Source organism: Lissotriton vulgaris, chromosome 12 (genome assembly GCF_964263255.1).
Source record: "Lissotriton vulgaris chromosome 12, aLisVul1.2, whole genome shotgun sequence".
Classification (NCBI taxonomy): domain Eukaryota; kingdom Metazoa; phylum Chordata; class Amphibia; order Caudata; family Salamandridae; genus Lissotriton; species Lissotriton vulgaris.
The window spans coordinates 573541905-573686083 of NC_141700.1; the positions used below are offsets into that span (position 1 = coordinate 573541905).

Genomic DNA, 144179 nt, shown 5'->3' on the forward strand with positions numbered 1-144179 from the left:
GCCGAACAGCACTGGCTCGACCTCTGGTGAGGCAGCCGTCTGCTCAGAGGATCGAGGGGGACTCTGGGACAAGCTCGGAGTCCCGGCGATCACCTGTGATACCACAGGGAGCCCCGTAGGGATTTGCGACGAGGCAGGGACGCTAGGCGCCGAAGTGGGGAGCCCAGAAGGACTATACCTTGACGACGCCACTCTCCTACGACCTGAAATCGAAACCTTCGGCGCCTAGACCAAATCCGCCGGCAACTCTGCGGAAGTTCCCGCGCAAGGCAAGGGATCCGCAGACATCACAGGAGGTGGAGGAAGGGCCAAAGAAGCCTGCAGCGCCACAGCATAGGCTGCCATTTGGGCCCTAGTCACCTGCGGGCCGGGAAACAGCGGGTAGGTAGGCGACCGGTAGGGGCACCTGTCCCGGGGGAACCGGCGCCCACCGCAGAAGGAGGACAGGGCCTCGGAGACAAACTGAAGGACCTACCAGCCGGTGAGCCACACCCAAAGGGCGGCAACGACAAGCAATTCGCAGATGAAACCGGCAGCTCCTTGCCTCCGAGGTAGGGGTCGGATGCTGGGACAATACCGGCTTGGACAAGCACCAGACAGCAACTTCATCCGGCGCTCCCGTCGTAATTTAGGCGTAAGGTGCTAGTAGGTGTTGGAACTCTCAAGTCGTGGTGCTCATCCAGGCACCTCATGCAAATCGGGTCTGTCGCCGATATGGGACGTGCACAGGCGGTACACGTTTGAAGCCCGAAGGCATTCGCACACTGTTCCACGTAACTACAAAGCGTGTAAAAGAAGTGAAGGCCTGAAAACAGACCCGGACACTATCCTGATCCGCGTTGCACGAGGAAAGAGAAAAAAATGACGTGGGTGCGCCGAGGTTGGACTTATGTATCCTCACTGATGTCACAAACGCTGGAAACGTCAGGGCGGAGTCACGTGGTGCCATCCCCCCGGCACATAGGAGTGCTGTGGCAGAAAAGTTTTTCGGATCCAGTCTCACGCCTGGGGATAATTCTATGTTAAGGAATCTGCGGCTAGTAGTCTCTATCAGATACTGGAAGTTGCTGTGCCTCCAAAAGCCAGGGAGGACTGCCAGCAGTTCTGCCAAGACTCAGGAACTCCCTTGGAGCAGCGGAGCAGATTCCCTGCATCCTGCAGGCCACCAGAGAGGATTTCGGACCGCCAAAATCAGACATTGGAAAGCACCACTGCACCCATGCCGCCTAGACCGAGCTGAAGTGGGCCAATGGTGCTAGCATGGTACCCTGGCCCTCCAGAGTCAAAGCCCACCTTGGACTTGCCCACTGTAGACTTCCTGCCGCCACCTGCAACCTCTGTTTGCAGGCCTCCACTACTGCGAGTGCTCCCATTTATGAAGGTCTGGACCTGAAGACACCTCTGCATCCCTGGTCCCTGGCTTGTGGAGAAGAAGACCAAAGGTGTCCCCAAGCATTGAGAGACCTGAGCCTCCTTTGTGGTACAGACTTACTGGCTTTGTAGTCGAAGCCTGCAGCCTCTTTTCAACTGGAACGATCCCCATAGGATAACATTGGGCACAGACGCTGAAACGCACCTCCGCACCTGGCTGCCCCAGTGCCGACCAAGGTGACCTTTTGGTGCTGCCTTGGTCCTTGCCCCATACTCTCCTTAAGTCCAGGGGATTGGTCTCTTAAGTCGCTGTACTGTTCCCAAATGCAGTGCTCGTTTTTCCTCATACAGGATAACATTGCAGCTTCTGAAAAATCCACGGTGTTCACTTTTTCAATGCAAAAGTATTTCTCTTGAAAAACTTACTTCCCTCATCATAATGATTCTGGTGCCTAAACGTATATACATATATGTGTTGTTTTTATAAATTGGTGTGGATCCCCTTATTGAATTGTGTGCATCATTTATTGACTATTGTGTGTATTTGCAGATGTCTAACACTCCTCTCTGATAAGCCTAAGGCTGCTCGACCACACTACCCCCTAAAAGAGCACCCTGGGATTGCTAGAGCAAGCCCCTGTCCACTAGAAAGGGAACAGAGTGACCAATGAAGAAGAAAATAGGGATAAAAAAAAGAAACAGCAAGTGAAATATGAGACGTGGGAGCGAGATTCATGAGGCAGAATTAAGATTAGGTACTCCCTATCTATGGCTTTTGGTAGCGCTAGAGTAAAGGGCTTCTTAGGAAAGCTTTAGGCAACTTCACTTTCTTTTTAATTTAAAAAAAAATTAAGCACAGTTATAAATCCTGGTAGTTACCATCGAGAGAGGCTGGTGAGAGCTGCGAGATACAGACAGTCAATAAAGAGCTGCGTGGAGCCGAGGTTCCCCAGGGTTGAACGGGGTTAAGGAGGAAGCATTTAATAAGAGCCCGGAAGTAGTAATGGTTCCACGGCTCTGGTAAAATATACACAGGGACGCAGCTGGAGGGAAGCCTCCCGCAGCTGTGCTTTGAGTGAGCGATGCTCCGAACTGAAGCAGAGCAGAAAGGGGGGGAAAGAAGGCCTACCTGGCCTGGCGCCAGCCATGGAAAGAAGAGTCTGGGAGCCAGTCTTGGATTGGGAGGCCAAGCGAAGGGGGGGGGGGAGGCCGGGGATAGGAAGTGTTGCTGGAGCCTGTCCTCCCCCTCAAAGATTCCCCACGCGTGTAAATCTCATTTCCAGACAGGACAAGTGCCCACATTTCAGTCCCTGGTGGGGTGCGTTTCTTAGAAACAGTTCCAACGTGGCGTCTTCTCTGCCTCTCAGTCAGATTCGCTGTGGGAAGGGCTTGCCCTGCGAGGACGTGTTTAATGTCAGTCCCTCTACCCTCAAATTGTCTTTATAGTCCTATTTTCCAGCAGCAACCTAGCACAGCTTGTTTTACACAGATGTGGCCTGGTTTCTTAGTTAGCAGAGAAGGCGCAAGGTCAGCGGAGTTCAAAATTCTTGGAAGGTTTTATCTGAAGGTTTCGAGGAAAGTTGACAAAAGCTCTGTTTGGTGCTTTATTTAATCACATTTCAAATAAAAAACAAGCATTTACAATGCAATAGGTCTAGCAGCATTAAAGTTTGAGTTATTGGCATTGTGTATGACAATGCCAATAGTTATAACTTTTGCAAATGTGACACCTATAGCATTTGTAATGCAATATGTGTTGTATTACACAGAGACAATCAATCACATGTGTTTAAATCAGTGTATAGGAAATGCTACATAAGGCCGAGGACTACAAGGTGTAGGAGTCACGTGTTATCTACACTGATAAGCAGTGTTGTTTAATAGTGCTTGCTCTGAAAAAGCACAAACTGCGCAATACAGTGATCTCACATTAGATTAAACATTAGATTAAACATTTAGCGTGACTTGGTTCCTCTCGTAAAGCAGATTATCAAGGCCCCATGTACTCAAGATCTTGAAGCTGGATACTGATATCACTGCCCATTACCATGTAGCCAAAACAAAAAAACACTGCTAGGCAAAATCATTTAAAAACACATTATGCAGCTGTCCATTTTGATTGGAAATCGATGCCTTCTCACCAACTAGTTCAGAGATATATACCCAGGTTCCAGCAGACCAATACAACCATACACTGTACAAACATGTTTGCTCATTCTTTTTGATTCGTGCGCCGCTTTTGACACAATGGAGCGATGAAGATTAATTCAAACACTGGAATCTTTGAAGGATTGTAGAGGCAGCATGCAAAAATACTTTAATATTTCCTGAACAGCAGGCAACAGGGCAGTACTGGATATCCAAGTCAGAATCTGCCGAAGTAATCCCTCAGGAATCTAGTCTAATGTTCACGCAGTTCATGCGCTACTGAAGATGTTGAGAAAACTGATGTAGTAGTAGTCTGGAGTCATTAGTAAGCAGATGACAATTACCTATACCCCAGAACATCATCAATTAAGAACATGCTCAATCTGTGTTCTGGCTTAGAGTAGTCGCACACTTGGAAGTCCACACAATTTCTCACATTTAGCCTAGGAAGAGAGATTTTCTCCTCAATTTAAAGCTTGAGCCATCATGGCTAGATCAAAAGGAACTGAATAGCTTCATCATCTGGGACAAGAAAAGCAGCACCACCCATCAGTAATAAGGGAACTGTGTTGCTTACCTCTTGAAGAGGAGGATCAACTTCAAAACAGCTTGCCTCATGTTCAAAGAACATGCTCTATGGAAACGAGCACCACTCGCTCCCATGTTTCGGTAGGAAATATTGACCCTGGCTCTTCTGCATGTTCCTGAAAATCTATCAGTGGCCTAAGCTTTAGAACTTCCAGAAATGTGTTTAAATCAGCTTGTTTGTTTCTCCCCCAAACCCATTTTCCCCTCTCGCACCCTTAAGGGTCCACTCACTACTGCTAGATAAATCTGTCCAATAGCATTCGGGCTCTTAGTCCGATACGTTAAGAAAAAAGGGTGCATCAAAATCCAACCACAATGGTTAGCACAGCTTATCCCATGTTCCTAGTTTTATCTTTTTTTTTTCTTTAACGAAGGAATGCGTTCTTCCTAAGCACCCTTTCTTCTTTTACAACCATGTAACTGGACTAATTAGTAAGCACAGCTCATATCTGTGTATGCATTCAGCAGCAAGGAAACTGGGCCTATGCATGAAGAAAATGCAAGGCTAGATGGTGGTTCAAAGTCTGCATACTGATGTCAATAATGAGCTGAGAGAGCCAGCTTGGTTCTAGGTGCTCTTACAGCAAACAAACAAGCTAAACATCTGCACTGTGGGGGAAGCCACCCATGCTTCATTGAGACCGCCAAAGGCAAACACTAGGACATTCATCATTCAGGAAGTAAAGCTACTCAGTCAGATTGGGACCGGTGCACCAGAAAACCATCATCTGCATGCTGTAGCAGCGCAGAGCGCTGGAGTGCAGTACACTACTACACGGTGGCCAACATGCAACCGTGCCACTGTTAAACGGGCACCAGCAGAAGGCAGCAGGGCTTCGGATGAACGATCAATACGTTTACGAACAACTAAACCTGAAAGCTTTTTTCATTATTTATGTTGGGATCCGTTTAATGTAACTGTCGCATTTGATGAAGTCTTTGGCTAAGTGGAACAAACAGCTTATGAGCAGCAGCAGAAAATGAATTCATTTTGTGCCTGGAGTCTGCCAGCCTGAGTGTTTTGTTAATGCAGCTCTTCCTTTTGCTATGGCGTTTATTCATCCAACCGAAACCCATGCGAAGTGGCAGGAGCAACCGTATCTAAAGACCCGCAGCTTTCAGAGCAGGAGGGAGCGGGACGACAAGCTGTGTGAAATCGTGTGTACATCTGGATCAGAAGGAGACTAGGAGATACAAAGCATCAGCAATGAGAGCATGTCAAGCGATTTAACAGCAAGCACAATAAGAAGCCAGGGCAGTGAGAAGGGAGACACTAATGCATCAGACTGCCTTTTCCATGCAACCACTCCTTGATCGAGATTGGAAAAGGAAAGGTTGTTGGAGTAAATGATGAACCTGGAGTACAAGCAGTTCTTAGGTGTGGCGTACGGACTGCACATCTGGAACTTAATGCTCCACTAAAAGACACGTATCTGAGAAGTGGGAGTGCACACACCGACTGTCGCTAACATATAGAATTACAAATGATTAACAGTGAAGGACTTAGATGTTTTCCACAGAGGTTCAGACTGACATCAAACAGCCAATGAGAGCGCAAAGCTCAAATGGTGTATGTTGGCACTCTAGATCCTGCAGTGAAAAACATTTGCTTTTTTCACTTTTGCCCACTTACAATTTTATGCTCTATATAAAATCGTCCATACATAATATGACCTAACCTGCTACAAGAGGCTGCTATTAAAATGCCCCCGGAATCCCGCCGCGGCCGCCCCGGAAGTCAGGCACAGTCGCCTGTGAGGGGGCGGGGCCACGTCCAGACCGGAAGAGGAGGCAGGCGGAGTCAATGCGTCTCGCGGCCCGGGGCTCCTGTGAGCGGTGTAGAGCCCCGGGGCCACGCCAGCAGGAGGTTGGGCGCTGCGTGCTGAGAGCAGAGTCCCCGACATTGGCCAGGTAAGTTCCAAAAGGCTGGGGGGGCTTGGTGCATGTGTGTGTGTGTATGCTCGTGTGTGTATGTATGTGTGCGACTGTGACGTCGGGGGAGGGGGGCCTCGGTGCACTTGTGTGTGCGTGCGTGTGTGTATGTGTGAGGGGGGTGTCTCTGTATGTATGTATGTGCGTGCGTGCATGGGCGCTTGTGTGTGTGTCTGTGTGTATGTATGCGCATGCGTGTGTGGTGCTTGAGCTTCCCAGGAGACAGCGCCTGGCCACAGCACGCGTTCGCGTGCGTGTGGCAGTTTCAAATCGCCTCCAAGGCGATGCGCGCGGCCGGTACTGTCTCCTGGGAAGCACAGTCGGCAACAAAAGATCTCTGGCGAGACACAGCGCTGACGCGCTGTGTTTTCGCTACGAGACCTAAAAAGGAAGAAACAAGACTCCTGTCCCTAGCATCACAATCATATCGATCAGTTTCTGAGTATAATGCTTCTAGATTGTAATCTAAATTACAATTACTTCCTGTCTCAATAAGCTATCACCAACTTCGCATTTACAACTTTAACAGAAGCTGCACAGGAGGCATTTTATGGGAGCCGAGCTTACAGAGTACCGGTCTGCATCCTATTTATCTACCCAATGACAGCAATTCAACCTATCTGAACGCTCAGATAAATATTTGGCCCACAGAAAGTTGGATGGTAACGTACATTCCTTTCGGTTTTGGAGGAAGTGCTATCAGCCTGATTCATCAAAGACCCGTTTTGCGAGTCTTTAATAGCGATTCATAAGGAATCGCTATCACAGGCTCGCAAAACGGGATTCATGTAGGAATCGAAAAAAAAAATGCAATTCCTACATATTCCTTATTTGCGATTAGCAAATTGCTAATCGCAAATAAGGAATAACTCCCCATTCATTCCTAAGGGCCAAAGGAAATGTGTGTGTGAAACATGCAACTTAGAAAAATGCTTTTAAAAGCATTTTTCTAAGTTTTCGCTATTTACCACGAGGTTTGACCTCGCGGTAAATAGCGGCCCGAAATAGCGAATTCGCAATTTGAAAATGGATGATGAATTGCATTTAAGGAATCTCAAATAGAGATTCCTTAAATGGAATTCCTCGCAACTTTGCGAATTCGCTATTACCGATTTTTGCATTTGGGATGATGAATCCCAAATGCAAAAATCGCGCTCGCAATGCGAATCTGGCCCTTTGCGAGCGCTATTCACCTTCATGAATCTGGCTGTATATTCCAAGAATTCACCAGGTAGCATGTCCTCCGTACTACTAACCTTAAGGTGTAGTCAATTGCACCCGTGGATAATGCTCAGGATTTAGCACTGGATAGATTTTACATTACCACCCAACTCTAAATAGGGCCCCCCCAAATGGCGAAGAGTTGCCTCCATCTCTGGTACAGGGTATTAAAAACCCTCCTCAGCCAAATTTACTTTAGAGAGAGCAACCCAGTTTGTCTTAGTCAACCTAAGCAAAGGCACCTTATAAAAACTGGGTTTTACTAGTCGCAGTTGAGCTTAAGGATAGACCAATCGTCTTTGTAGGGAGAGTGGCTTCCAACTCTCTCTCCTAGGTGGTAAATGAAGTGGTATGACCTCCGCTCTTCTCTCTTGCCAGAGCACCAAGGCAGACGGATACCCATGCACCCTGATCAGAGCGCACAGATAACAGGCAGAGCTTACGGGCACCTGTGGAAACAGCGTGGGGGCTAGGGCTTATGACCAGAGAATGGGAGTCGTTTATGGAATACAGAATGACTGAGAAGTTTGAGAGCACAGGCAAGAGCAGCTTAGAGCACATGGACAGAGAGAGTAGTCGTGGATCCTTCGGCCAGAGTCCGAGAAGATTGAAGTGGGTTCAAAGTCTTGTTTTGTCTGGAAAAAAAAGTATCAAAAAGGTATTTTTTCCATTAGATTTTGCAATAATAATTATGGAATTAAGTATTAAAAAAGAAGGCAAGAGCTGAAATTGTGTATGACTTGCATGTGAAAGTAGTAGTCCCCAAGCAAGCCATTTCGATGATGTCCTTGACCAATATGTGCAGTAGTACATAGTCAAGGGTAAAAGGCGCTATATAAATGCTGTAAGTAGTAGTAATGGCACGCTAGATGCATAAACCTCATGCCGGTGTACAAGGCCAATGAAATGAGTGGTTATCACTTGCAATGCGGACAACTAGTTGGGTTGGGGCTCAAGCCCACCTTTCCACCATCGGAGGTTTGTACTGTTGCAGTCAGAGCTGGAGACTACAGGAAGGATGTGTACAACCTCCCACCAGTGCGGAGCGCTTCAACCACACCTCTCCAGAATACTCCTGTTGCAGCCACCTGGGCACACCAAGAACAAGGACTACTTTTATGGTACCGTTGTTTAAGCCAATACTTGTTTGAATAGGCTAGAGCCCTGTTCCTGTTTATTTTGCGAATATAGCCTTGCTAAGTTCAATAAATACAGATCTCAGTGCAATGTGTTGTTAGCATAACATCATATTATGGGAGAATCCTAATCTAGCTAGAAGGACAAAGAGAAAAAGCACTTTCTCTACACATACACACAAAAGAAGCACACAAAATAGAAAAAAGGGGGAAAAATCACAAATACAGCTAAACATATGGAGCAGTGAAGCTTTTAGGCCGACTAAAGAAATGAGACTGTATACACAGACCGGCATCAGTAAGATACGCTGGGACATGTTGTATAAACAGGCAGTCCTTACTAAAACAGCCTGCACCACTGCCAGACTGCACCCGGATGGGCAGGCAGACGCCGCTCAGACAGACAGACCGCCCATCACTTCCACAGTTAGCCATACCGAGACAGCCAGACAAGGACGTGCCTTCTATGCGGGTTTAAGTTAGGAGAGTTCCCACCAAGGGCAGCCATGGATTGATACGTTAGGAGTGGGCAGTGCCAAGGCCAGAGGCTGCCAGCCTTGCCATACAGTTGAATGCCTGGCGTTAAACAAATACATTTGTTTCTTCCTGGCTCCCACAGCGTTCCCATCAAGTGTGTCCATGGCTGGGTGGGTAAGGAGTGAGGGGAAGCCAACTGCAAACGCTGCCAGTTAAGTCCTACAATTGAATCCACACAGTGCTAAATAAATACCTCATTTCCTACTGGTTCCCGGTTGTGGCATTGCTCATAGCCTACTCAAATCTTCTTCCTGGTGAGTGAGCACTGATAATAAGGCCTCATTCATACCTCCATGGCACCCACTGTGGGACTGGAGACCTGCCAACAGGAGTGGATAAACTGTCCCTTTCTAACTCTGGGCCCAATTCACAATTTCTTTGCACCAAAGTTCAATGTAGGTGCACACGAAAAACCCATCCCGGGGCTCAAATGGGGTCTCTTGAATGCAGAACAAGAATATGGCGATATTACACCCAGTGAGGTATTTATGACTAGGAAAAATACACAAATATCACAGGTTTTTCAGAGTTAACAATTTATAATTAAGGGTTTAAACATGGATGTTCACCACTGGAGAATCAAACGGGTGGCGTTAAACACCCACAAAGTCTTAACACAGTACTTAGGTACTCTCCCAGCGGATTTTCTGGCCACATTTGTAAACCTACATTTCTTTGAGAAAAAAGCTTAGAGCTTGCGTGCGACTGTTGTCGAGATGTTCCCAGGTCCTCCAGATTGCACGTCTGTGTGGTGAGAAAAGGGGATTTTACGCCTTATCCCGCGGAGACTGCTACCATTGCAGCAATGTTTGCTGATTTCATGCCTGATGGCCTGCTGCCAGGCAATGCCTATGGGAATCCTTGAACTAAGTTAGAAGCCCCGACAAATGTAACTATTTCCATTCCATAATTTATTTTTATATCTCGTCGATCTTGGGGCCAAACAGATGCTCACCATGACATGAATGTTTAGCAGATGCACCTGAACGCCTGCACTGAATCCCGAGACTCTCCACCTTGCACGTCAGTTTGCAGACTAGTACTAATGCGCCCTGTATAAGCAGCATCCGAAGCAGAGCGAATCTGTGTACATGAAATGATCTGATCCTGTAGGGCTATTTTCTTTTGGGGTTCTCGAAGATACCATTTTTTGGTCTCTTATCATTGGCATCTACACATGTGTATTAGAGCTTTCAGATTAATATTATGCTCAAAAATGGGATGCTGGGCTGGGCTGGCCCAACTTCTGGGTACCCGACGCACGAGGTCTGTGGGTACCGTATTGTCAGCCACGCAGGGGCTGAAAAGCTAGCATGCCATAGTGGTTGGGTGGGTAGACACGGCTGGAAGCCCCTTCTGTGGCCACAAAGGGAGAAAAAGATGGACTGGGGTTGGTGAGTGGCCATGGAAAGGCCAAAGAACTGCCCGTAGCTCTGCTGTTCTTGAACTAGTCTAGCTCCGAGTCAGCTTTGACTCCGAAGAGATGGGAGACATCAAAGGGCATGTCCAGGAGTGAGGCCTGGACACCTCCCAAAAAGGCAATGGTTCTCAACTAGGCATGGGGCCTATGGGTCACTGACCATTAAACCACTCTGACAGTGAGCCGGTTGTATCCAGCCCACAGCATATGGCAAACTTAGATGCCTCTCTCCCATCAGCAAAAGCTTGGGAGAGAATGGCTTAGGCCTCCTCTGAGACAATAGGCAGCAGTGCGCAACCGAGTCCCATAGCAAATGGGAGTATCAGCCCAAAAGTCATGCAGTGTTCATCGACTGTAGTGCCAAGCTTGCGGAAGAAAACATCTTTACCAAGGTATCTAGCCTCTTGGATTCCCTATCCAGGGGAGTGGTAGGGAATGCACCAGGATTTACTTTGGAAGTGGAGGCTTGGACCACCAAGCTCTCTGGGGTGGGGTGCTGAGTGAGAAAATTGTGGTGCCCTGGGGTGGGGCGATGACAGCAGGCAAGTTCTGTTCACAGGAGCCTCTGTGCGGGGCTAGGACCAGGCCCGAGTAGGACATCTGTTAAGGCTTCATTAAATATGAGAAGCAGTTTGAAAGGGGTCACTCCCAGCTGAAGCACCTCTGATAGCCACAGAGGGCAGCTGAAGATCCAGGACGTCAGCTGCCTACCTCACCGCCATAGCAAATGAAGCTCCCTCCTCCGTAGCCATGGTAGGAGGAGAGACCAATCCAGTATATGCGGGGTGTCCAGTCTACAAGCATCTGCCAAATGCTCACACTAGGGGTCTCAGTGACATCTACAGCTGGTATTCCTCAGGATCCAGTAGGCCCTCCCAATCATCCCCAAGTCCTAGCCCAAAGGAATAGGGCACAACCTGGATGGAATGGCTCCAGTCGGTGTCAGACAACACCCATCCGGCTCCGTGTCGGAGTCAGGGATGAGAATGGGGATACGCCGGGGAAGTCGCTAGTGGGACCAGCTCCAGGGAGGTCAAGGTGGCTCGACCAGGGCTTGCCTCAAAAAAAAGGGAGGTTCCCCTGTCACGTATACCAGGGAGGGGGATATTCAGTCAAAGGAAATTGGAAGTCCCTGTAGTAATTGTAGCAGACTAGGATCGCTGAGAGAATCTTGGGGGGGGAGGGGGGGGGGGGGTTTCTGTAGGGTAGTAGGGGTGTTACAAAACCAGCTTCATAGCTAAGTCAAAGCAAGTAACTAAAGTACACTAAAGTAACTGGCACATACACCTAAAGTATAAAAATAATGTGCAAAATTTATTTTCAGCCTCCCAACTGGGTTACATTCTAAAACATAATACAAAACATTTAAAATACCACCTAAAGTGGTAACACAATATATAAAATTACAGTCAAAGTGTAAAAAAGTCGACGCGGCGTTTCGGTGCTAATCAGTCTTGACACCTTCATCAGGACATTAAGGACATTTGACTCCGTATCTATAAATAAATAACAGTGTTTTAGCATCATTGTGTACTTTGTTTTCTATTTTACACATACCCTGCTCTTTTATGCTTCATCTAGACATTATGCATTATTCTAAACCCCTTCTACTTCCTGACCCCAGATGCAGACATACTAATGTTATCTACAAAAAATCATGATATTACCACTAGTTACCAAGGCTCATCAAATTAGTCCCCGAGGATTTGTCTGAATGTACCTGTATCTTGGGTTGAGAGAGCTTTTCAATTGCTTTTCAACTAGCTGTGAGCTTCTCAGATAGTTTTCACAGTTATTTTAAATCTATAAGGGACACAAAAACAATTTCGCCCCTTTATTTCTCGCCCCCACCCCCAGGATTAGCAAGAATTAGTATGTCTGCATCTGGGGTCAGGAAGTAGAAGGGGTTTAGAATAATGCATAATGTCTAGATGAAGCATAAAAGAGCAGGGTATGTGTAAAATAGAAAACAAAGTACACAATGATGCTAAAACACTGTTATTTATTTATAGATACGGAGTCAAATGTCCTTAATGTCCTGATGAAGGTGTCAAGACTGATTAGCACCGAAACGCCGCGTCGACTTTTTTACACTTTGACTGTAATTTCATATATTGTGTTACCACTTTAGGTGGTATTTTAAATGTTTTGTATTATGTTTTAGAATGTAACCCAGTTGGGAGGCTGAAAATAAATTTTGCACATTATTTTTATACTTTAGGTGTATGTGCCAGCTACTTTAGTGTACTTTAGTTACTTGCTTTGACTTAGCTATGAAGCTGGTTTTGTAACACCCCTACTACCCTACAGAACCCCCCCCCCAAGATTCTCTCAGCGATCCTAGTCGACCAGTGCTTGTCCAGATCAGTCCATGGATCCTAGTGGCCAGACTGGCGCCAGTGGGAACCCTCTAGCGGAAGACCAGTACAGGCCTCTCCCAAAGGCGCTCCTGCAGGGACGGGCCACCCAAATATGAGGTGCATCACTCATAAAATTCACCTAGTTAGGTATTGTCACTCTGGCTCCTGGAAACGTGAGGTGGAGCGGAGACGGTCCAGGTGCAGGCTCAACCGCAGAGGTAGGCGTTGAATGCCGACGCTCCCTCGTCTTAATGGATGGTGTCAATAGACGGGGTGAAGTCTAAGACTTCTTGTTCTTTTTGTGCTTGTGGGACTTACCCAAATGCCCGGATGACTTTGAGTGCAATGGGGAGAGCTTGGAGTGGCTCTGCGACTAATCCAGGGATATTCTCCTTGACCAGGATCAAGACCGTTGCAGCATTACACGTCTAGCAGCAAGGAACTTGAGGGACCACTCCCTCAGGGCCTTGGGATGCTTGGCGCAACAGTCGACACAGGTCTTGGTGTTGTGGTCACACTTGAGACACCAGAGGCAGACGAGGTGACAAGCGCCACAGAACCTAAAACCAGTCTTCCTTGCAGACATACCTGCCATATCAGGAGAGGATGTCTGAGAAAATTTTCAACAAAAGCCCCCAGACCCAACAAGATCTGCTGCCTCGCATCACCGCACTCCACAGTGCGACCGTTCACCTCCATCCCTGGACCGGCGCCCTCACAGAAGCCAGCGCCACATTCTTCCCGTCGGCCATAACTTCCTCGAAACCACTCAGATGCCCTATGATCAATACCAGATTGCTCTGCCATCACGCCATCGAAGTCTGGAACACCATCTCCACCCTCGCCCACAACGTAACCTTCACACGACTATCATGGAAGACATGAACTTTCAACTCCACACGGACAGCAAAACCACAATCAAAGGCACCCTCCCATACAGAACCCCTAGGATCACGAACCGGCCTCAGCGAAGCCATCACAGAATTTATCACCGGCTCACCATCAAATCCGAACACTACGTCTTCCTGGGAAACCTCAGCTTACACCTGGACGAACCCCACAGGCTCAAACTCCACTGACCTCTTGGAACAAATCTACATCGGCCTAATGCAGCTGGTCTGAGACCCCACTCACAGAGCAGGACACCTGCTGGACCTATCTTCACATCCAGCAATGGAGTAAAAAACAGCCACACCACTGAACTCACCTGGTCGGACCATTCCATCATCCACTTCACCATCGCTGGACAACCCTTCAGCACCCCCAAAAGCCACAGCGCCCCCTTCCGCAGTTGGATCAAAGTCACACAGCACAAATGGACTGACGCCTTTAGCAGCATCCAGTCTGATGTCTCCACCAACTTGAATCAAGCAGAGGAGAACTTCAACACCTGGATCACCAGCGCCAACCAGAGAGTCACCACCACCAAACCAACTAAAGCACACAGATCCACCAAACGCGCCAACTTGCACACCCCAAAACTCAGCACACTGAAACACACACGTAAACTAATAGAAAGGAGATGGTGCACCAGCAGAAATGACACTGAGCTAGCCACTTTCAAGTCTGCCCTCACAACTACCGCCACCAACTTAAATTAGCGAAAAAGGAGGCCCTGACAAACTGCATCAAGGCCAGCACCAACCAGACTAAAGAACTCTTCGCCATCGTCCGATAGTTCACCTGGCCATCTGCCACTGAAAACTTGATCCCCTCCTCACAGGAACTCTGCAACGCTCTAGCAGACCACTTCCACAACAAGATAGCTATGATATACAGAAACTTTGACACCCAACCTACCAGCCTCCTCAGCCTCACCACTCCCACGATGACAGCCACCGACCACCTGCTCAACACATGGGAACCACTCAGAACACTGAACACTACTGCCTTAATGAACTCCATCCGTTTGGGAGCACCGTCTGACCCATGACCTCATCAACTCTTCAACCTCGAAAGTGACGAGTTCAGCCAACAGCTCACCACCATCATCAACGCCTCCATCACCACAAGCACCTTTGAGATGCCTGGAAGCACTTAGAAGTCAGACCCCCTCCTCAGGAAACCCCCCATAGACCCCAGCGATCTCCAGAACTACTACCCCATCAAGCTGCTCCGGTTTCCTGCCAAATCCTGGATAAGGCAATCAACCTCCAACTCACTGAACACCTGGAGAAAAACAACCTGCTTGACCACTCCCAATCAGGTTTCAGAGCCAACCACGGTACCAAGACAGCCCTGATTGGTGCGACAGATGGCATATGCACCCTACTCAACAGAGCAGAATCGGCTGCCCTGATCCTTCTCGACCTTTCTACAGCCTTCAACATCGTCTCCCACCACACACTCATCAAACGACTGCACCAGATCGGAATCAAAGACAACGCTCTTAGATGAATGGCAGCATTCCTCATGGGGCGCACACTTCCTCCCTTCACCTCACATCCCAAGTGCACCATCTGTGGCGTCCCTCAAGTTTCAACCCTCTGTCTAATCCTCTTCAACATCTACATGACGCCACTAGCAGACATCCTCAGACTGCACATCAATATCAACTGACGACACTGAGATCGTCTTCTTGCTCACTGCTGACCCCTAAGCAGGCCCCAGTGCCAGTGCTCTTTTCCTCAAAGGTTAACGTGAATTGGTACACCCAATTGCAAGATCCTTTAACCCCCTTTATAAGTCCCTAGTATATGGAACAGACCGGTGGTACCCAGGTCAAGTGTGTTAATGGGGTCACCAGGGCTGCAGCACTATTTGTACCATAATGAGTGACCAGAGTAACAGTAAAGACTGCAGGGCTTCTACCCTAGTCTGTACGAGCAGCTTATCTGCTCGAGGTCAACACTGCACACACCATGTGTGACAAAGTCCCTCACTGTCTTGAGATATGTATTCACCCCTAAGGCAGGATGCATTTTTTCAATGATAAATGTATATATGTAGAGGCATATATACCTCTACAGTAACCTTGCCATTCAAATTTACTATAAGTGAAAGGCTAACATGGGCTGGCTACTGGACAAAAACAAAGAAAGCCAGCTCCATGATGGCACCACCGAATTTAGTCGTGTTTGCTCTCAAACACCGTGATTTTTCACCCCCAACAGGATTCTCGTCTCAAGGGTGAGCTGGCATGCACTCCGGTGACATCCTTAGTGGGTTCCCACCAAGATACTGAGTCCCTTGCGGCTTGGCAGGCTTACTGAGCCACTTGCTGCTAAAACAGAAGTCTTAACTTTTGCTGCTGAGTGCTATCACTCCCAGGGGATGTAAGACAAAAGGCCTGAGCAGGGAGGTCATACCCCCACCTTTTAGGATGGCTAGTGAAATACCCATCAAGGGGAGGAGCCCAAAAGGCCTCACCGCCTCTGATATGCAAGTGACTTGTCTCCCATTGAAGACAAAGTACCTTCCCCGCCCCAGGCACTTGTCTTTACAAGCAGGTGGGAAATTTAGAAATTCAGGTGTACACCCCCAAAGGCTAGCCACACCTCTCGGTTGGGCTAGTGGTCTGTACAGCCGAGGATGGCCTGTGCGATCTTAAAGCGTCCCAAGAATAGTGGGTTCTGGGTAGGTTGGTGTCACACACCCACCAGATGTGGTTACCTCAGGGGTGGATTAACTGCAAGACTAGTAGCCTATTGGCTACTAGCCTTCACAAGCCTAATCACCCCCTAAATTCAGGATTTAAGGGTGCCCCTGACACCAGAACTCCAAATCTGCTCTGAAGAAGAAAAAGACAAACAAGAGACTGTCAGCACAAGGCAGGACTCCACAAAGAAGAGGTGGGATGTACTGCACCCGTGGCAGCCCCTCTGCACCCAGGTCTAGGACTCATCCCAGACCAGAGACTGGTTCCAAAAGTAAGGTGAACCCCTCTGCGACCAAAGACTTCACCAGGACTCCCTAGGGTTAGAGGTACTAGTCTGCAGCCACAAATCATATTTTCCAGATCCAAATAAGGACTGTTCGCTGGGCTCCGTCGAGGACCAGCCCGAATGTATATGGTCAAGCGCCTTCTGGGAAGTACAGTCCTGAACCTCAGCCAGTCTCAGCCCTTTGCAGCGTGCCCAAGACTTGTGGAAGAATATTTGTTTCGTCGCTGCATTTGTCGTGGTCTTGCTGACTACTTTACTCGATAAGAGGAAATCCTTTGCTCCGTCAGCCCTATCCTTCTGCTGCGCAGTTGTCGAGTACATGCATCCCACACCTGTCTGCTGTAGAATGCTTATAAAGTCAGCTCCTGTGGTCCCATTCAGCACCACGGATAGCTAGATACACATCTTCACCCGAGACGCTGATCTAGGTAGAGCGGTTCGGCCTGGTGATTGCTGGTCCAGAGGTCCCGTCAAGCTTCACCCCCCAGGGGCTCCTGTTAACTCGACCTGCGAGTATCGGTTTGCTAAGTACTGCTTTTTAGCATCAGCGGCTCCCGTTAAGCACCAAGGACAGCCAAGTCACCTCTGCACCCAGACTCCCTGGGCAAGGTAAAATAGTTCTGACTGTCGAAGCTTGGCCTGTGGACACACAAGACCTTAACTCCAATTTGGTTCCGTGGAACTCAACCCGTAAATGACTGTCAGCTTGTGTTTTTCCCAGTGACCGCAATCTAAAACTTGATAGCTCATCAAACTATTGATTTTATAATCACTGTAAATTCTATAACTCCAGTTATACGAACTGTACATACTACATTCTGGTGTCTAAAATTATATAAAAATAAGTTCTATTTTTTTAAACTGGTGTCAGATTTCTTTCAAGTCATGTCAATTACTTATTGTCAATGTTGGTACTGTAAAATGCTATACACATGTTCCTCTAAGTAAGCCTGTCTGCTCTTTGCCACTCTACCAGGACTGAAAGAAGGATTACTAGTCAGAATCCAAGGTCGACTTTTGTGTATTGTGTCAATATTATATTGTAAGGCCTCCCAGCCATACCACATAATATTACCACTGTGCTACAGGCATTATGCAACTCTCCTTTGGAGTCATCGGATCATTATGTAGCGCCAGAATTACCATCTATTCTAAAAGGTGAAGGTGACATACAATTAATCTAAATGGAACTCCCTTACATAGTCAGTGGTTATCCTGAAAACACTGCATGGCTTCCTCCATCCTGGACCTGCATTGCCCACATTTGCCCTAGGGTCTCTACTCTATTTTTAATAATGTGCTAGTTAAAAGATATACTACCAATCACTTTAGCTGTCTTGCAGAAATGAGTTTGCAGAACTCATCTTAGATTACAGACCCATGGACCAATATGTTTCAACACTTTCTAGCCTTTGAATGAGGCTTCAGATGCTAAAACTTTAGCAGTGATCTTTCAAAAAACATGTTTTGACAGATATGTTAATTACCATAACATAATGCTACCTTTAAAATGTACTCTACATGAGACCATAATTATTGAATCAACAACAGAATGGTATTTCTTGGTACAGTTGGATGTGGACGTAAACAGCAGAGTGCTTACAAAAACCAATTAACAACTCTAGGATTATTTTCACACCACATTGATTGCTAATTTGCAAATCTAGAAAAAGTAGAAGTTGACACGGTGCAGTATAGCGGTTTAATCTCAGTCACTTCACTACACAGACTACTAGCATCCCACAAATGAACCACTTCTGAAAGAAGCTCTTGGCCAAGTCAATTGCTCAATGCTCATCACAAAAACTTGTATCCACTACACAAGAACATAGATAGATCTCCTTGGCCTGGTTGATTTTTGTGTAATCATTATGTATACAAACACGCACAGAAGATCCGTCTCGGAGAGAAAGCAGGAAGTAGTTGTGGATATACATGGCTAAATGCTACATTTGTACAACTGTCAAAAAGTCTAAGCCTTTTGGTTAATGTGTCCTTGCATATATGTATACAACTTCAAACCGGATGTCCGCTATGGCCTCTAGGTTTACACTATGTACATCAACGTTAATCTCACTCAGCAACCAATCCCTTCGTCACTATATGTCATTACTCACAGTATTCAAAATAAATGAACTTTTCCCTTGTTAAAAAAGAATGAATGAATGCCTACAACAAAGCACTGTACGCCTTCCTCCAGAAACATGGATAATTTTGAAATCATGAGTCGTGCTCTGTGGCTAGAGTAGCAAAGCACAAAAATCGACAAAATCCCAAATCCCTATCATCATCCGAGATGACGGTGGCGCAGCTCGGGAGGGGTTTTGCTGGTGGGATGTCTGGTAATGGGCTAGGGGTGCAGTAAACGTGGCGTGAGGATCCAGGGTCAGTGCATGAATCAGTGTATACATCCACATTGTACCCAAGGATCAAACACTTATATTTTCTACTTCAAAATTTAGCATATCATAATATTTCACCAAATTCTTCAAAGCACACGACAATAACCATACATTGAATACACCTTCACATACTGCCAGTCCATTACAAAAATATATTAATCATTTATTTTGCTACAAGCATCTCCTTGCAGCATTAAATTACTATGTAATCCTGGAAAATTTGTTTTGCATATCAGTTTGTTTTTTTATCCCCATGTTCCTCTTTATAGATTCATAGATCTTATTCTCAGGGTGTTCTTTTGGTGGTATGTTTTACAAGAAATAGGACTTTTCTTTTACGATACAATATACAAGTCAAACAACTGCAAAACACTCTTCCAATTGCAGAAGTTCAATTTCTTATGGAGCCTAATACATCGTTTAATGCTTTCAAAACCACGGAGACAATGGTCGAGCTTCCAATTCTATTGAAACATCTAAGCAGTGAGCCTGCATCTGGATGGATATTCCACTTTAAAAGAGATCTTTTAAAGGATTATCCCTTAGTTAAACTTTAAGCTAAGACAGGTTCCACGATGGGTGCATACTGGATTGTTGGCATTATAAGTACGACTGAATTTGCTATGCAGTAAGTTAGTCGTGAAACCCGAGTAATGAAGTTAAAGTTACTCTAAGACGCACAGGTTTAACTCTAGAAATCAATGAAAGGTCCTGGTTTACACAAGAGTATTTCTATCACCTTTTTATCTTGCTATACCCCTCACAAGTATTACATAAAGGATGATTGTGTGACAAGAGAGCACAAGACCACCTTTAACCCTCCTTTCAGCAGCCAAAGTTATTGCACCAAATTGAATTCATGGCAGACTCTCCAAAAAAAAGAGAAGGAATAGCCCAATATTACTATCTGAAGGAACCACAGGTCTGACGTTATTCTCTAGACAAGATTGAAACTTAACGAAAGGATATGAATTAGATCCAATATTTACACATCTTTGTATAGCCATGAATACAAAAAGGTGTTGTATATAAGGTTATTGTATGTGGTGCCTCGCAACGGTCTCGTGCTGCTGTCAGGAGATGCATGGAATGCACCGAACTGCGTTCGATGTAGCTCGCGGCAGGGGCGGTTGACAGGCGGAGCTGGTGGTACGGAGCAGGCTGGGATCCTCTAACTATGAGAAATAAATCTGGATTCAACTTACTCAATAGTGTGCCTGCTACTTTCTACAACAGTAGGTAATACAAAATCAGCCACTATCTCCCACCTCAACTAAATACGTCTAACTTGGCCTACTTAAATACCAGATCACCCGGTAGGCCAAATTGCTGCAATAACACAAAGGCGTAAGGCTGAAGCTCCAGAACCACAGCCCCATCTATACTGCTGACTGGCATGAGGAGAATGCCGGAGTACTGTTTACGAGCCTACGCCTCACCCACAATGCATCTGCCAATGAGCTGCCACGTTCACCACTGTCAGCAATGCGTACTGACCCTCAAAAACGGTCACTCAAATTAGCAACTCCTAGTAAACAGGAAAACATGATAGAGAGAACTCAGTGTGAACACATAGTAACTATATATATAACATATACACATTTTATTTGGTTTGTTTTAAAAAAGACTTTTTTCCTTAAATAATCAGACAATACATAATTACAATCCAACATGGTGTCGACAAATCGTATAAATCATATAAAACAAAAGTTAATCAGGAAAGGGTTGGACAAACAAATACATTTATATAAATCTAAAGTCAAAAGTAGTGGCTACGTAATGCTAATTTGAGTGACCGTTTTTGACTGCCTAGGGTTTTTGCCTTCAATTGTATTATTACCCTGCCCTAGGATTTCTAGAGCATTTGCAGGGGGGGGGGGGGGGGGGGGGGTCCTATATATATATATTTGCATTGAGAAATGCATACTGTTACAGCCCCTTCCACTCACTCCTTCCGCCACAGGTAAGTTCACCTCCCCAGAATCTGAAGGAAAAACCCTTATTGTTCCGTAATGTGAAAGGGCTGTCTTTTCGTTGGGCACTGATGAAGTCACGTATGTGCTTCGAAAATTACTTCAAGACACTTCTTTCTCTTAATCATTCACTAATACAGTGCTTTTTATGTTACATGCATATGGTTCTCTTGGTTGGTGGCAGGTCAAAGAGGCCATCTAGTGTTTGATGTCACAATGCAGGCATCAACAAAGAACATTCTGGAACGCCTATTGTTGACAAAGGTTAGAGGCGGTTAGACTGGCTAAAGAGGACGAGTTGTTTCTACAATAATGGCCCACTGAAAGTAGTTTAGATTAAGCTACGTCATCATTTGCAGTGTCAGCAGGGCAAGAGGGCGGGTGGGACGCAGATCCAAGAAAGAAAGACTCGCATGGATAGTTTCACATTTCTTTAAAGATATAAAAGTTAACAAATCAGTGTTTACAAACAATGAAAGAAAATAAATATTGAACACCAAGAACTCAAGTTCGCTCAAACAGTTTATCACAGAAACAATGCCCATGTATCACCCTTGGAAAAAGTATTAAAGTGCACGGTGTTTTTTTTTTTTGTACGTACATCCAGTCAGTGCTGCAGAGAACGTGCTAGTCTGCATTTTCCCTGGCCCACCAAAAACACCATGGTCTTCAGTGACCTATCGAGCAAAAGCTCTTTATGTATGTAACCGGCATCCTCAGGTGTGTTCAGGGACAGCCCAGAGAGAACTGGGAAGGGGCACAATACATTAATATAGGCAAGCGAGCAGAGAAAAAAATCCTCATTTTAATTAAGCCCAAACTCTAGTTCCAAGAAGTTGCAGATTATTAGAAACAGGTACTTTAGCACATTAAATGTCATAACATTTTCAAGAAACTGTAGGAAAGTTCAGTGTTAATTTTGATAACTAAAGCATTCTCAAAAAGACACATATTTTTAATAGTGGATGAATACTGCTCCCTAGTGGGCATGCCCTGCATTAATCATCGAATGTGTTTCACTGTTTATCCATTCCATATCTTGCAAGTGGTGGGGTTTTCTCAGACATTATAATCAGTGGTCGAAGTGCATAAACCAAAGTAAGGGAACTGTAATGTGGTGCACTACGGGGCAGGGCGAGCAAGCCTGGGGGCTGGCTCAAAGGCAAGGCTAAAAAACTATAGTCAGTAACTTTTTTTCGGGCTCTCATCTTCAGGTATGTACATATACAATACCACAGCTTAAATGTAAAATAAATGCAAGTTAAATTAATCAGTGAGAAAGACATTATTGTCCTTTATGAAACCTCTATTAGTTAATGCACTGCAGAGGTCTACGTCTTTATCCAGAGAGCCCCGGAATTGAATCCTGGTTGGAGCAGTGGAGAATAGTTAAGGACTAACAGGCCCCCGCAGCCCCTGCGGCGCAGGGGACTGTGTTACGCCCTTTTAAAAAGACACTTCACAGCTCAGCCAGTAACCCCTTTCCGATATCACTAAAAAAGAATAAATCTGTGTCATCAAGAAGTGTCAAGTGATTCCATTAATCAACGCCAATACTGGCATCGGAGCTCCCTTGACATTTGCAGATTGTCCAGTTGGGCACATTTACATTTCTTACAGGTGAGCGGCAGGGCCGGACTCGGACTGTAGCATGTCAGCTCTCTGAATAAACTGTCCTGGGACGATTATCTTTTCACAGAAAATAGGGGAACTTTTTTCCTTAAATTAAAAATGTATGGCCCGCTTTGACCACTGCATTAGATACATTTATTTGAATGAACTTTTTGTGCTCCATGAAGCCTTTCAAAATTGCAAAGAGCAGAACAAGTCTCAAACTTAAAGAACAAACAGAAAACCAATGTGGAACTGGGCACAAAAGAGCTTGTGAAAAACAGGCCGGAGACACTTAAACAATAGGTTGTCCGTGTGCAAATCCTTTCTTAATGGTCATATGGAACACAGCTCTTCACTGGTGCAGCTGACAGAAAAGTGAGCAAATTGGACATTTCATGGCAGGTCTGTAGTAAATAAACAAGTCCACTAAATTGACAAAAGTTAGGGAACTTGACAGGTGATGCTTAAGTGTCCCTCCTCAGGCACGCACGCTGGCAGTTTCAAAGGGTGCCTTCATGCTCTACATCAATAAATGTAATGCCAAGGCAAAGAAAAACATATCCCACAGGACCGGAAGTACAGGAGGAGATCAGCTTTAGGTGGCTGGTGTTCCCTGAGGCATTTAATGGGATTGAGTATTTGAGTTTCATTGTGAAGAAAATTTTAAATACACACAGAATCAAGGACACAAAAAGTGACCTTATGTGAATTGCACCAAACTTTTAACCGGAAGTCAAAGGCACTCACTCATCAACACAGAGTTGGGCTACATCAGGATGATGATTTGAGACTCCCAAACAACGAACCAGCCTGTGTAAAAGTGGTGCCATTGCCGCTTGGCCAATGCAAGGTGAGGTATGGAATGAGAATGTAATGCCCTTGTGCTAAAAAGTGTCTGGTGCTCATCATTAAGGTTACAGTCTGTTCAAAATGGTCTCAAGTGTGCATAGCCAGAACAGACAGAGTACTCAGGGTAGAGAGCTATGAACAGAAGGCGAGAGGGAAGCTCTAATGGCACACTGTACTGTTGGGACCACCTCCTAGAACAATCAAGTTGCTCAGGGCTTCTAGTGGCTGGAATCATCCTTATGGCTTCACCAGTTTATCTTTCCGTTTCTCCATTTTTAATTCAGAACATCCTACCCTAAGTGGGTGGAATTTTCTAATAGCCTTAGACGCGTTCTGCATCTGTCTATATGATTGTTTAACACCCTTTCCCTCGTTATATGCCCTTGCCTGCTGCTTGGGCCTATAACTCGGGTTCAGGGCCTTTAACAATCACTACAGCCCTTGGCTGCAGATCATAAGGCTATATTACTCTTTATGCATTTTATATTTTGATGCAGTCTGATATGATCATAGCATCTTATGTGTAGGACAGAACAATTATGATCAAAAATGTAAACCTTCGACGTTAGACTTTAAGACAGTAGGATTTTAGGTTTTTTTCCCAGCAGTCTTGCTTCCCTTTTTTAGACCGATTCCTGTCACTACCACCACAACATGGTAAAAAATCTAGGTTGGAGGGAAGGTGGAGTGTGCTCCCTCCCAGAGGCCGAAGACTAGCTCCCCTTCCATCGGCACAAAACCCAATCAAGATCACTGGTGGGCTAGTCCTAGCCCCCTCCCCAAGCCTTCACTAACCTGAACTGCTACCACTCCAAAAGGCACTGCTAGGCTATCTGCAACCACTCCTAGAAGCACCGCTAGTGTGTTTGCCACCACTCCTCGAGGCACTGCCAGGCTGTGTGCTACCAACCTAAAGGCTCCACTAGGTCGATTGCCACCACCCCTAGAGGAACCTTTATCTCTGCACAAACTATTGATTTTAATTCTTTATCATGCCGTCACCGCAATTGTCATCCGCTTCTCATCCTCATCTCTTTCTCTATGCTTCACATTAGTGTTTCGAGGCAACCAGGAAGCTGCACTAAGCACTTTTTTAAGGTGTCTAAATATATAACGGGCTGTGTTTGAGGGAAGCAAAGATTTAAGGGAAAAATAGTTAGGACGCGACTTGAGTTCTTACTTGAAAAATTCAGGTAAGGAACCATGAAAACTGCAAAGGACAGAGAGCAGGTACAGTCCAGGAAGTAGGAGAGCCGAAGTGGAAAGCAGTACGAAACTGAGCGAGCTGGCTACCAAGTACTCAAGATCCTTACAGTGCCCCCACTCTCAAACAAGCGAGTACCATGGCACAGGCAATAATGCACAGCACTTCATTGTCTCCAACTAGGTTCAAGGTATATATATATATATATATATAACACCTACTTAAATTTCAGAGAAACGTAATTAGTACCACTATTGTCCCAACCTCACCCCACCCTGAAAAAAAAGCATTGAATAATAAATATTTCCTGTTCTAATGATGCTGCATTTACAGTAGTATACCACAAGAGAATACTCTTAGATCACACATTCTCAAGAGATACTTTAGTGTAAAAAAAATAAAAAAAATAAGCGTCTCCAATTACATTAATAACCGCTAACTGAAAACGATCTTAGCTCCAAAAAGAAAAAAGAAGCACTGAGTCGACCACGCTGGGAATCAAATCTCTGACCTGTAAAAGTTACACAGGATTCCGTTTAGGTTGCCAGAATTCAACAACCTGTGACAGTAGAATCGAGAAACACACTTCCAATACATATTTCGTCACACGCAAGCTCACCGATATCCACACCATTAGCCATATGAAAATACTTTATATCTCTTCATATAGAAAGGATATTAAACCTTTGCAATTACTTTCTATACCCCAGTGTTACTTTCAGCTGAAGGTTAATTCAGCACATCAGAGCACACAGCGGTCCCTTAGGATAGGAGCAGTATGTAGTAAAGATCTGTGACGTAACTATCACCAACTGAAAATACTGACGCAAATTCCGGAAGAACGCAATTTCTTCCCTGCAAAAATGTAATTCAATGGGTAGTGTCTAGAACAGAGATTGCAGAAATGCAACCAACTTGTGCTAGCTTGCCGCAACCTACTTTGGTTACCAGCACCCAACCACATGAAGTTCTAATTGTCTGGTTTGGTACAAAAAACGTCCTATTAAACAAATCCATCCGTCTTGAAGTAACATTTACTAAAAATCCACTTTGCTATTAGGTTTAGCCTTCCTTTAAGTCCACCGGCTATGGAACCCCATCACTCTACCCTTGCTTAACGAGAAAAAAAATAGTCAAGGCTTTGCACGAATACACAAACCTGACTATTTCCAAATTAAATCCTTCCCCTGTGTAGTTTTAGAGGGTATACCTCTTCTGTGCAGACATAGCTGTGGAACAAACGTAACTATAAAAAACCTCCACAGAATTCATTTGACTTGAAATAAGTCAATAAGAGCTGGAGAAACAAATACTGTTCAATGAAAATGAATATAGTGAGTTGTGAATCCCTGTTTAATCCGGCATCTGCTAGGATTCACGGTCTGTAGGTGGATAATTCAATGTGCAGGTCAGAAAGTTTGCCTTTCTGAGCTCTGTTAAAGCACAGAGAAATGCATTATGTAGATTTATTTTTAACTTAATGTATGTAATGTCCTTAATTAAACATACAAAGCATTTATCTCAAAGATGATAAGAATACTAAACTGCCTAGGAATCTAGTCTAAATAGACTATTAATTAAAATCTTTTCGAACTGGATAAAAAAACCATTTAACAGAACAAACACCGTGTGAAACTGGCACATGGGAACAGCGCCTTCTGGTTAGGGGTTGCAGTGAAGAGGGAGCCGGAAAAAAAAAATTCTCCAACTAAGACCTATGCTCTTATTTCAATAATTCTAGATCTCTGATTCAGGCAGAAAGTCCAGCTTTCACTGAAATTGAATATTTTGAGCTATCTCTGTAATGACAGTTCCTCAGGGTTATTGCGGACCCATTTCACCAGGTAAAACCTGATGAAATATGTTCTGGGGATATAGCCAGAATCCAAGAAAAGACTGCAGACAGATTTCATATTAAATCTCCATTCCTGAGGGGAGTTCTTGTAAATTGTGTCATACTTTCGAATCCCTGAATTACCAAAGCAGGATTCCTTCTTTAGTTGTAATGAAGCCCTAAATGCTACTATAGAAAAATAGCAGACTTTACAAAGGTAAAAGCTTGTATTTACAATGCGGCATATAGCATTTGTATGCAACATAGTGCTTGTAGCCATAGAAAGTTTAAGGTAGTGGTACAGTTCCAAAACTTCACTGCTGTAACAGGAAACCAAGTACTGACCAGATTCTGAAGTGAATGCATATGTGTTACAGTTCAACAGACATGACAGGCTCGTACCTCGTCTGACTCCGTCGTACACAAACCCTCCTCAGTGCATCGATAGGAACAGGACCACAGGTCGGGGTCCACGTTATACAGTGCAAAATCAAAAGTCCAAAACCCCATCACAGACTTCATTACAAAATAAATAAATAGAAACAAATCACTGTAAGTTACCTCAGTACCCTGAATAGGGATTAGTCAAACTAATGGGTAAAAAAAAAAAAAAGACACACAAGAAGGGGGGTCATACTTCCAGAAAACAACGCCAATTTCTCAATGACTTCTAGACACCTCTAGGGATATTAATAAAAGTTGACTAATGTCTCCAGGCTTACTAGGACTGTGTGGTATGACTTATCAAGGCAGAGGCTGCTAAAGGGAAGAGTACAAGAGTACAAATACAGTTCTCCTTGGAATCAACAAGTCACATGGGGCACACCGAGATGCAACTCCAACCCTAGCTCTCATTCAGCGGCATTCAAGTCAGCACTAGGTTTCTGTTCCCCAAAACTCGAACCGGATGTAAAAACGAAGAAATGGGACAAGTAAACTTCTGTAATCCATGGATTTGCTGAAGGAAGTGCTGCCAACAAGAACCCATCCAGGAGAGGTGACGTCACAGATCGTAGTCTGGGATGCGACTGTAGGAGAGACCTCTTGATGAGGGAGGACTGTTGCACGGGAAAAACCAGCAAATCACATGACCTTTGAAAACAAAGAATAAACGATTTGTAGAATTCACATACACACCTGAAGAAACAACAAAAGCAAAGCAAGGCTGGAATGTTTCCTCAAATGAATCATGAGACTTATTTTATGTGGCTTATGATCATGAGTGACTTCTCTACTAACAACAAATGAACGTTCTTGTTAGATGTAGAGAAAAAATACTTTTTGCCCAAAGATTCACACACGCTAGGAATATTAACGACTGTAGAGTCTTAACTGCATCTTTTCTTGCATGACCATGTTCAATTTTTGAAGATCTCAACTGTGCCGTAAACAAGCCATTTGGAAAAACAATATATGGTTTTAAAACGGCTCTGCTTAAAAAAATCCCAAAGTCCAGTGAGGTGGTGGTTTCAGAAAACCTGGAAGCATTTAAGAAATACAAAGTTTTTGGGAATAAAAATCTATTCTATTCGAAGATAATCCATGCAAAGATTGTCTCTGGGACCGGAATGTGGAGCAGTCCCAAAACTGGACAAATTTACTCCACATGTTGAAGTTGCAGTAAAAGCTATCAAATACTGAATTTCAAATATGGAGTCCGGGTTAACGATTTAAGACTGTTTGAGGTATGACCAAATAGCAAACTGGTATCTCCTAAAACAGTAGTTCTTAACCTTTTGACCTCCATGAACCCCCAAACAATTACGCTGGAGGTCGGGAACCTCTGTCTATGCAATTCCTATGATTTGACCCTCAAAACAATATATACAAATAGAAGTAATCATTAAACTAATACACAAATTATGGAATTTATTACTTAATTCACAGAGAAATAATACTAGAAAAACGAAATTTGAAGGGGAAATTCTGAGCTTTTTAAAATGTAGTTTTATTTCTAAAAGACAAAGCAGTTGGTTAGTCACTAGATCATCATTTTGCCTTTCTTCGTCCTAACGCACACTGTTTTCAACGGCGTACAACAGTGCTGCTTTCAGTGGAGGCCAGCAGTCGTTCATACTAGAGTCCGTTTGCAGAACTTCTGCTAATGCCATGAATCAAGCTAATGACACCAACTTAACTTTTAGCAACCAGTTTAAAGTTATTCCACATTTACAGTCTTTTAAAAAACTTTGAATTTTTCTTTCTTTATGTATATATACACACTTGATTAATCTGCAAATACAAGGTAATGTTATAATTAGTTGTGGACTACCTGAATTGGCGTTGCAGACTTCAGGGGTCCATGGACTACAAATTAAGAAGTGCTGTGCTAACAATATGCTTGCATCTGAAGAGTTCCGACAGAGGCCTTAAATCTGGACACAACTTATAAACTAAAACTCGAACATGGGGTGTAATATTCTCAGAAGCATTAGCTTGTAGACTATTGTAGACAACTGAAAAATGCACAATTGCATTAGGTGTGACAAATGAATCCTTACAATTTGTACCGCAAGTGCAGAGTGGAGCTGGTATCACAGATGTGTTAAAATAATGACCAGAACCAAATTAACATACCACAAGAGCTTAGGTTTAAGGCAATAATGGGTCTGTAGAATCAAATGTACCTCCTTACTGCAAAATGATTATTGATCGATTTTGTTATTTCGTTTGTTAAATTTCTTTTCTTTGTAGGATTAGAAGTAGTTTCAGTATCTATTCTTCTGCCTTCCTTTCCATTTTCTTCCACCATAACTTTCAGGTTTTTTTAAAAGTGATTTTTAATTTTAGTTGTTTTGGGTGCACTGGCAACTTTTTCCCCCAAAGAGGAAAACAACCGTTCCCCATTTGTTCCTACTTCATTTGACTTGTTCATTTAAGTTTTCCCAACCTAGGATTGCAGTTCTGAAAAGTCAGAATTTGTGTTTCGACACCCCACTTTCGAACTGTTGAATTGCAAAGTGATAAATCCAGAATGTTTTCAGGTAATACAAAAGAGCCAACATTTGAGCAGATCAGTGCTTGGCTAACATGAACACAATTCGTGTCTCAGCTTCCTATCTCTCACCAGGTACCATTAACCCAGGACCCAATTATGTATTGTCCAATTGCTGTTCTATTTGCATCGCTCAGACACTGTCCAAAGTACTTGAAAAGATAGTAAAGGGACAACTGCAAATCGAGCTATATCTGTGCTTGAGACTATAAATTGGTTGCTGTAAGGATTTAGGCACAGGCACACATCAAGACAACTGTGCTGGAGGCTTGTGACACAAATAGCACTACTACTACTTTTGACTTTTGTTGTATTCAATAGTAACATGGTTTCTCAAAGACTGCTTTTAATATATTTCACTTATCCACATGTTTCAATGTTTCAGGAATATAGGGATTCTTTGTCTAATGTTCTTGTATAAGCCAATATGCTGGTATTCAGTGTTTTAGAAATATCAAAATTCTTTCCTACCTCTACCAAACACCTCTCGCAGAAGCTCCATCTTTGGTTTACGGGTGTGAGGTACATCACGTTGAGCATCTTTCCTAAGACTGTTCTTCACCCTCTCAATTGGCGTTTCATCCCTAATGATCGAGCCCACCTACAATAAATCAGTATGAATACCATTGTAAGAACTTAAAGAAAAAAAAAATCACTACTACAGGTGGTAAAGAATTAATGAGAAACCCTATATAAATAAAAACATTTTCTGTATTATTTGGACATAATCTTACTGTAGAGAATAATGTGTAACATGTGGTTTTTAGATGAGCAAATATGGCTATTAGATCATTACTTTAATCATAAGCAGGGTGTGAGTTTAAGGGTACACCCGTCTTTACGGAGACCTGCCTAAGGGACTATACTCGGCTTCCCAAAACGGACTTAGTCTAAAGAAAACAAAAGCCAGTAAGTTCCTACATATAGAACTGGGCCATCGGCTTGATAAGCCAAAGGCACACACTTTATTTAAAAGGTTTCTCACTCACCAAACACTTGTTTCCTTCATCATAGAGTCACTTCGATACTCTGGTATCAGGGACATGCTTTGACATTTAAATAAAAGGTAGCATGATTATAGGGGTGAGGAACAGTGAGGGAGGGGATCACAAATTAAAACTTTGTGATTTTGAAATCGATTTCACAGTGCCCTGAAATTCCCTTTATTTTTGGGTCTGTTTTGGAAAGGTTAAAAACTGGGGTGCGGTGAGTGGGGTGGACTGGGTCGCTATTATCCCTCAATCCACTTTCTTCTATCTACATGTTTCAGCCAGACTCCTCACACCTGCAGCATGGTATAGTCCAACCAGAGTTCGCATTCTAAGTTTAAAAATGTATAGTGGTCCTTAAAGACACATTTGGACAATTTTTTTTATGTAGACCAAGAGTTTAAAAAACAGCATATTCTTAGAAATGAGACGTTCGACCCTACGGAACATAAGGTGAACCCTTAGCATCACAAAGCAAACCATTATACCCCAAACACATTGGATAGATTTCAAGCTCCCTCAAGTCATAAACTAGGAGGTTGATTGCACAAAATGGGTGAAATTCAAGCTACTATGCATTGCTCAACCTGCATTGTTTTTTTAAATTGTCTTAGCAATCAAACTAGGACAGTGTGGAAACTAGTAGGCACGTATATAATATAGGATCACTAATTAGTATGAACCAGAGAGACCTACATTCTATTGGCTGCTTAGGAAATGAGAAAATGTTTTCAAATACCAGGAACGTTGTTCTTTCTTTTAAGTCTTAAAATAAACAAGGCATTATTACATTTGGGAGAGATATCATGTTTTTAAAAACTAAGACCCTACATTGAATTAGACATCTGTAGCTCTTTGTTGATGTAGTAACTAGGGAGTTGCAATGCCCAGTAAAGGAAAGGTATGGACGTAGGATACTGATCCCCTTTATGTATTCAATGCGAGAGGTGAAAATGCTAAGGTATGTGCTAGATCACTGCATCACGGAGAGAAAGACCATGGACGAATTGAGTATTGGAGGCACACCGCTAACTACCTGGGAGGATCTGAGGAAATCACACAAGCACCAACAAGTATTTGGTGACACATAGCATTTTTATGGTCTCTTTATGTGTAGGTGCAGTGCAACCTAGCTTTTCCTTACTGGGACAGTGGTGAACGAACCCATGGGCAAGACTTGGATCTGTAGAATTATTCAAAGCAGAGGCCACAGATCTATCATCTCTCTTGCCTTACAGGGAACCTTTCTAATTGCTTTGAGACTGTAGTGCTATAAGTAGAAATTGAATGGACAATAGAAAATAAATATGAAAAGTGTTTTTAAACGTGCAGCTTTCAGATCTGTCCCTCCCCTCTACATGTGGAGGTCATGGTGATTAACTTGTTGGTCGTTGAACTTTCATGCATAAAATGGACTATAAAACATTAATTTATTTCATAGATGCCAAAAGTCTCATTCATTGTGTGCGACACTCAAGCAGGTATCCATAATCTTAGTACTGTCAATTGTTTAGGCCACTCTTATGCAAACAGTAGTACACATGGAAATTGTCTCTTCTGTCTGTGTGATAAGACACCACACGCTTAGCTAATAGACCATGCTAGGTGGCACTTCTGGAAAAATCCAGAAAATGCCTATACATTTTGACAAATATAAATGATTAATATGGCAGCAATAATTGTCTGATCTGAACATTACATTTAGGGGCAAACACAGAAAGAGGTAGCACATGTAACAAATGTAATCATACACTGTACAATATAGGATTCATTACAAATAAGAGGAGCCTATACAGGGCAAACATCATGACATCTGTAATGCTTAGTAGATTTATTTTTCTTTCATTCCTTTTTCGCTTGTATATGAACAAGCATTTACAATGCAATGGTCTCGTCTTTGTTAAAGTTAGAGCTATTGGCATTGCTCATGACATTATTTTTGTTTTTAAAACATATAAATAAATGGCAGTCATTTACAATGCCAATAGCTTAATCTCTCTCAAATGCGAGACCTATTGCATTTGCACCCACACACAGAGCCATACACACAGACACACAAACACACACAGCGCCACACACACATAGCGCGGAAGGAGCGTGGCTGAATGGTTAGAGCCGCAGACCCGGATGCAGAGGTCTGGCCCGGGACCAGGGTTCAATTCCCGCCTCGGCAGCTCTTGGACTCAATCTCCCCAGGCCTGATAATTCTCGCCGCATGCCTAGTCTAATCATGGGTCCCGCTCTGTGACTCTGGGCAATAGCTTGCTTAATCTCCACAACGGCTCCAGCAGCGCTTGGATGCCTGACTTCACCTTGGGGGTGCCCAGGAGTGGACATCTCACAGGAAAGTCAGGAAGGGTTCCACAGCGGTATGAATACAGTGCCACACACACACAGAGCGCCACACACACACACACACAGAGCGCCACACACACACACACAGAGCGCCACACACACACACACACACAGAGCGCCACACACACACACACACAGAGCACCACACACACACACACACAGAGCGCCACACACACACACACACAGAGCGCCACACACACACACACACAGAGCGCCACACACACACACACAGAGCGCCACACACACACACACACACAGAGCGCCACACACACACACACAGAGCGCCACACACACACACACAGAGCGCCACACACACACACACAGAGCGCCACACACACACACACAGAGCGCCACACACACACACAGCGCCACACACACACACAGCGCCACACACACACACACAGCGCCACACACACACACACACAGCGCCACACACACACACAGCGCCACACACACACACACACACACAGCGCCACACACACACACACAGCGCCACACACACACAGCGCCACACACACACAGCGCCACACACACACAGCGCCACACACACACAGCGCCACACACACACAGCGCCACACACACACAGCGCCACACACACACAGCGCCACACACACACAGCGCCACACACACACAGCGCCACACACACACAGCGCCACACACACACAGCGCCACACACACAGCGCCACACACACAGCGCCACACACACAGCGCCACACACACAGAGCGCCACACACACACACACAGAGCGCCACACACACACACACAGAGCGCCACACACACAGAGCGCCACACACACACAGAGCACCACACACACACAGAGCGCGACACACACAGAGCGCCACACACACACAGAGCACCACACACACACAGAGCGCCACAGACACACAGAGCGCCACACACACACAGAGCACCACACACACACAGAGCACCACACACACACAGAGCACCACACACACACACACACACACAGAGCACCACACACACACACACACAGCACCACACACACACACACACACAGAGCACCACACACACACACACAGAGCACCACACACACACAGAGCGCCACACACACACAGCACCACACACACACAGCACCACACACACACAGCACCACACACACACAGCGCCACACACAAACACAGCGACACACACAGAGCGCCAAACACACAGAGCGCCACACACAAAGAGCGCCACACACAAAGAGCGCCACACACACAGAGCGCCACACACACACAGAGCACCACGCACACACAGAGCACCACACACACACACACACACACAGAGCGACACACACAGAGCGACACACACAGAGCGCCACACACACACAGAGCACCACACACACACAGAGCGACACACACAGAGCGCCACACACACACAGAGCGCCACACACACACAGAGCGCCACACACACACAGAGCGCCACACACACACACACAGAGCGCCACACACACACACAGAGCGCCACACACACACACAGCGACACACACACACAGAGCGACACACACACACAGAGCACCACGCACACACAGAGCACCACACACACACACACACACACACAGAGCGACACACACAGAGCGACACACACAGAGCGCCACACACACACAGAGCACCACACACACACAGAGCGACACACACAGAGCGCCACACACACACAGAGCGCCACACACACACAGAGCGCCACACACACACAGAGCGCCACACACACACACAGAGCGCCACACACACACACAGAGCGCCACACACACACACAGAGCGCCACACACACACACAGCGACACACACAAACACAGCGACACACACAGAGCGCCAAACACACAGAGCGCCACACACACACACAGAGCCACACACACACAGCACCACACACACACAGCGCCACACACAAACACAGCGCCAAACACACAGAGCGCCACACAGAGCGACACACACAGCGACACACACAGAGCACCACACACACACACACAGAGCGCCACACACACACACAGAGCGCCACACACACACAGAGCACCACACACACACAGAGCGCCACACACACACACAGAGCGCCACAGACACAGAGCGCCACACACACAGAGCGCAACACACACACAGAGCACCACACACACACACAGAGCGCCACACACACACAGAGCACCACACACACACAGAGCGCCACACACACACACACACATAGAGCGACACACACAGAGCGCCACACACACACAGAGCACCACACACACACAGAGCACCACACACACACAGAGCGCCACACACACACAGAGCGCCACACACACACACAGAGCGCCACACACACACAGAGCACCACACACACACAGAGCACCACACACACACAGAGCACCACACACACACACACACACACACACAGAGCGCCACACACACACACAGAGCACCACACACACACAGAGCACCACACACACACACAGAGCACCACACACACACACAGAGCACGCCACACACACAGCGCCCCACACACAGCGCCACACACACAGCGCCACACACACAGCGCCACACACACAGAGCGCCACACACACAGAGCGCAACACACACAGAGCGCAACACACACAGAGCGCAACACACACAGAGCGCCACACACACAGAGCGCCACACACACAGAGCGCCACACACACACAGAGCGCCACACACACACAGAGCGCCACACACACACAGAGCGCCACACACACAGAGCGCCACACACACACACACACACAGAGCGCCACACACACACACACACACACAGAGCGCCACACACACACACACAGACAGAGCGCCACACACACACAGAGCGCCACACACACACAGAGCACCACACACACACAGAGCACGCCACACACACAGCGCCACATACACACACACGGTGCCGCACACACACAGCGCCACACACACAGCGCTACAGCCACACACACAAACACACACAGCGCCACACACACACACAGAGCACCACACACACACACACACACACAGCGCCACACACAGAGCGCCACACACACACACAGAGCGCCACACACACACACAGAGCGCCACACACACACAGAGCACCACACACACACAGAGCACCACACACACACAGCGCCACACACACAGCGCCACACACACACAGCGCCACACACACACAGCGCCACACACACACAGCGCCACACACACAGAGCACCACACACACAGCGCCACACACACACAGAGCACCACACACACAGAGCACCACACACACAGAGCACCACACACACACACAGCGCACCACACACACACACAGCGCACCACACACACACACAGTGCCACACACACACAGTGCCACACACACACACACAGTGCCACACACACACACAGTGCCACACACAGTGCCACACACAGAGTGTCACACACACACACACAGAGCGTCACACACACACACAGAGCGTCACACACACACACAGTGCCACACACACACACACACAGTGCCACACACACACAGTGCCACACACACACACAGTGCCACACACACACACAGTGCCACACACACACACAGTGCCACACACACACACAGTGCCACACACACAGAGCGCCACACACACACACACACACACAGAGCGCCACACACACACACACACACACACAGAGTGCCACACACACACACACAGAGCACCACACACACACACACAGAGCACCACACACACACACAGATCCACACACACACAGAGCGCCACACACACACACAGAGCACCACACACACACACAGAGCACCACACACACACAGAGCACCACACACACACACACACAGAGCACCACACACACACACACAGAGCACACCACACACAGAGCACACCACACACACACACAGCACCACACACACACAGAGCACCACACACACAGCGCCACACACACACACACAGTGCCACACACGCCACACACACACAGCGCCACACACACACACACAGCGCTACAGCCACACACACAAACACACACAGCGCCACACACACACACAGAGCACCACACACACACACACACACACACACAGCGCCACACACAGAGCGTCACACACACACACAGATCCACACACACACAGAGCGCCACACACACACACACACAGAGCGCCACACACACACACACACACACACAGAGCGCCACACACACACACAGAGCGCCACACACACACACAGAGCGCCACACACACACAGAGCCACACACACACACACAGCGCCACACACACAGAGCGCCACACACACACACACACAGAGCGCCACACACACACACACAGAGCACCACACACACACACACAGAGCACCACACACACACACACAGATCCACACACACACACAGATCCACACACACACACAGATCCACACACACACAGAGCGCCACACACACACAGAGCGCCACACACACACACACACAGAGCGCCACACACACACACAGAGCGCCACACACACACACACAGAGCGCCACACACACACACAGAGCGCCACACACACACACACACAGAGCGCCACACACACACACACAGAGCACCACACACACACACACAGAGCACCACACACACACACAGATCCACACACACACACAGATCCACACACACACACAGATCCACACACACACAGAGCGCCACACACACACAGAGCGCCACACACACACACAGAGCGCCACACACACACAGAGCGCCACACACACACAGAGCGCCACACACACACACACAGAGCACCACACACACACACACAGATCCACACACACACACAGATCCACACACACACACAGAGCGCCACACACACACAGAGCGCCACACACACACAGAGCGCCACACACACACACACACAGTGCCACACACACACACACAGTGCCACACACACACACACAGTGCCACACACACACACACACACACACACACACACACACACAGTGCCACACACACAGCGCCACACATACACACAGCACCACACACACACACAGCACCACACACACACACAGCACCACACACAGCCACACACACAGAGCGCCACAGCCACACGCAGAGCGCCACACACACACACACACAGAGCGCCACACACACACAGTGCCACACACACACACACACAGCGCCACACACACACAGCGCCACACACACACACAGCGCCACACACACACACACACACACAGCACCACACACACACACAGCGCCACACACACAGAGCGCCACACACACACACAGAGCGCCACACACACACAGTGCCACACACACACACAGCGCCACACACACACACAGCGCCACACACACACAGCGCCACACACACACACACACAGCGCCACACACACACACACACAGATCCACACACACACACAGATCCACACACACACAGAGCGCCACACACACACACAGAGCGCCACACACACACAGAGCGCCACACACACACAGAGCGCCACACACACACACAGAGCGCCACACACACACAGAGCGCCACACACACACAGAGCGCCACACACACACACAGCGCCACACACACACGGCGCCACACACACACACACACACACGGCGCCACACACACACACACACAGCGCCACACACACACACACAGAGCGCCACACACACACACAGCGCTACAGCCACACACACAGAGCGCCACACACACACACACACAGAGCGCCACACACACACACACAGCGCCACACACACACACACACACACAGAGCGCCACACACACAGAGCACCACACACACACACAGATCCACACACACACACAGATCCACACACACACACAGATCCACACACACACAGAGCGCCACACACACACAGAGCGCCACACACACACAGAGCGCCACACACACACAGAGCGCCACACACACACAGAGCGCCACACACACACAGAGCGCCACACACACAGCGCCACACACACACACACACACAGACACACAGAGCGCCACACACACAGATCCACACACACACTCAGAAAGGTACATGTTTCATGATTGAAGTGATGGCCTGGCATTGCGTGGAAGGGGGAAAAAAACACAGAAGAGGAGATGGTCCCCATGCAGGGCCAATGCTATCATTAATGCAGCTGCTGCAGTAGCATTGTGGCCCAAGAGTGTAGAGGATCTTAGCACCCAATAATGAAAAACAGTGTTTTTGTTTGATGCATTTGTTCCGTTAGAAGTCTTACATGCCTTCAAACAAGACTGATCAGAATAAAGTATACAAGGCACCGACTTATACCAACCTGATCAAAAGTAACAAAAAACGCAAATAAACCAAGCACAATGGACTCCACCAGCAGAATGATCCAGTGCACTCTAAAAGCAAACAAATGAAAACATGAGTTAGATTTTCAGGACCTCCCTACATTTCACCAATGTAATGACCTGTTATCAGGGTAAACCTCAACCTGAGCTTCAGCCCTGCGGAGCTTACACCGCTGGCCGACAGAATATGCATTTCAACAACCCACTCTGCACACTTATGCTAGCTTCTTTACTCCTATGGTTGTTGAGAGCGAGCCTCAGCATTGAGATCGTAATATTGAGACATCCTAACGTTCACACCACAGGTTTCGCAGTCCCTTCCTCCACCCCATTCAGCAACAAGTCACTGGCCTCTGCTGAGAACTCTAAGTGTTTAGTGCAATGTGTGGGGATGGGCACAACGCTGAAAAACAGGCATGGAGCATGCCAGGAGAGGAGCAGTGAGTCGCTAAGGCACAACATTGCCAAACTCTCATTCTTGAAAGATTCCTGCGCGGTGATCCAGGAAGAAGGATGACCATCTCTGTGCAGGAACATTTTAGAAATTAATGACTAACATTTCTGCCTTCATATCAAGGATATTTCTTTTTGGATGTCATGGGAGGGCTGCAGTCTCTTTTTAAATGGAGTGATTCCCCCACCCTAACTTCATACAGCCTAACTCCACCCAGGACCTAATCACCAACAGCCGAAGACCCCACTTGTAGGACACAGTGACAGATAGTGGTTTACCTCCTCTTGGCTCAAAGTATTTTTTGACGCTAAGCAGCATCTAACAAAAGGGCTCCGATTTCTGCACCCGAGACACACAGAATAAAAGGAAAGGCACTGCTGGAAGGGAGGGCAGGGCTACCCTTTCAACGGTGCATGTGCCAAAAGGAGTCATGCACCAGGTATGGGCGGGGCAATGATCCCCAAAGATATGCCTACTCCCTAGCAGACAGTCATCATGACTCCCCGCATCCACCAACAGATTTTGTCCTCCCCTGTATCACCCCTTGATCTAACTCGTCTCTCGGGGAATGGTGTGCCACATGTACGTGCGAAGGGTGGGTTGGTGCAACAGAGCCATACTAACAAACTAGTGTTGGCACCAGAGCCATGGAGGACTATTAGAGAGAGAAGACTGCCTCAACTACATTTTCCTGGGACTAAAGCCCTCATTAAAAGATTAGGGAGTTCTCTTTTCCAACGGTCAGAAATGAGTTTTAAAAAAGGATCCTCGTCTTCCCAACAGCTCTTCATACTCTTACACATCTAAATAACCATTTACACATTTTGAATTTGCAAAAACTGGCACATTTCCTGCAAAGAGCAATTGTCCGATCAGCCTGAATTCCCAAGTGCCTGATAAAAACAGACCCCACATGTGTGGAGGGAGAGCCCACATGGCAGCGAAAAAGATATGTCAACTGTCTTGAAGAAGTCAGTCTTCCGAGAAATGGGCTTAGTTTGATGGGTTCTTGTGTCACCAGGCATGAAGCAACCAAATATGTTTTTAGAAAACTAGAGTACCCAGAGAATGTCGCGAGTTGAAAATTCGGGCTGCCACACTAGACTTCCTTACCCATAATACCCCACAAATTTCAAGCATTATTTAAAGAAGTATTCCTCATATTTACAAACCGTTAAAAACTAAAATCTGCAGCCCACAGCAAATGTCCTACCATCAAGTATTTCCACACCCCTCTTTACACAATAGCATATGTCCGCCAAAAATGCTATTTGGGAGGATTTCCAAGTCCTCTAATTCTTCATGGAGCATACAAGTGCCAAATACCATTTGGAAATCAAAATTAAGCAAAAACACTGAGAAACTTTGTGTTGGTAATTCAGCAGTACTTACATGTGGGGGCTTCCATTCTTCCAATTTTTGATTTCACCCAAATCAACACAATGTATCATCGCTTACCCAACAACCATAACCAAGCCTGTTCCTGATTGGGCATTGTGGTGTATTTCTGGTGCCCTAATATCAATGTCCGATCTTAGATTACTCTATTTCCCATTGAGATCTGAATCCATCTTCTGTGTCCTACCACTGTGAACTGCACTGGCGACACAGCCATCTAAAAGTAAGCCACCCTCCTACCACCATCTCACCAACATTTACTAAGATACTTCTTAAACTTATTGGGGCTAGGCCAGACAATGCCCAGCCTGCCTCCCTATAAACACACTTTCAGCTCTTTTGCCCTTAAGCATGTGAATGAGTTTTTAATCCTTATAATAATCACAAATATTTTGGTTTTCTGACACATAGGAACCCCTATTCCTATTCCCAAAGGATCTTGGAACACAATATAGAAAGGATTTGTGTTACATCACCATCAAGAAAGCACTACAATGCTATTAAGAAACACTTTTAATACAGGAACATAGTATTTCATCAATGGTATGAGCATACCCACTCCTACCCCTCTCCCCTGTAGAAGCTGTAGTCACCCTCACTTACAGATGGGCACGGTTATCAGGAGGTGCTGTCTTTTCCGTCTCTCCAGAAGGCCCCCTCACCAAAGGCCATAGCCAGGCAGACAGCAGTAGGCCCATTGCATATAGACTCAATACACCTATGGAAGAGAAACACATAATCATCGGCTACCGGCGACCTTCGTAAGCATTTTGAATGGTTGTGTAGAGGTCACAACAATGCAGACAAGAGCAAACATGAGGCACACTATGTTATGTTAGTTCTTTTTCTATAGCACACAGCTGCCTCAGTGAAGAGGCGGCCCGGCGCTAGCACACTACAACCAACAACCACCAAACAAACCGCTAAAGAGGTGCCCCATGAGAGGACAAAAGTCTGCAAATTCGAATGCTTCTGTCTACAACATTCTCACATCATGATAAAGATGAAATTGCAGAGAAATTTCCCCATTGAACATTTTAGGGTGATTTTACTTTTTTTAAATCATGATCACAATCATGGAATAATAATCTCTAAATTCAATATTTTACAGGGGCGATTCTAAGAACTGGTCATGAAGAGTTGAGATCAGCTAATATGGCTGGGTGACTAGTTTCCTGATCCTCGTTACTGGCTTAGAGGACTGTGGTTCTCTCCTTGTATGACCCATCTTGATGGGGGCAACTACACTCCCTGTGGCCTGTGTATTTGCCTCCTCATACTGCCGTCACGCCCTACTTTTGTTGGCGCAGCTAATCACTGGTAGTTCCCTTGCAGTATGCATCCCTGTTTCGCCTTCACTGCTGCCAGCAAGCTTACAAGAAGGGTCTGTCATTCTCTGTATTCAGGAATAGAGAGTCAATGTTGCAAGTGAGATGCACCCTAATGAATGAGTTTGGGACGGCATGAGACGTGCGAGAGATTAAGTGGACAAAGGGGCACCAGCCTAGGAGAGGAGGAGGGGATGGAGCTGCAGGAATGGAGAGCTAGTCTCTATAAAACAATCTCCTACAGTAGGGCTTGATTAGGTTTTTTATTTATCCATTCGTACAACGCACATTTCATTTATAGGCATGAGAGTGGTGTAAATAAAACATGGTGACGGTCCGCTTCCCCCTTATATGCAGCAAAAAAGGTTTAAAGTACTCCCATAACCAGTGGAAAGCAATTGAGTTGGAAACATACAGAGGACAGAATGAATTGGTGGAAATGCAAGAACAGAAAAAGCACAAGGTAATTATTCATTATTATTAAGATTATCAAATTAAAATCATCAGGATATCATTACACATTTGAGAAGAAGCAGCAGAGAAGTGTCAGATTACTCTGAACTGGACTCTGCCATTGTAGAGAGCAGCTGGTCACCCATGAGGGTAATCCAGGCACTGTGGAGGTGAGTGTAAGCATGTAATAATGCTGGGCCTGAGAACAGGGAGTCTCGATGGCCCAGCAAGCAGACTAATTAAATAGCCAGGTCTTCAGATTCTTGCGGAATTCAAGAAGTGAAGAGGAGGCCCTGATTTTTTGGGGGGAGGGGTCATTCTAGGATTTGGCAGCTAGGTACGAGAATAAGCGTACTCTCATTCTGCCTCTGTGAAAGAGGTCTGTGTGCGGGTGAGAGTGAGCGAAGTTGTCTGGTGGGTTGGTGGAAGTGAAGCCGGTAACTGAGGTATGCAGGTCCTCTGTTAAGTAGTGACTTGATCGTGAGTGAGAAGTTTGATCTGGCAGCGCTTCTGGATGGGGAGCTAGTGCAGCCCTCTGAGGAGTGGTGTGGGTTCTGCACAGAAGGTTGAGGACGAGTCTGTCGGCAGCATTTTGGATGGTTTGAAGTGTTTGAGGAAAATGGGTTGGGATGCAGGCATAGATAAGTGAAACCCTGGCTCATGGTAACCACGCAATGTTAGTGCTTTTGGACTTGTCTGCAACATTTGACATCGTCTCACACCTGATCCTCCTGGAGAGGCTTGAGCAGATGGGTGTAAGGGCACCATCTTAACTTGGTTTTGCTCCTTTCTCGAGGGACGCTTCCAGAAAATCTTTCTACGCCTACATGTCTCTTCTGCTGGCCCGCTTGTCTGTGGAGTCCCCCAGGCCTCGGCCCTCAGCCCCACCCTTTTTAATGTTTCTCTCGCCCCACTTGACTCAATCATCGAGCAATAGGGTGTCAAGGTGGTTTCGTATACTGACGACACCCAGTTGGTGTTCTCTTTTAGGGATCACTCTGATTCAGCTTTAACCAACTACAAACAGTGCCTGATTAACATCTCATCCTGGATGACTGACAACTGTTTAAAACTAAATACGGACAAAACAGAAGTTCTATATTTCAATCAGCCGTCTCCATCAAAAGCCGAACTCTGGTGGCCAACGGAACTTAATCCTCCTCCTCTTCCAGTACCATCTGCCAGAAATCTAGGCTTTAAATTTGACTCCAACCTTTCAGGGAAAGCCCAGATATGCCAAGGTTCGTCCTCATGCTTCTGGAAGCTGAAAACCCCGAGGAGATTCCTTTATCTACTATCAATGGACTGTAGGAAAACGGTGGTTCACGCACTGATCACCTCACAGCTAGATTATACCAACAGTATATACTTGGGTCTCCTAGACTACCTCATCAGAAAGCTGAAGGTCATTCAAAATGCAGTCACCTGGCTCATCAGAAATGTGCTTCTCCGCCATCACATCTCTCCACACTTGCGCAGCCTACATTGGCTGCCTGTTAAAAGGAGGATTGAGTTTAAGGCTCTGACCCTTGCCTACAGGACTACCAGAGATATTGGCCCCAAATACTTAAAGCTCAGACTGCCCAAATATAATCAAAGTAGGAGTCTGAGGTCGAATTACCACGGACTCCTAGCCATCCCCTGCTTCAAAAAAGCAAGATTGGGCGGTCAATAATTTGCTCTTAAAACCGCCTCTCTGGAACTCCATGCCGGAGCACCTCCGAAAGGCCAACTCAAAACCTTTATTTAGGAAGACTCTTAAGACCTGTCTTTTTGGCCTACCTGATCCTAGAGTAACACTTTAAAAGTAAGCTCAATTTGACACGCTCTCGTAGCTCCTGGCTTCAATAGCCATATCGGATAGTGTCCAGCTGGTGGCTCTGGGGAAGGGAAAAACTCCACAGCTCAGTCCAATCAGGCCCGTGCTGAAGCAGAATCGGGCCAAGACATGTAATTTAATGGAAGAGAGAGTGCCGTTCTGCAGTGGAGGTTGGCTATATGCACTGGTGGCTGCAGTAGATTCACAGCTTAGCCGGGATCACTGTAAAAGCCCTGACATGACCACTTCATTGATACACTTAATGAAGCCCATCCTATGAAGTCAAACAGATTACAGAGAGATGTCTGCACACGCAGTGCTACCTCTGATTAGAGGTCAGCACAAGAGTTGAGCTGATAGCATACTTTCCAACATTGTATGGGCATAAAGGCATTTTTTGCAGGTTTCAAACATGCTAATGTGCACAATTATGGGATCACAGGAAAAGATATCACATTATTATTTAACCGGACTGTGATGACATGAGACAGACATCAAAACCCAAGAAAAGACGTTGATAGACATTGCTACCGGGTAGAATAGCTACGTTAAACAAATTGAGATCTCTTTCTGTGCTTCAGAGAAACAAGGCAGAAAATAAGGAATTAAATCAGACTGTGATATCACAGGAAATTACAGTACATGACATGAGACCGACCTAAAAAAAAAAAACAAACAAAAAAAAAAAAACAAACAAAAAAAAAAAAACTTTGATTGACATTGCTGCTGGGTATGATGGCTATACTAAACTAATTGAGAATCTTCCTGCACCTCAGAGAAACAAGGAAGAATAAAAGAAATTATATCATTATTAATAGGTGTGGGCTGTAAACTCCACCCCGCGGGTTGAGTTCTGCCTCTCGGTGCTCCACTTGGAGCGCAGTTTGTCAAAAACTCTGCAAACGCCGCGTGGTGGAGTTTACCACCGCTCACCGCCTAATACTTCAGCCACATGCTCAGTGAGGCCTCTGTAATAGGTAACGCTGCTGAAAGAAGAGCGTGTTCTCTACATGAGAAGTAAAGTTCCTCTATAGACGGGCAAAGATGAGCACAAGATGCCCTGCACATCTTAACAGAGACCACCAGGAGGCTCAGCCTGTTCAGAAAGATGTGGAAAAAGGCAAAGATGAAACAGCAGGAGTCAACCTGGCACTAACAGCGAGGTGGAGTCTTCAGCCGCCTGAGCAGCCACAAAGTCGGAAAGCCTCGGCTCAGTAAGCCCCCCATGAACTTCAAAGTGCTTGCTCAGACCGAACTACACACAGGCACAGGCGCTTTTTTTAATCAAAGAATGAACACCAGAGAGGTTGAGGCTCACAGAAGGGGCAGCGCGAGGCACATACATAGTTCAATAATAACCTGTCCTGCATTGAATAGGAGGCAGCAAGAGGCAGGAACTCCTGAGACAGAAACAAAGGCTGCCGGGAGGGTGGGCATATGAGGCACTGAGGTGGGCATGCGTGGCGCCGCGAGTGCACGTGAGGCACCGTGAGAGTGGGCGTTTGAGGCACCGTGAGAGTGGGCGTGTGAGGCACCGTGAGAGTGGGCGTGTGAGGCACCGTGAGAGTGGGCGTGTGAGGCACCGTGAGAGTGGGCGTGTGAGGCACCGTGAGAGAGGGCGTGTAAGGCACCATGAGAGTGGGCATGTGAGGCTCCATGAGAGTGGGCATGTGAGGCACCATGAGAGTGGGCATGTGAGGTGTCATAAGGGTGGGCATATATCTGTGCATCAATGACATCAACATAGGCATTTACGATGTGCAACAGTTTTATCATTTGGTTACAACTAAATCCCCACCGGACAGGTTTTCGTGGCTTCTGATGTTGTTGCATCGAACTATGTAAAGTTACAGCTTTCTGATAGAAGAATACATGCTCTTTTTGTGACCGCCGTGACAGACACAGCTGAATGGAAGTTTGCCCGATGTAGAAGCCAGGAGTGTGCTTGGCTGTGTTCAGTGCCATTCAAATTAATTGTGAAAGCAGTTTGCCAGATAATCAACATCATCGATCCTTAGCATTTATATTATACACAATGACCAGCCCGTATTAATGATGGAACAGCGTCATCTAGTGGCATGATCTGTCCTTACACATCGAATGTGAAAAGGAACAGGTATTGATTTACTCCTAGTCTCACTGTTGTGTGGTCAGTACGATTCATGATTTTAATGTGCTTTTTGGACCTCACAAGTAATAACGAAGTGTTCTATAAACAGCAATACATACATGCAACTGGTAAAAACGTATGTAGCCCCAAAGAGAAAACAGATGGGTGGCTTAATCTCCCTTTTGACAGGCAGTAACAGGCTTGGATATCTATTCACTGCTCACCTTTTTGTGATTACTAGGTCACGCGAAATTATGTTGAAAGCACAGATAAATCTGCACAACTCATCAAAAGAAGCTGACATAAAATATAAGAACACCTTGAAAAATAAACTGCTATTAAATAAAGTGTCAAAACAAGCATCCTAAAAATGTTCCCTCCGCCTCCTCATCGACAGACCTATCAAAGTGATACAAATAAATACTCAGCCCTCTTGAGAAACGCTGCGGAATCTCACAGAGGTTTTCTGTAACTCCACAGAATTCTGAAGAGTGAAACTCCACAAGCTCTGCCCAGGCCTAATTATTACTGCCTTTCTTTATTCATCAAGAATGTGGTCTCTAGATTAGAAATTGTCTATTCCCCGTGCTATTCATCCAGCGTGTTTTAGTATAATCCACTGGGACCGTTTTCATCCTGAAATCAAATTTTAAATGTGGTATTAATCGTTTATATATATTTATAATAGCACGTGAAGGTGATCTATTTTATGCTTTGGAATATTGTAATGGTTTTAATTAACTACACAATAAAGAATTTCTCTCTCTCTACACTGGGGCCGTTTTCACCCTTCTCAATACCCTCAAATGCTTCATGGTCCTCAGCTTAACCCACCTGCACCCAAGTATTGTAGTTCTATCAATATCTGCTTGTGCGCAGAGCAAAGGAAGACAAGCATTTACAATGCAACGGTCTCGCCTTTGAAAAAGTTAGAGCTATTGGCATTGTAAATGACAACATTTTTATTTATGTGTTGGTTTTGAAAACAGATACATAAATGCCATTGTCATTTACAATGCCAATAGCTTAATCTCTCGCAAATGCCACACACAAACACACAAACCCACACAGAGTCCCACACACATAAATACCTACAGAGCCACACACAGAGCCACATACACACACAGCCACAGACACACTATCTATCCTACTACCGCCACCTCTCAACACACATGCATTCGAAACATGCACGTGTTCATGTGCTTACTCGTACTTGCAATATTTTTTATATTTTATATAGCTTTAGGAGTTTGTGCAGGTAGTAACTTGATATCACATACATATATCAGATATATAATGTGCACTTTCATGAAATATCGCAAACAGATACTTTTGTAAAGACATGCTGCATGTTATACCTAGAGTAACCCACAGCTGCCTATATTTGTGTGCGAGTTTGTGTGTAGTAACCACTCTTAGTGTGTGTTTTTAGAAACGTGACTAAAGGTATTATACACAAATAATGAAATTTAAATATGGGAATAATGTTGCAGCATTATATAAAAGGCGTAGTAGCCATGTGTGTGACAGTGTAGTGGGACATGCACTTGACATACATATTATCGTACTCCGGATTACACGTAAGGCATGCTTTAAACATGCAATGTTATAAAAGTGTTAAAGTTCGTGTAATGAAGGCAACCCATGCATGAACCTAGAGAATTTTGCAGCTCTGTTCGTATCCCACATTATGTTTTTTCTGGGACTCACTCGTAGCACTATAAACCACTGTCTGGTGTGCCAGTATGCAGAGGAGCAAAAAGCCAATACTGTGAAACGTGTCAGACAGGACATGGGTCTACTTGCCAGATATGCTCGAGTCTCTTCAGTACGCGCCCGTATTAACCGCTCGCCCGCCCCTTAGGTGCAAGAGTTACTCAATTTGGCTACAACCTACGCCCCATACTGCGATCAGCGCGTGTGAACTCTTTCTGGGGCCTCCGTTAACCACCCCTCCCTATCGCTTTGGAAGGTAGCTTATTCCCTTTTCCATAAAGGGACCCGATATTCTCGTCCTGCGCTGACTGACTCGTGTACGAACTGCTGAGAGATCATTCTCTAAAGGCACTTGCACCATAAAAGGTCCCCTATCCAACTTTTTTACGTCCTCACCGGCCCCTTTTAGCACCGCAGGTGCCCATCGTTAACCATACTTCCGGTCTTGACCTGCTAACTTCCGGTTTCTGTGCCGCCACGGCGGGCAATTTGCCACAAACGCTTCCCTGCAGCAGATACTAGCTGTAGTCGACTCGGGCGCGGCTCCGCCAACCGAAACCGTCCGTTTCACAAGCTGATTCCACCAATTGGAAGAAACGTCACGTTAAACTCCAAGAATTGTGACGAATAATAGATAGCCATGCATCAGGAAAGCCGGCCATATACCAATCAGCAGATCTACTAGCTTAAGGGGGCGGGCCGATGCCTGAGCAGGGATTTGCGTCCGTTTGTCTGAGAAACGTCCCTCTTGAAATGGGTCCTTTTACCTGCATTCGTAGAGAAGCAGAGCAGCGAGCGCCATCTTCGAACGGTTCTAGTGGTCCAATTTATCGCAGTATGCGTTTAAATACTGCGCTGACCTCACAGACTTACTCTCAAGTTTAAACTCGAATAACACTTTTATTTGCCTGGTTCTACGTCATTGTTATCGGCCCAAAAATAATTCTCATTACAGTGGACTATTTGTTACGAGTGACTATTTCACGTATGATAAGTACATTACAACCAAGTCCCTCAACCCACACATTAAGAAACATCGTTTTAGTCTATTTTGCTTAGTTGCCAAGTTTTCAGATTGTTTACGTGTGACATTTCCATGCTTGCAGTCTACTTATGATGAGTGACATTCAAGGACCAAAATGTATGATATTTTCTCACGAGTAAAACCGAGCAAATAAAGTGCATGGAAACGGATCAATATCAGAAATTACAACATTTTGGAGTAATAAGAAGCACCCGTGGGAGCACAGGAAGGAGGCTGCGTGCGAGCGGCGGAGCTGGCACAGACTGACGAAAAAACAGCCCTGGAAAAAAAATAAAATAAAAAAAGGAAACACCCACAATGGCCCACTTCTGAATGACGAAACAAAGGGGGCGGGGCTTAAAAAACACAGAAACGCCCACGAATCTGCTCCCAGAATGATTGCCAAATCTCTCTTCCAATGGCGAGTGTGAGAAGTTGGCCTGATATGTAGTGTTTCCAATTCTGGAACCACTGGGTATCAGTCCAAACAAACCCCAAAGATGTCTGGTTGTAAGTCAACCTTGTTAGACAAGCTATCCTAGTGGTAGCATGGACTAAGCAGCCTTAAAGGCTTAACTTAAGAGGTCGTGTTAAGCGAGCTGTTTTACCACATACAATCCTGTAATCAAATGAAAGGACACCACACAAGTATATATTATAAAAATATATGTATTTATTTCTAAATTACTCCCCAGTACTCTTTATGAGGAAAGGGGCACAAGCGTTAAATCAAAAGCACAGTAAAACATATGAAGTTGCACAATTATGGATGAGGGCGGGTGGCCACTCAGACCATATACTAAAAAAATGGTATAAGTAACACTTATCGAACAATGGTTAGGCCTAGGGCCTAGAGATTCGCTGGGAGCAGTCAGGACTAGCAAAGATGAAGTCGGGAGTAGCCCACAGGAGACGGGTGCAGCACGGAAAGTGCGGCGCGCACCAATGCACTGTCAATGGTGCGTAAAAGTTAGTTAAAGTGAATTAAAAGATACTTCCGCTGAACCTAGGAACACAAAACTTTAGACACAGACCCTAGAGGTGTGTACCAGTGTGGGAACACCGGCGTTGCAATGTTACCTCACCCACAGGCCGTGGGTGCACAGGGTCGAAGTGGCGTCGGGTTCTGTCACGCAGGTTCTTGGTGCTTGAAGCTGTTGCAGCTGCAGGCGCTGTGAAGCAGAAGTGTCCGGTGCGATCCAAGGGTGGATCGAAGTAGAAAAGTACCTGAAAGCAGAGGGGACAGAGTCTGGGTCACTCAGCAGTGACCAGGGTGGAACCAGGACGGAACCAGGCAATGTCGGGCGCAATCAGGCGGTTGTCGATAGGCTTCTCTCCGCTGTCACGTGGGCTCTGGGGCATCTGCGACGTCCAGGAGCAGGTCACGATCTGTCCCACGTAGGCTCTCGCCGTCAGCACCGTCGGCTTCAAGATTGCAGCAAACAGCACTTGGCAAAAGCAATCCACGCGGAACCGGGAGATTGCTTATCACTCGAACCAGGAGGGTCAGAGTGGGGGCTCCTTTTCACAGGAGCTGGTGCAGATCTGGAGCAACCAGAAAAGCGAGTTGTATTTCAAGTTTCGTCGGCACAGGGGCCACAAGCCAGCTGGCAAGTGACCGGGCCAACGCGTCGAGCCCACACAAGCAGAAGGGCCCCACGCAGCACTCGTCGAGTGTGGAGGGATGAGCTTTGGTGCAAGTGGAGCTCGGGGCTGGGGCTTCTCAAACCCCGGTGCACAGCTTCGAGGGTCACTCGTGGGCTGCACGGTCAGCGTCTTGTGGCCTTTTCAAGATGGCGTGCCCCACGCTTCCGGTCGCCTCCACGGGTCTCAGCTCTGCAGGGACTGTGGATCGGGCAGGTAGAAGGCAGGCAAGCTTGATCTCGTCGATCTCTGTCGCTCGAGTTCCGGCGGGAACTGCAACAAAGCAAGGGTCGAGGGCTGGATGGTGCCTGTTTGCACAGGGTGGTCACTCCTTGACCACAAGGGAGATTCTTCAGTCTTCTCACGTCGTGTAGAAAGTCGAAGGGTCCAGAATTCGTTTCTTATGTTTCTTCAGGATGATCTGAGTTGCATTGGGACTGCTCCCCCTCTTATTCGAATCTGGGGGGTTGGACATCCTGCTAGGTCCCCTCCTATGGGTGGGACCCAGGAAGGGGGTGGTTACACCCCTCTCCTTTGATCCTGGCCGCGCTGGGACAGGGGCTGGGAGGCCCCAGAACCGGTTTGGCCGGATTATGCAAGGGGCAGCCTTGTGCTCCCCAGGCAGTGTCTGGTTTCTTTGAAACCTCCCTACTCCAATCCACTATCTCCTGTCTGGGGTGGTTTGACACCGCCCTGTGACAGGAAACTCTTTGTCCAGGCCTCCTCTGCCGGGTTTCGGTCAGCAGCAGGAGGCCAGACCCGTGTATGTGGCAGGGGCATCCATTTTGTGGATCTGAGGCTCATTTTAAATCAACCGCGTTTCAGTAAAGTAACATGTCTTCTCCCTCTAGAAGGGTGGAATGCTACCCCCGTCGCCAGAACTGGCGAGGGGGTAGTATTCCAATTCGTATGACACCTTACACGACATGTTTTGATAAAGCCAAACCAAAGTTGCTATATAACCGCGAGGATTATAAGGCGCTTAAGAGTATATGGTATGGCGTTATCCCGGATCAGCTTAGGGAGTTGTTCCCGACAGCTGCAGACAGGCTCAGCTCATGCCAGAGCACCATCTCACATAAAACCACGCACTCTGCCTCCAGGATTGATGAGGCCTTCCATAGGAGTGGCTTACAGGCTATATATGTGTCCAGATATAGGTTTAGATATAGGTATACTATATCTAAGCAAGGGGTGATTACACCCACTTGCCCCAGCTGAGTGATCAGCCAGTTGTGTCAATTTAAGAACCAGCCAGGGGTGGCAAAAGCTATGCTTCAGCCCCTGGTAGGCCTTGGTGGCACCTATGCCCTGAGCACCTATAGTGCATGGTACAGGGGCTGACAAGGAGTCCATTTCCAATTGTGGTATGTACCTATAGCACATGTATTATAAATTTAGAGAGAGAACAGCAGGCTGGGGGTCTGATTAGCAGGCCCACAGCCTCAGTAAGTCGAAAACCAGTGAAGCAAAAAACAAAAATTGGGGTGACCATAGGATAGCAGACCCTACTCTCCTACAGCGAGCCTCCATTTATGGAGCTAGCCAATGGAAGAGAGAGGCGGGTTCAACCCCAGTATTGGAAAACAAAATTTCTCGAGCTGCGCGACACTGCTGCACAGTGTACGCCAGTCGAGACCTAAAAAGGCGTAATGAGAGAAAAGACAAGGGAGAGAAGGTAAGGAAAAAGGTAGAATAGGAGGGTGATGACAGAAGCAAGAGCGCGAAGGACGGTAGTGTGTGAAAGGGGGAGATTGGAAGGGTGAGGAGAGGAGCACGGATGAGAGAAACGAAGGGAAATGGAGAGAGAGGATTGTATATGACAAAATATTAGAGAAGAAACAGGAGGGAGCCGAAAAAAGAGATGGAGAGAGAGTAGACGAAAGGGAAAAGCTTGAAATAAAAATGAAGTTGAAGGAGAATAAAAAAAGTGAGCAAAGAAATTAAGTAAAAGAGGAGGTGTGGAACGAAAGTCCCAGACATGAAACGTTTGACAAGAGATTAAAAACAGTTGCATGAGAAGGAAGGTGCGGGAGAAAAAACAAGACAAAGGGGGGAAGAAGGGAAAACAGAGGGCGAAGATGAGCGAGACAAGGAAAGAGGCGAGTGAAGAAAAGTGGAGGAGAGGGAACCAAAACGTGATGCTATGTGGTGAAAGAGTGAAGTAAGGAAAGATGATCGGGGAGAGAGAGTGAGAGCAAAAGGAGGGAGAAGGAAAGACAGGTGGTGGGGACAGAGAGGGAGATTAAAGGAGAGGCACAAAGCTGTACTGACCAGGTTTAGACTTGAAACGCAGCTTTAAAACTAAGGCATGGAGAAGATAAATCTACCTTCTAGACAAAGCTACATTAAACAAGGACTGGTTCGGAGAGAGGAGGGTCAAGGCCATAAGTCAACTGGCATAGACTAAAGACGTGTTGTCTTCCTCTTGAACACGTGACTATTTCCCCAACATTGTAGCAGTGATATAAGTGCATACAGCAGTTTCGGTGACAAGACAGGGTGTCCCCTCCACCCTGCGCTGACAGCCATTGATTTTGAACACACGTGTCCAGGTGGCTTCCTGTTGCAAAAGATGCTCTTGTAGTGAGGCCATATACGTATATGTGAAGAGTTCAAATGCTTCTGAGAAAACCATTGCACCTGGACTGTAAGAAACACTTTAAGTTAGGATTATATATATATATATATATATATATATATATATATATATATATATATATAAATATATATATATTACCTACTGGCGGTCGCCAGTAGGTATATATAGTTAGGATTTTTTCTCTATGGGATTTTTGAAAATTCTATGTCTAATAACTTTGGCGTTTGTGGACGGAATTGGCTGAAATTTTCAGGAAAATTGAACATTTTGTTTCTGAGCAGCCCCTGACAATTTGGGGGGGGTTTCATCAAGGGGGGGCCGAGAAAAAAGGGGGGTCCCAAAACGCGTTTTTCCCATGTTAATTTCCATAGGGCGGTTGGCCTCACTTTTAGCTCGAACGGCTGAATGGATTTGCACGAAACTTGGCAAAATTGTAGGGACTGTTAGCCCGATGTGCCTTTGCTAGGTCTCAATATATGTGCTCCAGTGGATTTTGAGTAATTTAGGTTCAAAAAAAGATATATATCTGGGCGGAGCCTAACCACACATCTGATCTGATTGGCTGTCAGCACTTCATCCAAGAAGTGTTGGCAGCCATCTTGGGACCAATATACATGATAGCACCTCATTAAAAAGCATTGTAGTTAATAGAGGTTTTTAGGACTTTAGTTACATTATAAATCATTTGTTGATGGTACCATACTCGTTTTAGGAATTGTGGTGGGTTCTAAGGTGATTTTACCATGTGAAAAAACCTTCTGCTGTGATATCATGAATATTGTTTGAAAGAAAACTAATATCTCATGATTTTCCCACAGTGGTTTGAAAGGGGATCTATAAGCTAAACTGAAAGCATATTTTCTGTAAATTCACATTATCTTTCTCAGTCATGTGAAAATGAAGTCTGACATTCTCAGTAAAACATGTACATCCAACAAGGACAGAGACTGTCAGTTGATTCCTTTGTGTTCTACTGCAGCCTCCTAGAGTGTTCTAAAGAACAACTAGAGCGCTAACAGTCCTACTTATTACAAAGGTATGGCACACCTGAAGCCATCTTGATTGGAATAAAGTGGTAACTCTTAAAACATTTAATTTAAAAAGAAACAACATGAGGGGGTTAATTTTGCCATAGAAAGTATGATTAGTGCTGCAGAAAGAAAAATTAGGGATCATTTTGAGTGACTTCTCAAATCCTCTTCTATTTCATTAAAAAAATTCTGACATGCAGACTGAAACATGCACTTTGAATACCAGCAGCAGACGTCCCTGGTGAGCAGTAGCTTTACTACAGTGATCTAATGTGCAACTAGAGTGCTAACATTCAGAATTTATGGCAAATGTGTGACACATCTGAATGCCTTCTTGATGGAACCAAAGTAAACAAGCATTGAAAATGCAATAGATCTCGCCCTCGTTTAAGTTAAAGCCATTCTGTTTGTAATGAGGTGGCTTTTTAGCTTTGCTTTTATTAGTGTTTTTTCAACTTTCATGTAAATAACATGCATCTGTATGCATATAAGTATATGTATGCATGCATTTATGTTTGTATTTATATAGATATACAGATGATATATGTTTATATATGTATGTATATATATATATATATAATATATATATATATATATATATATATATATATATATATATATATATATATATATATATATATATATATATATATATTCACTGAAAAAACCATAGGCTATAGACCATATATAGTTAGGAATTAGCAATTACAAAACCTTGAAAATTCACTGAAAAAACCATAGGTTATAGACCATATATAGTTAGGAATTAGCATTTACAAAACCTTGAAAATTCACTGAAAAAAACATAGGTTATAGACCATATATAGTTAGGAATTCGCATTTACAAAACCTTATTTTACTCACACAAAACCATTGAAATTCCATATATAGTTAGTTGCACTAACTATATATCGCGCACCCGCAATCCACTGCTGGATTACAGCGAATATAAAAGAACAGACTAGTGCATAGCAAGGTGCGTAGATGTCAACTTACTCTCACAAAATTGGTGTTTTGTTTTGGCCATAGATGCAACCACACAACATGGACTACATGACAGATACACGTACTCGTGGTAATGTACAGTCGTATTGAGCCGCTCTGACTGCCGTAGTTTCTCTACGTTTCGGAGTTTTAATACTGGAGACCCGACCTTTGGGATATATTGATTGGTCACTCTGAAAGAGATCCGATTCATGTATATAATGAGCACATCCATATCGAAGGATTTGAAACAATTGACATTTGAGCCCTGATGTAGTCATTTGGTGCATATATATAGCATATGACGAAACAAGTGTTGGCTGCCAAAGAAGTTATTTGGAGGACAACCATTAAACTGGATATGTGGATTTCGTGCTTTTCTGTGGACAATTTACCTTCTTGAATTTTGGACTTTATGAAGATACTCAGAATGTTACCTCTGCACTTATATAATGGTTTTGACTGATACAAGTATACATTGAATCTTTATTGTTGTAGAGCTCAGGAAGAAATTTGTTGATAAATTGTAACACACAACATGGACCTTTTGGGTTTACCAGAAAACCTGTATACCGCTACCATAAAGCCAAAAAAAGACTACAGTAAATCCTCTTTCACTACGGCGGAAACCCTACGAAAGAATAAGTGAAGCATTCATCAGGCATGCCCTTGACTACCTAAAGCTCAAACGACAGATGTGAAGACAATTGGTAATATGTTCTGCTAGCAAATCCTTCCGTAGGGTAAACCGTAAACCACTGGCCACAGATTAGGTTGCCAGTGAAAAGCGTCGCTAGATTACCTTTGCAGAAGTATCTTTTATTTCTGGTGACCCTACGGCAAACCCAAAGGACAGCCTGTCAACCTTTCGACAGACACAAGTCTGTGCTGCTCCGCTATCACACAAAAGCATCAGAGGGAGGCCGAGGTACAATCATGTGACCAACAGCAAGAACCTTGGCTGCACTTCAGCCCTAGGGGTTCATTAACTACAGTGTTGATGCTGTTGAACATTCCAAATTAGGCACTCACAGGCTAACAAAGGAGGCAGAACCATAAACGAGCAACAGAAACCCACGCCCAGCAAGTTAACTTGGCTGTACCCCAGGAGTAGCAAATGCAGAGACCAAGGCATGAGTAAAAAACCCCAAGAGAAACTCAGACTATCAGGAGCCACATAACTAAGATTGAACTAGGGGTCCCACAGACATGAAAACTCAGCATGGAACCAGAGCAGACTGAGCACTGGCAGACCAACGTGTTTCAGGCCTAGAGGCTGCAGCAAAACAAACCCTAATCACTGACCGAATCAACTCCCACCCAAGAAACAGCGGTGCCATTAGATGTCACCACAGAAGGGCCCATGATTTTCAAACTGTTACACACTGTACACCAACTCTAACATAATAGCAACCTAACTTCTACAAGAGAAGCTCAGTTCATACTGATTTATTATATAAATTACTGGGCTCGTATGTGCCAGATGGCATTCCCGACTTCAAGGACACCAAGAGATGGTGTTCGTGCGGTTCTCCTTTTTGATAATCAGAACCTGCGGTGCCTTTTGGGTATAAAAAGAAATCATGCAATACTGGAAGCAATCACTCGAGACACACTCTAGTACTGCTGTCCTTCAGAAAAGCCTTAAGTTAGGGTGACCAGCCGCCCCGGATTTATCCAGACAATCCTGGTTTTTCACCAGCTGTCCTGGCAGATTTCAGCAATTTTGGCTCAGGTCCCGGATTTTTTGAGGGGGTCAACTGAAACTAGTGAGGGGCAGTTATTGGGTGTTCTAAAGTTGTGCTGGTGAGCAGCTGTTATAAGTAAGCAATTTAATTAACAGGTATGGTGCTGGTTTTAGAAATTACATTTTATTTACTTTTAGTGCTTCTCCTGTGTTCCTACGTTGATAAGAATTGTCACTCTGCGCAGCACCCTTGGTGTAAAATTGTAGTTCTTCTTCTCTTTTTGTCCCAGTTTTTGGTTCTGAAGATCTTGTGACGCTACCTTAAGAACATATTTGTTTGCTTTCACTTTGTTCCATCCTTGTTTCCTAGTCATACTGGTAGGTCATAAGCATCAAGAAACCATCTGATGTAGCAAAAGTTGGTCTCAGAAAGTACATTTGAATATCACTTCCTCAAATGTCTATCGATCTGCAAAAGCTCAGAGCGTTGCCTTTCAGTACCATTTTACAGCATGTGTGTCACTTCATACATTAAACCGTTACGTACCTGTGTAGAAAAGGAACTGGATGAAGTATTTCTGATTAAACTCCCCAACACAATTATTGATCCTGAAAAAAACACAAAAATAGATCATAAATTGATGCTCGCTATTTCAGTCAAAAATAGACATTACAACAAGTGTTAGCAACTTGGACGCTTGAAACTCTTGCAGGTGGGTGTAAACAGTCAATTTAGTTTTTTATCCCACAAAGCAATTGAGAGCATGTTAATGAAATTACTTTAAATGCAAACTCATCATTCACAATTCCCGAATTATTGAAGCAAAAAGTGACAAAGTAAAGGTGCTCTATATTTGAACCACAAACAAACAAAATCAAGCCAAAGTAAGACATATTTTATTATCTATGTATTTACTTTTAATCATGTATATACAAAGCCAACTCTTGCAAAGTAGCCTGATTTTACTATCACTCACTCTTAATGTAATGTAATTTGTATATCTAACAGAATTCTTAAGCTAAACGAACAATTGTCTCTACAGCAAAATTTACATTTAAGACATATAATTTAATTTCTATGAATTTGATAATAACAAAGTAATACAAAAAGATATTAATAGTACACCAGGACTTTTTCTCAGAATAGGAGGCCACCTCCAGTAAAAAAAAAGTACCTTTAAGGCTGATAGTCAAAAGCATAATATATTGGTATCATGTCATAAAGACATTACAATTGACCATTCTAGTGTAAACTCAATGCGTGGTATAATAGCGCCTTTGAGAAATATTTCCACAGATTCATATTTGCAGCGATGCTACGTGGGAGCCAGCACACATCATCTAAAGTGGATTCTGTGCGGATTTCAATTGTAGAACTGCAAGACCTGTATGTGAAGCTGGTCTCCGAAAAACAGAAAAATATGTTCCATAACACACCACTCCTAATACAAAGGTTATTCACTGACTACACTGTGCTAACATCTTTCCACAGTAGAGCTAGCGCAGTAGAAGAGTAAGCATAACATGAACCTCGGGACCCTCCATAGTAAACGCACAAATGGAACTACCTTAAACCTATCCAGATTGGTTTTCAAATGTTTGGCATGCAAAAAGAACCCACCGGGACTCTGGGGGTACTTCAAAAAGTACAAAAAAATGACAATCTTTTAAGGCAAAGGACTCTACAAATGTGGCCTGGGTAAATGTATAATTTGTAGTTGTTTCTAATTGAGCATAGTAGTTTTTTTCTAATTTAGCTGTCTAACCTTTAAAGTATGTTAGTTTTTAAAACATCTACCACCATAACCACTTATTCTATTTTAGACGACTTAAGAAAATGCAGCCGATGGTTAAGCGGCTAGATGGGTTTGGAGAGATAGAGGAAAAACAACAAACAGGTAATGACTTAAGATGTGCAAGAGAAACTAAAGGATTATATAGCGGTACTAATAAACAACTTTTGTAAAACAGACAACTTCAGTGGATGATTAAGGACAATTCAATTCAAATTCAAATGATCTTTATTCGGAATTTGATACATCCATAAAAGTACATACAGAATGAAACATTAAAACACATAAAAGCATGTATAAAAGTTAAAAACAAGATTTCCAATTGGGTTTGAGCAGCATATATAACATAAGGTACATAATACATAATACATAATAGGGAGAAACATTAATCTGTTGGTATAAGTAGTCGTAAGTTTCAGTTTAACCACTCCCAATAATCATACAGATCCAGACATACAAATAGTTGATTCTCTATACAGTTTATATCGGAATGTTAAAGTGCAATGTGCATTCAGTGGCCATTATACAAGTTCCATACTTGCCCTTGATCTCACGCAGACTTTTAAAAAACAACTTACAGTATATATAACCTCATCTATTGACAGCATTTGTAGGAATCTAAATGCCAGATTAAAATCCCTTAGGTTATATTTGCGGAGAATCGGTAATAAATATTGACGGGTATACAATTTATAATGGCCACAGAAAAGAAAATAATGCAACAAAGTTTGTTTCCCTCCTTCTGAGCAAGGGCAATCCAACTCTTCTAAGTATTTGTTATAGCCAAGGAGGAAGCTTAGTAGATTAACAATACTTCCATCCCGGAACCTGAACAAAAGGCTCCGGTTCCATCTTCCTGTTGGGATTGACAAGTATCTACTGGGCTTGTTTAGGTTATCATTGCCTGAATCAGTAAGTGGAAAATATTTAATAACAACAGGTTTCCTCAATTCAGATCTCATTCGTTCCTCTTTGTATAGATCAAGCAATGCCCGTTTTACATAATTCTTATGAGCGGGGACAATAGTATCAGGAGAGCTAAACAAAGAGCCATGTCCCACGCTCAGCAGGCTATTCTTGACAGCATTTAGCCAAGGTATGTGGTGGGATCTTTCGTATGATAAGCAATCTAAAATTATGCTGCGCGTTAAGGATGCCGCTGGATTTGTCCAAATTTTTATCCAAAAAAGCGCGGGCCTTGACCTAATAAAATCAACAATATATGACAACCTAAGTTCATGGTGACAAATAAATGTTGGCGCACAAGGAACTCCTCCCAGCACCCTCCTACAAAATCTGTTTTCCTCCAGCTGGAGAGACGTGCTGTTACAATAACCCCACACTTCTGCTCCATATGTCCCAGTTGGTTGGCATTGGGTACGATAGATGTTGAGCAGGGGGGTAATAACATCGGCCAATTTCGGTTGTCGGAGAGATAAAATTGAGTTGATTGACTTCCCAATTTTATTCCTCGCATGGGCAGCATGAGGCTGCCATGAGCCTGTGTTAGAAAAAAGTAACCCTAGATAGGGGAAAGTGCTAGTGCATTTTAATACATTGTCACCTGATTTAATTGAGGTAATGTTGTACCTTTTAGGTCCACAGTTCATAATGAAAGATTTTTTAAAATTGGTATTTAGGCCCAGATCGGACATAAAAGCAACAAACCCTGTGATTAAAGTACGTAAAGCATTCGGGGTACGCCCCATTAATACTGCGTCATCCGCATAGAGTAGGGTAGTAATGGGGAAACCCTTTATAATTGGTAAATCCTTAGTGATCTTGCTCAAAGTGCAGCTCAACCCATTAATATATAAAATAAAAAGCAGTGGGGCGAGTACGCAGCCCTGTCTAACTCCTCTGCTAATAAAAATATCATCAGATAATTCGCCATCATTGTTAATACGTACTCTCGCCTTTAAATCCCTATGTAGATATGAAAGAAAATATACCAATGAGTCATCCAAACCATGATCAAGCAAAAGTGACCATAACCTAGAACGATTAACAAAATCAAAAGCGGAACTCAGATCCATGAAACCTAAATAAAGCGGGGACTTTTTAACAATAGTGTATTTGGCCATAATCAAATTTAAATTAAGACATTGTTCAACAGTGCCCACATGGCTTCTAAATCCCAATTGACTGCAGTGTAGAATGTTATTATCCTCAGCCCAATTCCTTATCCTTTTGAAAATTACCCTTCCAAGGACTTTTAGCGTATTATCGATCAGTGAAATCGGGCGGTAGCAGGCAGGGTCCGACCTGTCACCTTTTTAAAATATCGGTACGATGACACAGTTCGACCAGGATTCGGGAATTGAGCCGTCAGTCAGATTATTAAATAGGTTGCATAATAAAGGGGCCCAAAAGTTAATTTCAGATTTAATCTGGTCGATAGATAGACCATCCGGGCCAGGAGCTTTATTACTAGCGCTCTCAAATATAGCATCCTCTACCTCGGATAATGAAAAGTTCAGTTGTTCAACATGGTTTGATATGGGGACAATATCCAGAGAAGTGGCTGATATAGCATAGATTTTGGAGAAATGCTCTACCCACGCCTCACCAGTTATATTACAACTGATTGGTTTGATGTTAGAACCAAAGGATCTGAGGGACTTGACTTCTCTCCAAAAACCTGACGTGTCTTTTAATGAGGCAGTACGCGTGAGAGATTCCCAATGATTAATCACTAGGGCCTCAGATCTAGTGCGTAGCACGGATTTATATTTTGATCTTAATTCTCTCACAAGGTGAGCGTCCCTAGGATTTAATTTTAAGGCCGCCCTCAGGTCCCTATTGGCCTTAGAGCAGGAGGAGTCAAACCAGCGAGGGCCATGGTCTATTTTGGGCCTAGCTGGTTTAGAGGATTCTCTTTTAATAGCCCCACAAAGATTACCAAAGGCAACAACCACTTCATCACCAGGACTATTGTATGACAAACAAGTCTCTACTATCTTAGGGTGTTTTTTGATTACTCTAACTAAAATATCTTTGTTGTCCACCCCTTTCCATATTAACCTCAGTCTATCAGTAGATAATGCCAGATTTTGTGTCCCAGTCTCTACTCTCGATACAACCTTCGTGGTCTGTGGATGATCTAAGTATATTCTAAGCGGATAGTGGTCACTATATGCGGAACAGATGACTTCTGCTTTTAAAATAATATCACTCAGTGTCGGACAGATAAATATATAATCTATCGTGGAAGCGCAGCCCTGGCCTATATATGTAGGTGTTGAAATATTGTTTGCACTAGAACCAGCAATTTCCATTGCATTTACTAGGTCACGGGAGGCTAGATGGTTTTTCAACTCTTCACCGTTTCTGCATATAGGACTAATGCGGTACATATGAGCATTAAAATCCCCTCCAATGCAAATGCCATCAAAGGGCCCATACTTCTGCCCCTCCACAATTTCATCAATAAAATTAAACAATAAACAAAAAATTATCATTAGGGCGGGTAACAAAATCATTATTATAAAAATTGATTATGCATAATTTCATCCTATTGGTGTACTTCATTGCCATAAAACAATTACCCGGTGTAGGAATCAGTTTGGTCTGTACCCCGGATTTTATTTTGGTCCAGATGGATAGACCCCCACTGGGACGACCCATGGGTGAGGGGGAAGCCTTTAAATTATAGCAACAAAAACCCTCCATTGTAGGGATGGTTGTGCACCAAGTCTCTTGTAGCAACAAGATGTCACAGTTATTATTGACCCAATCTGACCATTCCTTAATTTTCAGTTTAGAGTTAAGACCCGCTATGTTCCAACTTACAAGTGATAGTTCAAAATCCTGAAGCAGTGAACTTTGCTTCGCGGATTTTCCTCTCACTACAGTCCGTGTCATGAGTTGTGAAACTTCCTGATTTTCAGTGATTAAAGCCAATGTTGGATCATCTAAATTAGTCAGAGAGGGTCAATCTAACATATCCAAATCTGACAAAGGTGCAAATCTATTGAACATATTGAATGGAAATGTAGCTGGCTGAAATTGCATAGGGGGTGGCTGAAAATGCATAGGTGGGGGTTGAAATTGCATTAAGGGTGGTCGAGTTTGCATTGGAGGTTGTCTGTAGAAGTAACTCAAAGGTAACATGGTTACAACCGTAGAAATAGCAGAGCAGTTACTATTTCTATTGAGTAGATGTCTTACCGTACCAGGGTTTTTAAAATTGAGAACTATACAGTCACCATCCTTGTCTTTGAATAAAGGCCCAACCCAAGAAACCCTGCGAGCCGATATGATCTCTCTTGAGATGTCGTATCCGACACCTTTGTGCTTAGTTAGCCAGTCTATACATTTGTTTCGCAGTTGCACCCATGATTCCCCCTGATCTTCCCTCAACTGTGGTACTCCTACAAGGACCAGGACAAAAGGGCAGGCATCCGGTGGCAAATGTAAGGCGGGCCCTTGATGTTTAAAAGGCCTGCTTGTCCTTGCTTGCCCAGTTCCTTTATTGTTAGCAGCAGTTGGTGTTGTTGCCGTTGTGGGTGGAGTAGAGCCGTTATTCTGGTTGGTGGCATTTTTGTTGGTAGTAACCGGAGGGACGGTTTTTCTAGGTGCAGGCATTGGAGTGGATTTGGAAGGTAAATTGGGTTTTGCCAAGTTCTTCCCTCCATTGACGGATCGGGGTTGAATTGTAGGTGGTACAATAGACGGTGGTGATGTTCCAGGGTTACTCGTGCCCCCACCCGGTAGGGTGCGAGTTTCCTGTTTCTTTAGTGTCAGAGTGTTGCTTACAGATTCAAGTTCTTTTAGGAGACGGTCGGCTCTAATTTGATCCTTGATAACAGCCCCCTTTCTTTTTACTTCTTCGTTTTTAACCAGGTTATCCAGTCTATCAAGTCTTTTAAAAACATTATTAAACTGGTTGATCATTTGCTTCTCTAGTCGATTAAAAATAGTGTCAACTATGGTTTCAATAAGGTTCCCATTTTGTTTCGAGAGATGATAGTTCTCTCCCATTAGTGTTGTTTGGGTCCATATTGTATTTGAAATCCCACTTGAATCAATAGTAGTTGCGGTAGGAATATCATCCGCGACTACAAGATCTTTATCCACAACATGAACTGTTTGTGCCCCAGTTGGTTTATGTTTATTCCACAAGCTCTGAGGCGTAGGCTGGTTCTTACTAGTTAGAGGTTGTTTCCTTTTATTGGCACTTGGTTTGGCAATGCCTCTTTTGCGTTTTTCCCCTCCCTGCTTATTGCTAGTTTCCATAGATCCCGGGATAGTAGCATCATCCTGGGAGGCTATTGTAATAATGGGAGCAGTTTCAGACGACAGGGAAACGAGGGGTGTTAATACCAGTGCCGGTTTTGTAATAACAACAGCTGGTGATAGTGGGATACCAGGGATATTTGACAATGGTATCGGCTGTGTAATATTGTTAGTACGGTTCATGGACATTCTTCTTTCAGTGTCAGCTATTTCGTTTGATACCAAGTTCAGAGCATTTTCAAGTAGGGATTCAAATGTAGCAGGGGGAAAAGGGAAGTCGTCCTGTGTAACAGCTGTATCAGCAGATTCCATAGTAGGAGGAGAAAATAGACTCACCGCAAACAAGATGGCAATGTTAGAGGGGTGGCCCACCCGACCACTGCTGACCATTGACGGCCACAGACGGCCCGCCCTCTGCCCGGGCTCCGCCCACGCGCGTCCCGCGGGGCGGGAGGTGCTCCTTGCGCTTTGTAGCGCCTCCGGGCGCCTCACTGACGTCACCGCTGGAGCGCCGGACCCCGGGGCAGCTGGGAGATGTAGTTGCCCGCTGTCGCTCGGTCCGTCGTGGAAGGAGCTGCCGCCGTTGCCCTCACGGCACCGAAGAGGACTCTCTGCTGGCCTGGACTGGTGAGTGGAACTGGCCGTTGCCCTCACGGCGTGGTTTCCGTTTCTCGATGTCCCCAGGCACCCTCGGTGCTCCTTGCGCTTTGTAGCGCCTCCGGGCGCCTCACTGACGTCACCGCTGGAGCGCCGGACCCCGGGGCAGCTGGGAGATGTAGTTGGCCGCTGTCGCCCGGTCCGTCGTGGAAGGAGCTGCCGCCGTTGCCCTCACGGCACCGAAGAGGACTCTCTGCTGGCCTGGACTGGTGAGTGGAACTGGCCGTTGCCCTCACGGCGTGGTTTCCGTTTCTCGATGTCCCCCAATTAGGACAACTTAGGTGTTGTCTGGCGATGGTATTTTATTAAGAGCACTTGTAGATAGGGCACCTTTTCCATCCGTGGGCGTTCACGTGTTGGCAAAGAAGAGTTCACAAGTAATGTTTCCCTTGACACAGCATGGGTGTTATTTGTCTGATAATACACCACCATTAGTAATTTCAAGTGCTCTGCTCGACATACCGGTTTTTTCCCCCTTTACCTGGGTTTGTATTTTTATTAAACCACTCCTACTGTTACCTTTTTCTTGAGATGATTTGAAGACTTAGCTTCCTGCTATATCAAGCATTTCTTCCTCGGCAGAAAGAACAGGTGTAAAGTACACCCAAGTAATCTGCAGTGATTTTGTACATTTGACAAAATATGTGAAAACAATAAATAGAATGTGATGATTTTCATAAAGTGATTAGACTGTTTAATAACCACATACATGGGATCGCTGCATCGTGTTGCATGCTAAGCGGAGTATCTGCTAAGATGATAAGGAAGGAAGGCATTTGTGTACTGATTCAACTGAACGTATAACTGGAGCAGAGGTACAAGTCTGAAATTACCAGGGGCAGTGGTGATGCATACGTCGCACACAGCGTCGGCACGTGCTGCAGTGATGTGCTCGTGGAGGCCTGTAAGTTTCACATCGACTACACACGGTCCAGTCCTCACTCCCCTGAAAAGGAGGTACAGATGTATGTTACTTTTAGAGTGCCTTGGATATTTTTTAAGAAAAAAAAACATTTGTGCGTCAACTGCACTTAACATTACATTCAAAAACATAAAAAGTACATTAATCAACCTGTGTTCACTCCTATAAACTGAATATCGGGACTAAAACATCTTGCTTATTAAACCCAATGCCCACACCATCGTCATTCTATGCGCTACAAAATAATCTTTTAAAGTGCCTTAGAACATGACAAACAAAATAAAACATTTAATCACATGCTAAAAGTAAGCAAAAGTGACCGTGCATAATAAAGTACCTAATATCCTAATCCTTTGTTACTAAAAGTCCTATCAAACTTTCTAAAGTGCCTGTGCTTTTTAGAACTATATTTTGCTCAAAAAAGAGGCTCCCACTACAGTGAAGTTTCCTCACATTTTCCTATAGCATGCCACTTTATTGACTTGAGTGAAATCCAAAATTCCCTTTTGCGGTCTTCAGCCTGTTTTACCATTCCAAGAATGTGGGGTTGGTTGAAGATTTCTAGTATTTTGTGATAACAGATCAATCCACCACAGCCAAAATAAGAATTCATTGTTCACTTTCTTTCCCATAAGCTGTTGGGTTTGCAAAGCCCGGTAGTGCCAAGTAGTGCTTTAAATGGGCCGGTACTCACCGGTACTAAGTACTGGCACTTCTAAATTTTCTGCGCTTGAGTACCGGAACTTCTCATTGTCCTAAGAAAGATTTGGTACTCATGGGACAGCAAAGCAAGCTCAGTGAAAAGGGTATGTACAAAAAAAGATGCAACACAGCTGACAGCAAGTCGATCAGTTTTCGTGAAGCAGTCTGATAACCGAATGCTAATCTACCCTTACAATGTGCTAATTGAGCAGCGGCCTTTATGCATGAATTCAGAACTGGCAGGGAGTTTGGGAGGGGCCAGTGTCACACTATGATTATTAACACAGTGTCCACTCAGGCTCTGTGGAGCAATATAGGTGTGTGAGCAGGGCCTGCTAACAGGCATATCTTGTCACTCGTGGGAAATTGAAGAGAAGGTTTCCTGCTGGCATAGCGGTGTACAGCAGCACTTGTTTAGTGCCAGATTGAGGAGGAAGGTGGTGATCGTGACACTGAGGTAGAGTGGGTGGGAATCAAGGCTTATTCGTGTGGACGTCAGCAAATGTAAGTGTTTCTAAAACACATGTACTGAAAGTCCTGTCAGCGTGCACAAGGGCTTCTATATCACTGTGCAAGTTCTTGCATGAGTGAGTGTTATCTACAGTGCCCAGCATGGCAGAAATATAAGTTGCAAGCTCTGCATTACCATGCTCTGCCCTTGAAGTGCAAATGAAAGGTTTGCTTGTAGCAAGTGCTAGGCCACTCTCAAGAGTGCAGAATGCAGCGTTTCACACGGATTGCATTTGTTTTTTAGAGGCCGTTTTCTCTTGGGTTAATGGGGAGGCTCTGGGAGGGGAAGAGGATGGCAAACCGGCAAATTAACAAAAGAGAGCCCAGTCAGAGCCAAACCACGAAGGCTTGGCCTTAAAAGCCTCTGTATAGGCCAAGCCTTGAAAACATTATTTCATTATTATATTGAAATAAAGGTGCATTTTTATCACGTGGAAGCATTTTCCACCTTGGTCATAAGCTTATATCACAGCATTGAGAGGAGTTTGTGCTCCCATCGTGACGACAATGCCATTAGTGAACTAGGAAACAAGTCACTTTCAGATTCACATTATATCTGGAATTTTTTCTTTTTATTAAGGAAGCAACATTCTAGTGTATTAAATCGAACACAAGATGTGATTGTGCAGCACACACCCTGAACTCAAGCATTTGCATATATGTGTGCTAATGAAGAAAACGGAGGCTTGGGGAGATAAAATATTTGTCTCCGGTCACACAATTTGGCCATGTGGGGAAGCCGAGATTGATTCCAGAATTTCTGCTTTCACATTGTGCAATCCAGTTTCTAAATGGCTGTTTCTTTCTTTTGCTCCTGTATTACAACAAAGGTCACTATTTTGTCTTTATTCATTGATCATGAGATTAGAGTTTGGCTGGCAGTCAGAGGCACCATCAAATTTCAGTTCATTTTAGGCTTGAGGGTGCAAAAGGACCTGGTACTGAGTAGGAGCCAGGCATCCTAGCTCGAGCTTTCAGCAGATTGCCCACCTCCAGAAAGAGGGAATCAGACTTTACAGCGGGTAAAGAGCTTTGAGGCAAAGCTGTGCCATCTAGGAGGACTTGGGTGATGTCTGCTAGGTGGCAATGAGACAAGAGGGATAACCATAGTTATGTTTCCAAAATTTTAAAGAAAATAGCTTTTGCAAGTACATGTAATTTAGGTGTTGCACCATGAGAAGCCCACTTTAATATTAAATGTACCCTTTTGTACATATAATGACAAAAGGAATACTCTAAATATACCATAAATGCTTTAGAATTATTATGCACATCTGAACACCAAATAAATCTCAATCAAAATAAATGTGTGCCCCTGGCCGGGTCCCTTAGTACTGCCCGTAGCCACGCCCCAAATCCCACCCCCTTCTCCACATCTCAATTTGGTGAGTACCTGCACTTTTTTCCCATTTAAAGCACTTGTGCCAAGGAAGGCAACGGATTAACCATCTGTTCCCAATGATCCCTCAATACCTCGTACGACCAAATCATAATCATCCAATCCCCTGGTTTATCATACCTGGGGCGTTTCCTGCTGGCCGACAAACATTTTGTTGAGTCTAACCTGGGTCGAGTAGAGCATCCAATTGTTAGAAAACACCATTCTGTACAAATTCTCCCCTCTCAAAGAAAACCCAAAGCTGAAATACCTCTGCCAAAAATCACCACAGCAGCATTCTAAGCTAATTTTGTGTATCTGACCCAAATTGTTATGTGCAATTAGCTGTACTATACATATGTATTGAATAATACAATATATTTACAAGTTATCACTCACCTGCCCATCACATTCTAGTTTCCACTATCTGGTGTGAAGTAAGCAGCCCTAACCAACCACACTGCAAACGTTAGTACAGCAACCTTTGCCAATTTTTTTTTTTTTTTGCAATAAAAAGGTTTTTGTAAAGCATCATATGTTTCACATATAAATAAAAAGTAAAATAAAAAAAGAACTCTAGAGTAGGCCATATTCTTAATTTCATCAATTTGTACATTTGCACCGATCCGGTAATGAGAGTAAACAATTTTTTCAAGGTATCCAGCAAAGAGCAGAAGCTTGTCAATTTTAAAACATTCAAACTCCCCCCAACATCCCCCTCCCAGTAAACTGGAATCACACATTGCATCGTCTCCAACATGACTGCTAGAGAGCGGGAAATTGCAAACTTGCAGACAAGAAGGGACAGTCTTACCCGCTCGCTCATTCGCGGTGTGCCTCCATGGAGGACCGAGAAATCTATCGCTGTCACAGGCAGAGGCACCCGACCTGCCAAAGAAAGACAAGGGGGAAGGCATGAAACATTCTACCACGTTCAAAAGCGGTCTGAATAACATGAAGTGTAGAAACTATACTGCAACGAAGCTTCGAAAAGCTGAGTTCCTTGATAATCAAGCGATCACTGCTTAAACAAGTAAAAGTATACAGTCCCCTTCGAATTATATGTCCCACATATACAATACATCATAAAAACATTCTATCCATCCACGTGGACTTTAAACCACGCTTTAGCCCCATGTTATTCCTTTAGCACAAGTTTGACTGCTTCAATTAGAGCAACCTGCTTGTTCTACACTGCAGAGAAGGAAAACAGATAGTTATGCTTTAGGCTTGTTCGCTCTCTGCCAGCTTCTCAAGTTGCCAGGGTATGCCAACACGTGTGTCCCTTGCTCACTTTGTCACTGGATTCAAGCTAGCCTGGCTGAAGAGGGGTGTTACCCCGAAACCGGTCCCAGGATGCTTGTTTCAGGTCCAGGGAAGACATGGCTTGGCAGTTGGACTGGACTGTTCGCATGATGAACTGATCAAGACTGATTTGCGTATGGCTGGATCTCAACTGGGGTAGCGAAGTGAGCTAAAGAACAACTGATGGATTCAACCCAGATCTGTGACTGAGGATGAGTGTCGGAAATGTTTTAACGCTCCGTCCATCATCTCTGTGTTTGCTTAGCTTCTCAAGTTGAAGCATATATACTTTGCCAAACTTTATTCTAATAGCAGCATGCACTGACTGAGTCAATTGTTTTTTTGCCTTCTCACGTGCGATATGACCAAAAAAATAGAAGGAACAGACAACCTTTCTAGAACAAACTAAGGTTTGCAGTGTAGTGGTCTCCATCATATGAAGTGAGGTCCCACAGCAATCTAAATATCTTTGTTAGCAATTCCAGTATGGGGCTAATGGTTTGTAAACATGCCCTTCGGATTAACCTCTCCTGCTACCCATTTTCAAATAGTGGAAAGAAAGGTATCGGCCAAAGTGTACAAGGTTCTGCTCTTCCAGCATGCTTTTTGGTTCATGGAGAAAGTATAGCAGAAAAAACAAGATTCTGTTTAAGTGTTCAAAACATTGGAGGAGAGAGAGTTTACCAGTTTTTGTGGAAAAAAACCAACAATTTAGAGTAAGCTCAGTAATATACGTAAAGTCACACTAACTAAAAGGAATGATTCGTCTTAACACCAATAGAACGGGAGCAGTAGTTAAAACGCCTGTGCCGGTGGACAATGGCATTATTAGAGATCTGGCAGAAGGATCTGAAGAATAAGAAGCTCAGGAGAGATAGGATGAAAGGATACATTTTGCTTGAATAGAAGAGCCTCTAGTCTTTCAGGTCATCAAAAATGAAATAGTATATGAGCCCTCTCTTGGACTTTAGGATAGGAGGTAGAAAATTATATTTGCCACTGATGAAAGGGCAGGGAGTTGTTATGTTGCAGGAAACCGATAGGAAAGATAAAGTATTGCATTGACATTATGAGCACGCAAGAAGCAAAATAAGAAAATAGTTATTTTTTATGGGGCTCCACTTTCACTGTCCAGATGGACTATAGGCAATGCATTCACTGGTTTCTTGCAAAGGATCAGCTTGCCTGAGTATGTTAAGCTAGATGGAAGGTACCAAGGGCCTGATCTACTATGCATTTTAATGGTCGTAAATGCTCCAATTCAGCATTTGTGACAGTTAAAATGCTTTTTCCTATGTACTAATCCCTTTTGAGAAAAAGGGAAAGTTTTTTTGATTCCAAAATAGGATTAGGAATGGATACCAATTTGGTATGTTATAGGGAGTGTTGTAGGCATGCTTCCAAATACGTATTTATATTGGTTCAATGTTTTGTGACCAAAGTCTGGTAGCTAAATATGATTTTACTGACAACTCAAAGAGGTGGTAATTCACTCCCAAAAGGGATGAGATCCTCTTGGGACATTTTCCCCTTACTATGATTCAGAGTTTTAAGAACCAACCTATTAATACATAGGTCTGCTTCTAAATATGTGTACTAGTCACAATTTGCGACCAGAATTTTGCAACCAGATATTTGTGTCGATCTTATTTTTCAAGCAGCATATCTGCCAGAGTCAAGAACCAAAGCAAACCATGCGACTGCCTGTTCCACCTGCCAGAAAGAGAGGGCGTTGAATACAGATTCAAAAGTCATGTGATTGAGAGAGTCAGTGTTGGAGAAAATACTGGTAAAACTGGAGGCTGTGGATTAAGTGTTGAGAAGAGTAATGAAAAAAACGATAGTGAGATTGCGCAATACAGAAAAGGGTTAAGGAGACAGTGTTCTACAATATGAAGGATGAAATGAACATTAGGGAAGAAAGCTGTTGAGCCATGACATGATGGATAGCCTTCAGAAGGAGATAGAGGAATTACAGATAATCTAATACATGAAGTTGACTTGTTTATATGTCTCAGTACAGCTAGGCTAAGAATGAAGTACTGGAGGCCAATGATTAATTGAAGATCTGGAATTCAGTGTGCTGCCATTGAAAAAAGCGACTGAGGACAAAAGCTGCCTATCTTCCTCTGCACTGACAGCTATAAACTGGACCAAGTTAAGATTGGACAATGTAAGTCTCTTTCAATTGTTGCTTCCAGCAGTAAGGTAGCAATTCATTTTCTCAAGGATCAGTCCACAAGACATCGAGTTCCAAAGAACACTGTACCAGAGAATGGTGTCCCAATAGTTTCAGAGCAATAAAGACATTTTTGAAAGTTTGTCAGAGTCACATTACAGAATAGCAATCTATGCAGCTCAGTCAAACGGACTACTAGAAAGGATGAACTCTATGGTAAAGTTGTGAACATAAACATAAATGTTGTTGGCAGCGAGAACTTCAGCAACAGTCGTGTGGGAGATACTGTGGGTACATGTCATGAACACTAAGGCTCTGGGAGGTGTATCACCTTTTGAAAAACTGAAAGGCAAGTTGGCAGGTTCTATGGTATGGCTGTTCGGGTTGAGAAGTGGGGACAGAATAAGTGAATGCAGCAATTAGGGCTGAAGCTTTTGGAAGGTGTCTGGCTAACTAGAAGAGTATAATGAGAAGATTTATGCAAAAATATGCAGGTGGAAATCTGGAGCGTGGATTGAATAAAACAAATTCAAACTTTGTGCAGACAGGACATCCGCGCTATTCCGAGCCTTTTAAAACTAAAAAGAAGGTCACGAAGAGTATTGTTGACTCAAAAATGGAGTGGAATGTTATTACACATCGTTGTGTAAAACTGAAATTGTGAATGAACGCAATTGTAATGGGCTGGTGAAAAGGATGGAGAAAGACTATGGAGTGGTGAAGGGACCAACATGGAGTGAGAAATCTGACCGTGCCAAGAATGATCAAAGTCAACGGGAATTTCCCTGGACTAACTTTACGGAGAAAATTTTTATATCACAAATATCATTTAGCTATGACACAAACACATTAATCGAAAATAATTTTTTGCCAACAACTAAAATGTAACGTATATAAGTTTTCTTTCTTAAAAAATCTTGTCCTCACTTGACAGGGTATTCTCCTTAACATAAGGAACCCATAGACAAATTAAAATTTCAGAGAAACCAAATTTTTCTGAAAATCTGAAAAACAATTCATATGCACATTTCTTAATACAATAAAACATTTCATAAAACATACATCAATAGAGAAAAGCTATTACAATATACTTGAAAAACAAATATCACAAATAAATACATATAACTTGATTACAAAAACAGACAAGAACCCCTTCTTTTAAGCGGAACAACAGATGTTAGTCCCAGATACTCAGTAAAGCCTCGTGTCAAGAATGAACCTGATTGGGTGAGGGTCTATACCGTTGCAATGGTTAATTCCTCATGATACTTCCCTTAGTGAATTCTACAACTCTTAACATTCTGTGCATAGTTTTGCAATATACCAAAAGATTAAACAGGTTACTTCTTGAGTATTATTATGTGTATAGTTTGCCTGTAAGTTTTTTTGCCTAACGTTGCAATGTATAGTATTTAATTTAATTTCCGAGCCTTTGCTGTCGGTGTATAGCAGAATTACCATTAAGAATAATGGGGTCACTCAGTTTCCCTCTGAACCTGGGTATGGATATATAAAGCTACCATTGGTTCCGTTGGGTAAGTGCTGAAAAATACTTCTTTAGAACCTAAATATTCCTTTAAAAGCAAGTCATTCATTTCACTTTTTGTCACTTCAGTCACTTATTGAATTGTTTTTGTATTGCTACTGTGTTTTTAGGTCTCGGCCTGCGATGGCTGCGCAGACATGCACAGTCGAACTGGCGAGATTTAATGACTGAGTATTTTTCACTAGCGAGGTTAAGCCCCGCCCCTCTTTTCCATTGGCAGGCGTCACTGTTCATGCTAAACGGTGGCCAGCCATTGTAAAAGAGGTCCTAGTTACGTTCTTCTTTCTCTTCAAGCCTCGTCCTTTTCAGACTGGATTCCTTCACTTACGTTTGTGGTAAAAGCTTTCTTATCTTCTTTATGGGGCCATCTGTTTCGCCCCATAAAGAAGACAAAAAAGCTTTTACCAAAAACGTAAGTCTGGTCAAACCAGTCTCAAAGGGACCAGTTCCAGAAGCTCTAGCCCTTGTGAGCTTCGAGCAGCAGACGCCGGTTGCTTGCTTCCTCGTGTGAATCACTCGCTGGACGGGCTCGCGCTGAATGTGGTTTTCCTGTCAGGGAAGAAGTGAGGCAGCCCTCAGGCTGCAGGACACATGATGTGCGCGGGGAGGAAGAGGCAGCATTGGCCGTGAGGGGGCGAGCCTGCAGATTTCTCGGTGAGTACAGACCCCATTATTCTTTCTTGGGGGTGGGGGGGGAGAGAGCGAGGGGGGCTCCCTGCTGTCACTGATGACGCTGTCGAACAACTGCAGGGCACTGATGCAGTGGCATTGTGCCTGCGTCTCACAGCGTGCCTCTGCATGTGTATGCATCGGAGGTGCTTGTAGCTGCATGGAGAGCTGGATAATTTGCAACATGCCGTGGCGCTGGGGGTCGGAAGGGCTGGGGAGTTGTCACTTACCTCATGGACCCCCAGACCTGTCAGTAATGACCTCAATGTCTCCATAATCGTTAGAGTCTCTGTGCATGGCCAGCCGTCCGTAGGTACCATGTCCCACCTCGCCTGCGTGGCACGGGAGGAGCCATGTGCATCTCCGCAGCAGCCAAGTGTGAGGTGACCGCGACACTGCTAGGGTAGCCCGCCCTGTGGAAGCCGAGAAGCAGTGGCCAGCGCCAGTCTCAAAAGCAGAAGCTAAGGAGCCAAGGACAGGCTGACGACGCAGAGCTCTGAGGCCGCCGGGGGAGTTGTGGCATTGACGCTGCGCGGGTAAAGCTGGGGACCAGGCAGGAGCCGTGCGCCTGTTGGAGGCGAGAGTGCACAGGAGGAACGGTTTCACCTCTGCACTTGTTTGTCTGCAGCGTGCGATTGTGAAGTTATTCGTGACACCGTCTGGGCTCTTCTCACCGGAGGATGAGAAGGAGGTCGAAGGGCACGGGCCAGCTTGGCAGAGGACCCACAATCATAGAGGCTTCATAGAGCATGGGGAGGGCCACAGACACTCAAAATCTAGGCTATAAATATAGAAACAGGGACACAGACTAAGTTCGGATATTGCAGGCAAGGGCACAGGCCTAAACTAAGAAGTGGGGGGACTAACCTAGTTAGGCAGTAAGTTGGTGACATCACAGCGTGTGACATCACAGGTGGCATCACAGGAATTGACCCAAACGTAAATAAGGCCAAGTCAGTCTCAAAGGGATGGCAGAAAGAGAGGAAACTGTCTGTTATGGCGAGCATTTGTTGTTAAAAGAGAGAGTTGTTGTACCTCTTGTCGCTCTCGAGTATGTGCACGTGTGCACTTGGGAGCGGCTCGTGAACTGCACATCTCTAGAATTGTTATTGTTTGAAGGGCTTATTCTTGTGCATTATGAATAGTTTTTCACGCGCCTACTGTTTATATTGTATTGGGATTTGAAATGTGGAGCTTTCCTGATGTAGCCAGCACACAGGTTGAGTCAGTTTTACCTGGCTGTCTGAGGCTGTTTCAGCTGTGGGCTCCGTTACTTTACCACTAAATAAGGAATTCACCACCAAACATTGATCTCTTGCTTTTATTAGTGAGGACCGCATTTTCCATTACAACCGGTCCTCATGTAAAGAGGTCCAATACCGTGGCGCTTTACATAACAGTTACTAAAATATTCGTCTTCATTGTTGTGAAAAACAGCAAGCCCGACAACTCTAAAAAGTGTCCATATAAGTCAGAGGCCTCCGCATCTGGTAGGAAAACGCTTTAATAATACAGGTTACAGTAAGCAGCATCCTTGATCCCATCACTTTCCTTTCGCCAAAAAAACAGACAGTAATCTACAACGACATCTACTGACGACATACAGGCATGTGAAACAGACATATTCGGATCCATTTCTTCCTCCCGTGCTGCAGGTGGCGCTAGAACGAGAGTAGAATTCGTAGCCTTTTCACTCTCGTTGAACCACTTCCGTATCGGGTCACTTCCGGTTCAAGAACACAGTTGTGAAAAAGAAAGCAGGAAAACGCACAGTGTGTGTGCTGTTTTATCATCAGCTGTGGCACCTTTACTATCGCTATGTTTCAGCGCTCGCAGCGGGAATGGATCAATGCAGAGGTGAGAGTCTTGGTAGCACAACTCCCAAACCCGATGCTGCGACTCGATTCATAGCATATGGTTATAGAGGCATTTCGTAAGCCACGCAATCAGATCTAATCTTTGCTTGACTTAAGTACGCAGGGCTTAATCACATGTGCAGTTGTCTATGAATGGCCGGCAAGATATCCCCTGCCTGAACACTACAGATACATTACGGCATTCTCTCGTCTGCCCTGCTTTGACTCTCTTATTCCAGCAGTAGCTACTATGGGATCCATATCCTGTTTAAAACTGCCCATAAATCGTGGCCGTCCAGCAAAAGTACCTTCCAATCTGGGGTTTTGAGCCAATACTTAATCTGTCAACTCACCTTAATTTCCACTCAGTACAATTGAGTAAATCTGCATAGAACATAAATGCGGTAACAAATGGGGTTGTGTCTTCCCCCAGCGGCTAGTGTGTGGCAGATGATGCATTTTGACGTCTTACTCATTACCATTGGCGTTCTTCGCTATGTGTACTTTGGGTCACACCCCAACATATACCTTTGACTTGTCATCAATCTGAATCATGTGCAGCCGTATTTCCTTATAAGGCCGGGTCGGGTGGCTTAGTGGACAAGGTGTCTTTTGTAGGGGGGCCTGTGCTCGACCTCATGTCACAAAGTTCAAATCCCGGCGGGTCCACTCAGCCTTTAATCCTTCTAAGGTCGATAACATGAGTACCGTTGGGTAATAATAAACACCTGTTATTCAGTGCCACGAGACACCCAACGGGGGCTTGACAAATGCAGATGTTATTTCCTCGGTTGCTCCACATTCCATCATACTTTTATATTTTTCTACATTATGCTAGCTTCAATTAGTACACAATGCGTAATACAATTCAAAATAGTTTCAAACAGGTGTCCAGTCCCATACGTGTTGCCCAGGGCCCCAGAAATACTTAAGACAAAGTACAATCAATTAACCGGAACACAGCTCCAGAGATGCAAACCTCAAAACCCTGCGAACATCATTGATTTCCCCAAAAACCCGACCGGGAGCTCAGCTTGGGAAGACGGCGGCTGCACTAGTGCTTTTATGAAAGACTTGTGCGCGTGCATGTGCATCTGTGCCAACAAATAATATCCACTCAGCGGTCCTAAAACCGTCCCACATAAGGTTTAAAAACACACCTTAGCACGAGGAGAGAAGATATGTACGTGTGGAATATATATGTAATATTTTACCCCAAATTCATATTCATATGCATGGTATGTACATAAACATTTAAAAAAACACTAATAAAAGCAAAGCTAAAAGCTACCTAATTACAAACAGAATTGCTTAAGCTTAACTAAAGCCGAGACCGTTGCATTGCAAATGCTTGTTGTGGATTATGTCTGACAGGTCGTATCAATTAATTTCGTAAAGACTTTTATGTGATAGATAAAAAATTCAATACAAAAAAAATCGTATCTTTTTGGTAAATTGTTGTAGGCGTGCTGTATCTAGTTTTGTTAATCATGATGCATTTGATTTATATTGTGCTAGTAATATCTAGGTTTTAAAAAGTATTTTTCATCACTTACCCAACGGAACCAATTGTAACTTTATATATAGGGGGAATTACGTCATTATCAGAATTTTAAGTTTTGAATTTGGAGATTCTTTGTCAGTTACATGGATTGCTGCAAAGCTGGGGAATTCGATGCACTTTTATTATCTTTAATCCGTTGCATGCGTCCGACGGCCCTTGCCTTCCGACGTCACGGTGGTCGTAAGACGGCCGGGGGCCACCCAATTTGCACATGCGTGGAATTCACCCTCACCAAGTGGGAATTCCAGCCGCGCCCAAAGTGTTAATATCAGTTTCAAAGGGTACATTCAGAGAAGTGGCCACTTATAAAGAGGAAAGATTACAATATGGTATATTGAAGACCAGCTCCACGGAGTTAGTAATTTGAGAGTCGCTGGACTTTAAAGTATACTTTCTAGGTCTATACCAGTCAAAAAAAGAATATGCATGTTAGACCATATGATAAGGATGGGAAAGGCAAATTACATGACTATTACTGTTACAATATACTGTGGAGCATCTAGGCCAAACCTCCTAGAGAGAGAAAATAGAAGAAGAAAGGGTATCTTGGAAATATTCTAAGAAAAGCAAGACTTCAAAATTGAGCAACTTCAAGTCAAAGTTTGATGAGTTGGACACTGTTTTTAGCTATTTCCCATTATCAGTCTAGTTCTGCAGAGGATGCATTCGTTAACATGCATACGCAAATACATAGACAAGAAACAGCAAACATGAATATGTGTATATGCAAATTCACAGAGAGGTTATAGAAAGGGACTGATTGGGAGCCAGCCACGCCCTGCACTAGCATTTATCAGGGGCGAAAGCATAGATCCTCAATTAGACATCAACGCCTACATTAATAGAGAGCAAAAACATAAAGGAGTCGATTTGAGCTGGAGTGGTTGTGGACTTTGTTTACTGAACAACTGCCAGGGTGGTATAAACTGATCCGTAACAACTGATTTCAATTGATTGAGGTGAAAATCTATAAAGCAGAAGACTGTGTATTCCATCTCTTCCTCCGGGATCTTTATGTGACTCATTAGCCGGTGTCTATTTGACAGCTTTGTGGTCACACACAGATACAAAAAATAAAATACAAATGTTACTTACCCGGGTCAGTGAAAACCGCCCTCAGGTGGCTGACCAGGATCATTAAAGTAATGATATGGATGACAGTTGTATGGATAGGAAACAACACACTGGAAAAAAAATTTTTTAAATGTCAGAAACAAAGAAAGAGTGAAAACAACTGCATAGATAGATCGTTTAAACTTCGGAGTTATATGCATTATCAGAAACTAGAAACAACTCAGGTGGTTATTGGACTTGCCGCATAACATGAAAATCAGGAATCCTGATCAATGTTCAAAGCAGCTTTGCCTCCTAGTGTGGTATGTTATATCGGATAACAGTATTCAATGTACGTTCGTCCATACTGGAAAGTTCACGGCCTATAGATATCCTTAAAACCTGACAACAGTGGAGCCTTCAGTACCTATGTATAAAACCTTAAAACAGCACAATGCAACTCCAGAATCTAGCCAGCTTTCACACAGAAAGGGTACAACTGCCTTGAAGGCCATAGGTATTTGATTAGAGGGCACTAGCTGTAGGCAGAATAATGAGGTTCATACTACCAACACATAGCACATCGTGGGTGCGCGTAGCGTGTAACAGAAATTACCAGGGCCGCTGGAATCATGCGAGTGAGCAAGCGTGGCCGTTTTCGCCCTATTACAGATTTACCGCATTTGTCAAATAATCCATCATTTGGTGCATTATATGTAGATTTAAAGGAAAAAAAATGTTTTCTAACTCAAACGGCTCAAAAGTTACAAAAAATGCAGTGACATGTGTAGCGGCGCAGTGGAAGGCAATTTGCAAAGCTGGACTGGTCACTTTTCTATTGCTTATTGCTATATTTGGATGTTTAACTGGTCATAATGAGGTGCAACCAATGCCCAGGCAGTGCTACCAAGTTTAAATAAGCATTGGAAATGCAATAGGTCTCGCATTAGAAAAGTTGGAGCTATTGGGCTTGTAAATGACAAATATTTTATTTATTTGTTGGTTTTTAAAATAGCTAAATTGATATCTTTGTCATTTACAATGCCAATAGTTCTAACTTTCGCGATTGTGACACCTATAGCATTTGGAATGCAACATGTTTTGTATTTACTTGACTTAGATGGCAGCTCTGGTCGTTAGGCCACATCTCTAGAGAGCAGGAGAGTGCAGCAGGGGAGAGAAGCTCATCAAGGGGTGTCGGAGGATAGGGGGGGCAGCTGGAGTTCTTGGTGCTGGCTTCACTGGCCCGGGACCGTGGGGGTCGATCTTGGGCTAACTTGAGGGTTGGTGATGGGCGGAGTAGGGGCAAGGGGTCTTGTGCTGCACGCAGGCAAGGTATCGCGGGGTGGCAAGTGATTGTGAAAGTTATTGTTTAAAGGAAAGGACGAGGCGGATATTACATGTGTAGCAACATCATATTGTTGGAGTTCACTCGTTGGTGAAGAGGCACGCAAGGTATACTGGAGGGATTAGGCATATATTTGTGAGTAAGGAGCTGGTGCGGGCTCCCAGCAGAGGCGACCAGTAAATTGAGCGATTAAGGCATAGAATGTCATTAAGAGCGGTCCCAGTGAAATGTACGGGTGGTTGGGCTCGGGGTGATAGCAGGGTGCAAAAGAGAAACTGTGGTCGAAGGAAAGGGCGCCAAAGGGATTAGAGGGATGGTGCACCAACGCAGGCAGCCACAGAAGACCCGGCGTAAGGGGTAAGTGGCAGGAAAAAGGGGGTCGGCAGAGGAAAGGAATTGGTAAGACGAGGAGAACAGGGAGGGCGCATCAGCTGCGGGGTGCGAAGGTTAGGGGCTCTCTGGGAGGGAGGGGGGGCTCGGGAGGGACAAAGGGGTGGGGGGGGGCAGGACAGGCGGCGATACGGAAGGAATGGAGGAAAGAGGGGATATTACATGCAGAGCCCATCATGTCGTATGGATGGCACTAGAGGGTGAATAAGCACTAAAGGCATGATGGAATTAAGGATGGATTGTGGATGAACTGGTTGGCTATGAAGGGCGCACAGCAGAGGGTAAGAGGGAAAGTTCACGTTGCAGATACTCGAAGACAGTAATTGAGCCGGGATGCATAAAACGTCATTAGGCGCTGTCTCGGGTAAGTTGTCTGGGGTTTAGGCTCTGGTGGGATGGCGGGATGCAGAAGCTAATAAGGGGTGGGGGACAGAAATGGCGCCAAAGGAAGTGGGGATGGGTCACTACCGCAGGCGGTCAAGTAAGACACGGCGTAAGGGGTGGATCAAGAACAAGAAAAAAGGGGGGTCATCAGAGGATAGGGAGTGGTAAGAGTAGGAGGAGGCGAGACCTATTGCATTTTGAATGCTTGTTGTTTCTGTTAGTGGGCGGGCATTATCAGCCTCTTCACCCCCTAGTGTCTCCCTCTCCTGTCCTGTGTCTTTGCCCATCGGCGGCGGTGGTGCCACAGGTTTTACTTTATAGTCATTGTGCACTGATCTGTGATGTAACAGCTGTGTGGCTATGTTTGCGGAAGTGTGGATACAGTTTATTGGTTTATCTGTATCGTTGCATGCCTTTATGCAGTAATTACTGCAGATCGGCCGAGCCTCAGAGAGCCAAGCCCACTGCATTGCTGCATCCACATGTGCAGAGGGCATTTTGGATATTGATGAGAGCATATTATAGTTGACCTTGGTTTCCATAGCCGATTGTTTTGGGTCTGGGCCAGTGGCTGTGCCACCGGATTGATGCCGGTTTTTCCCGGCTTGCGAGGGGAAGAGAGCTCTACAGGTTTGTTGGAGGCCTGGGCGGCCTGCTGAAATTCAACTTGAATGGTTCAAGTTGAACTTGAAAGCGAACCAGGCAATTGTTTAATATCATGTGCCTGCCGAAGATTAAGAATATGTAGTAATATATCTGTTGCCAACGTGCTTATATCTATTGCCAATATATGGTTGAGGATATTTAATGAAGGTATCCAAAACCTTTTAAAGAAAAAAGATGTGTAACAACCGCATTGTGTATTGACGGTGAAGTATTATGAGCCTCAGGGGTACTGCGGTCAGTACAGATGCGCTAATATTTTAAGAAAACACATTTGGACTGTTTATCCTTTGGTGGGGGGACAAAGAGCAACACATTCGGTTGGCCCGTGGGCTTTCAAGCCCGGGCCGCCCGCCAGTCGACCACCTGATGCCCAATAGCCCTGGTTCAAGCACAAAAGGGTGCGCGGTCAGGGTGTGCTTGCCCACCACCCCCGTGCTAGTGCGGATGCGGCGAGGGCTGGGGCTTGGCAGCAGGGGCCTCTCCCCTGTATTCACAGGACCCTCTGGGCCGTAGTTCAATAGAGCTGTGTTCAGCTATGCCCCAACCTGGCAGTAGTAAGAGACCCTCTTATCCTGCTGCCCATTCTCACACGGCGACAGTAGCGTAGCAAAGGAGGTTTAATGGAGGTGTGTTTATTTCTTATTGAAAAATCTTCTGCCCTGTTCAGAGCCATCGGCGGGATCATAGGGGGAGGGGCGCACTGACGTCTACCAGCACGGTATGGCACACCAAGGCAGGGCTACTGTGGAAGGGAAATCCAGTTTGTATATACGTCACTCCCCGCACTCTCAGCGGACTACCAACAGCAAGAGGGGGGGTTTCAGGGAGCAGTTAGTTACTATGGCTTGCATCAGACGTTGGTCTGAACCCAACAGAACATTTTGCGGCCATGGCGAAGGGCGGGGTATGGACCCAGTCGGAGAATGCAGTGCTCATGGGGCAGCAGGGAGGAGGACTGGCAGGTGGGGGCGTGGGCATAAGTTATGCAGTCTTGGTGCCTTCATCCTTCTAGGCTGGTAGGTTGGTGGCAATTCCTACGAGGGCTACGGACAAATGGGCGGGGTGGTGACGGGGCGCGGTCTGGGAAGGGAGGTGATTGCGGTAAGGAAGGCAGGGAGGACCGGGGGTTCTTGGCGGTGGTGTGGCCTTCAAGGGGGGCAGGGCGTGTAGAGTGGGAAGTTGGGACACTTGGGGATGCAGGTCAGGTATGGGCAAATGCTGGTCAGCGGTTGGGGGATATCAGTATGGCTAATTAGGATGAGTGAGTGATGTGGGGAAGGTCACAGGGCACGGAAGGAGGTGCAGGAGAAATGGGGATATGGGTGACGCTTGGGGAAGGAGATTGAATCCCTGACTGCGGGAGGCTAACGTTGGAGGGTGCGGATGTCCGGGAGGGAGTAACAGGAGTAAGGTTGGATGGAGAAAACAAGACGGAGGGCATTGCTGTGGGGAGGAGAAATGCGACACGGCCGCAGCAGGGGGCGGAGCGGCGATGAGGGAGAGACACGGCCTGGCGGCCGTGAATAGTGTGAAGCAGCAGGGGCCTTTGAAGTGAAGCTAAGCTTCACTTCAAAGGTGTGGGAGGAGTGCTGCTGGGGAACAGATGGCGATTTGATGATGTGTGCGCGTATTTTAGGTCAATGCGCTTGCGCATTGACCTAAAAGCGCACAGGCACAGCATCAAATCGCCAGTCTAGGTAAACCTTGTTTAAGCCCCTATAGTCTCGCTCAATTCGCTTGCGCATTGAGAGGAGAGACATAAAAATGCCGAAATAATGAAGTAATACTATTACAAAATATGCTGCGTTATGCTGCATAATTTGCCTTTTCTCCTGGATAATTTACTCAATCCTGTCGCATGATTTGGCCCTCTCATAATTCCTATGGCCCTGACTACTTTGTTGAGGGTGAAGCATCTGAATTTTCTGCTTCACGAACTTGCATTCATGGAACTATGGTGCCACCATGTGTTTATTTGAGGTATTGCAGGCAAGCCACACGTGTGCGTCTTGCCAATAATTGTTTTTAGTTGCCCGGGTTCTTACGGACTTAAATAAAAGGTATTTAAAGAAGGAAGCCAGAATGCTAGATAAGATGCTAAAGTGGAGCATTTGTATTTCTATATTTGGAAGATGCCACTATACATAGATTAAATGTAGTAAATAGAAGCTCTGTTGTAAAAATAGAGTTCTGTAATAATTCGTACCTAGTGGTCCACATTAATCCAAATATTTGCTGTTGCTCCCCCAATTAATCAGCCAGAGTGGAGCTCCTATTTGTGGCACAGTGTTGCAGATGCTACTGACTTCTCAACATTGGAGCACTGCAGGTGACTGCCAGACCAAGTTCAGGAGGCCACGGGGCAGGCAGGGTGAATTGATAGCCACTGGTGTCCTGTGGGCCATCCAAATACAGCTCTTCAAACTGTGCCAAATACAACCCTTTCAGCAATTGACTCTCACAGTAGCCAAGGTGAGCAGTCACTGGGTTTTCTGGGATATGTTGCGTGGCAGCCAACCTTAACAATAAACCAACAGACAGGAAGGGGTAAATCCACATGTGTAGATTCAGTCCTGTATGACTACACCCAGGAATAACTTTACACTCATAGATAGTAAAGTTACTCCTAGGATCAAACTTAAATGTCTCCACCCCCTGGTGCAGTCTCGTACCACATGATTTATAGGTGTAAAATTCCTACACATAATTTATGTAATACTATTTCCTATGAGGTATTATTTTAAGTCCCTGCAGCTATAATTTTCTATGGGAATATGCTACAGTACCTGTGAGTGGCCATGCGTGTACTTGACTTACTTCAAGGCCAGGCTGACGTGCATTTACTTCTGTTCCGAGTAGCTTATGAATAGCGATAGGCTTACTCTTTTGCGAGTGGGTGTCTGGGTTTAAATGTCCAACCCTAAACCCCTCCTTATCAATACATTAACTATCTCCCATGTTAAGTGTAAATATTTCTATTTTCCAGCTACTCCCCAAGGTTCGTCCACCATCTACTAATACAACGTATACCTAAGAGTGCGTAGATCTCTGCACACAGGGCGGGGCAGTCCATATACAAAAGACAGTAGAGGTCTCCGCCCATATGGTTGTGAACAGCATTTTGTAGTACTAGTAGGACTATTTTTGCACCACTAAATGTACTGCAACATGCAGTTTGTGAATAGGCCACACAAACTTCAATGTTCAGCCCAGCGCTTATATTTTAATGAAAATAATGCACTTTTAACCACAGCAGTACTAAATACTATACAATGCAATCAATCATACAAGATATAACCCCTTGGTGTGATTCTTCTTGATGGTGGGAACCCCTTGGTTCCCCTTTACCAGTCCGTCCTGGCCCTTTTCTGGTTGGTTCCCCACTACTGGTAATCATGTAAAGCATGAATCAAGCCCAGGTGCAGTCTTTATATTTCGCACACTCGAATACAAATTCAGGTCAAGATTGTTTTTGAGTCTCACCAAGTTGTGGTGTGTAGATAGGTCATTGTCTGTTACTTGCTCCTCTAGAGGCCAGGCTAACCTTCATCGTCTGATGCGAGGGTCAGGGGAGAGAGGATCTACCATGGCTACCAGGTATGCAAGGCACAGACCAAGTCTATCTAAGCGCCTGCCAAGACCAGTCCCAAAATGCTGTGACTCGGGTGCAGGTGTGGAGCTGGCTGCAACAGTCTCCTTGGATCACGGACCTCACTTTGGAATCCAATGGCAGTTTCAGCCCAACAGGCCAATGGTGATCCCATAAGTTGTAGCTTCAAACTGGAGCAAAGACAGATGCAGTCGCAATTGTGCCCATGGTGATCATGGCAACTGCAGAACCCGACCTAGACAAAGTCAGGTGCAGCTTGTAGCTGTTCCTGCCAGGAAGCACAAGTGAGTGTCACGGAAACCCTCTGCCACATGGGTCACTCTCAGACTCACTGTCCCGCAGCTGTGTCTCGCAATCTTTATCTCTAGCTCGCTCAGACCCAAAAAGCGCATTCAAGTTCAGTAAAGGAGGCTAATTCGGTCTCCAGAATTGATGTCACTACTTTGCTTGCACCAATCTATTTTTGGAACAGTGCTGAATTTAAAATGGGAGCCATAAAAGTACAGAAAAAACGTGCCCAGTGTTAACAAAACTTTTGTTGTCAGGCTTTCAATGCAAATCAGCAATCTTTTATTGCAGATCACATGTGATGATGTGAGCACAGTGTAGTAATAAGAGTTGAGATTGGCAGTCACTATCATAATTTAACATTTTTTTGTTATTTGTGCTGTTGACGTAAAGATCTGTGTTTCTTGCTTAGATACAGACCTTTCATGAAGACGCGTTTCTTTCAGTTTCAGAACATTTTTGGGCAGAGAAGGATTTGTTACGAGGTAGCCATTATCTAGGGTAAATGCAGTGGTCTGAGGGATTGTGTGACAGGGGTGTTTATTTAAGGAAACCGGATTCACAGCTTGCAGTGCATATGGCTTGATCAAGCATTTCGTTCCTTCCCCAGTTCCCATCTTGGAGCAATTGCGAGACGCTGCTCTAGACCATGTTTGCTTTTCTGGCATAGCTGGATTCGTTTCGAGATCTTACTTTCTTTTTGCAGTTCAATGTTTGATGTTTTATTCCACACAGGTTTCTTTTTTAACATGTGTTCTTATTTGAGTCACAACACTATCACAGTAACACCAGTTAGGGGACAGAAAATTGGCTAAAAGCCATTTACATTGGCAACCCAATAGCTTGGAGCTCGGGCTGTGCCGAGGCCTATTAGCTTTACCAATGCTTGTTCTTTCAAGTGTCCTCTTCAGGCCGCTCTTCAGATACAGCCGTCGGCGAGAATGATGCAGTTAGCATAGGACTGTATCCAACCGGTTGCATCAACAGCACAGGCACAATGAAATGTAAGGTTACTACACCTGACTACCATCCCAAATGAAGGAGAAATTAGGGCCAACCAAATGGGCAGGGCTGCCCTAGAGACTTCCTCAACTCACACAAGAGAAACTACAGTTCCTACCCACCCCTGCCATCCACCAATTACAATGCTCATCGGCAAATCCGTTGCTATAAGCAGAAGCACAGTGCTGTGCAGTCTAGCTGAGAAATGTTAGCCATACATGTGGTCTCACTGTACCAGGTTGCTTTTGAAACAATAGGATCTCACATTGCTAAAGAAGACTACATGGACTACTTCAACCATGTCCTCACATTCAATAATTGTTGCCGACATTCAATAATTGTTGCCGACAGCCCTTCTGGTCTTGACGTCCTCTAGGGCCATTCTGATTCCATCTTTGAAGACCAACACAAGAACACTGCCAACGTCCACTGCAGTCCAGAAAATAAGTACTTTCAAGCTGAGAATAAAAAGCTTTGAGAACTTCTATTTTTATCTATGGGGAGACAATAGGTGTGGTGACTCAGCATTAAGTCCTCTTCTCCTTGTGTGTGAGTACCAAAGGCAAGATAGTGCTTCATATTGAAAGGTGGGATTTGCGGTATGGCTATTGATTCAACATCATTCACAAATATGGAAAGGGTAAAAATCTAGACTGTTCACCACTCTTCCTCTTGGCTACATTTATTTATTTACAACAGCACCTCAATAGATGGGAGCAGCCAGTCAAAGAGGTGACAATGCCTGCTGGAATACGTAGAAATAAATACTGTGAAAAATACTAGAATAAATGTGTTGGAGTACCTATTTAGTGATGAAGGAAATACAGAAACAGAAAGGACAATGCCCCCAACTAAGAAACTAAACAGGAGAGATTACATCTCCAGATTTGAAGGACGTTTGGTGTTATACTCCAATGAAATTCAGATTCGGATCAGTATTCTAATGCTTGACGAAACTCGGGCATCAGCTCAATGGATTAGGAAACTTGGGTTTCAGTTCAAGTGACTATCTACATATTCCTGTCCTACAGGTTATGACTCAATACCCTGGAGAATCACTTCAAAAAAGTCACAGTGGATGCAGAGTGAAGAGAAGAAACAGGCAGCAACGACAGAGGAAAAGCCAGAGAAAAAGAGGCACAGAACTTGCATTGCCGGGGTGTTCTGGGGAAGTCTTCTTGTTAAGGACGCTTTGCTAGCTGTCTTCTATCCTCCCTTCCAGCCTTGCCAGTACATATCAAAATGGCTGCAATAACCCTGCTAACTTTACTGACAGGCTGTGTCGCCCAGCGAGATCTGGTTCTATGAGGCTGCTGTGGTCCTGATCGCCTGCCATCAACGACACCGGACACCAGTTCCGTTCAGGAAAAGGAAGTCGAGGCAGACGACGATGACCAGGGACAGAGAAGGACGTTGTGCATGACGCTGTAAGAATACTAAGAATAAAGATTACCTTAATGATTGGCGGTTTCCTGTCGTGATTGCTTGAACGGTCTTGTGCTTCTTTTCTTTTCTTTTTTTCTTGTGCTCTTATCGGCACCTTCCTTTTCTGCTGTCTTTTCTTCTCTTATTTTCTTTTGTTCTAATGTCTTTTCTTTATTTTTTCCTTTCTCCTTTTATTTGCACTGTCTTGTGCTTCTGTTCTGTGAACCTAGTGTTCTTCGGCACTTTTTCGTTTTTCCTTTGTTTTGCCTGTTCCTAAGATGGCCGCCGCTTCTTTGTGCCCTGCTATTGGTCCTTTTTGCCTTCTTCCAAGATGGCCGCCGAAATCTCATGCGATTTTGGAGTCAATCTCGGTGCTTGCCTGACCGCCCGGTTATTGTTGGCGCTGATTGGCTGTTGCGCCTGACCGAAAAATGTCCGCTCTCGCGAGAGTTCGCGCATTATTTTACTTTCTCAAACGCATTTTGTAGATCAGGTCACTTACCGGCGCTACTCCTGCCAGTCAGCTCAGATCTTGCTCTGCGCTGTTGTCACGGCCGTGGTGGGCTCTCGCGCTGTGACTTCTTCCTCATCCGACCCAGGGTGAGCTCCTGGTGTTGCTTTCCTTGTCTTTCGGGTACCAGAAGGAGTAATAAAGGAGGAAATGTTGGCATTCAAAAAGATCCATGAAGAGCTCTGAGAGACCAAGAATGGCATCATGATGAGAGGAACAAGAATAGTAATGCCCAGAGCACTGAGGAAACAGACGGTAGATCTGGCACATGAATCACACAGAGGCATGGTAGCAACAAAGAAAATGCTATGGAAAAAAGTGTGGTTCCCGGGACTAGACAACATGTTTGAGGCCGCAATCACTAAATGCCATGTCTGCCAAGTGACAGGGCAGCCGTCCAAGCCGGAACCGCTAAAAATGTCAGAACTATAGAAGGCGGTGTGGACCGAATTGGCAGCCAACTTCTATGGCCCCCTGGAGACAGGAAACTATCTGTTAGTGATAATAGACAAATTCACCAGATTTCCCATTGCACGGCAAGTGGCGTCAACGTCTAACGTGACGCTGCCAGTCATGGATGATGTCTTTGCAGAATGAGGATCTCCACAAACTCTAAAGACTGACAATGGCCCGCCCTTGTCAGGAGAGGAGTTCAGAAGATTCATGGACTACCTAGGGATCCGCCACCGGAAAATAACGCCCCTGTGGCCACAGGCGAATGGGATGGCAGAAAGGTTCATGGGAACGATCAAGAAGGCTATACAACGAGTTAAGATAACTCAGATATTGATAGGGCAGGCCCTATGTCAGATACTAAGGGACAACAGAAACACTCCTCACAGCTATATGTCTAATGAGGTAATGTCAAGAAATGTGTGTTTTGGAACAAGGGGGGAGATGTCGTGCCCTGGAGAGTGGTCACTAGGACCCTGCAGCACGAGTGTGGGAGGGGGCCGACACCGGACACCAGTTCCGGTCAGGAAAAGATAGTCGGGGCAGACGACGATGACCAGGGACAGAGAAGGACGTTGTGTATGACGCTGTAAGAGTACCAAGAACAAAGATTACCTTAATGATTGGCGGTTTCCTGTCGTGATTGCTGTGCAAGGACACGACACAGCTCAGATATGCACAGAGTGAGTGAGAGAATGTACCTGTGTGTAATTAAATTAAAGAATGCAGTAGCGGATGCATAAGATGAGAGCTGTATCACCAAGAGTTGAAGACGAAACAATTGTGTCGGAATAAGAAATGTGCCGAAATTATTCACTGCAGGTTCAAGATTCTTACGCTACTGTTTCCCCCTGTTCAACACTTTCTGGGACAGAACAACTCCTTTTACCAGATCATTCACATCAATGGTCATGGTACACTTAGTATGATGCGACCAAGGTGGTAAGGTAGGAACTTTAAAGATAGCTTATTTTATAGATTTGAACGCCATTTTTTGTACCTTTAATCAGTCAAATTGGATTTTTTCCAAGTGGACCCGTCATCATAGCGAACCCAACCTCAAACCTTTTGTAATATTCACAGAGCCCAGAAATGTTCTCAATTGTTTTCGTTTTTCAGGGCACCCATTTGCTTAATTGGTTTTTACAAGTTCTCTTTTGGCTCAGTTCCTTTTGATGAAATCCTGTGACCGTAACGTTCAACAGTTACAGCCAGTGGCCTAACGAACGTTGAGGGAGCCCCTGTACAAAGTACATGCAGGGGCCCTCGACACTGCAGATCCAGTTCGAAACTCTCAGGCTAAGTACCTTCCAGTGGCGGAGGAGGGCCCCACACACCACTGGCGCTGCAAGGGCTTTTGTTGCGCCACTGGGTGCAGCCAAGCCAAAGAATTTGCACTTTTCACAAAGAACACATTATCTTACCCAGTAAAATAGGCAAACCGCCTTCCAATCTTCAATTGAGTTTTTCCACAATTTAATTAAAAACCAATACATCATCCTGGAAGGTGATCACTCATTGCATGTGCCCAAATAAAGACTCACAGCTCACACCCCTAAATCTACTCCCTCACAACTCACCTTTCCCTCACCCCAGCCGGTACGAAACACGGGAATTCCTGGCAGCCCAAGAGCCCACACCACTACTCCTCACCCTCAAAATAGGATCCACTCACCAACAACATACTTAACAGCCCAGCTCAGTCCAAAATATCACCACTAATCACTTCCCCTACCTACCAACTCCTCCAGCCACCATCCCACATACAAACCACACGTTTCCCCTCGCAGACCTCTCAGGGAGCCAAGCGAGCTGTTCATGGTACCAACTCCTACTATCCAACATCCCCTCGTGCCAAGACGCTGAAGACAAGTTCAAAGAGGCCCATTCTACTCTTACATCAGCCCATATTTACCAACAATGTACCAAGACATCTCAAATCTCACTCCCACCGACTTTCACTCTATGACTCTGGACAACCCTAGCCCATACAATATGAAGCAAAACACCTGCACTCCCTCCTCATTAAATCAAATGCCCATGTCCAAGCTAAATGAGAGACTAACACGCATTGAAAACAGACTAGAGAATGTATTGCAGGGTCTCAACAATATCACAATAAACCTAAACATTTTCAGAATCCTGCCTATCACCCTCCCTAGATGCAACAGCAGACAATTCCTAAGAAGAGCCAAGACACTGCCACACTGCTGGATCACAAAGCCTTTCAACAACAAAGCACAGAGGCTTAAAGAACGAGTTGCGCAATGTCTCTGAGTGAGGCAAGGCAGCTAGCCAAATCCTACAAATTGGTACCTAATAGAACTAACCCCTCCTCTAAGATCCAGGTTATCACTGGATTAGAGAGAAACACCACACCAACAAGAATGACCAGACCATCAGCACACCTCATCAATATCCCTTGGACGGGTTACCCAGCGCTGGTTCACATCCTTCCCTCAAAACCGCTCTCAACTGGGGTGTCCCACAATGCTCTGTCCTCTCGCCCACTCTGTTCAGTGTCTACATGGAACCCCTCACCATCATCCTCAACCAGGAAAACATCTCCTTCCATCTATATGCAGATGACATCCAGCTCTACATGGAAATCTCCTCACTAGACAAATGACACTGGCTAAATGACACCTTCAAAGATGTCCAACACTGGCTAAATCAACCACCCAAAACTCAACCAAGCTCAGACAGAAATTCTCCTCATCTCAAAAACAGATCAGTCCACTTGGATGGTAGAATGGTTAAACGCCATAGAGGCTTTTAACTGCAATATAACACCAGCTGGCTCTGTCAAATCTCTATGATTCACACTGGACCCCAAACTGATCGAAACAGGCCACACAAAGAACAGTGTGAAGACTGCCTTCTACAAGCTGAAACTTCTCCACAAAATCAAACCATACCTACCGCCGAACAATCTCAAATCTGCCACACACGCGCTGGTGTTGTCTACTATGGGAACTCCGTCCTCACAGGTTCGGCCAAATCCCACCTTGCACTCCAAAGAACAAATCTAAAAGCAGCAGCCAGAATAGTCACAGGAATCAAACATTATGACCACATCTCCGCTGAAATAACGGAATTGGCTCCAGATTGAAGGTCACTGCAGCTTCAGAGTGCCTGCCTTACTCACCAAGCTCCTCACACTGGGAAACCTCCTGACCTTGCTGCAAAACTCAAAAAGGCAGGTCAGATGAGTAAAACGAAGAAACTCAAAGACCCTACTCCTCATTCCCCCGACAGCCCACAAACAAAAAACACTGGCACGGTCTTTCTTGAGCAATGCCTCTAAAATCTGGAACTACATACCAGTACATATCAGGATGAACCCTTTCCCTTCCTGTACTTCGAGACATCTAAAGGATCTCTTCTTCATCCGACATCCCAACTAATGGATCATCAATCGCCCAATGTTACAGATTCTCCTTTCCGCTCTCCCTACATCTCCTCCTTGTCATTTGTCCTCCTTCGTGCTCAACCACTGACTTGATCAGACTTTACTCAGCTGTCCTTATTATACATGCTATTGTGTTATGAACATTTACTGATGTGAAGCGCTCCGATAGCCCCGCGATTTTGCCAGCAGTATATAAAGCTCTTAAATAAATAAAACATTTTCTAGGACACAGAGGAGTTAAACCCCTTCTCAAAAGGATTTTGTGATGGTGAAATGCACAATCCAAGCTGATAAATGTGGTAACAGATCTACTCTCTCTGAAGTAAGCAGCTTGTAAGTTCAATTGTAGAAAATGTGTCGTTTCCGATGCGGACACCCACTCCTGATTCTTTGGTAGAGTATGGCAAGCAACAACTTTTTGTTTATTCATTGAGCATGAACATGCAGAATCTCACTGAGCACAGATATGCACAATCTATTTTAGACTGATTTTATTTTAACTAAAAGAAGTGGGAAAACAAACTATGACGCATCTACTGGCCCTATGGATTTTTCATGGCCCATGGTCTTCAAAATCTTACTTAAATCTTCACTCAGAGTCTGACACATTTCTTTCTTAAGGTTTGAAAAGAATGGTATTTGCTTTCAAGCCAATTTGATGCGGAAAAATGTCCAATTCTTCACCAATACACCACTGTACTTGGAAATCAGATAGTCTTCTCACTCAGATAGGAATGGTCAAACAAAGACTCGTTGTTGTATCACAATTTCCTTGGAGTCGCCAATGCTGCAAATGTTGCCCTTTTATAGCTATACGTATGTTTCCCAAACACGGATTCCTGAAACTGAACAGTGGTAACAAAAATAATCTTTTCCCCACACTTCACCTGTATGCAAAAATATGAACATCACTGGACTACAATCTACTGTTTTGGAAAAAATAAGAACCAGAAACAACAATAAATTGGGATTCCAAATCAGCTAACACTTTTAAACCTAGTCCATAAATTTCAATATTGCACAAAAGAGGGGACATCAGGCACCTCATCCAACGTGAAAAACTCCATCGCTTGTCACCTCCTGTCACTGCCTTAGTCCTGAATACTCAAAACTAACTTGGCAACCTCCTCAAATAACATTAACATTTTTTACCACACTGATTGCCCTTTCCTTACAATTACACACAGGGACTAAGTAACTCATTTATTACATCTTAAATATTCCTTGTCCTCGGCTGGACACTTTTACCTCTGAGCGAAATGACTTCTGTATCCACATATAAAGCATTTTCCTTTGCTAATAACTATGTTTATTGTTATATTTCCATTTTCTCACTTTTTTTATTAGTAATGGAATTAACCATGGTAAATCCTACTTTACCTGTGTAGTACTCTACACTTATAGCATCATCTGTAACTTTCAACAAAGATGGATTACGAGGTTTCAAAACCTGCTCCTGAATATTTTTGCTACAACAAAAGACAACAATTTGACATATTAAAAACTCAACCAAATTACAAAAGCCAATATTGCAGACAAAATGTAAAGAGACACCACCTAAGCTTCAATTGGTTAATCATACACCTAGTAAGAATGGTATGTCTTTACATACAAATTACTTTGTAATATGTGGTTCCAAAGTGAAATGTTGGTTTAATCTATCCAAAGCCTTAGTAAAACATCATCATCTCATTCTGCCCTTCCCACAGGTGATGTCCCAGATGGAAGGTGCTCAAAAATGTTCTGTCACTCTATGACCAGGGGTTCTCCACCTAAGCGAAAATGTGACTAAGGCGGAACATTCCCACGGGGATACTGGCAACAGACAGAAAAGAAATGTCTCACCGGGTAGCGCTCCTTCCTAACCCAGGTGCTTTCCAGGGTTAACATATTTACAACAAGGGGTGGTGAGGGACAGAGTCTCTGAATTAAGCAGAAAGCTCTCACCCAGTCAAGAGATCAGGGCTAGATCCAACACCGTTTTCTAAATCGTTTTTGGCCACTATAGGTGTGGCAGGGTATACTCAGACATGAGTCCCTTTCTCACTGCTCCATCAGGATTCAAGCAAGCCGGGCCGAAAAGGCTGAAATGCCAGAAACCGGTCCCCGGTAGCTTGTCTCCTTTCTGGTAAAGAATTGGCTTGGTAGTTTAGTCTGCCCTGTTCCCATGATGCACTGGGCCAGGGACAGACTGATTTGCATATAGCCAGGTTCTGAGCTGGGATGGGGCAGTGAGATAAATAACGGTGATGGATCAAGCCCTGATCTTTGGACTGGGTAAGAGTGGTCTGTTTAACTCAGACACTCTGTTCATCATCACCCCCTTTTCTAAATCGTTTTTGGCCACTATAGGTGTGGCAGGGTATACTCAGACATGAGTCCCTTTCTCACTGCTCCATCAGGATTCAAGCAAGCCGGGCCGAAGAAGGCTGAAATGCCAGAAACCGGTCCCCGGTAGCTTGTCTCCTTTCTGGTAAAGAATTGGCTTGGTAGTTTAGTCTGCCCTGTTCCCATGATGCACTGGGCCAGGGACAGACTGATTTGCATATAGCCAGGTTCTGAGCTGGGATGGGGCAGTGAGATAAATAACGGTGATGGATCAAGCCCTGATCTTTGGACTGGGTAAGAGTGGTCTGTTTAACTCAGACACTCTGTTCATCACCACCCCCTTTTCTAAATCGTTCCAGGGTTAACATCAGTCTGAAAATGCAGATGTATATGAGCAAGACATGCAGTTACTGCTGACAGCAGTGGCTGATGGGGAAAGAAAGCCTTACTTTATGCATCCAGGGGAACTAGACAAAGATGCCCCTTGTCACTTCTCCTCTGTTGCCCTTCTAATTGAACTGGTAGTGCAGAGGAAAAGCCAACTAAGGAAATGGAAGGAATGCTTTTTGGTAGAATGTTCCCTAAGATACACCTTTTTTGTGCATGATATATTACTGACATACAACAGAGAAATCTGTGCCCAGAGGGGTCACCATTTTGCAAAGATGTCAGGTTTTTAGGTGAACTTTGAGATGGCCATAATGATTGTTAAAGACCAACAATCAGAAACAATGTAGAGACCAGAGGCATTATCTGCCCTAAATGAGTCAGAGATGGAATCTGGTACCCTGGTATGTATTTCACGCTAACGATCTATGGCCTATATAAAGCAAATTATCCCACTATACTTGGTGATTAGACTGACCAGCAAAAATGGAAACTGTGTTTAACCCATGGCTTGGTACGAATGTGGTTCTTAAATTAATATCCTTCCAAGCATTCCTGGTGGCTGTACCATTGTATAGTAGTTCCTATATCCCTAATAGGCTCTGCGCATTGGAATAATACACACTATAGATTTGACATAGGACTGAGGTCAGTATGTCTCCATCGAGTACATTAAACTTAATTGTGTGTCTGTGCCAGCTAACTCAGAGGTCACTAGAAACACTCTCGAATGAACAAGAAGGGATTAGTTTCTGACAACCGCATAAACATAACAACTTTGTTTCCCTTAGAGTCAAGACAATATCTTCAGAGTCGTGGAAACAATAGATTACAGTTTCACTTAGTCAATCGTGCATGCTTCGTTCCTACAGAGTTGCATGGAAATAGATAGACGGGGAGTTTCAATAAAAAGGGTTTATTGAACAGTCTTATTTCTCATGCAAGAGATATGAACTGCTACAATCGTAAGACAGAATGCAAAGTATAATGCGTACAGCGTGAACAGTAATATAAAATAGTACTGTAATAGCATGGTCTGTAGCTAGGACATATATAAAAATACATACACAAATAACACAGGCTAAAATACTCAACTGATGCTTCTAAAATAATCCTACCCCAGTGACCTAACCTAAGTCTAGTACGAGGGAAGAAGTAGGTGCTGTTTAGCTATAGTTTTGTTTAGTTGTGCCAAGAATTGCCAAAGGTTTCTCTAGGTTCTAATCAGCTCCATACCTTTAGAAAGAGAGAGGTTGGTATCTCTTTCCCGGGACTTGATCTCTAACACCCCGCAAGGGGCGTCAGAAACACAGGAGCTGGATTCTCAGCGAGGAGGATGACAGCGTCTGGTCAGTGCATCAGTTGGGGAGATGACTTCCTTCGGGACTTGCTGCGGCGAGCTGCGTCGTGCAAGTAGGTAGCCGAAACGCACCGAACCGTGCCTTGCCATAGCAAGTGAAGGTATATTTATACCTTGAAGGTGTTTAGGAATGCCAGTATTGATGTAAAAGTCGGGCATAAGAACGTCATGAATGAACCCCTAAGGAATAGATGTTCATGCATAATAAATGAGTTCTTGGAGAAATCAATATCCAAGCAAGGGGAAGTCCTAAAGGTTTAAGAGTCTGGTTTTCCAAGAACTTGTAGTGACGTAGATGAACGGATGTAAGTAGCCATGTCTGTATTTGGGTAGCAAGGACTATGCCTAAATAAGGGCTGGAGTTCTATGCTTAAATAAGGGCAATGTGAATTGTACCTAAATAAGAGCATGAAACAGGAAATTCTTACGGAATCTAAATCGATACACAACAACATCACAAACTGTGGCCCACTACATAAGGCCTGGGATACATTTTTCAATAACAGTAGGATACCAACACTACCAAAACCATTGATGAGGAGTATCAAAAGAGAGGGGGCGCTTGTACTCTCAGACACTAGGGAATTACACTGTGGCCAAACTGTGGATCGTGAGAGAAACAAAAAAGTATTGGACTTCTTGGGAGTTGGTCCAATTAGATGAGCAGGGGTGTGGAATTCCTATAGCCAGACGCCCAGGACATATTGTTTGGAGTCATGGGCAACAAATTTCCATGTGTATTTTGTCCTTGGGACAAGTAGGCCCAACCCCCTGCAGCACAAACCCTTAGGCTGCCAGTTTGAAGTACCACATTATGGATATGGGTAGGGCACTGTCTGCAGTTGAGGGAATAGTTTTGTCCATATGTTAATGCTGTTCAAACTTGTATTTATGGTTCATTAATTGAAAGCCTTTATTATTAGGGTAGGCACTCTAAGTAAATGTTGTAAGCTCTGACTGCACTTCTGACAGTGGTTCCAGTATAAAAATGTGTACACATGTTTTCAAAGTTTAGCAGTATGAGGCTATGTATAATGCTCCCAGAAGGCTCTCGGATTTGATGCAAATATTTGCAAAAGCTTGAAAGCAAGACTGAGGATTATTTTCTTTCAAAATAGAACATATATAAATAAATGAAAGCAGGGATAAAAACGTTTCACTAAACTTCTGTAGCATTTCAGGTACCATTTCTTTGCAGCATCATTTGGTAACATGCGTTGATGCATGCTAGTATTTCCCAAAAATATTCATAATGGAAAATCAGTGTAACCAGTTTCAATAAGATTATGGGAAACAAACAAGCCTTGGCAAAGTAAGTGGGTCTGAAATTGGTGGTCAGTTTGTCAATGTGTGAATTGTTTTGGCGTGGTTTTTGTAAAACCTTATTGTTGTGGGAGCTGGTGGGCCCTCTCTATTATAACAAACATTGGCAAAAGCAAAAATAGTTTTTGGTCTCAAAAAGCACACACTACCACAGTAGTTTCTGGCACTGAACAAAACTACTTTGTGTGCCGATATGCTACTTGTGAAAGAGCAGAATACTGTCGCTCAGAGTGAAGTCAGTCAATACAGAGAGGGAGAGACAGAATTTTAATAAACGCAAAACACCATGGTGAACTCCAGACCAAATTAGGGGCTTAATTATTAAAGAAATTCTCAAAAGTGCACCCATTGTATATGTCCTTGCATTATGTGCAGTTATACGGCTTTCGTGAATTCCCAAGAATTTACAGAAGTAGGACAAGAAATAGTACTCCTAGGCAATTTTTGTGAACTGCATTTTAGCATGAGCAAATATATGCATGTGTAGATCTACTCATGCGAAAATCTGAGTGTTTGTAAGTTGACTTTACCTACAACCACTTTTTCCCCAACTCTGGAAGACGGTTTACGTCTGCCATTGTCAGGAGTAAATTTCCAACATTTCTCAGTATGGGAAAAGATTAGAGAAGAGTTGTTAGAAACCCTTAAAACATGCAAGTTAGTAGGTTTGTGCAAATTCAAAAGGGCATTATAATCCTAGAACTATTGCTTACCACTACCTTCAGCCCCAGCATGTACATCTGCGGAAACAAGATGACGTAAAGGGATTGCACGTATTTAAACACTACTATGATATGAGCCCCGGCATAATCGGAGAGATTATATCAGAGCTCTTATATAATAAGATTGCAGCCTTAATTTTTCGCCACACTCATGGCACCTAAGGGACAAATGGATTTTGTTACAGGACAAGTAGATTTATGAAGCAACCTGTCCCATGGACAAGTAGATATTTTAATAAATCCCACACCCCTGGATGAGCCACTGTGGGATCTGCTTTGGATCCCCCAAACACCATAGCCCGGTTGACAGGTAGTAGGGCATGTTTCCCAGAATTATAAGGCAATATAGTTAAAAAATAAATAAAGGGAATCTCATCATTCCTGTCACCATTTGTGCCGCTGCCACACAATTCAGATTTCACACCACCACACATGGGGGAACAGTATGCTAAGTCGAAAACAGGGGACTATAGGATGCTAAAAACACACGGTCAGCTGGCAGGAAACAAAATAATGTATTTGAAATCTGCAAGAGGTAATTTTGGGTAGTCAAAGAGAAGGACTAAGACATTTCCAACTTAGGCAATGAGTCGTTTCACATGAGAATAGAGAGGCAGCTACAAGAGAACTGACACTTAAAAAATAGTTACAACTTAACAGATGGTTCAATCACTAAATTACACACATTTCTCATATGGGGCAGGAAACAAGGAAAATACCCTTAATGACCCAAAGGGCAAAAATAGATAGAGTAAAGAGTTGGAAGATGAAGGAAGTAAGCTATGGCATGACACAACATGGCCAATACGAATTTTTCGGTGAGAGAATCATGGTATGAGATTATGTATAACTGGATTATGACTACTAAATAAATTGAATAAATGTCCACTAGGACAGAAGGATGAAGGGGTTGCATTGCACTTGTCCAAAGCTAAAAATATTCTTGAAAGAGATGTGATGCCTTATGAAAAAGATGTTCGGATTCCATATACCCAATGACTAGAAGGTGAAATTCTCTGGAGTGTGCCTGGCCTCTCTGGAAGGTCTGACCAAATCTGACTGGATTTCAACATCCCATATTGTACTAGCAACCAAATAGTAGGTAGCACTAAACTGGAAAGAGACCAGACTTCCTGATATTCTCAACTGGTCTAGAAGACTGTAGCCCGTATTATCAATGGAACTGCTGACACATGCTTTGAGAATTAGAGACAGAGATTTAGTTCTATCTGGAAACCCATCATTTATCACCTACCAAATGACACATTTGGCATGACCGGCCCCAAAACGCAGAGGGCACCGAATATATAATGGGCACTAAACACTGTTTCACAGGATTGGAGCCCGAAGAACTACATGTACAGAGTGCTTGTGATCAGCCAACCTCCCTGCATACATTATAGGATAAGAAATAGAAGGCTCAATTAAAAAAGCACCCATGGTACTGGTGAAATCAGTTAAGGTGATGGGAAGAAATAAGGTGGGAGTGATATGCTTGCGCTGTGAACCTGCTGTTGATTATTTCAGGGAATAAAGTCTACTATGTAATTGAAAGTCTTTTTCTTTCATGAAAATTAATAAAATGCCCTTGAAAAAGTTATATTATGCTTGCTACACTCCACCAAATATATGAATGACAATCTTTAATTCTTTACAATTACTTGGAAGTTAATGACTGATTAGTGGTGACATGTAAATAAAGTGAATGGCACAGATGTAAATATCCCACTGGAAAATAAAGGAATTAGACAAAGAAGCCTCCAGGTGGCATCCTGATTAATTAAATTAAAAAAATTAAAAATTAAAGCCTACCGAGTAACACACATAAGAGGGCCAGCCTTATGGGAGGTTACAAGCTGAGACAAAGGGGTACGGTACTAAGGTGGGACTACCAAGCCTACTCACAAATGAAAAGACAGTTTCCAAAGGACAATGACACAAGCCAATGAAAAATAAGGGCGGAGAGTGGGCTTAGTCCATACCTCAATACAGCATGCCTCTTAGCAGCGCATGCGCTGCCCAAGGCCGACCTAAAAATAGACTCTCCTTCAAAGCTGCATGGAATTGAATGGCCGATTCAGAAAAGGGGGTGGTGATGAACAGAGTGTCTGAATTAAGCAGACCACTCTTACCCAGTCCAAAGATCAAGGCTTGATCCATCACCGTTATTTATCTCACTGCACCATCCCAGCTCAGAACCTGGCTATATGCAAATCAGTCTGTCCCTGGCCCAGTGCATCATGGGAACAGGGCAGACTAAACTACCAAGCCAATTCTTCACCAGAAAGGAGACAAGCTACCGAGGACCGGTTTCTGGCATTTCAGCAGTCTTCGGCCCTGTTTGCTTGAATCCTGATGGTGCAGTGAGAAAGGGACTCATGTCTGAGTATACCCTGCCACACCTATAGTGGCCAAAAACGATTCAGAAAAGGGAGAACCAACAGAAGGACAGGGCAACCACCCCGCAGACAGGGCCTGACCAAACCAGAGAACAACCTCAACCCAAGGCAATCCCCGGAGAAGCAAAACAGGCCCAACCACGAGACTCTGAACCAGGACAGCAAGAGGCACAACTCGGACCGGGAGGGAAACACCCCACGCAGGAGAGCCGCCCCGGGAAGAAAAACCCCCCGGTAGACGAAAAGTCCAAGGGGCCACAAGGAAGAAAACGCCCCCCCCCCTCCCGGCCGAACAGCCGAACCGTCAAGTGAAGCCATCCCAGCACAACAAAGGCGGACGACCAAACACACCACCAGCACACAGTCCGACCAGACCAATACGAACCTCAGGAGGAACCAAGGCAGAAAAAGGCCAGGCCAACCGAACCAACCATGGGACAGACTGAAAGCACAGGCAATCAGGATTCAACCCCAGACCAGAGCGAGCCAGCGCCACCAGAGGCACAAGAGCAGCAACAGCACCCAGCATACCCAGGCGACCTCCCAACCAGGCACCAGCCAGGCCAGAAACTGCAGAACCCCAGATCCTTCAAACAAGATCAGGAGCACCCAGGCAAGCAAGGCCGAAGGCACAAAACCCCCATGGGACACCAAGAAAGCAGAGGCAGGAAATGAACCCACTGTCCAGCGGGAGCTTGCGACAGCAGAGGCACAAAACACTCCACAGAGCACCAGAGCCCAGGTCAGAGAACCAACCCCTCACAGGACCCAAACGGATAGCCCCGCAAGAGGCCCAGAGCAAGACACGCCAGGGGGAACAAGAGCCAACGGGCCCAAGGACAAACCACACAGCAGCAGGAACAGCCGCCGAACATGGAGCCGCCGGGGAGTAGAGGAAGACCGAGCCCCCAACCACCCCGTAGTCTGCGGGGCACCGTCAGGAAAACCCCACCAACCGAGGTGCCGAAACCACCCCACAAACAGCAGCACATGAGTGATGCAAAGAAGGAAGACATCAAGTAAAGAAACCCCAAACTGAATCAGGAGGCAGCAAACACCCCTTGAAAGGGCCTAAACCGGAAGGAAAGAAGAGGAAGAATCAACCCACCGAACAAGGCAGGGAACACCCGGAACCCCCAAGTAGGCAAAGAAGCCGCGGGAACCGGCAGAAGAAGAATGCGTCCCGGAGAACCAGAAGGATCGACGAGGGAGACACAAGCGTGCAGCTGCCACAAACAGCACCGGACAGCAGACCCCAGAAGGGCCCCGGAACAGAAACAGGAGCGAGTACACCCCCCGACCCTGCCGAAACACTTGCACCCACAACACCGCCCCCTCAGAAACGAGACCCGAGCCCTGAGCAAAGAGCCCGCCACAGCGCCCGAGAAATGGGAAAAAGGGGCAGCACAGAACACAGCCAGCAGCCCAGCCCAACAAGGAGGGACAAGAAGAAGAGGAAGCACTCCGTACACCCTGGGACAAGAGGAAGGAAGGGACACCCCGGCCCCATTCCATACCACCAAAGGGCAGGGCCACCAAATCAGAACGAAACGCCGCCCAAAAGCAGGCGCACAATCCCACGGATCCCAAAATAGTAAAGAGTCCGCGAAGGGAAGCACCATTATGGGAGACCCCCAAGCAGAACCGTCCACCAAGGCAAAACCCAGCGAGCAGACCCAGAGGACCCAGCCACCGTCGCCACCGCACCAAGGGCTGCAAAGGAAAAAGTCCGCCCAGAATACCAACTGCAGTCCCAACCCGGAAAAAGAGGCAGAGGGACCCACAACCAGCAAACCAGCACAGAAAAAACGGACAGTCACACGAAGCGACCGAACCCAAAAGCCAGGGCAAGACGCAGCCCGGACCGCAAAACCAGAGGTAGCAAAAGCCAGTTTCAAGGTCCCCCATCCCGCATGACCACAGGAGAAGAAGGAACCGCAACCACGGACACCACCAGGCACCGAGCTGCCACACCAGCCACCGGGATCCCCTCGCCACACAGCCAGGATACCCCAGCGAACCATTGTAAAGGAAACCCCAATCGCTACACAGCCAGGACACCTCCAGAAACCGGGGAAAGGCAAGTCCGCCAAACATCCCCCACACCCCCTCCTGCACAGCATACACAGAGATCGAGGAAAGGGGAGGCCCACAAGCCCCAACAATAGGCGAAAAAGTCTACAGACTGTCCATCCACCCAGGGCCTATGGAACCAAAAAGCGACCCGAACACGGAGCAGAAAACCACTAAGGCACGCCCCCCCGGACCCAACCAATCCAAGACAGGACCCACGTGGCAGAAGCAACCTGACCATGCCCAAAGGAAGGAGCAGCGGAAGACCCAGCGACCACCACCTCCCCGTGACAGCAGAGCTCTAACAGGGGCACAGAACAGAGAAAGGAGCGCCCAGACCAAGCAAAGCAAGATCCACAAGGGCCAAACAGGGAATGCCACACCCCCCCAGGCCAGCAGGCCAGTCCAAGAGAAAGAGGGAGACCCGGACTCCCCCAAGCCCCATGGTCCCGCCAAAGCAGTAACTCAAATGTACCCGAAACAACAGGCATCCAAGGGGAATATAAAACGGCCGCCAAGCAGACCGACCCACACGTACCTGAAAGGAGGCCAGACCGCCACGCCACTGGCGAGCAGAGAAGCCAGCCGTGCACAACACACCTCCCCGCCCACCCTAGGTGAACTCGCCAGGGCAGGGAACCAACCCTGAAGAGGAGAGGCCCCAGCAGGAAGACAAGTCGCGCTACCACCACAGGTCACCGCCTTAAACAAAAGCCATGCCCCCAAAATAGGGGCATAGAGCGACCCACGGCAGGAGAAAGAGGCCAGGGGAGGAACCAAGGACACGCAGCCCCAGCACACAGAGTCCCGACCCCCAAAAGTACCAGCCCCACGCATGTGTCACGAGGCGCAGCCCAATATATCCAGAACACCAGGGCGCCCCCAAACTGAAGGACAAACGGAACGCAAGTAAATGCATAAGGACACTTGTATAGCGCACTAAGCACCCGCAAGGGATGGAATAGGCACCGAGGCAAGAATTATCTGGTCCGTGGAAGTTCGAGCCCAAGACCCGCCGAGGCGGGCCCTAGAAAGAACAGGCAGCCCAAAACAGGACCGAAAGAGAGAGCAGCTTCCACATGCAAAGCAACCTGCCTCCAAACAGACACGGGAACACGAACTCCCGGACATTCCAAAGGAAGCATACAGGCACAGCATCGCAAACACGGCCCACTGTGTGAACCAAAGCAATGCCCCCTAAAAAGGGTCAGGGAGCGACCCGCGGCCAGAGATCACGAAGCTCCGGTAGACAGAGCCCCGTCCATTTAAATGCTCAAAGCGTCTCCCCGCAGGGACATTGCAGAGCCTGTTCTCGCTGCCGCTTTATACAATGCTCTGTGCGCATCCAGTACGATATTTGCATCGCGTACTGCCTCCCAGGTAACAAAAACAAAAAAGGGAAACACGGGCCCGAGACGAGCACTGAGCCCCCAAACACACCTCCAAGGAGGAGCCAAACCGCCACGCCACTGGCGAGCAGAGAAGCTAGCCGCGCCCAACACACCACCCGTCCCTCCCCGGGTGCACCCGCTAGGGCAGGGAACATACCCGGAAGAGGGGAGGCCGCAGCAGGGAGACACCACCCCACACCAGGCAGTCAAGGCCCCCCAACCCCACGGTCCCGCTAAAGCAGGGACTCAAAAGTACATGATAAAAACAGGTACAACAGGGGGAACAAACGGCCGCCCAGCAGGCCGTTTCACACTTACCCGAAAGGAGGCACCGGTCCAGTACCCCCACGACGAAGTTGCCAGGAAATTAATTCCGCAGAAAAAACAAACAGGGATGTGGATGGGCGGGTCACATGCTTATATGCCTTAGGGTGTGGGTGTGGCCTGGAGGGAAGGGATGGGTTTTTAGTTGCTTGGGAGTTTCTGGTGGGAGGAGCTATGCTCATTAGTAAGGACTGGGACGGGGAGGGCTGACGAGGAGGTAATTGTCTGAGCAGATCCAGAAGAGCTTTCACAATCCCCGTATCTCCCAGCATAGCCCATAATTTGCTCTGATTAACAGCTTCCAATGCACATGAGAGGTGCATAAAGGTCATGTGAATGGTACCTCTCCTGGCGTTCACGTATTTCCTTAAAATAGGAAAATGGTTAAGGCACTGCTTGACTGTTCCTATGCCTTGGTGAAAGCAAAATTGTTTGTCAGGAAAGAGATTTTCTTCCCCTAAGGTCTCGAATTTTGAGAGTAGGACATGTTCTTATTGGTGGAATCTAATCATGAGATTGGGCTGTAACATGATGGCTGACTTCTGTCTACTTTTCTAAATACGTGTGAACATTAACCTTTTCTGAAGGTGCCTTGAGACACTGTTAGACTTGTTGGCAGAACGCTTTTGAATCTGATGATGTTCCAAGGATTTTAAATTAATAATCTGAAGGTATAGAGAACTTTGTGGTTGATTTGGGGATTTGTTAAACAGTGAAACACTGTTCTACAAAAGGATTCAGTCTGCTTAAGGCGGTGTGTACTAGGCTTCAAAGTAACCTATTCTGGTAAACCATAATTACTACTGGTAAATCCACAATGATACCTAGCTCTGCTATTATCATGCTGAGACACTTCCTAGCCACTCTTTGCCATAGATCACAAATGTGTGAGAATCAAAATGACATTTTAAATACTGCTTTTATTATTATACTTGTAAAGCAAATATTAATGTAGGACTTATGGAACATTTTAATTTCCAAAACAAAAAAACATGAATGAATCAATGACTGTCACCATCAATGAGGTCAAGCAGGTAATTCAAGACCGTTTCAAGGAGATCCAAGTACTGGCCTGTTCAAAATGATCTATGTGAACTTTCATCAACTGAGGAATTGTTGGATCCTGAAGGAGATCCCACCGGACACAGTTTCTATAGCTCACCCTGTACTCAACCCCTTTTTCTCCATCACTCACGTTCCTTCTCACCACACCTACTATTTCCATTGGTTGATCCTGAATCTAAACCTGTTCCCGTTTGGTCGCCTCACACAGTTTTTGCTGTATTACCGATTCCAAATTGGTGTTTAGCTGGGGCAAAAAGGTGGTGTCACCTGGAGAGAAGATCATTATTAACCTGAGAGGACACTATTGGTGCATGCATCCAAAGAGCCTGTAGACAAAAAAGCCAAGAGGCAGGTCAATTCTTAAGGAATCTGGCAAGAAGCAGACTAGAAGGCTCAGCCAGTGATATTCCTATTTCAGAGACACCCTAAAACTGTGAAAAGAATTCCATCATCATGAAAGAAACGGGGAGAGGATGTGGCTTAATGGCTAACGCGGCCAACCTTGAAGCTGAGGAACCAGGTTCAAGTCTGGCGGGAGGCTCAAACAACCTGTGATTCTGGGCAAATCACGTAATCTCCCCATGCCTAAAAAACATGAATGTCTCCATCTATAATGCAACTGGTGTTCATGTAAAGTGCTCCGATACCTTTGGGTCAAGTTTGCAATATATAAAACTGGAAGAGAAAAAACAGAAGGAAGCCGCAGGATGCCAAGAGGGGTGGTTGATTTGTGATACAACAGAAGCATTTAACCCAAACGGAGAGAAAATCCTGAATTTTTACGCACATCACATTAAGAAGAACTGGTTTGTGTAAGCCGTATTAAGAATGGAATACATTAACAGATTGCGCTATATTTACATAATAATACATTTAAGCAAACCACATTATTTAAACCTGGTGAAAAGCAAAACGTGTTTCACTTTATTTCTAAGCACCGTTAGGAAAGTATGTACGAAAAGCATATATTAAAATCCTAAGTAAATGATTAAAACGGGCTTGGAGATAAAGGGAACTTTACTCATTAGCATTACAAACATGTTGTGTAATGTAACTGGTGTTCATGTAAAGCGCTCCAATGCCTTCGGGTTGAGTTCGCGCTTTATAAAACTACAACATAAAGCACACATTTGAGAGTCACACCCCCTCTTCGGGAATAAAACCCACATAGTACGGTCCAGCTGTCAGTTCCGAATTTATGAGGGTCATACCACTTCAAACCTAAAAACTGGATTTCGAAAGTTGCGTTAACTCCACTAAAACCCAAGTAGGTGCTCCGGTAATTTGTCCTTATATGTTTTGAAAGAAGAATATATCTTCGGAGTTCACAATAGGTGTAGATTTTTTGAGCTGTCAAACTCCCCTTCCCTAGAGTACGTAATGGTACTGTCGGCTGTCACTTCCGGCATACCCAGGGATATACCATGGAGGACGCCGTGGGAGCATTCTGAGCGGCTGTCCCTCACCTGTCAGCGTATTTGAACAGCAGGACGTGCCGCAGCATGACGTAATCTGCATAAGCCAAGCTCAGGTACACCATAAGGAGGCAAAAGAACCCGCACCCGTCCAGGACGCAGACGGCCATCTGGGCTGCTGCACCCCTCGAGTAGGTGAAGGCTGGAGCCTCTGACAGGCTCCAGCCGTTGTCCCTCGTCACTTCCCGGTGTTTACAACCCAAGCGCGACTCGACTGAATGGAGTATGTTACTGGCGGGGGTGGGGACTGTGATTAATGGCCACACCTTCTCGGCAAGCCTCCGCCCCTCGCAAACCTCCCTAACCACGCCTCGTGGTATTTCGTTGTTGGCCTCGCCTTTGCATCTTGTTTTTAACCCCTCCTCTCGCCAGTCACGCTGTCTCCATGCGTTTTCCATAGCCACGCCCCATCCCTCCGTCCGTCATGCCTGCGCGTCTCTGAAACGTATGCACGCTAGCGCACGTCCTTACGTCTCAATGACAAATGGATAACAAAGAAAGGCTGTAATTGTTTCAGCGCAGCGCCGCAGCTGTGTGTAGATGGGAAGGTTGCGGTTCTGTCTTTTACCCAACCGTATCAGTGTTTTCTGTGTTATAAGGTATAACGTCTCACATTATGATCGTAGATTTCCTGGCCAATTCTGAGTCGGGACCAGAGACTCCGATTAGGCTTCTCTTTTCTTAACTATTTTTTTAACAGCAGCCGTAATCACAATAAACTTTTGTAAAATACTACATTTCCAATGATTCTATATTATCACATGACCAGCCATAGAGCCACTGCCCTATGTAACATCTCATGCATGTCACAGACACAGCATCCTTTTTAGGTCTCGTCTGGCGAGACATTTAGTGAGTGGGCTTTAAAAAGCAGACCAAATCTTTTTGGGTGGCATAGAGCGTGCGGTTACGCGCACAGTTACAAGCAGAGGCGCCATCTGGCTTTCCTCTCGCTCTCCCAAGCGCATGCCTCGCTCTGTCTCTCTGTTTTGCATGTGCTATAACTCCCCAGGCCCCCCCCCCCCACCACCACAGAGCGTGTCTCGCGGCCACGGGTCTTGTTGCTCCTTCTCTCTGGCTCCCTTTGTTTGTTGCCCTCCATGGTCTTTGCCCGTGCTCCATGTATGATGTACCCTCCCTCACTGTCCGTTCTTGTAGCGCCTTGTCCCCTCTTTCTGTCCGCTGCCATCCTGCTTTGTCCCCTTGTCCTCTTCCTGGCCCCGTATTCTCTCTCTGCCTGCTTCTTGGTTCTTTGTCCCCTTCCCCATTCCGCTTCCTGGGGCTTGTCACAGCTCTTTGCCCGCTCCTCACCCCAGAGGCTTCTCCGTCTATCAGCTCTTAGTCCCGTTCTCTCTCTGTTTTGTCCCATCTTTGTCCTCTGCCGTCGCACTCTGTCCACTTCCTCTGCCCGCTCTCGTTGCGCCTTATCCCCTTTCTGGCCGCTCCGCGGCTATGGCATCTACCTGGATCTGTGGAGACTTCCGGCTTTCCCATATCAGAGTGTGTCCGAAATTATTATTTTTTCCAAACTTATCGCTGCGTGCAAACCATTCTTGCCAGGGGCTGTGGAGCAGGACTCACAAATACCCTCGGACCTGTGTGTGTTGTGATGCAGGGTCAAGCTGATTGGGTGTCGCAGCAAACTTTTTTTGTTTTTCTCGCTAACTTTGGTGGGGGCAGCGGAGGCGTGTCATTACTTAATGGTGTCTGCTGGGTTATAACTGCTTTCAATTGTGGAAAAGTGGTACTGTATGTGTGAGAACATGGGGCTTATTCGCTGTATATAATGCTGTTGGGGTGCTCTGTCTGCTCTTGGTAATGTGAGAGGGATTTGCCTGTGTCTCTTGCCCTCTATCCCTTCTCTCCCTCGCCCTCTCCTTCTCTCTCTCGTCCTCTCCTTCTCTCTCTCGCCCTCTCCCCTTCTCTCCTTCACCCTGCCCTCTCCCTCGCCCTCTCTTTCTCTCTCTCGCCTTCGCCTTCTCCCCCGCCCTCTCCCTCACCCTCTCTTTCGCCCTCTCCTTCTCGGCCTCTCCTTCTCTCTCTCGCCCTTCTCTCCCTCGCCTGCTCCCCCTTTTCTCTCTTGCCCTCTGACCCTTCTCTCTCCCTTTCTCTGTCGTCTCTCACTAGCACTGCCTCTCTCTGTGGCGCTGCCTCTCTGCCTCTTTTCCTCTGCCTGTTTTCTCCTTTTTAAGATCCTTCCACATTAGGGGACACAGGGCGTTCTCCCCCTCCCCCCACACACACAGCCCCAGCGCCCGCCATTCTTTAATTGTTCCCGATTCAGAGAAGCCAGAGGTGCTTATTGGAGACCCTCAAGAAACTGGCACAGTCAATCCTCGGGGTCCATTTGACATTGTTTTTTGCGGGAAAAGGGAGTTGGGAACACTGGAATTAAAAGTACATGCCTTTCCAGTTGCAACCTTGATGATTTTAGTCTCTTTGCATTACATAACATTGGTTCCATTGAACCCCAAATGTGCACACTGACCGTTCAGTCAAAATGTGGTGGACTTCATCAAATCGTTTACCTGGCCTGTAGCCGAACAGAAGGGTACTTTATTGCTAAACTACCACCATGGGAGGAGTCAAGGATTCTAAAACTCATTTTAATTGACAATGGCAGCCCATCAACTAACAAAAATATTTATAATAACAATGAACCCTCTCCAAAAGCAACAATTTTTGCAGCACATGCATAAGAAAAGGATACTACAAAGCAGAAGGTAGGAAATAAAACAAGCATTTGCATAGCCAATAGGTCTCGCTTTTGGGACCTTATAAGTATTTAGTTATGCAGCACAATATCCTTGGTGCAACAACATCAACTGTTGCATGGCTAAGCACTTATAAGGTCCCAAAGGCGAGAACTATTGGCTATGCCAATGCTTGTTCTTTGCTGCCTTGCAGCCAGTTAGGTGAATTTCTGATTACTTTCTGTGTATACATCTGCATTACTGCTTTATAGGTCTATACTGCGTGTACTGTTGATGATAAACTTGCTATTGTTTGTGCCTACTGTTAGCATGAGTTTTCAACGATTATTAATGTTTGGTGCCGCACGGCTCGCCGCGTTCATGTGTGAGAGAGCGTTTATCCTCCCAGCAGGGCGCTTGTAGCCTGCGCCTGATTGCGCTTGTGGAGCGGAAGTTTTGGGAGCGCTGTCCTCTTTCATTATTTCTCACGCTAGGCAGCTTGCGCATGCGGAGCAGCCACCTTGACTGCATTTCGGTACTGGGAGACTTGAACTAAATGCACGGCAATGCATATTAAGATTTTCCTGGTCCCTGGCCCTCATGTTGCTCCCTACTGGCGCCCTGTGGCTGGATCTGGCTCAGGGTTGGAAAATTGTGCAGAGGCTAGAGCGGTGTAGGCAGGCACTCCACCTTCTAACAGTGATTTATGATCTTGCCTGATTTGGGGTAGATTGCTGCTCCCCCTTATTGCTTTTATGTGGTGCTTGATTGATTCCCCTTACATTACTTGGTCTGCCCTCCCTTCCTCCTGAGACATTGTTTCTCTGCTCTGCAGAACCTAATTCAATGGCAGAATATTATGAGTAGGAATATTACTACCCTGCTGTGTCACTGGAGCAAGACCAGGTTAAGGCATTAGATGTGGAGGTGCAACACTCTGTTAACAAGCCCCTTATCAGAGCTATTGAGCCTCTAAAGCACCATCTTTGTGGCAATGCCAAGCAACTAGGTAGATTTCCGGCCCCCAGGTGCGAGCCAAGTCCAGTGGGAAATCCCCTAAGGGACCCCTCACTGCTGACTTTGCGAGACTGGCCGACTCGCTTAGGTCGGATCATGATTATAGTGCTTCTGGTGAGTGGCCTTTATCAGATCCCTTTCAGGATGATGATGCTACCTCTTCATCTCGCCAGAGCTCTGACCAGAAGGAGGCCCCTGGACTCAGTAAACAAAGATGCAAATCGAGCCCACCAATCCCTGTCTTCAACTGAAACTGCTTACGTTTGAGCCAGCTGAAATTGTTCACCCTAAGTCCACAGCCAGGCTCCCGCCTCAGGAAGTGGCCGACTACGTGCATTCCCATTTATGCCAAGCCTTCGACAAAGAGGTGTTTGTGAGACTCCTCTCTGAATGTCCCAGGCCTGATTTACCGGGGAAAGTCGGAGAAACCACCAAAGTGGATTTTACCCTCGTCACATACCTTAAAATGTTTTTGAAGGATCCCAAAAACTGGATTGACAGGGCCTGGGAATCCTGCCTGGTCAAATTATTGGATATGACCAGGCCTCTGACAGATAATTGCAGCTGGGGTTCCGAGCCAAGGAATCTGCCATTGCCATTGACCCTGATGAGCTGAAAGGGTGGGCACAATGTGCTGTCTGCCAACTGAGTAATATTAATTGCGCTATGTCCAGCGAGAGGCGAAGGTCTATTCTCCTGAAGCTAGACCCCAAACTCACTGAACTGCCATCTTCAGGGTCAGGCTCTATTTCGCAGGGGTTGCTGTTTGGCCACCTGTTCTTAAAAGCCCTCTTAGGTTCGTTGCTACCTTCAGCAACCTGGACAAAGCTCAGGGATCCCTTCGCAAAGTTTTCAGACCGGTTTTTGTCAGCGCCGGACGATTTCCAGGGCGTCTGTTCAGCCGTGGTTACCAGCAAGGCTCTCAGAGGGGTTACTACCAGCAATAGCGTGGGGGATATCAAAACCCTCACAAACCCACCTTCTACCTCTCAGGACGTTCCAATCAAAATCAATTCTGGAAGGGCCGCTATGGAGGACCCCAAGGAGCTTCTCAGGATTCAGGGACCACAGGTGAGACCTATTTTGTTTACAGAAAGGGTTTTGTGGGGTCAGGATTCAGTCTTTTCTGCACGCTTGCAATCGCTCACACAAGATGCTTGGGTTCTAGAGAGAGTGCAGGGCTATACACTAGACCTTTACAAAAAAACCCAAGCAGTCCTCCTTTCCCCCATAATGTCTTTTTCCCATCAAGAGCAAGATTTTATCTCCTCCGAGGTTCACACCCTTCTGCAGAAAGGGGCCTTGATGATCACAGATCCTCACGCTCTCGGGTTTCTTAGCGGTGTCTTCTTGGTGGAGAAAAAAGGCGGCTGCTTTCGACTCGTACTAAATCTCAAAGACTTCAATGGCTGGATTGTATACCGTTACTTCAAGATGGAAGGCATCAATATATTCCAAGATCTTCTCCGAAAGGGAGATTATATGCTCTGACTGGATTTGAAGGACGAATTTCTTTCCGTCCCAAATTTCCTGCCTCACCGATGCTTACCGCAATTAATGTGGCAAGATGTCTGTTACGAGTACAACGTCCTCCCCTTCGGCCTTTCCTCTGCCCGGGGGTGCTTCACAAAGCTCCTGTGGCCGGTTTTAGAGTCCTTGAGGGCTCCGGGTGTCCTTCCGAATGTTTACCTGGATGACATCATTATTATGGCGTACTGTCCTCGTCTGGTTGTCACTCACCTGGAGTGGTCGATCACCCTGCTCTAGGAGTTGGGATTCATTGTGAACGCACAGAAATCGATTCTGATCCTTTCCCAAAGCATAGAGGTTCCAGGGTTCAGATCGATTCTCTCTGCTGCCAACTGATTCTCCCCTCTACCAACTGATTCTCCCGCCCCAGAAGGGCAAGAATATCAAGAAGGAGTTGAGATAGATTCTGAACAGGCAGAATGTATCCTTGTGGTCGATTGCCCGAGTAGTGGGTTTGCTAGCCTCATTGATACAGACCATTTTTACTGGCCCCTGCATTATAGTGTGCTGCAGAGATTCAAAATTTGACATCTCCAGGAAGGCTTCAGCTATGCTGAACAGAATCTCCTCAGAGGAAGGGAGGTCGGAGATGCCTTGGTGGTTGGATAACATGGACGCCTGGAATGGCAAGGCTACTTTTAGCTCAACCCTTGAAATTGTGCTCCAATCAAATGCCAGCCGTTGGAGTTGGGTAGCCATGTGCGGCACAGTTTTCACAGGGGTCGCTGGTCTCAGGAGGAACTTTCCCTGCATATCAGTTGCTTGGAAGTCCTGCCGGTTCCTTTGCGATACGCAGTCTCTCGACGGTCAAGATGGATTACTGCATATTGCTTTGCATGGACAATGTCTCAGTGGTTAGCTATGTGAACAAACTGGGTGGGACGAAATCTGGCGCATATTGCCTAGGATGTTTGGCACTTTAGCCTACAGCTCCGAATCTCAGTAGTGACAGAATATCTCCCAGGCCTGAACAACACGGTTGAGGATTGGAAGTCCTGACATCTTCGGGATTTCAGCGACTGGAGGCTCCATTCCAGAATATTCCATGCTCTGAATCATCTCTGGGGCCCTTGCATAATAGACCTGTTTGCATCGCAATCTATCATCAGATTCTAATCTTATTCAGTTGTACCTGGATCTAGTTGGTGTGGCTGGTGCTGTGAACAGGGTGCTGATCCTATTGGAGCAGATTAGTCTTTGGTGATTAATTTTCTGTCTTCCCTTGCCTCTGCAGGTATGGCATACAGATGGTTAATAACTTTAAATCTGCCATTTCGGCGGGTCATGTTCCATTTGATGGTAAACCGGTATGGGAGCATCCCATAGTGTGCAAGCTTTTAAGGGGCATCGTATGGCCCGTCTGCCTCTTCCTAAGTACTCTGTGTTGTGTGATGAGTCCATTGTCTTACGGTTTTTAGATTCCTGGCCGGACAATAATGATCTGCTAGGAAGCAGCTGTCAGTCAAACTTACTATGCTGCTCTGCCTCGTTTCATATAAAAGAGTGTCTGACGTCCAAGCTTTGGATTTGGCGGGCTGCACTTTATCCCCTGAAGGTGTTCCCTCTTCATTTTTAGACACACCAAATGCAATACTTCTTCCGTTTCTTATTCTGCCTTTCTGAATAATCCCAAACTGTGTGTGGGTCAGTGTTTGAAGGCATACAAGGTGAGTGCTGCAGAGTTTCGTACTGATATGAGGGGGAAATTGTTGATTGCCTTGTATAAACCATTTTCGCCCTGTGACCCTGGCCATGCTTGCGAGATGGGTGCGTTGACTTGTGTGTGAAGCAAGCATTGATGTGTCCATTTTTGGGGCCCATTCAGTGAGTAGTGCAATGGCTTCTAAATCATTTGCCATAGGCGCTAGCCTCTCTGATATTCTGTAGTTCGCTGACTTGTCGGCAGAGTTTACATTCAAGGCATTCTATTGTAAACCCATTGTTGATGTTGCTTCTGTTGTGGTGGCGAAGCTTTAAACAAAGAAAACACAAGAAGATGATGGACGGAGCACTGAAACTTTTCAGACACTCGCCCCAGTCACAGACATGGGTTGAATCCATAATCATTCTTTAGCTCACTTCTTACCCTGGTTCAGACCCAGCTATATGCAAATCAGTCTTGACTATGTGCCTCATGGGAGCAGTCCAGCCTGAACTGCCAAGCCAGGTCTTCCCTAGACCGGAGACAAGCATCCTGGGACCGGTTTCGAGGTAACACCCCTCATCAGCCAGGCTAGCTTGAACCCAGTGGCAAAGTGAGCAAGGGACACACGTCTGGGCATACCCTGCCTACATTTATTTATGTATTACTCATTTATACCATTTTTAAAGTGCGCTGTTACCGGGGGGTGTCCTGTCGCTGAAATGATATGATTTCTCCCCTAAGATGGTCATTGATTTTTTTAAAGGTCAAAGAGCCAGGTCTTAATGTTTTTCATCAGGTTGGTACTTTGTTTCAGGACTGGAGGCAATTTATTCCAGATGGAGGCGGCTCCAGATATAAAACTACGTCCTCCCCATCGTACTTTCCTGATCCGATGAGTCTTGACTAGTCCTTTGTTTGCTGATCTCAGCTGTCTACCTGGTGTGTACAGTTGGAAATGTTGTTGAAGAAAGGATGGACCAAGTCCATTCACTGCTTTGAACACCATACATAATGATTTAAACATTATACGTTTGCGTATCGGGAGCCAGTGCAATTTCTTCAATTCCTGTGCGACCGAAGCAAACTTAGGAAGGCCAATGATTCGTCGAACAGCTGCATTTTGCAACATTTGTAGTTTATTGAGAATCCCTTGCTGGGCTTGCAGAAAAAGACTGTTGCAGTAATCGAGGCGGGACAGCACAAGTGCTGTCACCACCGTTTTCCTGCTACTGTCTGATAGAAAAGGAACAATTTTCCTGATGGTTTTCATAATCCAATGGATGGAAGTTGTTAAGGCATTGACTTGTGGCTTAAAGGATAGTTGACTGTCAATAAGAACACCTAGGTTCTTTACTTTCATTGCCGGAATGGGTGGGTCTCCCATATCATGGGGCCACCATTTGGGGCTCCAGAAACTAACATCGGCACCGAAAAGCAGCACCTCAGTTTTTTTAGGAATTCAGCTTGAGGCAATTGCCAGCCATCCATGAGCTCACTGCTGTCATACAATCCTGAAACCTAGCCGCTATTCCGTCTTCTCTTCCCGGGAGCAGAGATACCACAATTTGTGTATCATCTGCGTAAGATGTTAGATCGAAACCAAGTGACCGAATCACCGGGGCGAGGGAGGAAACGTAAATATTAAATAATGTGGGGCTTAGGGAGGAGCCCTGACGGACCCCTCCTGGGAGTTTGAAAGGTCTAGATTCAAATTCTCCCAAGGCCACCACCTGTACCCTGTTAGCTAGGAAGGATTTCAGCATACTCAAGGCTGTCCCCTGGATTCCGCAGCCTTCTAAATGGTCCACCAATATACTATGGTGGACCGTGTCGAAGGCCGCGGAAAGATCAAGGAGTACCAGAGCTGCGCGTCCTCCTGCATCCATCACCTTCCTAATCTCTTCCGTAGACTTGATAAGGGCAGTCTCGGTGCTGTGGCCTTCCCTAAACCCATGTTGGGCTGTGTCCAGGCATTGAGAGGACCTGAGAAAGTCACATAGCTATGCATTCATGACTTTCTCAATGAGTTTAGCCGGTAGTGGTAGCCTGGCAATAGGCCGGAAACTATTAGGATCTGAGATGTCGAGAGTTGGTTTTTTAAGTAGAGGAGCAATTGACACTCGTTTCCAGCATGTTGGGTATTCTCCAAGGTCAAACATCCCATGAAATAGCTCTGTAAGAACGCATGAAATGGGAGTGGCTGCCAATTGTGCTACAGAGGCTGGACAGGGATTTTGAGGCGAGCCTGATTTAGTTGCCAGAAGCAGCTTTTTTATCTCTTCTGGATTCACCGGATGGAACTCAGAGAGTTTCGCCGCATGTGGATTCATCTGGGTGGTCTTATGTGTTCCTTCAAGGAGAGATACCTCCACTTGATGTTCTAGCGCTGAGAAAATCTGTTCAACTTTGTTTAAGAAGAATTTAGCGAGAGTCTCACAAAGTTCAAACCTTGGGGGGATGATAACTGATTTAGGGGTAACCAGACTGGCAACTGTATCAAAAAGTTCTCTAGTTGATTTTTTGGCTCCCTCGATACGGGCAGAAAAGTACATACTTTTGGCCTTCTTAATCATATCTTTATATATTTTATGGGTGGCTTTAAGTTTGATTTTATCTGCCTGTAGATAGTCTGAGCGCCATAGGCACTCAAGTTTTTTACAAATCACCTTATAGTCTCGTAACTCCTGGGTAAACCAAGGAGCAGATGGCACTGTACGAATATGGCGACAAAGTTTGGGCTGCGCTAAAATAGTACATGCTTGATCTATCCAGTCTGTGTACATAAGGCAAACAAAGCAAACACAAGGAGATGATGGACCGAGCACTGAAACTTTTCAGACATTCACCCCCAGTCACAGATCTGGGTTGAATCCATCATCGTTCTGTAGCTCACTTCGCTACCACAGTTCAGACCCAGCTCTATTCAAATCAGTCTTGACCCTGTGCCTCATGGGACCAGTCAAGCCCCAACTGCCAAGCCGGGTCTTCCCTTGACTGGAAACAAGCATCGTGGGACCGGTTTCGAGATAATACCCCTCATCAGCCGAGCTAGCTGGAATCCAGTGGCAAAGTGAGCAAGGGGCCCACGCCTCGGCATACCCTGCCAAATTAGGGCAAACAAAGCAAACACAAGGAGATGACTACATCACCATGATGGCTTCACAGTACCCAGGGATGTTTGGTACAAAACAGCTCTTCTTAATAATCCACACTGAAGTCAGTGTTTCAGAGCTGATTAACCACCAGCTTTGACGTATGGACAACTGCTTTCAATAAAACTGCTTAAATGTCGAGTCTGAGGGCCATTCTACTGCTCTCAGATGTCTATCAGACTGGAACCCAAAAAGGGATCCTTAGAGGCCATAGCTCCACGAGCAGTGTGCCTCAAATCGGCTAACATCTTTAGCTACCTTAGCCATAATCCGTCTGACCAACCTTTTCAGAGTTGCTGCAGCCACAGTTTTAAAAGGCTTTTGTACAGCAAGGAACAGTTGACAATTCGGATCAGTACATAACAATCTAGTACAGTCCTCATAAGTTTTTAAAAATGTACCACACATAACTACTCATCATGAGGAAAAGCCAGATAATCAATAGAATTTGAAAATGTTTTTAAGGTCTAGAGACAGTAAAAGAAACTCCCTCTAGAGAGAATATCTACCTTCTTCAGTTAGCACACGGATGTCCGAAACCCTACGACGGTAAACCTGATAAAGCAACATAGCGATCGTTAGAACTGGCTATTTCTGGTAGGCTAAGGCTGACCCCAAAGCCAGGCAGAAACCACCATTCTAGTCAGGGCAAGGAAGTCACACGCCAAGATAACCCCTGCATACCCCCTTGGTAGCTTGGCACAAGCAGTAAGGCTAAACTCGGAGGCAATGTGTAAAGCATTTGCGTCAGCGCACAACAGCAACAACATACTAGGCACACCACAAAAAGGAACTCCACACAAGGTTATTATAAAATAACTGTTGTATTGTCAAAACACATATCAGATAAAAATAACACATGTACATTGTGCCAACTGGCACGGGCAACATTCATAAGGGATTATTTACAAGACAGGGCCACATGGGCCACTGTCAGAATCAGATATAGTACTTTTAGAATAAGAAATACTAAACATAAAATGGTAATCAAAAAGATCACAACCAGTATCCACTGGTATCAGGAAACAGGGCCTTACTAGGACCACCTGTAATAAAAAGGACAACCACCTAAGAATAAAATACATTTAGGGGTATACCAGAACACATTACCCATGATGCATGAAACACATTCAGAGGAGTAATATAGAGAAACACATGATGCCTAAAACATTCAGAGGTGTTAAGAATAAAGCACATGATGCAATAAAATACATTCAGGGGTGCAGCGCAAGAAGATACATGATGCCTAAAACATTCAGAGGTGCAGCGCATGGAAAGAAAGACACATGATGCATAAACCTACACATTCAGAGGTGCCAGAACATAGGTCAATAGCGCAAAAACACACAGTAGGCAATTACTATTAAAAACATAGGAATCACATTGCGCATAACTTACATAAGCCACCACTTGTGGCAGTCCATAGGCCAACTGGCCTTGTTGGGGCTCAGACGCCCTGAGTCTCAATGTCAGGGTGCGCTGCCATGCAGCGCCAGTCCAAGAACAAGAAAGCCTAAACGTAGCAGCTGGCATTAAGTGCTGCGCAGCTGTGAAGGCCTGGCACCACTGTGCCCTCCCTGTCCCACACAGGGACTCTGTCCTGAAATTGCGCCTAAACGGTGCAGCTGCCCACTAATTGCTGGGCAGCTGGAGAATCATAACTGCGGCAGGGCTCTCTCTAGCCCTCAGGAGCAAACTGCGCCCACTGCTGCCGACAAACATGCCCAACGTTGGAGCTCTCAGGCTCTGGCACAAAACATGCCCTCAGGGACCCTCTCGGGGCTCTGGACACAAGCTTCTCGCAGGCAGGAGGGGGCGGGCACCGGCAATGTGCCCCGATGCCCCCGCTTAACTAACATGGCCCCCAAGAGCCTCTCATGGGCTCTCTATCGCGTTGGGGCGGCCCACTGGCAACCGGGGCCGCCCTGGCTCTCCTCGTTGGAGCGGACAACATTCGCCGCCTCCCGCCGGCAACACCAGCAGCAATGGGGGACCTCACGGGCCCCCGCAAGGACTCGGTACCACTGGAGGGGGGGCGGGCACCGGCAATGTGCCCCGTCGCGCCCCCCTCCCTTCACATCAGCCCTGGGCCCCACTCACCGGTCTCCTGGGGCGGCGGCTGCACGCGGGGGCTCTCTGCTTTTGCCACCGGAGCCCCGCCTGCTCCTCCAGACGGCAGCTCCTCCCGCCGGCTTCGATGTGGCGGCTTCCACTGGCGGCGGGGGAATCTCCGGTCTCCCTCTGCACACGGGAGACCGGCAACGACAACCCAGAGCTTCCCCCAGGCAGGGGGAAGCGGGAACAGCCTTCTCCCGGCCACCACGCGTCCTTCCTCTTCTCCTCCTCCCTCAGGGCGGGACTTCCAGCCGGCCGCAATTGGATTGGCCGGCCGGCCGGGCACTTCCGGGTCGCCGTGGGCAGCGCGGCGGCCCGATTCAGGCAGGCAGGCGGCCAGGCATTAAAAATATCGGCGTGGGCAGCCGAAGGTCAACAAAGGCACAAATAAGCGAGGTGGGCACTCGCCAAGCACGCAAAAGCGATCTCAAGCGCTAGGTGAAAAGCACAGCGCTACGCAGCGCTGGGGAAGGAATCAAGCACTCTCAGCGCCAAAGGCACGAACAAAGCTCTCCCAGCGCTAGGGACACGAAGAAGCGCTCTCAAGCGCTAGAGGGGCACAAGGCACAGCGCTCCCAAGCGCTAGAGCAAACCAGCAGTCCAGCAAAGTCTTCCAGGGGTCCAGGGCAGGAGGACAGCCAGGAAGAGTCCTCCAGCAGTCCATCAGAGGTCCAGGGGCTGGGCAGGGCCCAGGGATTCCCCTGGACCCAAGCAGCAGCATGCCCCTGGTGTGTTTCAAGTCCAAAAACAAGAACATTTTGGAAGGGGACACAGCCCCTTCTTATACAGTAAAAAGTCTTTGAAGTCCTTTGAAGCAGGCAGTGTGAGAACCAGCTAGAACTGGTTACAGGGAAGTCCCTTCAGTATCAGGGACAGAGGTGACAGTCGCCCAGCGGGAGGTGGAGCCAGCTTTGTAGTCAGGCAGGCACATCCCTTCACTATCAGGTGCCATCTCCTCCCACTTCCCTGGCAGCTGATGAAGCCTTTCATCCACGGGCTGACTCAGACAACCTCCTGGGCTCTCCAGCCCCTGTCATCCTCAAACCAGACAGTCAATCCACAAGCAGGCCCAGGCACTCTGGACCCAGGCTCACCAGCCAATCACACGCTAGACACAAATTACACAAATATGCCAACTTCTAAAAGAGGCACTTCTAGACTAGACACACTCATGCTGCATATACCATTTTGCAGCATTCAGTCTCACGAGTTCGTACATATCAAACTCGACCCTGCACTCCCCACACATCAGGAACTACCATGGGCATACATATTCCCCATTCATTCCTATGGGAGGGCAGGTCACTCACCACACATACAGAGAGCTCCAGCACTTTGCACTGTACCACAGTGAAAAAGTGCGCAGATGCCTAAAATCACCACCACCAGGTTCCAGAAACAGGCTAGGAAAAAGCAAAAAGTTTAGGGGCGAACCTGCCTAAAGGGCCGAGTCCAACAGCGATCTTAGCAGAAAGTTGTTTCCTGGATAAAAGTTAATTGTCTGGCCTCCTCTGAAACTACCTCAGTACCTAATTGACACCCCATAAGTACTCCTAACGAGGTTCAGGAGGATTCCCAACTTTGGTACCTTTGAGCAGCTTGCAGACCATTGGATGAGCCCAACCAGTTTACCATCAATGTGGGAATGACCAGCTGAAATAGCTGATCAAAATTTTTTTACAGACTTGTAACCAAGCCTTGCCCAGCTTGCTCAGCTAGAGAATTCATTACTTCCTTCAAATCTGCCTCTATGGGATCCAAATCCCGTTACACACACCAACCTAACCAGTTGCTCCAAGGGGCCTTATATCATTTGTGAGTGGGCGGGGCTCATGCACGTTGAAGGTATATAACAGTCTGTCTGAAAATTCCCGGCACAAAGGAACTTTTCGGACGACCTTCCACGCCATGAGAGGTAAACAGTGTTGCAATATCAGAGGATGAAGGTCTCCCAAGGGAGCCTGCAGGATTTCCTGGATCATTGAAACGTACTACAGTGAGGGCTACAGAAATCTGAGGAAGAACTCAGGTACCATGTTTGGGCCATCCAAATCGGCATTACCAAGACTACTGTTGTTCTCCGTCTCCTCACCTGTGCTGCCACTCTTGTGATCATTGAGAAGGGGAGGAAAGCATAAAGTAGCCCCTTGGACCAGTCCTGCAGAAACCCATCCGTTGCTCTTGGCAAACCTCCAACTGAAGAATACCAGAAGTTGGTGAAATCAGTCGGGATGGAAATAGGCCGATCTCACAAGGGTCGAGAAGAGACTGAATCTGTTGAAACACGTGAGGATGCAACCTCTAGTTGCTCACATCTGTCAAGAACCTGGAGTTCCGGGCTGCGGCAACATTCTTCTGCTCGGGAAGATACTCCCCAATAACTAAAATCTAATGTTTCAGGCAGAAGTGTGGCCAAAATCCTTAGCAATCTCCGCTAACACCTTGGACTTGGTGCTCCGCGTTTGTCGATATACCTGACTCACTGACGTTGTCCATCCGCAGTAGGATGCAGCAATTGTTCTTCTGACGAGGAAGTGTTTGAATGCTAAAAGAACCTGCCAGCAGCTCTAGGCAATTTATGTGAAGGTCCAATTTGTGAGGAGCCTTATGACGTCCAGTGGAGATATCTTCACATCTGGTGCCCCAGCCCCATCTGCTGGCATCGGACTTGATCGCCACATCCAGTAGAGTGCCAAAGGTGGCCCTACTGTTCCATGCGTTCATGTGCAGCAGTCACCAGTTCAGTTCTTCCCTGGCCTCGTCGGAAATGGGAATCTGGGTGTTTTACGAGAGGTGGTTGCAGAGATGCCTGATATTTGGAAGTTGAATGGCCCTGTAATGGAGTGGGCCTGGGAAAATGGCCTGAATGGAGGACACCAGACGTACAACGATCCTCGCTATTGTCTATAAAGATACCAATTGTTTGCTCATTGTAGATCTCAAGACCTTCCTGATGTATCTCTATTTCTGGGAGGGGAGCTATATAAGTGCCTAGACTGAGTCGATTTGGAACCCCAGGAACTCTATTTTCTGTGTTGGAATCAGAGCAGACTAGAATTGATTGTTGACAAAGCCCAAATCCTGAAGGAGATGAACCATATAGGACAAGTGGTCCAGAAGAAAAACCTGTGATGAAAAGAGATCTAAAGAGAGAGCCAGGTTTTCATACCATTGATCCCGCCATTGAAATTGCAGGCTCCTTCTGTGAGGTGGAAAGACTGACACTGTAAGTTAAGTGTTCTTCAGGTCCAGATGGACCATCCAGTCACCCTCCAACAATAGATCCTTTAGCAAATGGATTCCCTCCATTTTAAGATGCCTGTAGACCACACAGATATTGAAATCCCTGAGGTTTAAAACCAGACAAGGACCTCCCCCATTGTTTTGGACAAAGAAAATCATGCTGTGAAATCCCTGGGGATAAGGAAAAGAATAGGAATCTTTGCTAAGTAGCTCCTGAATCTCTGAAGGTTATTACTTGCTGGAGAAAAAAGAAGAGTTAGTTGGAAGGGAGAACCTACACACTCTAAATGGAATCCCACAAATGTTTCCAGAACCCAGGAGTCGTAGGTGATTCTGTCAATTGTTAACAAACAGTTGAGTTCTTTCCCCTAAGCACATTTGAGATAAAGGAATAATGCTTACGGGTGGAACTCGAAGATGGGAGAGTCTGGAAGGACCCTCTGTGGGGCCCCTCTATCTTCCTCTGGCGAAGTAGGCCTGAATGGGAAGAAGCCTTCTGCCAGTCCTGCCAGTCCTGCCAGCTTCCTCTCCTGTGACAGCCATATCCCGAAGGGAGCCATGAACTGATCCTCAGCCTGTTGAACTGCCCTTGCTGTGTCCGGCACTGGCAAAAAGGTTCGCTTGGAAGACTTTCTTAAGAGTCACCTGAGCTTTGTCAAGGACCTTGAAGGTGTGAACAGACTTGCCAAAGTCTTTGACAAACTTCACCTCAAACAGGAGGCCATCGACGTTGGGACCAGGATTAGAAGTGGGTGTGTCTACCAGTTTAGGGTCAATATGCATAAGCAGGGATTTCTTGCGCTCTGAAGAAATGGCGCAGTTACGGTTTCCTAGGAGGCATACTGCCCTTTGTGGCCAGTCTGCCAGGATCTTCGGCTGTATCGTGCAGCTAGTCTCCTGGTCCTGGGCCTCAACGGCCATCTCTAAAATTGTGCTCAAGGAACCAGAGAGGCCCAGGAGTTTATCCGAGAAGAATGCTTTCCATGCCCAGTAAATGCCCTTTTAAGGGTCAGGGGTACAGGCCGTCTTGCCCAGAAGGTCAGCAGCTTATTACAAACCTCTTTATCTCAACTTTTTCAGAGACGATGCTGCATGTACTCTGCCACAGCTGGGACATTAGGCCAGTCAGACGACCTAGGGTGGATAATATCCCCAGGTGCAAACTGAAAGGAATTAGGGCCACAGGGCCTGGGTTGCACTTTGGAGCGGTCAGAGGATTTATTTTTCTTCTTTTTGGGGGGGCGGGGCTCAGGAGGATCAGAGCGAGAGGAAGAAGAATCCATGTCCGAATCACCCATGGCAGGTTTCTAGGGAGGGGGCTGAGAAGAGTCACTGGCACTCTTATCGATTATCATCCAGGCAGCCCTGTGATAGTTGAGCCAGGACATCCACATGAGGCCAGTTCTGCAAATTGGTAGGATTTTCTCTTGGAATAAAGGAACTCCCTTGGGTGGAGGGCCACTTTTCTTTTTGACCAAATGTTGTAAGTAATTGATAATGGCCTAAAGAGCCAAAGCCATTGACTTATTTACCGATTTCTGAACAAACATGTCAATAGCCTCCACAAGATCATCATCAAAATGTATTCACCTTCCTGCTCGAAAGGCTCATAGTGTGCGGAAATATAGGGCTTACAGTCCGACATGACTAATTGCCAAGGCTCTAGACACTGGAAGAACCAGGAGGAGGTTAACCAACCCCTAACAGCACGTAGAAGTAGGAAGTGTTCTCAGACACAGCCTGTACTAGAAATTCTTACATCCCCAATAAGGCCCTGCAGGGAGGAGCATCAATAAGTAGATAAGATTATTGCAACTGCTATCAAAACTTTCAAAGTTTTGCCAGGAATAGGTAAGGGAGAGTGAGTCAGGCTCACTGTATAATGCATGCCCAGATGATGCGGGGAAGACAGGCCTCCTATTGATACAACATGGAGTCACGAGTGCATCCATGCCCAACTGCCGCGAAGGAGGAGTGGGTGATTAGAAAGAGGATTATGCGTGGCGCCCAATTGGACTAAACACGCGCAGGCCTCGTGCCCTAAGCGGGGAGCTGCAATCCTTCCAAGCAATCTAGCGACTTGTGCCTGCGGAGGTTGTGGTGCGAGGGGAGAGGGAGAGTGGGCACCGCATTGGTCCCGCGCGAGAGACAAAAGGCTCTGAGCACCCAAAATAGCAAACTATAATAAGTGGTAGCAATAAAAGCACTTCATAATCGCAATTCCTAAATAAAATAATTCATAAATCAACAAACAAACACAATACTACAAGGAGAAGCAGGGTACAAAATCAAGAGAGACTCATCTTGACTACCGAGCAGCAAAGGGTGTTTCTTGGTTTTGAGGACATGGAGTAGCTATGATTGGTGGACTGGGGAGGAAGAATTAAAGGGGGTGTGTTTTGATACTCATGGGATTTGTATTTTTTGATTATAAATGTTTTGATTGTCTGCTATGATTTTGGCAGTAAGGCAAGAGAAGCATAATCGGAGCCTCTGGTCATGACATAGAATTTGCTCCAACGCTCCGTCCATCATCTCCTTTGGTATCGCTTTGTTCGCCTTAAGTTGGCAGGGTATGCCCAGACGTGGGTCCCTTGCTCACTTTGCCACTGGATTCAAGCTAGCCTGGCTGATGACGGCTGATTAGCCAGAGACCGGTCCCAGGATGCTTGTTGCCGGTCCAGGGAAGACATGGCTTGGCAGTTCGGGCTGGACTGTTCCCATGAGGCACAGGGTCAGACTGATTTGCTTATGCCTTGTCTGAACTGGGGTGGTGGAGTGAGCTAAAAAATGATGATGGATTAAACCCAGATCAGTTGACTGGGGGTGAGAATTCCGATCTGTACGGTGAGGAGTAGGGGGTGGTATAACTTATCCATGCCCACGTTATTTTGACACATTCCGTATGTAGTTACAGACGGGAACGCCTCGGCTACGGGGCAGGTATGGGATATGTTACTTCCACCCACAGTGAGTGTTACAGGGACGTGAGGCTACATTTGTGAAGAACTAAATAAAGATTGAACTTCTAAAAAACATCCAAAGATTCTGCTACTGAATGATTTTCCATTTTGATTTATGAACTGTGGCTACTATTGTACAGATTTTCAAAATAATAATTTGTGTGCTGGATCAATACTGCTAAAAATTGTATGTCAGAACAAATTCTTTGTTCTAGGAGGTCTAGGGAAAAGAATCTCCGATCCGTGGCACCATAAAGAACGAGGCAATACACAGGATAGGTGCAATTGTGCTTAAAACCCCTTTTCCCATTTTTTTGTTCTCAAATCAGGACGTGAGGAGCTACCTACCGGTCATTGAAATGTAGATGGTGTAAATATGTGGTGCCGGTGACATGGGGCTTAGACAGTAGTAATGCGGATATTACTACATTCACTATTGTGTACATCACTGCAAAGCAGGGCTACATGTGGATTTGGGCAGTACGTACATCGCTGACCACAATCTGATTATGTATACATTGACATCACAGCATGAGGTTGTGTAATTTCTGATTGACATCCCATCCTGGGTCAGAAATTCAGCGCATCTCACACGCAGCTTGGGAACAAGTAGTGTAAATATACACAGTTAGTGGCTTGTTTTGGTGTTGAGTATTGGTGCCTCAGCCATTACATCACTGCATATTAAAGCGGAAGTGGAGTTAGATAATGTAACTCTAACTGCAATTTGATTATTTGCAGATTGATATAACAATCTACAGCAGGGCGGAGAATTTGCCTGACCAGCTGGTATGAGAGGACATGGCTGGTTGAGGGTAATTACCCCATTTTTTTTATGTAGGGTTTGTTTTTCAACTCAACAGTTTCCTATTTAAAGATGTCCAACACTGGTGCGGTGACAGAGATGTGATCCCTGATGAATCTGCCATTAGGTCTACCGGGAAGTGATACATGTCGGTTACAGGTAGTGGTATGCGACAGTAAGCTACCAGCCTTTTTAACTCACCAGTACACACCTGAGTTAGTAATAAAAGTTGTACAATTGGTGTGTCTGTTGATTTTAAACCTCACTTCTCGTTGTTCGTCACACCAGGGAGCGAATTTCCTTAGCTTCCTGTTTAGCACCTTTCTGTTTGCACATTTTTTGCTTTGACACTGTTCTTTTCTTGGAAAAAGAATGGCAACCGATGATGAGAAAGGGGCATAGAATTGGTAACATCTGCCAAGATCCCCAAGGGTTGTTCACCCGTGAGGTGCCTTCCTCTCCGCCACACATTTTTTCATCTATTTATGTTCTGAGTGTGGATGGATGGACTGTTTCAGTGGGACAGACATCATTGGATGTGTTGAGTTGAATTCTTCCCAGATTCTCCTACTTACAGTTACAAACAGTGGTTTCGTATGGATAGTATGACATTAGAGAACATACACCTAACCATAAATTGAGAGGGGGTGGTGTTGGAATCAAAGTAGTGGTCCAGCAGATTTGGTTCTCATGTCGACTAGACGGATGCTAACTAAAATCCAGGGTACAGGGATTTTTTGTTATTGAAGGGGGTAGGGGGAAGCCTGAAAGCACCCGGACAAGGTCGGGGCGGGCTGCTAGTATATGAATAAAGCATCTTTCATCCGACGGCGTCTTAGTGCCAGAGTCGGTAAAATGTACTTTATGAACGTAATCAGCTCACAAACAGGTTCAACAGAACCCAAACTCCGGGCGTCAACCAGACTGGACAAGCTGCAAACTAGGTCACATGACTTTATAAGTAATGAGATGCACGAGGAATTCTCTTCCAAGTCATTTAATTACTGGAATCCATTTGTTAAATCAGCTTCCATCCTCTCGCTGCTCAAAGCCCCCCTCCCGCGCGGATGCCCCAGAAACTCACGCGGACGGACAAACACGGTGCACCCGCATCCCCTAGAGGGGCTCGAGCCAACTTTTTATCATAGTTCGATAGATCGTCTCCACTCTCCCCCGGCGCCCCTTGGGGTATCAGTCTGTGTATGCTTCATGTGAAAGGGTTATTAGAAATCATAACATGCACGCGCTATTTATGGAGCACCCGTTGCCACAATATTTCATCCTTTCAGAACTCACAATAACATAAGGGTGACTTCCATATTAACAATACTCCTTTCAGCAACCACAGAATGAAGTTGGCACCAGTATGGTTCAAGCCAGGGACCTGTAGGCGTCACTGCGATCTAAGCAGTAGTCGCATTAACCCAGTGAGCTATGCTGCCTGTTACATGTTCACTGTGATGACAATTGCTATTGCTCTCGAGGGGCAAATCTGGCAATGAGGTTGCAGGATAAAGGAATGTGTGCATGACCGCCCCCCCGCAGGCCACGCAGCGCCTAGAAGCCAGGGCACAACAGGGAGGGTTCAGAGAGCGCTCTCTCAGGCTCGGATATTCTGGGCTTTGAGCATTCGCCATAGGGTGGCTGCCTGTGTACGCCTGTGAGGTCAGCATGCGTGGGGTGCTTATATTGTAGTGTATGCACCTTCGAATGGCTTCAAAGCGCTTCAGTGAACAAAGGAAGAGGTGGCGAAGGGAGAGGTGGGGCGGCTGAAAACTAAGGCATAATACGTGGGTTCCATAGTACATCACACCACAAATCTCACATTTTGTCTGCAAGTCCCGCAACTTAGACCATTTTCTTTTGAGCTTCTGATTTATGTTGAGGGCACTGTGGACACTCCGTTTGATGTAACCAGGTTCCAAAATATGTATGTCTATGTGTTCTTTCACAGTGCGTTTGTTTGAGCACTCTTAACAGTTTTTGTCAATGTGTGTGTACTGCTTGCTGTAAAACCATTTCAAAGTGCAGTTCATCACTTACCAGCGATTACACAAGTGAAGCCACTTTCTTAAAGCAGCACCCTACCCCCACCTGCCACAGAGCTCTCAATTTTTCCAGGTTCCCCCCCACACACACAACCCCACCACCCACACAACCCCCCACACACACAACCCCACATACACACACACAACCCAACACACACACAACCCCACACCACACGCATAACCACAACCCCACACACACCCCCCACACACACAACCACACACAACCTCCCACACACAACCCCCCCACACACACAACCCCCTTACACACAACCACACACAAACAACCCGACAAACACACACACAACCACACACACAACCCCCCCACACACACACAACCACACAACCTCACACACAACCCCACAACCCCCCACACACACAATTCCACACACACGACCCCACACACACACACAACCCCACACACACAACCCCCCACACACACCACAACCCACACACACAACCCCACACCACACAACCCCCACACACAAAACCACAACCCCACACACAACGCCACACCACACAACCCCCCACACACAACCACAACCCCACAACCCCCACACACACAACCCCCCACACACACACAACCACACACAACCCCACCCCACACCACGCAACCCCCCCACACACAACCACAACCTCACACACACTCACAACCCCACACACATACAATCCCACACACACATAACCCCACACAACCCCCCCACACACACACAACCCCCCACTCAAGCACACAACCACACAATCCCACACACACAACGCCACACACACACAACCCCACATACACAACCCCACATACAACCCCCCACACACAACCACAACCCACACACACACAACCCCACACCATACAATCCCCCACACACACAACCACAACTCCACACACACAACCCCACACCACACAACCCGCCCACACATACAACCGTGACCCCCCCACCCACACAACCCCACACATACACAACCCCCACACACCCCTCCCACCCCCGACACAAAAACACAACCACACACACAAAACCCCACACTCACAACCCCACCCCCACACACACAACCCCACCCCCGCACACAACCCCCCCACATGAACCCTCACACACACAACCCCCCACACACACAACCACACACACCCACACACACAACCCACCACACACACAACCCCACACACACACAACGCCACACACACAACCCCACACACACAACCCAACAAACCCATACACACACAACGCCACACACACAACCCCCCCCACACACACACACAACCCCACACACACAACCACACACACAACCACACACACAACCCCACACTCACAGCCCCATACACACACAACCACACACCCTAAGTTGGCAGGATATGCCCAGACCTGGGTTCCTTGCTCACTTTGCCACTGGATTCAAGCTAGCCTGGCTGATGAGGGGTGTCACCCTGAAACTGGTCCCAGGATGCTTGTTTTTGGTTCAGGGAGGACCTGGCTTGGCAGTTCGGCTGGACTGTTCCCATGAGGCACAGGGTCAAGACTGATTTGCATATATCTGGGTCTGAACAGAGGTGGCGAAGTGAGTTAAAGAACGATGATGAATTCAACCCAGATCTACGACTGGGGGTGAGTGTCTGAAAAGTTTCAGCGCTCTGTCCATCATCCCCTTGACCCAAATTATGTAATGTCTCCTTAGCTGAGGATGTATGGGGATGTTAAAAAATACTTTTCCCCAGCCCTATTTTTGTCATCACAAAGTTAGGACAACACCGTGCCTTAATTGGAAGGAGTACATCTAATGTTAACTACAGCATAATATATATTAAAATAAGTACTTTGTAAAGTTTCCTTAAAGCTCCTGGAGTGTTGATATGCCATATAAAACTTTAAAATGAACACATAAATATCCAGTGTTGTGTGACTTACCTGGATACCAGCAAATGTTCTTATGAAGAGCACCCTGCAAACACCAAAAATAAGCATGACATTCAATTTCCTCCATCTTTCTATGGGGATGGATGCAACATTTCAGCCAGGGACCTGCCGACACCCATGGAGACATACTAACTCAGGACATTTCTGAAACGCACTCCAAGGGGTGATCCAGAGTGGTGTGGCTTGTGTGGATCCTAGCATGTTTTCTTACAGTAATACCCGGCGAACATTAAAGCATGGGTAGAAAAAAGTATTTCCCCCACATTTGTGTGATGAAAATTCTACGCACTAACAGCCAATGACTAAAGTCCTACCACCCTGTTTACCCACACTTCTTCCTGGAAAACCTGCCCTTCCCCCCCCAGTGTGGGTTTGACCAAATGCATTTTCTAGGAACATACCAAAACTAAAACCATGTGAAGACTACATTGACACTATGTTGACTTTACACGGTGCAAGGATTATGTAATTTCATGCTGGTTCTTATCGGGGCAGTAGGCCCACCCATATCAGTAGGGATTACTAGGAAGAAGTATTGGAACGCTGGGTGGTAGGAGCAGAAGATATCTTCTGAACTGGACACAGAATTCCAGATAAAGACAACGTCCTTTTTTAGGTCTCGACTACAGCATTGCTTTAGCAATGCTTGTTTGTCGAGATTATAGTAAGGCTTTCAAAAGTCTACCCAAACTGCGGATTGGCCCGTGTGGGGCAACATGAACCGCTTGGACGTGCCCTTTGTCGCACTTTATGAACGATGCAATATACGAATAAAGCATCTTTCATCCGACGGCGTCTTAGCGCTACAGTCGGTAAAATGTACTTTATGAACGTAATCAGCTCACAAACAGGCTCAACAGAACCCAAACTCCGTGCGTCAACCAGACTGGACAAGCTGCAAACTAGGTCACATGACTTTATGCGTAATGAGATGCACAAGGAATTCTCTTCCAAGTCATTTAATTACTGGAATCCATCCGTTAAATCAGCTTCCATCCGCTCGCTGCTCAAAGCCCCCCTCCCGCGCGGATGCCCCAGAAACTTACGCGGACAGACCGACACGGTGCACCCGCATCCCCTAGAGGGGCTCGAGCCAACTTTTTATCATAGTTCGATAGATCATCTCCACTCTCCCCCGGCGCCCCTTGGGGTCTCAGTCTGTGTATGCTTCATGTGAAAGGGTTATTATAAATCACAACATGCGCGTGCTATTTATTGAGCACCCATTGCCACAATATTTCATCCTTTCAGAACTCACAATACCATAAGGGTGACTTACATATTAACTATACTCATTTCAGCAACCACAGAATAAAGTTGGCACCAGTATTTCAATGAGGTGGCAGGATAAAGGAATGTGTGCATGACCCCCCCCCTCCTCGCAGGCCACGCAGCACCTAGAAGCCAGGGCACAACAGGGAGGGTTCAGAAAGCGCTCTCTCAGGCTCGGATATTCTGGGCTTTGAGCATTCGCCATAGGGTGGCTGCCTTGGTACGCCTGTGAGGTCAGCATGCGTGGGGTGTTTATATTGTAGCGTATGCACCTTCTAATGGCTTCAAAGCGCTTCAGTGAACAAAGGAAGAGATGGCGAAGGGAGAGGTGGGGCGACTGAAAACTAAAGCATAATACGTGGGTTCCATAGTACATCACACCACAAATCTCACATTATGTCTGCAAGTCTTGCAACTTGGACCATTTTCTTTTGAGCTTCTGATTTATGTTGAGGGCATTTTGGACACTCCGTTTGATGTAACCAGGTTCCAAATTATGTATGTCTGTGTGTTCTTTCACAGTGCGTTTGTTTGAGCACTTTAACAGTTTTTGTCAATGTGCGTGTACTGCTTGCTGTAAAACCATTTCAAAGTGCAGCTCATCACTTACCAGCGAGTACACAAGTGAAGCCACTTTCTTAAAGTAGCACCCTCCCCCTACCCCGACCTGCCACAGAGCTCTCAATTTTTCCAGGTTCACCCCCCCACACACACCCAACCCCCCCACACACACAACCCCCCACACACAACCCCCCACACACAACCCAACACACACACAACCCCACACACACAACTTCACACCACATGCACAACCCCAACCCCACACACACACACCCCACACACACAACCACACACAAACCCCCACACACAACCCCCCACACCAAACCCCCACACACACAACCACACACAAACAACCCGACAAACACACACACAACCACACACAACCCCACACAAACAACCCCCCCGCACACAACCACACAACCTCACACACAACCCCTCAACCCCCCCCCCCACACACAACCCCACACACACAACCCCACACACACAACCCCCCACACACAACCACAACCCACACACACAACCTCACACCACACAACCCCCCACACAAAACCACAACCCCACACACACAACCCCCCCACACAACACCCCCACACACAATGCCACACCACACAACCCCCCACACACAACCACAAACACACGCACAACCCAACACACACACAACCCCACACACAGCCCCACACCACATGCACAACCCCAACCCCACACACACACACACACACCCCACACAGACAACCACACACAACCCCCCCACAACCCCCCCACACACACACAACCCCCACACACACAACCACACACAAACAACCCGACAAACACACACAACCCCACACACACAACCACACATCCTCACACACAACCCTTCAACCCCACACACACACACACCCCACACACACAACCCCACATACACAACCCCCCACACACAACCACAACCCACAAACACAACCCCACACCACACAACCCCCCACACAAAACCACAACCCCACACACAACCCCCAACACACAACCCCCCCACACACACACAACGCCACACAACACAACCCCCATACACAACCACAAACACATGCACAACCTGACACACACACAACCCCACAACCCCCCCCCCCCCCACACACACAACCTCCCCCACACACAACCACACACAACCCCCCACACACAACCACAACCCCACACACATACAATGCCACACACACAACCCCACACACACAACCCCCCCACACACACAACCACACAATCCCACACACAACCCCCCACACACACAACCACACAATCCCACACACACAACCCCACACACACAACCCTCCACACACAACCCCCCATACCCCACACACAACCCCCTATACCCCACACACACAGCCCCACACACACAACCCCACACACACAACCCCACACACACAACCCCCCACACACAACCCCCCATGCCCCACACACACAACCCCACACACACAACCCCCACACACACAACCCCACACCACACAACCCCCACACACACAACCACAACTCCACACACACACAACCCCACACCACACAACCCCTCACACATACAACCATGACCCCACACACACACACACACACAACCCCCACACACCCCTCCCATCCCCTACCACACACACACAAACACACAACCACAAACATACAAAACCCCACACTCACAACCCCACCCCCACACAGACCCCCCCGCACCCCCCCACACACAACCCCTCACACACACACAACCCCCCACACACAACCACACACACACCCACAACCCCCCCCCACACACAACCCCAAACACACACCCACACAAACACACCCACCCACACACACACACACACACAACCCCCCCACACACACAACCCCACACACACAACCCCGCATATACAACCACACACACAACCCCACACACACAACCCCATACACACACAACCACACACACAGAACCACACACCAGGATAGAAAAACATAGCATAGCAAAACAAAAATAGCATAACAAAACATAGTATAGCATAACAAAACACAACAAAACATAGAAAAACAAAACACAACAAAACATAGCATAACAAAACACAACAAAACATAGCATAACAAAACACAACAAAACATACCATAACAAAACATAGCATAGAATAACAAAGCATAGCATAGCAAAACACAACAAAACAGAGCATAGCATAAAAAAACACAACAAAATATAGCACAACAAAACATAGCATAGCATAACATAGCTTAGCAAAACAAATCATAGCATAGCAAAAACAAAGCATAGCATGAAAAAACATAGCATAGCACAACAAAGCATAGCATAGCATACCACAACAAAACAGAGCTTAGCATAGCATAACAAAACACAACAAAACATAGCATAGCATAACATAGCAAAACAAAGTATAGCAAAACAAAACCTAGCATAACAAAACAAAGCATAACATGGCATATCATAACAAAACACAACAAAACATAGCATAGCATAGCATAACAAAACATAGCATAACAAAATAAATCAAAGCATAACATAACAAAACATAGCATAGCATAACAAAGCATAGCATACCACAGCAAAACAGAGCGTAGCATAGCAAACAAAACACAACAAAACATAGCATAGCATAACGTATCATAGCAAAACAAAGCATAGCATAGCATAACAAAACACAACAAAACATAGCATAACAAAACAAAACCTAGCATAACAAAACACTGCATAGCATGGCATATCATAACAACACAGAACAAAACATAGCATAGCATAACAAAACATAGCATAGCATACCATAGCATAACGAAACATATGTTATGTTATGTTAAGGTGAGCTTATAGAGCGCTCTGTCACCGTGGGTTTCCTGGCGCTGATCTGGTGCTGGGGGTGGACAGGGGGAGTTAGCCAGATTGTGGGAAGAGCCATGTTTTCAGAGATCTGCGGAATTGGAAGAGCGAATTGGAGGATTTAAGTGAGGGTGGGAGAGAATTCCAGAATTTAGGAGCCAAATGTGCAAATCTCCGACCTCCGATTCTGCAGAGTTTGAAAGAGGGGACAACCAGGAGGCGGAGGTGAGAGGATCTGAGGTTGCCTGAGGGACAATAGGGACTGATAAGGGATTTCAGGAATGCGGGGCAGGGACCAGTTAGAGATTTGAAGGCAAGGCAGCCGATCTTAAAGGCTACCCTCGAAATGACAGGAAGCCAATGCAAGTTGGTAAGAAGAGGTTTAGCGGATTGCCATTTCGGGATCCCGAAGGCCAATCTCGCCGCTTGGTTCTGGACGATCTGCAGCCTAGAAAGAAGGGCCTTGGGCAGACCGTGATAGAGGGAATTCGAGAAATCCAAGCGGGAGAGGACAAGAGCCATGATGACTTGAATCAGAACTTCGGGAGTCAGTAGATAGGCCACCTTCCTGATCCTGCGCAGCTGGTACATGCAGGAGGAAACCACCGCCCCTATCTGGGGCTTAAGGGATAGCTCGGAGTCAATAATGACCCCGAGACTCTTCACCGAGGCCACAGGGGTGGGAGGAGGGCCTAGCTCTACCGGCCAGAAGGGCGGGCCCCAGTGGATAGAGCTCTTACCAGGGAGAAGGAGCTCCGTCTTCCCGGGATTCAGTTTGAGTTGATTCTGGCTCATCCACTGGAGAGTGTGGGACATAACCGCCTGAAAATTAGTGATAGCAGAAGAAGAATTGAGAGGAAAGATGAGTTGCAGGTCGTCAGCGTAGTTAAAGACGGTGACGTCCCACTGCCTCAGAGAAAAGAGAAGAGGTCGAAGATACAGGTTAAAAAGAAGGGGAGATAAAGAGGAGCCCTGGGGAACCCCGCAATGTGATCGTTCCTTAGGTGCCCTGAAGGTGCCCAGACTAACTGTCTGAGACCTCCCGGTCAGAAAGGATTCGACCCATGCCAACGCCGGCCCTGGATGCCGGCCAGCTCGACACGATGGAGAAGGATGTCATGGTCCACCGTGTCGAAAGCGGCCGACAGATCTAAGAGAACCAGGGCCTGGGGGGTACCCCTGTCGGCGCCGCCTCTCAGAGCATCCAACACGGCCAAGATCACTGCCTCCGTGGAGTGGCCGGGTCTGAAGCCAGCCTGGTTGGCTTCAAGAAAGTTGGAGCTCTCGATGAACTGTGAGAGGCAGGCGGTGACGTGGGCTTCCAGAATTTTAGAGAAATAGGGCAGAAGAGAGATAGGCCGGTAGTTCGCCAAAACTGCGGGGTCAGCTCCTGGCTTCTTCAGTAGAGGCACCAAAACGGCCTCCTTGAAGGAGCTGGGCACCGTGCCAGAAGAAAGAGAAGAATTCAACAGAGGGAGGATGCAATCAGGTATTGTAAGGCAGATGTCCCGTAGTATAGATGGTGGACAACAGTCGTCAGGTGAGCCAGACTTGACACGAGCGGCCAGTCTGGCCAAAGATTCTGGATCAAGAGGAGGGAAATGTGTGAAAGAGAGTGCATTATGAGGGGGATGACAGTGTCAGTGCCAGGAAAGGTGACCGGAATAGTATCCTTAATCATAACAATGTTTTCTAGGAAGAACGTACTGAGAGCATTGCATGATTCCTGAGTAGGAGCCTGGTTCGGGAGCGTCCTAGAGTCAGAGGTAAATTCATCGAGGACTTTAAAAATCTCCTTCGACTTACAAGGGGCTGACAGAATTCTCTTGGAGACATATGCTGTTTTGGCCGCAATGATGGCTTTTTTATATTTATTACGAGCGGCCACGTAAGTGTCTCTGCCTGTGGTGCAGTAATCTCTCCTCCACTTACGCTCCAATTGGCGTAGCTCCAGATGTTGGGTTTTTAATTGGGAGTCAAACCACTTATAGGAGTTGCTATGCCGAGAGCGGGGAAACTTGGTTAGAGGGGCAAAAATATCGCTAGCTGACGTAAGCCAGTGAGAGATGTTACCGTCTAGCTCGTTGATGCAGATGTCGTTGGAGAGGGAGGGGCGGGTCTCTGACAGATGCAAAAGCAAGTTATGAGAGTCAGCAGCCCTCCACTTGCGGGCGGCACCGCCCTCTAGTGGCGGGGCCCTGATATGACCATCGACAGAGATTACAGTCTCGATCAGAGAATGGTCAGACCACACACAGGGAGTGATCAACGGGCAAGAGGACTTAACCCCGTGAGCCCAAATGTGGTCGAGAATATGGCCTCCGCTGTGGGTGGGGGACTTGACAAGTTGTGTGAGATTTAAACAGGAGAGGGCTTCAAATAGCTCAGTGGCGTGAGGCCCAGCATCCTTGTGTTGGAACCAATAGTTAAAATCGCCGAAAATGGCGACACGAGAGGAGGATGTAGTAAGATTGGCAAGCTGCTCAGTAAAGGAAGAGGGAAATGAAGGCATAGGGTGGGGGGGGCGGTAGAGTATTATAAAAGTGACTGCACCCACCTCAGTTCCCAGGCTGAGAACCAAGTTATCAACTTCAGGAAGAGTCATGGATGAGGTAGCTATAATTTTTAAGTCCTTGCGTATTACCGCTGCCACCCCGCCACCAGGACGGCCCCCGGGGCGATTAGCATTCAACAGATAGTAGTCTGGGGGTAATGCCGCCAGGATATCAGGGAGGGAGTCGTCAGTGAGCCATGTTTCCGATAGCAAAAGAATGTCAGGGCTCTCAGCCATGAGTAAGAGAAAGATGTCAGTTTGATGTCTAATAAGAGAGCGGGTGTTTAAGTATAATATTCGGATGTGTGACTCAGTAGGAGTTGGTGGAGCATGTGACACATCCGACCCCAAATGGAGGGGGATATTCCCCGCGATTCCAGGTGCAGAGATGCGAGCCCTGGTGGCAGGGGAAAGGGAACAGGGGAAGGGCTATAGGCTCTTAAGAACAGATGGAGTATAGGAGATAACAGAGACAGCGTCCCTGGACCCGTCCGGCCGCGGACGGGCGCAGACGGGCTGGACTTAGGCGCGACTTCGGCCCGAAGATGGCGCGCCCGCTGCGCCCGTCCGCTGCGCTCCCTGAAAGGGAGAACCATTTTGTAGGGCCGAGGGCGGGAGGGGCCGAGCGCTAGTCCGCTCGCCTGCTCCCTCACCCAAGATGGAGGCACACTAGGTCACGACCCAGGCAGAACCTATCTCTTCTGCGATGGGCGGGCCAGGAGGCGGGGCAGAGAAGTCCCAAGCTGGAGTGCAGCGCGACCAGGAAGGGTCCCAGCGCGCACTCAGAAGCGAGGTCAACATAGCATAACAAAACATAGCATAACAAAACAAAGCATAGCATAACATAACAAAGCATAGCAAAACAAAACATGGCCTAGTATAACAAAACATAGCAGAACAAAACATAGCATAACATAGCAAAACATAACATAACAAAACAAAGTATAGCATAACAAAACATTGCAAAACACAACAAAATATAGCAAAACACAACAAAATACAGCATAGCATAACAAAACATAGCATAGCAAAGCATAGCATAACAAAACATAGCATAGCAAAGCCTAGTATAACAAAACAAAACATATCATAGCATAGCAAAACATAGCATAGCATAACAAAACAAAGCACAGCATAACAAAACATAGCATAACAAAACATAGCATAACAAAGCATAGCATAACAAAACATAGCATAACAAAACATAGCATAGCAAAACAAAGCATAGCATAATAAAACACAACAAAACATAGCATAGCATAATAAGGCATAGCATAGCAAAACACAACAAAACATAGCATAGCATAACAAAGCATAGCATGTTCAAGTTCAAGTTCAGGAGTTTGTATAGCGCACTACTCACCCAGAGGGTCTCAAGGCGCTTCAGGGAGGGTGGGTGCATTACTTATCGAAAAGCCAGGTTTTTAGCTGCTTTCTGAAGGAGAGGTGGTTCTGTGTAAGGCGGAGGTGAGTGGGGAGAGAATTCCAGGTTTTTTGGCCGCTAAATAGGAGAAGAATCTTCCACCCATGGTGGATCTATGGATGCGCGGAATTGTGGCGAGGGCTTTATTGGATGAACGTAGTTGGCGGGTGGGTGTGTAGAAGGACAGTCGTGTGTTGAGGCATTCGGGTCCTAGGTCATAGAGGGCCTTGTGTGCGTAGGTGAGGAGACGGAACGTTATTCTCTTGGTGACGGGGAGCCAGTGGAGGTCTTTCAGGTGGCCGGAAATGTGAGCTTGACGGGGAATGTCCAGTATGAGTCTGGCTGAGGCGTTTTGGATGCGTTGGAGTTTTTTCTGTAGTTTGGCTGTGGTTCCGGCGTAAAGTGTATTTCCATAATCCAGTCGGCTAGTGACCAGTGCGTGGGTGACTGTCTTTCTTGTTTCGGTGGGGATCCAGCGGAAGATTTTTCTGAGCATGCGTAGGATGTTGAAGCATGAAGATGAAACGGCGTTGACTTGTCTGTTCATCGAAAGGGAGGAGTCTAGGATGAAGCCCAGGTTACGTGCGTGATCTGTGGGTATGGGTGCTGTACCCAGGGCCGGTGGCCACCATGAGTCGTCCCAGGCAGAGGGGGACGATCCTAAGATGAGGACTTCCGTTTTGTCCGAGTTTAGTTTTAAGCGGCTGTTCTTCATCCATTCGGCTACTTCTTTCATTCCTTCGTGTAGGTTGGTTTTGGCGGTGTTTGGGTCTTTGGTGAGGGAGAGGATCAGCTGGGTGTCGTCTGCGTAGGAGATGATGTTGAGGTTGTGTTGTCGCGCAATGGATGCGAGGGGACTCATGTAAACGTTGAAGAGGGTAGGACTGAGTGATGATCCTTGTGGTACGCCGCAGATGACTTCGGTGGCCTCTGATTTGAATGGGGGGAGGCGGACTCTCTGGGTTCTTCTGGCGAGGAACGAGATGATCCAGTCCAAAGCTTTTTCTTGTATTCCGACGTTGCTGAGGCGTTGTATGAGGGTGCTATGACAGACTGTGTCGAAGGCGGCGGAGAGGTCAAGTAGGATGAGGGCAACTGTTTCTCCGTTGTCCAGTAGCGTTCGGATGTCGTCTGTAGCAGCGATGAGGGCGGTTTCGGTGCTGTGTTTGGCTCGGAAGCCGGACTGTGAGGGGTCGAGGGAGTTGTTGGATTCAAGGAAGGCGGCGAGCTGACTATTGACGGCTTTCTCAATGACTTTGGTTCAGAGGGGTCTGCTGTGGGTTTCTTCAGAAGGGCGCTGAGTTCGGCATGTTTCCAGCTTTCCGGGAAGGTAGCGGAGTTGAAGGAACAGTTGATGACATCGCGGAGATGGGGTGCGATGATGGAGTCTGCTTTGTTGAAGATGTGGTGGGGACATGGGTCGGTTGGTGAACCTGAGTGGATGGAGTTCATCAGGCGGATGGTGTCTTCAGTAGTGATTGGGTTCCAGGCGCAAAGGTTGTGAGAGTGCTGTTTTGGTTCGGAGGTGGGTGGAGTGATCTGTTCTTCGGACTGGTTTTCAAAGCTGTTATGTATGTCGGCGATTTTGTTGTGGAAGAAAGAGGATAAAGAGTTTCAGAGGTCTTGGGAGGGAGTGATGTCGTTGGTGCCGGCGGTGGGGTTGGTAAATTCTTTGACGATGTTGAATAGTTCCTTGCTGTTGTGGGCATTGTTGTTGAGTCGATCCTTGAATGCTGATTTCTTGGTGGATCGGATCAATTGGTGGTGTTTGCGGGTGGCGTCCCTGAAGGTGGTCAGGTTGTCAGTGGTTGGGTTTTTTCTCCAGGTTTTCTTGAGGGTACGACATAACTTCTTGGATTTCTTAAGGTCATCGTTGAACCAAGGGGCCTTTTTGCTACCTTGTTTGATCTGGTGGTTTTTCAAGGGTGCTAATTCGTCAGCGCTGTGGGTGATCCATTGTGTGAGTTTGGTGGCAGCTTGTTTTGGGTTCGATGATATGGCAGGAGGGTTTTGGTTAAGCGATGTGAAGAGTTGGTCGGTGGGGATTTTGTTCAGTTTCTTCGAGGAATAGGTTGTGGGGGGTTGTGGGTCGCGGTCTTTTTGTAGCTGAAGTGAACGCAGCTGTGGTCCGTCCATTGGAGAGCTGTGGTGTGATTGAAGGAGATGTGTTTGCTGGAGGTGAAGATAGGGTCGAGTGTGTGTCCAGCTAAGTGGGTGGGGGTGTCAACAAGTTGTTTGAGTCCGAGATTGGCCAGGTTGTCCAGAAGGGTGGTGGTGTTGCTGTCATTTTTCTTTTCCAGGTGGAAGTTGAGGCCTCCCAGTAGGATGTAGTTTTCGGAGGGAAGGGCATGCGGGCTGATGAAGTCAGTGATATCTTCGGTGAATTGTGAGTGGGTTCCTGGTGGTCTGTAGATGAGGGTGCCTCTAAGTGTGGTCCTGGGGTCGGTGTGGATCTGGAAGTGAAGGTGTTCGGCGGTCGCGAGGTTCTCGTCGGAGCTGGTCGTGATTCTGATGGTGTTCTTATGGACGATGGCGATGCCTCCTCCTGTTTGGTTGGTGCGGTCTTTTCGGATGATCTTGTAAGCGTCCGGGATGGCTATGGCGATGTCGGGTGCTGATGAGGCGTTCATCCAGGTTTCTGTAAGGAAGGCGACGTCCGGCGATGTAGTGTCGAGTAGGTCCCAGAGTTCAGTGGCGTGTCTGTGGATCGAGCGGGTGTTCAGCAGGATGCACTTCAGGTGGTTAGAGTCGGAGCTGTGTTTGGAGGAAGTGGATTTGGTGTGGGTCCTGATGCAGGTGAACTTGCAGGAGTGGCAGGCGAATGGTCCATGGGTGTGTCCTGGGGCAGCTTCGCAGCATTGTGGTGTGCGTCCGGGGTTAAGGGCAAAGAGGGTAGCGGCGTCATACGTTATGCGGGAGGAGTGGATTTTGCGGGGACCAGGGGGTCTGGCGCCAGGCGCGGTCCAGGCGCGGACGGGCGTAGACGGGCTTACCTTTGGCGCACCTTCGGCGCGCATGGGGCGGGACCGCTGCGCGTGAACGCTGCACGCGAACGCTGCACGCGAAGGCATCTGTCATAAGTGGATAGTGGAGGGTGGAGGGGCGGGGGAGGAGCAGCTGGGAGGCGGGAGCGGGGTGGAGACCCGGGCAGGGAGGCACAACAACAACAACAAAATGGCAGGCAGCCTAAAACGAAATAGGAAGCCAATTTATTTATTTATTTATTTATTCAAGGTTTTATATAGAGCGAACAAGATCTTTGCAGATATCAGAGCGCTTTACAGAAATAGAGGGAAGGGGCAACCAGGGGGTGATTAAACAAATTCTTGAAAACAATATAATAGTAGGTAGTAGGTGAGATGCAAGGTAGGAAAGCAATCAAGTAAGAGTATAACACGATAAACAATCAGGAAACCAATAATACAGAAGCTGTGCAATGTCTTTGATCCAGTAACACTAGAGCTCAGGTGAACTTAGCCATAAGGATGGCTTTTACCTCTTTCTTAAAAAATGCAGTGGAGGAGATAAGCCTGGTTTCAGGCGGGAGTGCGTTCCAGATCCTGGGTGCCATTCCTGAGAAGGAGCGTTTGTATGTTTTAACCTTCCGGAATCTTCGAGGTTTCAGGAGGAGGTTTTTTGTGCTTCTATTGGATCTCGAGCCTCCTGATATAGTCAGCTTTTGAGTGAGGTAATTGGGTGACTTGTGATGTACGGCCGAGTGTGTCATACAGGCAATTTTCAACTGTATTCTGGCTTCAAAAGGCAGCCAGTTCAGGGTTTTTAAGTCAGGGGATATATGCCAGTGTTTTCTTGAGCCAGTGATGAGTCTCGCGGCAGCGTTCAGGGAGGCTCTTAGGGGTGCCGTTGTTGATAGGGGGAGCCCGCTGAGAGCCGCAATTCCGTAGTCTATGCGAGGGATGACTAGGGCTTCTACAGCAGTTTGGAAGTCCTTGGGTGGGAGGAAGGGTTTGAGTTTCCTCAAAGTGTTGATTTGAAAATTAGCCCCTTTAGTTGCTTTGCTAATGTGCTGCTGCATGTTGAGATTGGAGTCAAGTGTGATGCCTAGGGATTTTGCGGAGTCCACGATGGTGGGCTGAACATTGAGTGCGGTTAGATGATTGAGCCTTGTTTGGGTGATGGCTTTTTTCGCAGGAGGTGCGATCAGAAGGAACTCAGTTTTCAGAGCATTTAGTTTGAGGTGATTATCGGCCAGCCAAGATTGGGTGCTTCTTAGTGTGGAGTTCAGAAGTTTGATGTCTTCCGGGGATTGTAGCTTGAGGTAAAGTTGAGTGTCATCGGCGTACATATGGAAGTGTACATTCGATGCCTGAAGCAAGGTGGTGAGTGGTTCCATGACGAGGTTGAACAATGTGGGGGATAGGGAAGATCCTTTTGGGACGCCTAGTGTTACGGGCACAGATGAGGATAGCACGTTGTTGATCTTGAACTTCTGAGACCGGTTATGTAGGAAGGAAGTGAACCATTTGAGAACAGTCCCGGATAAACCCATTCTGGTATTTAACAACTCCAGTAGATTCTCATGTTTGACCGTATCAAATGCTGAGGAGAGATCAAGAAGGATGAGGAGGCAGGAGTCATTGCGATCAAGGATTTGGAGGGCATCATCAATTATGTGAGTCATAGCCGTTTCCGTGCTGTGTTTTGCTCGGAATCCTGATTGATGAGAGTTGAGGAGGTCAAACTGATCTATGTGTTTTGTCATTTGGAGTTGTACGCATTTTTCTAGCAGTTTGGCCAAGGTGGGGATATTGGTGATAGGACGGTGATTGTTTAGGTCGGCCGGGTCATCTGTAGGTTTCTTGAGGATAGGCGTGACTTGCCCTACGTTGAGGGAGTCTGGGATGAGCCCTTGTTGAAGGAAACCGTTAATGATTTTAGTCCAGAGTGGGAGGAGCAGGGGGGTGAAGTCTTTTACAGCATTAGCCGGTAGGGGGTCTGTGAGGTGATTAGAGGGCTTCAAGGTGCGAGCAGTTTGTGAATTGTTTCCTCAGAGTAGGTGATGAAGGACCGCCATGACGCGTTGTTTTTAGGTTGAGTGTTAGTTGTGCTGATGGTGATGGGGCTGGAGTATCGGTTTACATCATTGAGGAGATCCCTTCTTATATTGTCGGTCTTTAGCTTAAAGAAAGCGGAAAAGTCTTCACAGCTTGGAGTATCACTTGTTGTGCTGATTGATTGTATGGGTTGCATTTTGGTTTGGGCTTTGACTAGCTCGAACAGTTTTCTTGGTCGGTTTTTTGCTTGGTCCAGCTGTTGGCTAAAAAAGTCTGATTTCGAGCGCTTGATTTTCCTAAAGTAGGCATTTCTCTTACTCTTAAGTGATTTAAGGTGCAGTGCTGAGGGGTCAGATCTCCAGGTGCGCTCTGCCATTCGCATAGCACGTCTGTCTTCATTGAGTCTACCATCATACCATGGGTTTGAGTTCTTGGTGGAGACTCTCTTCAGTTGCAGGGGGGCGGCTTTGTTGATTATTGAGGTCATAGAGTTGAGGTAGAGGTCG

At 46.1% G+C, this 144179-nt stretch overlaps 1 protein-coding gene across 1 annotated transcript; it reads right to left on the reverse strand.

Annotated features, from left to right (window-relative positions):
* Positions 1 to 21388: 21388 nt before the first annotated feature.
* On the reverse strand, positions 21389 to 107252 carry LOC147677776 (palmitoyltransferase ZDHHC21-like). Its single transcript, XM_086945433.1, has 10 exons — positions 106937 to 107252; positions 78652 to 78740; positions 69252 to 69325; positions 65759 to 65871; positions 57785 to 57846; positions 41443 to 41557; positions 38966 to 39038; positions 29940 to 30069; positions 22150 to 27565; positions 21389 to 22094 (listed from the first exon to the last, which is right to left on the reverse strand). The coding sequence occupies exons 1-9, from the start codon at positions 107053 to 107055 to the stop codon at positions 27477 to 27479; spliced, it is 864 nt and encodes a 287-aa protein (XP_086801559.1). The 5' UTR covers positions 107056 to 107252; the 3' UTR covers positions 21389 to 22094; positions 22150 to 27476.
* Between the last annotated feature and the right edge of the window lie 36927 nt (positions 107253 to 144179).

What these genes read in the sequence shown, in the direction of transcription:
- LOC147677776 (XM_086945433.1), bottom strand. Translation starts at nt 107,055, where the DNA reads ATGGCCGTCTGCGTCCTGGACGGGTGCGGGTTCTTTTGCCTCCTTATG. An exon ending in GGCGGTTTTCACTGACCCGG is followed by an intron (nt 69,326 to 78,651) that starts GTAAGTAACATT and finishes TTTCTTTGGCAG; the next exon opens with GTCGGGTGCCTCTGCCTGTG. An exon ending in CACCGCGAATGAGCGAGCGG is followed by an intron (nt 65,872 to 69,251) that starts GTAAGACTGTCC and finishes CCTCCTTTTCAG; the next exon opens with GGGAGTGAGGACTGGACCGT.